General features: G+C 43.2%; 1 protein-coding gene and 1 long non-coding RNA gene across 8 annotated transcripts; one reads left to right on the top strand and one right to left on the bottom strand.

Moving 5' to 3' along the window:
• Positions 1-8,697: 8,697 nt before the first annotated feature.
• On the top strand, positions 8,698-62,464 carry LOC126652440 (uncharacterized protein C18orf25-like). 7 transcript variants are annotated; one of them, XR_007631973.1, is made up of 5 exons: positions 8,698-9,509; positions 31,922-32,104; positions 45,622-45,748; positions 51,629-55,669; positions 56,606-62,464. XR_007631973.1 is itself a non-coding variant. In XM_050339176.1 (4 exons), exons 1-4 carry the CDS (start codon positions 8,792-8,794, stop codon positions 51,816-51,818), a joined length of 1,218 nt encoding a protein of 405 aa, XP_050195133.1. In that variant the 5' UTR covers positions 8,698-8,791; the 3' UTR covers positions 51,819-62,464. The 7 variants fall into 7 exon arrangements, 5 of the variants coding, with proteins under 5 accessions (XP_050195133.1, XP_050195135.1, XP_050195134.1 ...); XR_007631974.1 differs by lacking the exon at positions 56,606-62,464 and having other exon boundaries at positions 44,188-45,748; positions 51,629-51,650; XM_050339176.1 differs by having other exon boundaries at positions 51,629-62,464.
• Positions 62,465-108,579: 46,115 nt separating this feature from the next.
• On the bottom strand, positions 108,580-114,916 carry LOC126652441 (uncharacterized). The gene is made up of 3 exons (XR_007631975.1): positions 114,126-114,916; positions 110,589-111,035; positions 108,580-110,300 (listed from the first exon to the last, which is right to left on the bottom strand). It is a non-coding gene; the product is annotated as an uncharacterized LOC126652441 (long non-coding RNA).
• Between the last annotated feature and the right edge of the window lie 7,945 nt (positions 114,917-122,861).

The raw sequence follows: 122,861 nt of genomic DNA, 5'->3' as shown, positions 1-122,861 counted from the left end.
AATTTGTAATTTTTAATAATTCTTATATAATTTGTATATGCAACCTGTTTAGCACTCAGTAGGAGTAGCCTATTTTTAATCTTCATTTATTTATGCAAAACCAGTTGAAACATAGTATTAGTTTAATCTTTTCTTCTTTTGTTTCACTCTGCAATTCTTTTACTATGTTGTCCTGAAGGGTCCTATTCTTTAGGATTGCTACCAGGCTTGATTTATGAATCATCTGATAAAGAACCAACTCCACTCCCAGACGTATCCCTTAGGTAGAATTGTATGCCAGTGAGTCAGCTGTAGGGCAGAATTTTCAAAGGAGCCCTATATAAATTACACACTATCCCTGTGGGGATGGCTTAGTGTTATGAAAAATCTGTTCTAGAGCATTGTGCACATGCATTCACACAGAACTGAGTCAACTCGCTTGAGTTTAGTTGAGTGAGTGCTGGTCACACTTCTGTTGTGTATAGGTATGTGTGACACTTATGAGAAAATAAAAAAGAATGTATGGTGTCTTGGGGAGGAGGTGAACAAGTCCAAAAGACAGCATTTGAGAGGTCCAGAAAGTGTTTGTACTTCTACATTTGTCTGGATGCAGATTAATCTTTCTGATAGAGGTCTAATTATTTGGATTGATTAGTTTTTACTTAGACATTTTGCTGTTGGACATAGGGTGATGGTTTTAATCTGAAAGAGGAGAGGTTTAGATTACATATTAGGAAAAACTTCTTGTCTGTGAGGGTGGTGAGGCACTGTAAAAGGTTTCCCAGAGAAGTTTTGGCTACCCCATCCCTGGAAGTGTTCAAGGCCAGGTTGAATGGGGCTTGAAGCAACCTGGTCTAGTGGAAGGTGTCCCTGCCCATGGCAGGGGGCTTAGAACAAGATGATCTTTAAGGTCCCTTCCAACCCAAACCATGATTATATGATATCTGTGTTTTTTGTACCAGAATGCCATTGGTGAGTTCACTGAATTACATGTGTTGGCTTTTAATGGAAAGGAAGGCAATTCGAGAAGATTCTATGAAGTGGACTTGTACGTTACAATGAATTCTTCAGTACCCAGATTGTGTGCTGCTTCTGTCCTTTCCCAACCCACCATCCTTAGACACAAGTGTTTGATTCAGAGTTGTTGATGAGTTTGCCTATGTGTTTACATTTTTAAAAATAGTCAGCTGTTTTACATAATCTTATTAGCCTCATTTTTTGGTTTTTTTTTAGCATTTGTCATTATGTCTCTCAAATCTCTATTATTCTATTGTGTTGGGTAAATGTATAATGTAATCCACTGGTGATGGAAATAATTATGTAAGTATGAGCCTATATAGTCTTATATGCAGCAGTGCAGTTTAACTTTTCTTTAACTTATCATCATGTAGTCACAAAAGCTTAAAGAATGTATATTATGTTTTTTTCTGCAATAATGTAGATATACTTTTTGAGTTTTTTTTTAAAATTACAGCTTGTGAATGAGTGGCTAGTGGTGTGAGGAGGTAGGTTGTTCAAACTGTTTTCTTTCAGCACTAAGGGCATTAAAAGAAAAATGTTCTGCTAAATTTTTTTTTCATTTAAACAGTTGCTAGAACTGGCATAAGAAGGTGATACAGTCGTAAGCAAGGAAAAGAAGTGGTCTGTTGGACTCTGATTAGGAAGAAATGTGTTAGTAATAAAGTGACTTTTAGCAGCAAGCTGCTATGAAAAACTTAGTGCTTCTGAAGTAAGAGTCTGTCATATCCACAGCTTCTGAAAAAAAGCTGGTTTACATCATACAAGCTAGGCATTCTTTATCATTATTCAGTTCAATAACACCTAAAATGACAATGTACAATTAAGGTTAGGGAGCAATGGTTTTTATTAAGTATTTCAGGCTGTTGAGAGATATTAGCTGTTTAGTTTCAATGAGTAGGTTTTCAGTAGAATGAGTTACATAGAGTTATAATACTGTGTGATTTAGCATGTTGTTTGCTTAACTTTACTTGTTTAGTATGAGTAGCTGGATTTGCTGAAGCCTTAGGCCGCAAGCTGTGAACTTATACCTAGAGATGTTTTTGGCTGAAATTAAGTTAATTTTCTTAGTAATTTTCCTAATAACTGGTACAGTGCTGTGTTTTATCTTTAGTATTGTGATAGTTTGGACCTGGCTCCCTGCCAAATGCCCAAAAGTCACGACAGCAACCCCCTTTCCCCCTCCCTTCTTCCCTTAGGGCAAAGGAAAAAAAACAATATAAAAAAATTAAAGAACCCAAAGTCAAGCTGCTTATATAAATATATATATATATTTACGTAAATTACAGTTATATACAGTTAAGATGCTATATACACAGTAAAAGGGGATCCACCCCCCGAAGGGATAGGGAAAGGGGAAAAAAGGGACAAAAGGGAACAAAAGGGACATCAAACAGGTATATCCAATCAAACTCAAGAACTATACTAATAACTAACAAAACAGATCTCACCACTTCCCTTAGAAAAGCTGGATTGGCAAACATAGCCAGCACTCTCCGAACCCCCCACGTGGCAGGTCAGCGGTCGCTGCAGGCCTCAGCTTTAGATAAGCAAGACCAACGCAAGGACTCACTGCTCCCGAACCTCACTGAAAGGGAAGAGAGAGAGGTCTCTAATCTCCAACTTATTTATACTCTGGTTTACGTAAAAATCGTATGGAATACTGGATACTTAGCCACTTCCTTAGTTACAATCTGGTCACCAGGAAGGCCTAAATCAAAACCATCACAAGTATGAGAATATTGATAACACACTGATGTTTTATTTATTGATAAGTAATGTTTACCCTTAGTCTAGAGCTTTTTTAGTTTCTCATGCTCTACCAGTGAACAGGTGCACCAGAAGATCAGGAGACTACAACAGTCAGCAGAAACTGCAACTCCATAAGATTTGAACAGTTAATGGCCTGCCTGCACAGACACAGACAAAGAACCCAATAAGGTGTTAGAAGATCTCAGACCAAAAATTAGTATTGGACCAAGAGGTACATGAAGAGCACATGAGGGGCAGGTACAAGTCATAAGGGTATGATTGCCCTGGGGATTTCTTTGTTCTGGGTCCCCCTCCCGAGGCACCCAGCTAAAGATGACCTGCTGCTGTACCACTCTTAAATTATTTTTTATAAATCTGACATCTGATACTCTGCTATGGGAAGCCTAGGGTTGAGCCTGAAGAAGGAGGAAGCATGCCCAAGAGTGAGTGTGCATGTGAGAGTGTGAGTGTGCGTGTGAGAGTGGGAGTGAGGAGTCAAAAGGGGGCCCCTGTCAACTTGTGAGAAATATCTCTAATTAAACTTTTGAAGACGACCAAATAAAGTGAAACAAAGAACTTTAATTTCAGTGCGCTGGGTGCACTGGCCTTGTGACCAAGTCTGAGCACACCTCAAAATGGGAGGGACGAGCCTTTTTAAGGTTTCTTGATTTACATAACCACTCTCTCGTTCCTCCCATGGTGAACTTTGCTCATTTATTTCCTTAAAAGGTGATACAACCGTCTTCTTGAACTCGATTGGGTCTCTCAGGGCTGGCTCACACCTTCCTTCGCCAGTCCATTGGTTGTCTTATCCAACTTATCAGATTGTTTCTCTGTCCCGGCTGCATGGTCCCTTGGGAATGAGCCCTGTCTGGTCTCATTGTCTTACAGGCTTCCCGATTCGCCTTCACACAGTAACTATAACGGTAACAGGATTATAACTATTAGTAACTATAACAAATTAAGTCTGCAACAGAGCTGCAGCCATAGGCAATTGTAGGACACCCCCTTCCTGATCACAAAAAGGCTTCTCAATACTATGGAAACCCTGCTTGTAATAAAACCGTCTCATTTATTTCCCACAGGCTCACTGGAGCTGCCCATTGTGAAGGGACTCTGGTCCCAGCAGTTAAAATCTTGGGTGGTGTGTGTGTGACTCCTTTAATGGTGTGAGAATGCTCAGGCAGTGGCTTCTCCTTTAACACAGACTATCTTAGTTTAGCAAGACAGAAATGTTTGCTAAGGAGGGTGGGTTAGGAAAAAACAAAGGAAAAGGAAACAAACCCCTCCCGCCAAGTTATTATAACTTTGGAATTAAGAGGCTTCACATGAAAGGTGTGGAAAAGGAAAATAACAGCTCTTTATTAACATATATATATATAACAAACCCAAATAAGCAACAGTGCTGCAGCTAAAACTTTCAAAAACAAAGTCCTACTTCCCCAGGTGGGGGCCACTGTGACAATCAGGGGGCTGAGAGTGGGCTTTTCCCAGAGGGTCAACAACTGCTCACAACCACATGAGCAATGGTGGCTCCACGGTCAACAATGAAGGGTTTTTTCCTGCTGGTCCCAGGGCTATGGCATGGTCCTCGGTCAGATAGTCGCTGCAGGAAGATACTCGTGACAATGCAGCACCGTGGCCTGGGACAAAATACCTCACTCACAGACGGTCGGCAAGGGGCTCTCCAGGTCCCTCCCTGATGGCAGTATCAGGCGGGGAGAAAAGCTTCTCCTTGGGGAAAAGGAGAGGGTGACCGAACAGGAGAAACCAAGGGTGGCTGCCCATTCTGTCAGGCAACAGGGCAGGAAGGCCCACAAACAAAATGCTCTGAGGTGTGGCGCTGACCAGTTTTATAGAGAAGCTTCCCCCACTCCCATGCCCCTGTGAGCGCAACCCCCCTCCTTCCCCCTTCCTGCCTCCCCCCACCCTGGAAAAAGGGATGCAGGGGGGGAAAAGAGGGGCTTTCACTGTAAGTGCACACTGCCCAGTAACTGATATTGGGAAAAAATTCCAACATCTCTTTTCAAACCTATAACACAGGCTTTATAATTTGTTTGGATCAAACTAATTTCCTTTTGACATTGGAGGATATACAATTATAAATAAGAGTGTTTATTGAGAGTAAATCAAACAGAAATATTATAAAGTATGTATGAGTGGCCAATTATTGAATTATTGAAGGGCATGTATGCTATCTTCTATATAACTTTGGGCAGTAGTATATATTACATGATAGTTGTACTTTAGGAAGCTACTAACACTTCTGAATTTATTTTTTTGTTTTGTAATGATTTTTATCTTCAGAAGTCTCAGAGCAAACAGTGCTGTGAAAAAAACACTCAGTACTCTCTCCTGTGTCTAGTCAGAACCTGTGAGTTTAAGGTGTGATGAGATCAAACAACAGGTAGGGTTTTTTATCAATCTTTCCCTTCCCTCCTTCCTGCCAGCTCTTGCAGAAAATTTCATTTATTTTCTCATTTTGTTTTCTGTTGGCTTATTGAAATGAATCTACCCATGAAAGAATGAACCGGTTCTGGTGCAAAGGAGGGAACATGACTGTGCACTCACAATTAGGGTGGTAAAAGACTAGGGGAATAAAGCCCATCCCTGTTGGTGGCAGTGAGAGAGGCTGGGCTGTCTCTGCTAATCTGACCTTCAAAATCCTTCTGGATTTTTTCAGCGGAAGTGCAGGTTTTATAGTGTAGAAATCATATGGTTTCACAAATGAGTCCACTATTTAAAAATATTTCCCAGACAGTGGTACAGTTAGATGTTAAATGGCTTCTGCATACTGGTGTGTTCTATGTGTGGCTGGAAAATAAAATAATTTCTTTTTAAAAATTCTAGCACAGAAGTTTTTACAGAATTACCTTTTCAAATCAGTACAGTATCAATGCATCAGTAAAAGCAGAATGACATTTCTAAGAAATGTCTAATTAAGTATCTGTCTGTGTCTGTAAACATCACAACTTATTTTTCAGTGCTGTGTTCTCATTTAAGTAAAAAACTGGTCTTTATCATCACCTTGAGATTACCTTTTCTAGTATGTTACTAGAAAAGTGAGTGGCAAGAAAGGAATGTGAATTTTTCAGTATACTCTTGATACCTTGGAGTTTTGATGTTTTGATTTTTTTGTTTTAATTTTTGTAGATCTTAGAAGTAGTTATGTAGTAAATGTAGATTTTAGAATAGTAACATATTATCCCTTTACCCTTTAACACACCAGCTCAAACCCCTGTTACCCATTCCCATATCAATTCCCCTAAATTCCACTGGCCTGTTTTGTCTCTTTTTCAAGGTAGAATTATAGGGAACATCTTAACCCTACGGAAGAAGATATAGCCATAGACTCAACAACCTTCAGGCCTAGAATTCTGGAAGGCCTCCAAGGACATTACGTGCTCTGAGGAAGATGAAGAAGAGGGGGTCCCAAAACACCCCCAGACCCAATTCCCAAGAGGCGTGGAGGGGGCAGAACCTGGGTGGTGGCCGGACGGGGATTGGGTGAAAATCATTATAAAAACTGTGGACATCTGTGTTCTGGGAGCTCGGGTTGGGGTATTCCAGAAAGCCTGAGGGGTCATTAAAGCCTTTGTATCCTTATCTTATCTCCTACCTAATTTGACTTGGAGTCTTTTTTTCCCCACAGCCATTTAGGCAACACTCTCTTCCTCTCTATGATTTATAAATGTCTCAAGTAGAACTAATAAGTAAATTTTTTTCTTTCTTTGAGATAAGGCTTTTCTTGGTATAGATATTTTCCTCCAAACTGTGTTGTTCCTTGCATCAAAGTCTGTTTTTCACAGTAGACTTTTTTCCACTGAGATAAAGGTAAAGTTCTATTTTATATACATACTAGTACTCGAATTATTGATCTCTAAATAGCAGTTCAAGGGACCTGAAGAGTACAAACCTCACAAGAGCAAGTATTTTTTCCACACACACAGAAACACGTCAATGTTGACCAGATAAAGTGTTGTGAAATTACTAGTCCCTGTGCTGCCATCTCACTGAAAATTGATTGCTCTATGAGGGATCAAACCAGCATAGTTTGAGTAGTTGAAGTTCCTACTTAATAATAAAAAAATCTTATAAAAACATAATTAGACTGTTAGCAAAGTGGTAATGTGTAGATGAGACATTTTTCCTGGCTGATAGGCCAGAGAGATGGAAAGGCAAGTACAGATATTCTTATAGTCCCTTTGGGAGCTGCAATGTAGATGATATTTCCAAGTAGTGATGCCCGAAAAGGCACATTGAAAACTGCTCAGAGACAGTTTTGAGTCTTTAAGCAGCAAAAGGTATTTATTTTAGGCAATGTTGGGGGCTAGCCAACTCGCACTGGACAAAACTAGCCCAAAGTTATCAGTGTAAAGTCAGGTATTTATACAGTTTTGTGAGATATTACATAATTTTTTTACATGCATATTCATATTATTGCAACATTTCATTATCATATTCATAGCAGGCGGAGCCTGGGTGGAGTCTGGGCGGAGTTGTCCTTTTGGGGTGCTGTTTCGGGGGTCGTTCCTGTTTCTTCATCCTCAGGGGTCCCATTCCAGAAGTCTTCCTTGCTTTGAACTTTTCAACTTTCTTAGTTGACTGTCTTCCTGATGGTGAATTTTGTAAGATTTTGGATTCATGCCCCTATTTTGCCACTTATTCCATAAGGAACCCTTCCTTATGTCTATTTAGGTATGTGTGTGAGCATTTTTGGTGTTCTTTATTTCCCTGTGTTCTTACTTTATGTTCTTTGTGTTAGTGTGTTAGCATTCTTTGGCCAGGTGTTATCTTCCACTAGCCTTGAATTTCGGTTCCTTTAGTTCTTTACCCAGAGCTTACATTCTGAGTTAACTCCTTCAGGGCCCTGCTCTGTTTCAGTAGGACATTTGTGAAAAAAAGAGTGTCTAGTTCACTTTGGCTGCCCTTCAGCTTCTTGTCAATCTCTGTTCTTTGCTCTCTGGGCTAAAAGTGACAATATTTCCCCTATGTCACGATTATACTGTAAGTTTTGCAAATTGCCATTAAAACTTTGTAATATAATTTATAAGGTTGAGGTCCTGTTCATCAAAAGTATATTTCTCATACATATGGAAACTGAACTATGTTGTGGTCTGTCCAGGTGGATGACTACCAAGTCTAGGAATTTCAGGCTGTTGTTGTTCATAAGGACTAAAATTCTGCATTAAAATAAATTTAAAGTTCTAGGTAAAGAAGTTCAGCATATGTTGCTTATAATATATTAAATTTTATAAAGTAAGACTTTAGAAATATTTTTATTTTCTGATCTGTTTTGATTCACCTCACTATAATAATTAAATTTAATGTGACTCCAGTACCATCTTTAATGAATGTGTAAAAGGAATAATAGTTTGGTGTAACACAATGACTTCACTAGAAAAAATAAAATGAATAAAACCCGGTACTGTACTCTCCTATGAAGACAGGTTGAGAGAGCTGGAGCTGTTCAGCCTGGAGAAGAGAAGGCCCTGGGGAGACCTTAGAGCACCCTCCAGCACCTAAAGGGACTACAAGAGAGCTGGAGAGGGACTTTTCACAAGGGCATGGAAGGATAGGAAAAGGGGGAATGGCTTCAAACTGACAGAGGGCAGGTTTAGATTAGATATTAGGAAGAAATTCTTCCCTGTGAGAGTGGTGAGGCGCTGGAACGGGTTGCCCAAGGAAGTTGCTCATGTCCCATCCCTGGCAGTGTTCAAGGTTAGGTTGGATGGTGCTTTGAGCAACCTGGTCTAGTGGAAGGTGTCCCTGCCCATGGAAGGGGGCTTGGAACAAGATGACCTTTAAGGTCCCTTCCATCCCAAAGCATTCTAGGATTCTATGAACCATACTGTCTGTAACTGAAAGCAATGAGTTGTTTAGGTAATACTGTGAAGAGCAGGACTGAGTTATTTGGGTAAATTATTCTTACTCTTCTGTTCTTGTGCAGGCTGCTGTATTGCTGAAGACCATATCTAGTTCACCCAGTCTTCCAGACCATGTGCTCCATGCTTTGAGACCAGGAGGACCTTGGTGTTTTGAAATGAAGATGGAGGCAGTGGGAAAAGCAGAACTTGTTGATTCAGAACTTCCACCAAAGACTTCTGAAAAGCAAGAGACTGCTCCTCATGAATGTGGATCTATAGAACTTGGGACACAAACTCAGAAAGACAATGTGCACATTGCAGCAGACTCTGTGGTGCTCTCTTCAATGCCTTGCTTACTTATGGAACTGAGGCGAGACTCTTCAGAGTCTCAGCTGGCATCTACAGAGAGTGATAAGCCAACGGGTGGTCGAGTTTATGACAGTGACTCTTCTAATCATTGCATGCTTTCCCCTTCTTCCAGTGGGCATTTGGCTGACTCTGATACATTGTCTTCCACAGAAGAGAATGAACCTTGTCAAGCTCAAACTGCTGTAGGGGGACACCTTTCTGCAGTGTCTGGTGCTGCAGTTGGGAGGAAATCCAGGAGATCCAGGTCTGAAAGTGAAACTTCAACAATGGCTGCCAAGAAAAACAGACAGTCTAGTGATAAACAGAATGGTCGAATTACCAAAGCAAAGGGTCATCGAAGCCAAAAGCACAAAGAAAGAATCCGGCTCTTGAGACAGAAACGGGAGGCAGCTACTCGCAAGAAGTACAACCTGCTGCAGGACAGCAGTACCAGCGATAGTGACCTGACGTGTGACTCAAGCACGGGTTCATCAGATGATGATGAAGTTTCAAGGAGCAGCAAGACAATCACTGCAGAGATACCAGGTAGAGGATGTTTTTTAAATTGAACTGTAACACATCTGACATTGTTTCTCAGCTGTCATGCTAAATTAGATGAGTGACACTTGAGAAAAAACAGGAGAACTGCAGCTCTGTGTAAATTTGAAGACTGCAGTGTATTAACAAGACATGGGTAAATTTTAAAATCTGTTCTGAGGTTTCAATTCACTTTTGCACACCAACAAAGCATAAAAATGGTAAATTGGAGGAAGGACTAGCTTTGAATCCTGGAATTTTCAGAACTTTTTCATTGTAAACCTATGTGAGATACTATCAGTGCTGTCAAATCCCATTAGATGGTGATAATCTAATAAATACATTCTTAAGATAAATGGCCAGCTTTGCTTTAATATCTTAAGACCACAGCTTTGCAGCTGTGTTAGAAATAACATGGCATACCTCTTGCCTGTGTTACAGTAAGGCCCTGTTCATTATTGCACTTATGCTGTGCTTTCAGCTCTATGTTTCAGTGCATGACAAACCTGCTTAGCCTTATTGTAAGTTTTTGCAGATTGCAGCTGGTTACATATTTTAAGATATAAATATGAATTTGTTTACACAAGTACCCAAGCTATATCCACACCTACATTTTCAACATCTTAGACAAAGCTGTTACCTTTTTGCTATGTCACAAGGATCTATAATTTCTATATTTTTAATTTTCTGACACATCTGTTTTAAGATAGGAGGCAGCAAATTATAGGGGCCTTCTCATCATTTTATTAGCAAAAGAAAGATTAATTCTTCAAGATTTTTGTCTACTGAGTCTTTGTTATTTTATTAGCCCAAGTGCTGTGGACAAGTTTTGTGTGAAGAATTATTGCAGCATATTATACCATAGAACCATCATCATATCATTATATGGCAATCAAAAATAAAATCACATAAAAATAAACTTTTTGGCTTGCAAATTTTTACTGGATTACATGCCTTTTTGCCTCTTGTGTTAGAAGTTTGGGTTTTTTTGGAGATAAATATCAGCTTCCGTAGGGCAAGAACATTGAAAGGAAAACTGCAGTAATTAGTCTTAAGTTGCCGAACTAATGTTTACTAGATGAATTTTACAAGTAACTGTTTTAACTGACTTGATTATGGTGAATGATTCTGTCACCATGAGAACTGGCATTTTTCCCACATATTGCTAGGAAGCAGGTTGCACAAAGTGCAAATGTTTATTATTAGAAAGTCTGTGAAAAGCATAGTCTCTTTTATTATTGTGTAGTAAACCTTTAACAGAGTTCTAAAAGTATTTTACCAATTTAGTAGTTAGTCAGACTTCTAACTTTCATAGTTTTGTGCCTTTTTATTTACTATATTTACACTTTGCTGGGAAATTAAAGATTAATTTAAAGCCTGTCAAAGACTATTTCATTGAGTTTTGGGATAGGTTTCTCCCCACCTCCCAAACCCTCCCAAACACACAATAAATCCCCCAGGTTATATTCTTTTTTTATGTCATAAAAGGATCTTGTGACCCAGAAAGGCACCACATGGTATTTTCAGATCTGCTTAGATTTCTGACTTCCATTGCAGAGGCCTGAAACCACTTTAGGGTACTTTGTGTCACTAGGCTCTTTTATATTTGAGCTCTTGGTCTTAACCATGAGATGCTTGCAGTGAAGAGGTCCTATTGTAGTGCACAGAAGAACTTGATTATTTAGTGATGATTACACTAAGGCCCAATTTTGCCTGTGATGCAAGATGTGGGAGTGCATAAACCATGCTGAGGAACAATGACATTTATTCTTATTTCATAGCATGTATCATCTGCTTGATGCTAAATTCGATTTATGACATTAAAATGTTTGAGCTGTCCTTTTGCTGCAATTAGGTGCAATGTGTACCTGCCACATTGCGGTTTTCCTTTAAATAGAAACAACTTTGGTTTGTGGGAAACGGTTTCCAAGAGAAAAACATTCTCTATAGAGATAAGGACAAGGTTAGCTATGCTACTTGTGGGTTAATGAAATGTTGTGGTCTTAACAGATGCAGTGGAGCTATGAGTCTGAGTAGGGCTCCCAGCTCTCTGTTGCAGTGGTAAGTTCACATGCCATCTGCAATCCTTCTTCTTGGAACTGGTAAAGTACTCAAATTCTTTTTTTTACTAGAAAGCCATTTTAGTGCACTTGACATTACATTGTGAATATCCTCAAAATTTAGGGAATGAACATGTAGTTAGAAATTATTACAAGGTATCAAAAAACATTACTGGAAATTCATTGCATGAATGTCCTCTGCACACAGTCAAAAGCTAAGAGGTTTAATTTGATGCTTCAACTTGAGTATCAGGACATAAGCATGAAAAAACTTTTGCCTTTACTTTTGAAAAAGTCTGTATGTATTGATGCAGAAGAGTCTTACAGGTAGCCTGTGTTCCCCTTAGTCTTATTGTATTTGGACACTTCAGCTGTAGCGTTGGTTACTGTCTCAACATTACTTATTATTGGGACTGATTTTCAACCAGTCTGAAAAATAGCTTTGCCAATAGAGATGCTCTAAAATTTTTAGCGACAGTTAATGTGGCCTTCACGTATGAAGGTTATACATACTCTGGCTCTTAACCTTCTATCAATGCATGTAGTATAACAGTCAACAGTTTGCTTGTGTGCGGTCTGAAAATTGAAGTGCCACATTTAAGAATACAGTAGTCTGCCATTTAAATAATGCAGGGTTTTGTTGTTATTTTTTAACCATCCACATCACTGGCTCTGAAATATGTTTAGCTAAATTGGTAAAGAAAATGTTCAGTGAATACATAATAATGCCATGAAGTTACAAACAGATCAGTTGTGCAACAGAGAGTCAGTTCTCTCTGCTGAACTCAAATGTCATGTGCATTAAAATACTGTCAGGCTTGCTTTTCTTCTCAAGAAAGATTAGGGAGTTGAGATCTTACTGGTGATACTTGGATACAAGTATTGTGAGCTCCATTGGAGCTAAGCACAATATAAGTTATGTTATTCTGAATGCTTTCTGTGGTGTTAATTTATACCTGAAAATACAGGTTCAATCTAAACTTAATGGGTGCTACTGAGAATCTCCTCAATGACCTGAGCAGTCATAATCCTGTGCTCCTTAATTCAAGAGAATGCCAGGATTTTTGAGTTACTGCAGATGAAGAGCAATTTCTTATCTTTTAATGACTGAACCTCTCTGTTGGCATTTAAGGTTTTGCCATTCTTAAAGACTAGATAGCATTCATGGACTAAGAGGCTGATCTTTGAGCCCTGTAATAGGTTCTGCTAGATCTACTGTTGGTGAGTTTTTCCTTTAAACAATTTCAAATTTGACCATGCAAATTAACTCTGAATGAAATTGGCATGATAACAAGTCTGAGAATCAATATTTCTTTCTGTATAAACACTGTTTTTGGAAGAAAGAACAGGTTTTTAAAAATTGAAATATAGTGGAAAAATATTGGCATTTCACCATTATTGTGCTTTCTACAACTCAGAAAAATCTGAATTGAAATAAGGGTGACTCATGTTTTAGGCTTCCAGAAGAATCTGTTGAAAAGTTTGAGTTTTAATGTTGAAAAGATGTTGCATCTCACTTTGTTAAAAAAAAGGAAAAAAATAATGGTTTTTAATATGCAGAAATCCAAAGGGGGGAGTACAGTATGTGCGAGGGACTCTCAGCAAGGTTATTTCCTCCTAAGAACTGTGCATAGACCTTGGAAAAAACATCTTGCAAGGGTGTGGTGGGTTGACCTTGGCTGGACAGCAGGTGCCCACCAAGCCGCTCTACCACTCCCCTTCCCAAGTGGACAGGGGAGAGAGAATAAGATGGAAAACAACTCATAAAGATAAGGCAGTTTACTAAAGCAAAAGTTTGCATGCACACAAGCAAAGAGAAAAAAAAGGTTTATTCTCTACTTCCCATCAGTAAGCTATGTTTAGCCACTTCCCAGGAAGCAGGGCTTCAGCACGTGTAGCAGTTGCTCCAGAAGGCAAACAACGTAAATAACAAATGCCCCCTCTTCCTCCTCCTTTCCTTAGTTTTTATATCTGAGCTGACATCATATGGTATGGAATATCCCTTTGGTTAGTTTGGGTCAACTGGCCTGGTTGTGTCCCCTTCCAGGATCTTGCCCACCCCCAGCCTAATGATGGGAGGGTGAATGTTGAGAAACAGTGCTGATGCTTTGCCAGCGCTGCTCAGCAGTAGCCAAAACACTGGTGTGTTAGCAACCCATTTCTAGCTACCAATGCAAAGCACAACACTGTTAGGGTTGCTATGGGGAAATGAACTCCATCTCAGCCACACCCAATACAAAGGGATGAATTTGGTTCAAATATCTCAGAATGATGCCAATATAATAACAGGGGAAAAACTCTGTTAAACAGGATTTTCAGTAAGATACTCATTTGGAAATGTCAGTAAGCATAACGTTGTGGGGGAATATACCATTGCTAGTTAGAATGAAGATGCAGCATATCTTCTTAAATTGTTATGTTGTCAGACTTCCTAAATTAAAGAAATTTAAATTTGGTTATTATTTAGATGATACTTAATAGATTACATAAAGAGACAGCGTTGGGGCATTTCTGAAGTGCTTTTTGTAGGAGGTATTGTTTTGAAAATAAGATATGAATCTTGGCTTCTGACCCCTTTTGTGATTGCAAATTTCTTCACCTTTAACCTTGGCATAATTTCAAAGAACTATGGAATCGTAAGTTTACAGATAGCAAAGAAACCAGTTAGATAAATGCTAACATTTTTAGTATAATAAAAATGTGGGTTTAGGCTGGATTTTTTTTTTTTTACCCTGAAAGGCACCAATAAAGAAAAGATTGAATAAGGCTTGTTATAAGAACTGTAAGGGAAGCATTTGAAACATTGATTTACTGCTACTGTAAATTGTAGATATACTATGAATTATGCCTTTTAAAGATAGCATTGCAGGGTAATATACACTTCAATACCTAGTTTCCTCAGTTTACAAAACAATTTTGTCAACTTTGATCATGCTAGAGGATCCCACAAGTTTCATATTTACATATTAAATTGTCAGGTTCTGTAGCTGCTTTGTGTAGTTTAATGTGATGCTTGTCTTGCTTCGGATTACCTTAGGTAACATTTGTGTGTTTGGATGGCATGCACATGTTCTTTATTATTCCTCAAACAGGTACAAATCCTCTGGTTTTTTTGGGTTTTATTGCTTCCTAGATGATTCCTGAGTGAACTCTAAACAAAAAAATATAGACACCATGGCCTTTTGTTATTGATATGTAGAGTAAGGTAATGCTGCTTCTTCTTGCTGCTAAAGTTCTTTCTGATAATCCCAAAGCCAGTCATTTTAATCATCTTTTTGATGGATAGAAGGAAGGAGAACAATTTCCTTCCAACTATGCCCTGTTTTCTACCTTGCCTAGGATTAATGCTAGAAACGCTGCACAGGTGGTAGCTTGTGCAAGGAAGGGCTGGTGTGAGGTTGATCAGTCCAACATGTCATGTGCATTAACCCTGTGATGGAACTGTGTCCATCAGACCTAACAGAGGTTACTTTAACCTCATGTATTAGCATAGCATTGACATATCTTTTCGTGCTTGTATGTTTGTATTGTTTATTCTCTTCATTGGTGTTCATTGTGTTTTTAAAAGTTAGACCAAGAGCTTGGGCTTGGCTACTTTGGATACTGCAGTCACTATATCAGCCTTTATCTCTGTTATCTCTTGTCTGTGTTTTAACAGTCTGTTATAAAAGGGTTCAAGTATGTAAGTAAAATATGCATAATTATTCAGGTTTATCAGTTAAGCGTTAGTATTTTGGATTGCAGCCTAACAGAACTAAACGTTATTGTAAAATGTTTTTTGAAACCTTCAGTTGAATTAAAACCAGAAATTACAAGGGAATTGGACTAATTTGGTATATTTATAAAAAAAGACCTTTGACAGAATTGTCTGAGAATTCTAGAATAAAAATAATTTTGAAGCCAAAATTTCTATTATAAGCTCAGTGAGTGTAAAATTTTTTTACAGTAATACTGTTGGCTGATATTTGGTAATTCCTCCCCCCTTGTCATGTCCAAGGGATAGTATTAGAAAAGTTTTCCTGAGTTAATAAACAATATTATGTTCTTACGTAATGATCAAATGGCCTCAATGTCTTTAAAGCTGGCTTCAGTCCTGCTGGGGGATCTGGAGGAGCGACCAGGGAAATTCTGGGATTGCTTGACAGGGACACCGTGTGGGATAGGAACTGCATAGGCAATGTCCTGGAAGAGGCCATGAACTGCTTTGCCGAGATGCAGAGGCAGACAGAGGAGAAGTTCCGCATGTGGATAGAAAAACTAACCCATCTTGACACGGACGAAGAAAGCAAGCAACAACTGGAGCCCAGGGAACCTAAAATTCAACTAGTTGGCCAAAGAATTCCCCCTACCACACAGTCAAGGGCTTTCATACAGATGTCTGATAGCCAAGTACCTCCACAGCAGTTGTTCAATTTTTACATGGGCTATCAAAATGTCAATGCTACACTAGAGTTTCCAGTGACTTTTAATAACAGTTTTCCACCTATCTTTCCAGAGAATGGGAATATTGCAGAGCCTGATCTGAATCAATCATAAACTTAAAAAAAAAAAAAAATCATCTTTGCAATCTTGATGCTACTTTGGATTATGCTAAAAACAAGGTTTGTTTTTCTCTTTGTATGTTTTTGTTTTTTCTTTTGGGTTTTATTACCATGGTAATTGTTTGTGGTTTTTTAATTTATAGGGAATATGCATGTAGTTTAAAAAACCCCACAGTATACTCACATGCATGTGTCAGCACACACATATAAACACTTTTAAAGATTTTAAAGATATGTTGGGGGGAACCACCCTAAGTTTTCATCACCAAACTTGAGAAAATATAACTTAAAATCCTTGTTTAAATACCCCAAAATCAGTAGTGCTATGTTTGCTACAGTAGGAGCATTGAGTATTCATCCAGATGCTCTTTTTGCATGTTAAAACATTTATATAAGTACCCTTGAGAACCAGACTAGATAGAGACCCATAACATTTCTTTAACTATCTGTTTACTCCCAAGTTTTACAGCTTGAACATGTCACACATTAGTGTTTTCTTATTAATTTTTAGGCAGAAGTAATGTATAAGCTTACCTAAAGATTTAGCTATATATAGCAAATATGCACAACTGATTTTTGCTTTTGTTTCCCATTTAGTGGTTCATTTTCTGTCCAGAGTTTTTATTAATGTCACTACTGTGTTGCACATGACATATTTATGGAAGCGACTGTCTTATATTGTGTGCACAAATAGGCATGTGAATACATATATATGTGTTTGGTTTGGGTGGAAGTTATCTCTTGTGTCTAGTTTGCTGATCCCTGGATCTCCCTCTGAGTCAATGAGAATAGATAAGCACCTACAGAGGATACCTTCTGGCAGTCTTGCATTAGTGTCTAAACCTTCCTTATCAACAGTTTAGAAAAGATAACTTTTGGCTGAAGTTAGGTGAGATGAATCACACCCAACTGCGTGCGCATGCATGACCTGTGCACAAAGTATTGCTACTTCCTTCTGTATATATGATCAAACTGCATCCTTCATGCTAGAATAAAAATAGTCTTGTCAGTCCTAAGATAAACAGCCATCGGTGGTTGGATTGAGCCTTGGCACAGGAATTTAGAGGGAGGCTTGACAGTCAGATAAGTAAACTGCAGTGGTCTGAAGATTGCTGTTCTGGGTCAGACAGTAAGATGTTTGAATGCTGCTGAAATAATTATTTACTTGTGACGGGGAATGCCAGAACATTAGTTTCATTTAAATAATACAAAACCTTGCTTTGTGTGGATCTTTTTATACTAATAGTTATCCTGAATAGGCAGGCTTGAAACTGTGATGTTTAAAGTAGGATTAATTTAAACTATATATTAGAAATCTCTATTTAATTTTTACTATTATCACCACACACAGGGATTTTTTGTCACCTCTCCATTTAGGCCTTTCTCTATGTCAAGTAACTTCTCTGTAGCTACCAAAAATGTACATTTATCATCAGATAGAACTTGCTAAAAGTTTCTAATGTAAATTAACTCAAAGTTCTAGTAATGGAATTTGAAAGTCTGCATAGACATAGTTTAAGTAAAGAGAATGCTAAAGGTCTCCTATTTTGTTTTTTAAACCACAGACACTTTTTTTCCTAATTATTTTAGTGTAATTCTTTTTTTCTTTTCATTGGAAATATCCACTGTATCTTCTGTAGGTCTTATGGGGTTTTTTTAATCACCCTGAAGTCAGTGGGAGTTTTTCCATCAATTTATATGGGGGTTTGGATCAAACTTGTAATAGGAACTCAAGAAACGCTTTTTGTTATTATTATAATACTAACATCAGTGTTTTTACATTATTCTTGGCCTAGACTTATTTTTATTTTAAGTATGTGATGCCTTCATTTAAAAAAATGAGGTTAGAGAGCTGTGTTATTTTTAAAGTAACTGTTTGAAAGACTTTGCAGGAGATAATTTTTAAGTACTGGATTAAGTTCTTTACAGATTACCTTGATGCATAATTTTGATACAAAGATTTCGATATGAACTTGTTAAAAAACTCCCTAGTCTGAAATTGTGTGCATTTCAGGTAAAAGTTAAACGAGTTATTCTATGCTTGATTGCAATTTAGTAAACTTGTCCTTATCTGTTTAAAATTTAGGATCCTTCAGGAAAGATTATTTGCTGGTACATGTATATAAAAAAAAAAATCAGATCCTCTGTGTTCAAAGATTTTTATATATATAAATACCTTTATGATGATGATAAGAGCAGCATATTTTAAAGCATGACAACTTTACAAGTCTTCCCATGCATGCAGAAGCAGCTTTTTTGCAGTGACTGGTTTCTTTTAATGTGTAAGAGTCACTGTCGTGGTTTAGGAATGGTATCCTCCAATTTAGGGTTCCCACTGAAACCACTCAAACCCACGCTGTTTGTTCACTTCCCCCTCCCCTGCATTGGGCTGGAGAGGAGAACTGGAGGCACAAAAGGTAAAGATCGTGGGTTGAGATAAGAACAATATACTGGAAACAGCAATGAGATAAGAAAATGAACAGTAACAGCAACAATATTAATAACAAATGTGTACAAGAGAGGTGAGCAATTCACATGCTCACCACTCTACCACCAAACCCAGCTGACAATACCCAACTGCTGCCCTGCTATCCCAACCCAGAAGGGACCCCTTCCCCCCTACCCTCCTCTGCTCAGTTACAGGAAAATGATGTGAGGTGGTATGGAATAACCTCTGGGTCCCTAGCCATGCCCCCTCCTGGCTACTTCAAAAATTAACCCTTTCCTGGACAGGACTAGGACATTATCCACCCCTTATTCTATACAATCTCTGTCATGCCCAAATCCTGCACCTTCCAACTATATACATATATATATATATACACACACAAGCACATGTATCATTACCACAGTCAAGGGCCATCCCCCCAAGATTTCTGTTGAGTTCATTTAGTCCATGACTGTGGGTTCTATCTGTCCAAGATGTCTTCCAGGGCAGGAGGGCTGGTGTGCTGTCAGCTGGTTGCAAGATGCATCAGGAGCTAATGACTAGTGTATCTGGAGCTGTCCATAGTCATTGTCCATAGTAGTTATGGCATACAGTGGCAGTGTCATTCAGTGTAATGAATCTACCAGTCCTTCCCATATTTATATTTCAACCATTGTCCACCATACCCCAGAGGCTTTACCCACTTCCCTGCTTGATTGCAGTGCATGTTTCTCAGTTTAATGAGACAGACGTGTTTGCTAAGGAGGGCATGTTATGAGGAAGACCAAGCTCCTCCCTCTAAGCAATTGTAAATCCAAACTTAAGGGGCTTCAGGGAAGGAAATGTGGAGAAAGAAAAAATAACAGCCCTTTATTAAAGAATATATGTGTATAAGTAACACAACAAAAGAACAAAAAACAAACAACAATCCTACACCCAAATTCCCACCAAAACCATTTAAGTACTTTTTGCCTTTTGGCGCAATTCTAACCATGACCAGAAGGGTCATGTTGGATCTCTGGAGGAGCAGAGGCTGCAGTTGCTCTCTAGTGGTCGGCAGGGGGCGCACGCTGTAGATGAACCCCACATGGCAAATGGCAGATCTCAGCTGTGCTGGCTGGTTGAAGACCCCAAGGTGGGCCCCCACCCATCAGCCACGAAAGCGGCAGCTAGCAAGGTACAGGGATGCCAGTCCGTCCAACAGAAAGCAGGGATACACAGGAAGAAAGGGAAAATCTCACAAGATGCTGGCAGACTCCATGACAGCAGAGGTGGGGTGCTGCCCTGCAGGGACTCTCTCACTGGAGAATGAACCGGAGCTCCCTTGGTCCTTGGCAGCTCTGAGGGGCACTCAGGCCATAGGCAAAAAAGGACATGAGGGAGTCAGAGGCGAAAACTGGAAGCTTGCTCCCGCACACTGCTCCTGAGATCTGAGCAGAAGGTAAAGTCCCCTCCCCAAGCCAAAAAGAAAACCCACCTCCCCCACAGTTTTCCGAAGCAATTAATCTCTAATGTGTGGCTACTTAACCAGTCCTTTGTGTGCATGTGGCTTCGCTCTGTCCATCCCTTCCCCCTTACCTTGCTCAACACCTTTCTTTCACAGTGCTAAAGGAAAAAATTCAAAACAGGAGTTTTTTTCTTTAAAGCAAGAAAACTTAGTATGTTTTACAGTTATGGATAACCTAGTGTCCATGGTGGAGCCCCTGGTGGTCTAGTGGTAAAGGCGCGGCGCTATCACCGCCGAGACCCGGGTTCGATTCCCGGTCAGGGCCACTCCCGGGCAGGTGGGGCTCGTTAGCCCTTAAAGGCAACCCACCTACATCCTAAGGACCTCGCTGCCACCGTCCAAGCTCGCTTGGCCCCGGCAGATGAACCTTAGGATTAAAGGGTGGGCTCAGTTCCGCGCACACTGTGTCTCACCTAAAAAATCCAATGCGCAGGCTGGAAGGTGTAAAGACCTTCCCCGGATCTTCACTCGTGAAGACTGGCCATTATTATTTATTAGTGTCCATGGTTAAGTCTACCCCTTGATCATGAGCCCATCTGTATGTTGCATCTCTTCCCTGATGACCTGAGGCATCATGGGCTCACAGAGCCAGAAATAATTCACCCTTATGTTGCAAGTCCGGATCCACCTGAGACACTTCAATCTTGGCAGTTCAATCCACCTGTCCATTGTTGTGATGTTCAATAGCCTGACTCTTGGGTAAATGTGCATCTACAGGATGTACTTTTACAGCCAAGTTCTCAGCCCAGATGGGTTTACCTCTGTGCTGCCAATTGGTCTTTTTTCACTGGTCTAGCTACCCCCACAGAGCATTTGCTACCATCCACAAGTAAGTGTATAGTGCTGGCTATTTCTCTCATTCAGTGATATCTACAGCCAGCTGGATGGCTTTCAGCTCTGCCCCGACTTGATCCACCTTGTCCTTCAGTAGCTTCTGTGACTCACCATATAGGGCTCCATACAGCAGCTTTCCATTTTCGATGTATCCCTACAAAATGGCAGGAACCGTCAGCAAAGACAGCGTGTTAATTTTCATTTTCTGGTAACTAATTATATGGTAGGGCCTCCTCAGCACGTCACCTTCTTCTCCTCTTTTGATGATCATCTGAAATTTTTGCCTTCAGGACAGTTTGTGATGACTTCCAAGTTCCTTGGTCGATTGGGGTTTCCTAATGGAGCTCATTGTGTGATCAGTGCTACCCACTTCCTCTACATAGCATCAGTGGCATGATGTGTGGAACGGACTTTTCCCTTTGAACATCCAGCCCAGCAGTGGCAGTCGGGGTGCCAGGAGGAGCTGTACTTAGGTGCCAATCACTTCTGAAGCAACTCAAACCCCTTTATAAGCTGCCAGGATCTCTTTTTCAGTTGAGGTGTAACAGGCCTCAGATCCTTTGTATCCCTGATGCCAGAACCTCAGGGGTCATCCTCCAGTCTCCCTGGGTACTTTTTGCCAGAGGGTCCAGGAAGGACCATTCTTCCTGGCTGCAGTGTAGAGCACATTTTTCACATCCTGTCCTGACTGGCCCAAGGGCTACTGAATGAACAATCTCCTGTTTAATTTGTTCAGAGGCTTGTTGTTCAGGACCCTATTTGAAATCTTTCTTCTTCTAGGCCACATGATAGAGAAGGCTTACACTCTGACTGTTATCTGGAATATGCATCCTCCAAAATCCCACAGCACCTCGGAAAGCCAATGTTTCCTTCTTGCTGGTTGTTGGGGACATAGCTGATATTTTGTTGACCACATTCATTGGAATCTGATGACATCCATCTTGCCATGTTACCCCTAAAAACTGAATTACAGAATCACAGAATTGTTTAAGTTGGAAAAGACCTCGAAGATCATTGAATCGAACGCTTAACACAGCACTGCCAAATCCACCAGTAAACCATGTCCCTAAGTGACACATATACATGTCTTTTAAATACCTCCAGGAATGGTGACTCAACAACTTCCAATGCTACAAATATTTTTAATAATATACAAGAATGCACCAGGATATCAGTGAAGGCAGCCTTCTGCATGTATGGAGCTCCAATTCTCTAGGTCATCTCCGCTAACTTCAGTTGTCTAAATAGTGAGATAGAGTTGTCTCAGTTCTACATTTCAATAGATGGAAACTGTCATCTCCAAAACATCACTCTTTTCACCCTAAAGAGACACTTGAGAAGCAAATTGAACTCCTTAGGTGCGTGTTTCTTCCTTATACAGGGAACCTAAAGCAAACTGCCTGAGTCAGCTTTCAGAAGTTAAATATCTGCGGTCAGGGATATCTACTGAGAGCAGAGGTCTGCTGCTGTAGATGCAGAAGGATACAGGCTATGTCAGGAAGAATGTGATAAGAATTTAAAGAAAGGAAAAAAACAGCAACATAAATTGGGTCAGGAAACTGTTCAGGTATAATTTTAGCAATAGCTAAAATTAGGAACACTGTTGTACATAGTACCAGTCTGCAAGACAGGCTCACACAGCTCACCATCAAATACTGCCTCACAGAAAGACCTCTGAAGAAAATTTTTGACTAGGTTAAGATTTTTTTTTTCAGCAGGGAAGTTATGATATCTTGAAAAGTAACAGAAACGAGCAAATGCCATTCATATGCCATTCTCACCTAATAAAGACTGCATCCTGGATTTTTACCACCACCCCCCCCACACACACACATACATATGTGGTCAGGCATTAACACAAATTTCCTAATTGAAGACTTAAAAGTGGTAGCGACAGCCAGGTAAAACTAGGGCACAGAGGCTTTTCTTCCACATGTTTCACCCAGAACCAGAGGCACCAAAGGAGGCTGAAGGGTGGGGGGACCTGGGGGAGAGGGGAGGCAAAGGGGAGGGGGGGCAGGTCCCTTGACCTTACTTTGCTTTATGGCAAAACTGGCCTTCAGGAGGATTTGGATTATCTTCTCCCCTTTCTCAAAAACTTCCTCTGCTGTGTTGTCCCACACAATGATGTCATCAATGTATTGCGAGTGTTCTGGAGCTTCACCCTTTTTCAGTACAGTCTGGATCAGTCCATGGCAAATAATGGGTCTATGTTTCCACCCCTGGGGCAGTCAGTTCCAAGTGTACTGGATGCCCCTCCAGGTAAAGGCAAACTGTGGCCTGCACTCTGCTGCTAAAGGAATGTGGGAAAATGCATTAGCAATGTCAATGGTGGCAGCACTTTGCTGCCTTGGACTCCAGTTCATACTGAAATTCTAGCATGTCTGGCACAGCAGCACTCAGTGGTGGTGTAACTTGATTCAGGCCACAATAGTCTACTGTCAACCTCCACTCTCCATTGGAATTACACACTGGCAATATAGGACTATTAAAGGGTGAGCAAGTCTTGCTGATCACTCCCTGTTTCTCCACCTTAAGTACAGATCTCATAAAGGGATAATAACTTTGTTAGGAATGTAGCCAGTGAAATTTCTGCCAATCTTCAATGTCTCAGTCAGGTAGTCTTTTAAAAAAAAGACGAAAAATATTGAAATAATTCAGTGTGTTAATAGATAAAAAATTGGTTTTGGTTATTACAGTCAAAAATTAAAACCTTTTATTTTTATCTATTTCTGTTGTTATTTTCAACGCAAGCAGAGGTGAATGTGAAAGAACAAGCAGAGGATGACAGCACTTGAGCATACAGACTTTAAAGCTGTGCTCTTTCTAGGATAAAATTATCCTAAGGCACCCAGAAGACTGAGGGAATAATTCATATTAGATAATTTCCCCATAAAACCTACCTGGTGTTAAGAACACCTATGCAAGACCAATGGTTGTAAATGGTAAATATTATTTTCTTTGGTCACTCTTTTCACTTGCCTCAAAACTGGAGCCAGGGTTCAGCTGTCATAAATCAGCTCCTTTGAAATGAAAAGTGTGTGTTGATTTATGCAGTTGAATATCTGGTCCACGAGCTTATTTTCCATGTGAAGATGTATGTTTCTTCTTCTACAAACCTTTCTGTAGTTGTTCAGGTGTAGTATAATCTACCTGATGAAGGATTTGGTAGGCTGTGCCATTAAACAGGAGCATCTCTCTTCTTGTTTTGTATTGTGAATTTGAGACATTTAGAGCCCTGAAGAAACCAACCTTCAGATACCAATATTAGTGATGAGTCTGTATTTTAAATAAGTGTTTGTCATGTCTTTGAGAAAACAGATTCACAATACATAATTTTAGATTATGTTTTTTCTCCTGGAATTTGTTTTGTTATATTAAATGTAGGCATATAAGTTTGTCATGATTTCCATTAAAAGTTCTTATATTTTAAGGGCTTTGACTATGAATTTTTTGGGAGTTAAAATTTCTTCAACTGAAATTTAATTTAAATTTTAATTTCATCCATTCTGTATTTTCATGAAATCAGTCTGACTTAAGACTATTTTAAGATTATCGGAAGGAAACTTCTACTTTCCAACACAGAGTTACATTTTGAGTGTATGTTTATGTTCACATCTCAAGAAATTACTTGAAAACTACCAAATTTTGCACAGATGTGGAGAATCACACATGATAACTTAGAGTTTCTCTAATTTCCCAAGGTTTTATACTTCAGAGTAAAGAAACATTCTATTTTTTTAAAGAATTTTATTTATGGTTTCAAAGAGTAAATGCATTGAGTCAGATCACCTGGTGTAAACTGGTGTAATTCCAGGAAGATGGTGCCAGTTTAAACCCAAATGGCCTATTCATACAGGTCATAGATTCATAGAATGGTTTGGGTTGGAAGGAACCTTAAAGATTATCTAGGTCCAACCTCTTTGCCATGGGCAGGGACACCTTCCACTAAAACAGGTTGCTCCAAGCCTTATCCAACCTGGCCATGAACACTTCCAGAGATGGGGCATCTACAACTTCCTCGGGAAACCTGTTCCTATATTGTAATTTTTAATACTGAATTACATGTTTTCAATGTGACAGCTGTTTCAGCATAGGAGTAATGGAATGTGGAATTAGGACTAAGCGGCAGGTGAAACACAGTTTCCTGTGCAGAAGAAAGAAGTCTTTGTATAAAGGCTCAATTTAAATGTCCCTAAATGTCAAACTGACAGTTCAGTAAATAAAAATTCAAAGTATTTTCTCCTAAAAATTGACCTTTTTTAGGAGTCCTTGAAAGTCCAGGGGCTTTAGTGTGCAATGGTTTTGCAGGCTTGGCTACAGGTTCTTTCCCAGGCATTTGTGCTGCTTCCCTCCCTCAAGTGGGGTTTGGCAAGAAAGGTCTTTAGGAAGCTCCACCCTTCACACACCACTTTGTCTAAGGATTTGGGTTTTGCTTCAAACATCTGAATTTTCAAGTTTTATTTAGGAAAAAAATTGAAGTAAAGACAATGAAATGTTATTCGGTTTTTCTATTGCAAAAAATAACTGAGCAGGGGGAAAAGAAAAAATCTTAAATCTTTCAGATATACTGCACTTCAGTGTTATTTTTACCAATATGATTAGAATAATTCAGGCAGAAATATAGATCTCTATTTTTTTAAAGTTCATAGTGTCTTTTAGTGTTTTTGCAGGATAATTAGGTCATTTTATCTGAGCTGCTAGAGTTGACTGGAGGACCAATCTTAACTTCAATGAAACAGGATTATATTTGGCAGTTATTATGCACTGTGTAATTTGTACTGTAGAAGCTACAATATTTGGGCTCATTGACAGAGATGGACAGTACCTTGCAAAACATGAGGCTAGAAACCAGTCTTTCTCACAAATTTTATTAGTCACATAGTGTTAGATCAGCAAAATGAAGGCACGTGGAAAATAGGCTTATTAAGTTAGAAGCAATCTCAAGTGTTCTGTTAAATTTCACAGACTGATTAGTCTGGACCATCAAAAGTTTTGCATCAAGGCTGTATCAGTCCTTCCATAGGAAGTTGCAGTTTGTACTTGCAAAAAATGTGATGTCTTCTGGAGGGGTGTTTATGGGGTGTGTGTTTGCTGCCTTTGCCTAATGTTAAGTTGTATTTACACAGGGAATTTTTTTTAACTGTCATGGCTATGTAAAAGTGTAGGGTGTGACGGTTTCCAAAAGCCTTCTGATACACTTTTGCAAGTAAAACTGGGGAAGGGATCTGTCTAATATATCTGCTTCCATAATTAATGAATCATTAGGTGGCATCAGGGAAAATAAATCCTATAATAAGATATAGAAGCCACTCCCCGATATTTTCAATGCACAGCCATGTTCCATGTGCCTTTGCTTAACACACAATGAAAAAGACTATTATGTCTTTATATATAATTTGGTAAAACAAATCCAAGATATTTTCCATCTAGTCATCAAAAAACCCAAAAGAGTGAATGTTGATCAACAAGACTTGAATTTTTGAGATCTCTTTTGATGTGATATATTAAAAATTATCTAGTCTGACAACAGATACTCATTTGATAATGTTGTTTTGATTTTATTATTTTATTATGGTTATAAAAACAAACACAAAAACTTTACTGTGTGAAATGAAGAAAAATGTGAAGAAAGTGGATTCACTGATAAAGTTCATTTTATGATTTTAGAATGTTGTTACACTATTTTTTTAATTGTATTTACAATGTATTCTTTGTCTAACCCTGTAAATTTTGAAATGTAACTACTGTAACCTCGAATAAATTTACATAGTAATGAAGTGTTTCATGTTGATAAACAACATTTTAAAAAGCACAGATCTCCTGCCCCCCATCCCCCCATGGGAATTGGTTTAGGGTTCAACTAGTTTATGCCATTTGAACTGTGCATACTTTATGAAACGGCAGCTCTGGGTCATGTTTTAAATAATAGCAGGGTTGTATTGCTTATATAAACAAGAAGGCTGTCAGCCTGTAGTCTTGTATATGAAGCCTTTCTGTTTGGATCAAAGTTACTTATGTGTCTACTGTAAAATATTTTGGGTAGTCACTTGAGATGAATCTTCTAGTTTTTGGCACACAAAATATTTCAATTACTATAATGATCATCTGATCTTAACATTTATATACGTATTAAAGTACATTCCATGTTTTGTGTAATCTTGAAGTAAATGGAGTTCTCTCTTAAATTTGTGTCAAGTGTAATTGAGGGAATTCTTAACTCTTATTATTTTAAAATGTCTCAGTATTCCCTTTTGTTATATAAAAATAAATCCAATATAGTTTAGACTACCAAGATTGAGACAAAGTAGTGCCTATATTCACAGTAAAGATGTAGAGGTGAGGCTGGAAGAAGCCGTGTCTCCTTGGGCTTGCAATTACCTAGGTGCCTCTCTTTAGCTGTTTAGCTTTTTAGCTTTTGCACATTTCACGAAAGCATTCCTGAACACTATTTTTAAACTTCTCAATAATTTACCAGTTAAAAATAGCTCAGTAATTTGAGGGGAGTGTTGTTTTCACCAAAGCTGAGCTCTTCTGCTTGTTAACCTTGAGCAAGCTGCAAATCTCTGCTTGCCTCAGTTTCCCCCATAGGCAAAAGGAGATTAATAAGCACCTCAGAGCTCCTTGAGATTCTCTAATGGAAAGCTTTATGTAAGAGTAAAGTGCTATAATTATTATTGCTATTATTATTGTACCTGTTATGTGTTTTATAAAGCTTAGGGTGATGTTCACACCTAAATAAAGCTCCATGTCTCCATTGGAGCCACTGACAACTCCAGAGGGTGATTCAGACCACGAAAATTAGGCATTTAATTTTGAAATTATTTTAATCAGGAAAGTCCTGGAGATTTCAGTCTTTTTCCTCTACTTTTAGAGAAAACATAGCGAAGTTTAAATCCCATTCCTAAAGCTGGAATTCATCTTGCTGAACTTCAGTGGTGTAAAAGTTAGGTGCCTTGGCTAAGGTGGCTGTCTAAGCTCTTTCTGTTTACTGGGGAAGGAGGGGAGATGGTGATGCTCCAGGCTGTAGTTTCCAGACTGAGATTACCTTACTCCTAACAACTTCTCTCTGGCTACAGTGGGAGTGAGGTTAGGTGATAAGCTTCACACAACATGCCTAAATTTAAGAAAGTTAAAGAGAAATAATAATTTAGAATCAGAGTCATGGAATGGTTTGGGTTGGAAAGGACCTTAAAGACCATCTAGTTCCAACCCCCCTGCCATGGGCAGGGTCACCTTCCATCAGACCAGGTTGCTCCAAGCCCCATCCAACCTGGCCTTGAACACTTCCAGAAATGAGGCAGCCACAGCTTCTCTGGGCAACCTGTGCCAGTGCCTCACCACCCTCACAGTCAAATATTTCTGTCTAATATCCAATTTAATCCTGCCCTCTTTCAGTTTGAAGCCATCCCCCCTTTTCCTATCCTTCCATGCCCTTGTCCAAAGTCCCTCTCCAGCTCTCTTGTAACCCCTTTAGGTACTGCAAGGTGTTCTAAGGTGTCTCCCCAGAGCCTTTTCTTCTCCAGGTTGAACAACCCCAACTCTCTCAGCCTGTCTACATTGACGTAAAGGTCTAAATTCCCCATTTAGGTTCTGCTAGCTAATATCTTGTTTCCTGTGCATTGATACACAGTTGTTGCAGTGGAAAAGTACAGTGCTTCTTATAGAATCGCTGCTTTTAACCTACAGCTGAGATTTTACCGTTGATTCTCATTTTTTTGCTTGTGTTGCCATTATAATAAAATAAGGGATAATAGTAGTGTGGATCTTACAGTACAGTTTAGACCACTGAATGTTGAGATGTGGCTCTATGAAACATGGGAGCAGATAGTAGATAAGAAATTATTTAATTTTCTATGTTGCAAGTTTAAAAGGAAGGTTGATATGTGTAGACATGAATTTTTGTGCATGTGACTTCTGATTCAGTTGTCCTCCGAATTCTTTAAAAATAAAAAATGCAGTCTTTCCCTACCCCTGTTAACATTAAATGTCAACATCTATATTTTGCTGATGGTATTTACTAACTTTCATCTTTGCCTTTTTCAAGAATTTTTTGCTTTAGAAATGAATTATATCACCAGGGATATGTACGTCTTCCAGCTACTTTGGCTTCTCAAAAGATGTGATTTTTCTTAAATGGTTTGTTTAAGCTATTGATCAGGGAACCTCCTAATTATGCTACATTAAGTTTTGATTCTGGCATGATTTGTTTTGGTGACTGTTTTTCTATACGTTGAAATCCTGTTACAATAAGTAATTGCAAGGAGTGGCTCTATTGTAAAGAAAAGATGATAAAGTACAATTTTCCTTGTAGTTAATCCTTTTACCTTTTCAACCTGAAAGTATTTTTAAACTTTATTTCCCAGCTGAAGCCAATTGTCCTTATTTCTTGGTACCACCCATTCACTTTGTATCACATCACTGGGTGATCATGTAGTTGGCTAGGGAAGTATTATTTATTTCCAAATTTAACTGCTGCTGTCCAATCATTATAGCACTGAAAAGGAAACAGGCTTTTGGGAACCATGGATTTTTTAGAGGATTTTTTATATGCCGTCGCTGCAACTTTCATCTAGTTGTAGTTGTCTACAACTTACTGTTTGGGGGTTTTTAAACACACATAGGCATTTATTGCTTATTTCTTCTTTTATACATGCTGAGAATCTGGGGATTTGTTGCACCATCAAGACCATTATCTTGGCTTTGTTGGTCATTTACTGGTGATAGGTATAGTTAACACTGGTTTTCAACCTTTGGTTTTCAAACCTGATCCTGAAAGGCAAGGCTGAGAAAAGCAAAAATAGATCTCAGCTGTTATTGCTTTGTAAATAGGCAGCTTGTGTTTTTTCCAGATTGTAAAATTGGTGGGTCTTACACTGACAAATATAATTACAGTATGTATATTATATTGAAAATATTTTTTGTCTGTTTGATGTATACTAAATTGAAGCAAAGTTATAAGCTGTTCTGTTTGGAAGTGTGGAAGATACAAGAGTGGAGCTACAGATAACAAGTTTATGCTTGTATTTCCTACTGATGAAGACTTTCACACAAGTTATTTCTATGGGTAGGTGATGAGAATATCACTCTGCATGTATGTGTGTTTATTATACATTTTTGCATGATTATACATGTAGGAGTGGTACAATTTTGACTTGAGACTATTGGTGCCATTTGTCCCAGTACAATTTTACTTGTGTAGACGTCTATCTAAATCCAAGTTTTGCTTCTGTTTTTGTACATCTAAGAAGTGAGAGAAACAAAGACCTGAAGGAACAGTACATAGCTCCTTAAATTTTAGATAACCTTTTGAAAAAATGGGCAAATAGTCAATATTGTACTTCACCCTTGTATCTTCTGCACTCAACTATTTATTTTTATAGCTCACATTATATATGTTCATGCTGAACTCTAATGATAAGACTGAAAGAAAACATGCCTCTCATGATTCAGTCCAGTTGTAACTTCTGCATGTAATTTAATCATCAGCTGTCACAAGTAATTAACTGAACATCAGCCAGCTTAATTTTGAACTTGGTATTCCATTATTTTGTAATTGCCTTTTAAAAATACAAAGATTGCCTTTCAGTTAATTATCAGGACTTCTTTTCCAGTCATAATCATTATCTGTTCATGCTGCAAACAGTTTGGTCTTTAATACATTGGCATTTAACTACCCATTTATTTTTGTCGGGTCAGTTTTAAGTTTGTAATATAACATCACTTTATGAACTTGTTGTTTTGGAGGCAGGTCTGATTGGAAATATTTTGTGAATTTCTTCATACCTTGTTGCAAAACTGATCTTTAGCATGAATTAAACAATATGGTCACTTTTCAATGAAGTGTGTTGCTAATCACAAAATAGGCGCTTCTGAAAATAGCAAGTTGAATTATGTTTCAGGCACCAAGTTACAAAAGAAACCAAAACAAAACCAAACCCAAAAAGAACCCACCCTAAAAACCTCAGGAGAAACAGCTTTTCAGAGAATTAAATTTGAAACTTATTTCTATTTCATCCTTGTTTTTGTTGATGAAGTCTTGACCCAAAGAAAGTTTTGATTCTCTAATTTGGGGAGTGGGAACTCCAACAGCTTTCATCCACTCTGAGCTGTAGCTGGGATGAGGCATTTGAGTTAAATCGCACATCCTTTCAGAATTATTTATCCATTCTCTCTGCTTCCACATTAAACTTTGTCTTGACTGATTTTTTTTTTTTTGAGCCTCTTCTGTTTTTAGCATGCTTTCCAATTATAAGTGATTTTCATTCATCACAAAGAATATAATTGGTCCTAACAAAATAGACCAAAAATAGCTTTTTGTTATTCCTCAAGAACAGATTTCAGAATCACATAAGCTATTTTCTCTCCCTCTTTCCTTCTTCACTTTGGTGGCCAAAAATGCATATGGTTATCATAGTGAATTAAAAGCATATTTATCACTGCACATTATAGTTTTGTTTCTTGTTATTCTCAATCTTTAAAAAAAACAACACCAAAAAACATTGCCACTTTGAAAAATTCCGCTACCTTTGACAGGTAAATGTTATGAAAGTTGCCTAATTTATTGTCACTGGATCAGTTATATCAAAAACTTTGTTTTATTCAATCAACCATAAAGTAATGTAAGGTCTCACTTGACTTTTGCAAAATTCTCTAGATAAATATTTTGTCTTGCCAAATTTAATGTCCTGTAACTTATTATTTCTGATTTAAACTGAAGTTTATCCTTTTAAGATTGTAAATGTAACGTCATCAGATATGGAGATGTTGATGTGTTAATGTAAAAGATAATACACAAATAACTGATAATTTCATAAATGTGGTTTTCTTACATTTGTGTTTTCTGTGTATGCAAAGGTTAAAATGTCTGTAATCTCAGACTATGTTCATTAACTGAAGTTTAATGATTCGTATAATGTATCACTATAAACTATAACTTTATGAGCTTCATGTAGGAGATTGCATTAATACTTAAATTATTGTAATTTGTACTTTTAGATGTGTTTTTCAGAGTATGATGACTTCTATGTTGCTTTTCTCTCCTTCTGCAGATGGACCTTCAGTTGTAGCTCACTATGATATATCAGACACAAACTCAGACCCAGAAGTGGTAAATGTGGACCATCTGTTGGCAGCTGCAGTAGTTCAAGAGCACAATAATTCTTTAGGAAATCAAGACTCAGTATCTACCTGGAGAACCAGAGGACTGCTAGATGAACTGAGTGCTGATACAGGTTTGTTTAAATTCTCTTCCTCTGACATTTGTTCCAACATCTCAGTTGGTGTCTCTCCCTTTCTTGCTTTCAGTATTTTTATAGTTTATAAAACTTTAAAAACTCCCTATGTGGATTTTGCAAAAAACAAGTACGGGTGCTTATTAAAAAGGTCTGATATTTATTCCAAAATATAACTCATAAAAATTGACAAAGATTCCTGCAATCTTTTTGACGCTAATTTTATTAATTATTTTTTCTCCTTTGTTTCCTTCTAATTAATACTTGGAACTTAGGTCTGGAGTTTTGGTGTTGGTTTTTTTTTAAATGAAAATGAGCTAGGCTTGTTTCTGAATGATTGATTATGATGACCCATGCCACCAGCTAGTAAACTGATCTGCTAAAGAAGAGTTCAGAGCCTGGGTTCTGAGGCAGAGTCAGTTGATTTCAGCTCAAGCTGGGTACCTCCAGAGAGGGACCCTAAACAAAGAAATCCCTGGGCCTTTATAACCTCACAGTCTGTGCACCCAATCTTCACATGCCCTGCATGCATCTCTTGGTCCAATGGTGATTTATGGTCTGGGGTCATCTAACACCTCATTGGATTCTTTCTTCATGTCCATATGGGCAGGCCATTAACTGCTCTTATCTTCCAGCTTGGGGCCCTCCAGGATCTCAACCCTTATCTGAAGGTATCCAGTCTTTCTCTGTTTACTCCCCAGTTTAGCTGATCATGCTAACAAACAGGGTTCATTTAAAGTTCACTTATGCCAAGCTTTGAGCAGGGCCCACCCATGCTAAACTAGGCAAGTTACAATGAAACTTAAAACTGCACAATTAATTTCTAATATTATATAAGTAAACCTAATTTAATCCCCAACAGGTCATAATCTCATTTTAAGTATTGGAATGGTCTGTGTGTGTGCTTTCTGTTTGCCCCTTTATTTATTTAAAATACAAGAATTAATTATTCCCATATTCCATCTGTTGCCTAAATGGCTGTGGGGAAAAAAAAGACCAAGCCAAATTAGGTAGGAGATAAAATAAGGATACAAAGGCTTTAATGAGCCCCCCAGATTTCTGGAATATACCAATGCCCGCTCTCAAATACAGGTGTTTACAGTTTTTATAATGATTTTCACCCAATCCCTGTCCAGCCACTGCCCAGGTTCTGCCCAGGTTCTGCCCCCCGCCACGCCTCTCGGGAATTGAGTCTGGGGGCATTTTGGGACCCCCTCTTCTTCATCTTCCTCAGAGCATGTAATGTTCTTGGAAGCCTTCCAGAACTCTAGGCCTGAAGGTTGTTGCGTCTATGGTTATATCTTCTTGCGTAGATTTTAGGGTGTTCTCTACAATTCTACCTTGAAAATGAGACTAAATAGGCCAGTGGAATTTAGGGGAATTGATATGGGAATGGGTTACAGAGTTTGCTATGTGTGGTTGGTGTGTTAAAGGGTAAAGGGATAATGTATTGCTACTTCTAAAATCTACATACACTATATAACTACTTCTAAAATCTACAAAATTTAAAAAAAAATCAAACCTCCAAGGTATCAGTGCCCTGAGCTGGAGGACTATGACTGCAAGAATGATCAACTCCCAGTCGACCCTGAAATTGTGCAGGATCTGCTGCTCCAGGTGGATTCTCACAAATCTACGGGGCCTGATGGGATCCATCCAAGAATCCTCAAAGAGCTGATGATGTAATCACAAAACCTCTCTTGATTTTTGAGTGGTCTTGGGAATCCTGAGAGGTCCCAGCTGACTGGAAGCTGGGGAACATTGTCCCGATTTTCAAGAAGGGCAAGAAGGAGAACCCTGGAAACTACAGGCCTGTCAGTCTCACTTCAGTGTCTGGTAAAGTTATGGAGAAAATTATTCTGGGAGATATTGAAAAACACCTGTGTTGTAGTTTTAGTTAAATGGTAAGGATTTTCAGTGATAAATATTTCATACCACCACATAATTTGGAGCTTGTGGACCACCCCCATCCAAGCTGGATCTGAGACTGCCCCCAGGGTCTCAGAACCCATTAGAAAGGTGGGTCCCTGGAGTCAAGCATCCTGGAAAATCAAAAATAAAGAGATAAAAGGCAGGTGCAGGCCAGAACTGCTCTCTCTGTACCTAGTTTTTGCTTGTTTGAGCACTGTGGACTCTCAGAGTCTTTGCCAGTGTTCAGCCATTCCTTCACTGTCCAACCGGGCTCAGACACAGGGTAACCACCATAGCACTGTCTTCAGAGAACTTTTGGAGCTATTTTGCAATAGTCCAAAGGCTACCATGCCAGCTCAGGATTCCCCTTCCTGGAGTCACCACTGCCTCAGCTGTAGCAGTTTTGCTCTATGACCCACACAAAGCGCTGCAGCCCCCCCGCTACCAAGACCTAGCCACAGAAACCCGATACACCCTAGAAGAGGGTACCATTGCCTTTGCAGAGCAAATAGGTTTGTAAAAAGCTCTAGCCACCGCTTTTCTGCCCTAACCTCGCCCGGAGCCAGCGGATGAAAGCCTCGCCACAGCTCCTGGAAGCAACTTTGGCCACTTTGTCTTTCTTGGGACTTCTGTAAAGTACTGTGGGATCGTGTTAGCTGTTTGGAGAAAAACCCTTTGAAAAACAAGGGCTGTAAACTGCTCCAGTTTTATGCTTCTCTAGTTATTTTGCGTCTTCGTTTACCTTGGATTATATGTGGGAATCTATATTTTATGTGGAAAAAAAGTTCTAAGTTGTTCGTTGCTTATCTAGCCTGCGTTCGGCCGGAGCTCCTAACATCTAATTGGTTGCAAATGCGGTTTCGAGCAACACAACCATGGGAGGAGAATATTAAATTTAACTGTGACACTTTTTCCTTTTTAAAAAGGAAAAAGGCAATCTGAGCAGACTTGTAATAATTTAACTATCTCCCCGATTCCAATATTGTAACTTTCTTTGCCTTGAGGTTATTGGACAACTACTTAAAAGGCCACTTTTTGAAAGACTTGGGGTTTTTTTTTTAATTTTTTAGGTTTACGTTGTGTAGCTTATAGGGAGAGCTTCCACCTTTGTTAAGTAGCATCTAATTGTATTTATGTCTTTGTTAATAGCGGAACAAGGCAACTTGTCTTAAAGTTTGTAGGTACCTTTGTGAAACCATAGCTGTAGTAACTTTGTTAAACAAGGTCTTGGTTGTAACTAGTTACACACTTTAAACCAGTACAAAGTACCTAACAGCATTTCAAAGGCTGAAAAATCTTGTGTGTAGAGGTTCTATAGCATAAGTCAGTCGTGTTTGGTATTGTGGGGTGTTTTTTTTTTTACTGTTAAGTAATTCTAGCTTTTAAAAATGCATGAGTAGTCAATCTTTGAACCCTTGACCATCTCTTTAAAAATGTACAATTTCTCCTAATTCCTTTTCCCAAAGGTTTTAATTGGTTTCAATTCTCCTCTGGTACTTGTCAAGCATAAGGCCAAAAAATAGGCCAGCCCTTGCCTATAAGTGAAACTATTTTCAGTTTTCAAGCTCAAGTTTTAAGTACAAGCAGTAATAGCTCTCCCCTTAGAACAGCAGACAAACATTAAATTAAAAATATTTCTCTTAAAGTATCTTACATTGCTTAAGTCTATTAAAAAATGTAATGTTTGACCTTGAGATGGAAACTGAGTATGGTGCTCTTCTGAGGTCTTTATCTTGTGGTTCTGCTGCCCTAGTTAACACCTGTAATTACCGTGTTTGTGATATAAGAGCTGAAAGTCAGGCAGTCACAACAGTGCGGCTTTTCCTGTTGCCCTGTGTAGTGGGTTGACCCTGGCTGGATGCCAGGTACCCACTAAAGCCGCTCTTTCCCTCCCCTCTGCAACTGGACAGAGGAGAGAAAATACAATGAAGGATTCATGAGCTAAGAGCCAGGAGAGGTCACTTACTGATCACCATCACGGGCAAAACAGACTCAAAGTGGGGATACTAATTAAATTTATTACTAACAGGATCAGAGCAAAAGAGTGAGAAGTAAAATAATCTTAAAAACACTTTCCCCCCCCACCCCTCCCTCCTTCCTTCCTTCCTTCCCAGTTCTGCCTCCTCCCCCCAGTGGTGCAGGGAGATGGGGAATGGGGCTTACAGTCAGTTGTTTCCCCTGCTCCCATGGGGTCCCTCCCACGGGAGACAGTCCTTCACAAACTTCTCCGGCATGAGTCCATCTCACGGCAACAGTTCTTCACGAAACTGCTGCCATGTGGGTCACTTCTCCATGGGGTGCAGTCCTTCAGGAGCAAGCTGCTCCAATGTTGGTCCCCCACAGGGCCACAAGTCCTACCAGCGAAACCTGCTCCAGCGTGGGCTCCTCTCTCCACAGGCTGCAGGTCCCTGCCAAGACTCTGCTCCAGCATGGGCCTCCCACGGGGCTGCAGGTGGATCTCTGCACCCCGGTGATCCTCCATGGGCTGCAGGGGGACAACCTGCTCCACCATGGTCCGCACCACAGGCTGCAGGGGAACCTCAGCTCTGGCACCTGGAGTACTTCCTCCCCCTCCTTCTCCACTGACCTTGGTGTCTACATTGTTGTTCATATGTTCTCACTCTGCTCTTCACTGGCTGCAATTTGCATCTGCACAATAACTTTCTTTCCCTTCTTAAATATGTTTTCACGGAGGCGTTGCTATCACTCCTGATTGGCTCAGCCAGCAGTGGGTCTGTCCTGGAGCAGGCTGGCATTGGCTCTACCAGACATGGGGGAAGCTTCTAGAAGCTTTTAACAGAAGCCACCCCTGTAGCCCCCCCGCTACCAAGACCTGGCCACAGAAACCCGATACACCCTGGAAGAGGGTACCATTGCCTTTGCAGAGCAAATAGGTTTGTAACAAGCTCTAAGAGAGTCATTAAGTTGCTTGTCATATATTTGTGAAGCCCACATATCTCATACCACCCCCACCCCCCCCGTACATGTATGATACCAAAGCAGTGAGATGAAGTGTGGAGAACTCAACTGTCTGACAGCAATCATTTTTGAGTATAATTTTCTAATTATTTCTCACCTCTAGGGACCTAGAGCAGTCTGGTGTTGGCAAAATAAGCTCCAAAGGGGGTGATTATATGGCTGCTAAAGGCTAATAAAATACTGCTTTTTGTGGTTCTGATATACCAGTAACACTAGTGTTCTGTCTAGGGAATTAGGAGGAGGGACAATGGGGGTGATGGAAGATAGTACGTGAGTTTGGGCAGCTGGTATTTATGCCCAAGTATGAGGATAACAGTTCTGACTTATTTTTAAACACTTGAATTTTTAATTATAATGTGTTGACTATTTCTGTTTGCTCTTTAGCCTAATTGTTAGTTGACATCATGAAGAGGGGCAATGAGAAATTCCTGAGATATCAGGAAGAGGAAAGCAGCTGCAGTCTTACACATTCAAGTGTATGATGTGTCTTGCAGTACAGCCTAGGCATCTATACTTTTACTCAATAAGTGCATGCAGTCTGCCTGCCTAGTAGAAACTAAAGTGCACAAACAACCTGGGAAATGAGTGAATACGTTAAACTAGGTACTGCAAAGGGAGGGTAAAAGGGAAGCAACCTGATGCCAACCAGAAAGCAGTTGAGAAAGGGATCACAACGCAAAGAAACTAAGCTCTGCTCTTACTGATAAAACAGAGATAGGAAAGATGTTTGTGTGCATTTCACAAATGGGCAGATCACGCTGGCAGCTGACACTGTGGAGGAGGTAGGGATTAATGAGGTACGATACGATTGAATGAACAAAGAGAAAATATAGAAAATCATGAGGGTCTTTGAACGCTAAACCTTAGGGAGATAAGTTGATATAACTTGATCTTGTTATAATGGGATCTCAGTGTAACTTGGTCTTGTGAGTGAACTGGTGATTGGTAACCATCTTGGCCACAGCGACCACAAAGCGATTGAGTTTAAAATCTCTGACAGGAGGAAAAGTGCCATCAAAACTTCAACCTTGGGCACGAGGAGAGCAGACTTCAGGCTGCTCAGGGAATCAGTGAGTAAGGTCCCCTGGGAAAACACTTTTGAAGGTGCTGGGGGTCCACCAGGGCTGGTCATTTTTTAAACATCACCTCCTAAGGGCACAGGAGCAGGCAATTCCAAAATGTCAGAAAGCAAGCAGGCGAGGCAGAATGCAGGTTTGGCTGAGCGGGGACCTTCTGGAGCTAAGGCAAAGGAAGAAAGTGGAAGCAAAGTAGGATGACATGGGAGGAATACAGAGATGCTGTTTGCCGCTGTAGGGTGAAAATTTGTGCGGACAAAGCTCAACTGGAGTTGAAGCTGGCCAGAAATGTGGGGGGCAATGAAAAGAGGGCTTTAAAATACATTAGTGGCAAAAGGCAGTGCAGAAATAACATTGGCCCATTCCAGGATGAGGATGGTCACCTCCCAAACAGGGGCATAGACAAGGTAGAGATGTTTAATGCTTTCTTTGCCTCTGTCTTCAACATTGATGACAGGCTAAGGGGGTCCCAGAGCCCTGAGATGGAGGACTGTGGCAGGTAGAATGATAAAATCCCAGTTGACCCTGAAGATGTGTGGGATCTGCTTCTGCAGCTGGATCCCTATAAGTCTATGGGACCTGAAGGGATTCATATAAGAGAATACTCAAAGAGCTGGCTGATGTCATTGTGAGCCCTCTCTTGATGATTTTTGAACGGAGAGGTCCCATCTGACTGGAAGCTGCCAAATGTCCCAATTTTCAAGAAGGGCAAAAAGTAGGACCCTGGAAACTACAGGCCTGTCAGTCTCAGTACAGTGCCTGGTAAAATCATGGAGAAGATTATTCTGGGAGTTATTGAAAAACAAAGGACAACACAGTCATTGGTTGCAGCTAGATTAGCTTCATAAGGGGAAAGTCCTGCTTGTCAAACCTAATTTCCTTTTATGACAAGGTAACTCACCTAGTTGATCAAGGGAAGCCAGTTGATGTAATCTTTTTGGATTTCAGTAAAGCTATCGATACTGTCTCTCACAGGATCCTTCTGGACAAAATGTCCAGCACACAGCTGGGTAAAGACATCATGCAGTGGGTGAGCAATTGGCTCACGGGTTGAGCACAGAGGGTAATAGTGAATGGGGTAACATCAGACTGGTGACTTGTCACTAGTGGGGTTCCGCAGGGCTCCATCTTGGGCCCTGTGCTCTTCAACATCTTCATAAATGACTTGGATGCAGGACTGGAAGGGATTCTAAGCAAGTTTGCAGATGACACAAAACTGGGAGGAGCTGTTGACTCCCTCAAAGGCAGGGAGGCCCTGCAGAGGGCCCTCGACAAATTAGAGGACTGGGCAATCACCAACCATATGAAGTTCAACAAGGGGAAGTGCCGGATTCTGCATCTGGGATGGGGCAACCCTGGATGTACGTGCAGACTGAGGAATGCACTGCTGGAAAGCAGCGCGAGGGAAAGGGGCCTTGGGGTCCTGGTTGAGGGCAAGTTGAATCTGAGTCAGCAGTGCCCTGGCAGCCAGGAGGGCCAACTGTGTCCTGGGAGGCATCAGGCAAAGCATCACCAGCTGGTCGAGGGAGATGATTGTCCTGTTCTGCTCTATTCTGCACTGGTGCGGCCTCACCTTGAGTACTGTGTGCAGTTTTGGGCACCACAATATAAGAAAGATATAAAGCTCTTTGAGAGCATCCAAAGGAGGGAAATGAAGATGGTGAAGAGCCTTGAGGGGAAGCTGTATGAGGAGTGGCTGAGGTCACTTGGTCTGTTCAACCTGGGGAAGAGATTGAGGGGAGACCTCATTGCAGTCTACAACTTCCTTGTGAGGGGAAGAGGAGGGGCAGGCACTGATCTCTTCTCTGTGGTGACCAGCGGCAGGACCCAAGGGAATGGTATGAAGCTGTGTCGGGGAGGTTTAGGTTAGATATTAGGAAAAGGTTCTTCACCCAGAGGGTGGTTGGGCACTGGAACAGGCTCCCCAGGGAAGTGGTCACAGCACCAAGCCTGCCAGAGTTCAAGAAGCATTTGGACGATACTCTCGGGCACATGGTGTGACTCTTGGGGGCTGTCCTGCACAGGGCCAGGAGTTGGACTTTGATGATCCTTGTGGGTCCCTTCCAACTCAGCTGATTCTGTGAATTCGGAGAAGTTCATGTAGCTCATAAAAATTGTTCAGCTTCACTAAGTGCTTGGAACTCTTCACTAACAAAGGAGTTAAACGACGTGAAATGCTTCCGTGTTTTGGATGCAGGGAGCTAACAGGGAATATTTCCTATCGACTTCATCCTGCAGCCTTGTATGCCAACTTATTGCCTTCTTTTCCACTAGTTTTTTTAATACCCATGTTAAGATTTTTAGGTGCATAAGACTACTGTTTTGCCTGTCCTGGTAGGTCTGAGCTACTTTTCACTGTCTGTAAGGCCTAAAGAAATACAAGTATGTGGCTGATTTTGAAAGAGATGTTCCGTTATTATAGAGTCGACAAGAGCATGATTTGAATATGAGAATTTCTGTTTCACTATTTTCACTGTGGTCTGTGGCTGGATGCTGTTCCAGGCTTTTTGAAGCTAGACAGTGTTTTCCAATCTCACAGGTTGTAATGGGTTAATGTGACCGGGTTTTGATATTCAATGGGATTGAATTAATACTCCAGACTTGATGCTCTTTTTTTTTTTTATCTCCCCTTTTGCTGGGGAAATTGTATATATTATTTATGTCTCCTGTTGCTAATCATTAGTTTTATTCTTACGAAAGCTCTGCCAGCTGAGCCACCTTTCCCTAAATCAAGAGCAATAATGCAAAAAATCATTTTAGGGTAATTGGTGCTTTTATTTAGGGATAAGTAAGGTGTCTCAGTTTAACGAGACAGAAATGTTTGCTAAGGAGGGCGGGATAGGAGAAAGCCCAAACTCCTCCCTCTGAGTAATTATAGCTTTGAAATTAAGAGGCTTCGGTCGGAAAGGTGTGGAAAATAACAGTTCTTTACATATATATGTGTGTGTGTAAGACAGCAAAACCACCAACAATTCCATAACCAAACTTCCACCAAAAACGATTAAGTACTTTTTTGCCTTTCAGCGCAGTTATAACCACAACCAGCAGGGGGCGCTGGCATGCCTCGGGAGTCAGGGGCTGCAGTCACCAGGTAGCGCTGCTGGGCTTCCGGAAGAGCAAAGGCTGCAGTTGCTCACCGATGGTCGGCAGGTGGCGCTGTTGGGCTCTGGTGGCCACTGTGGGGTCCGGCTAGTGGGAGGCAGCTGAACGAGGGCCACCCCCGACGGGGGAAGGGAGAAGGGGAAAGGCTGGTTCCTCCTGTGGACTCACGCTGACAAAGACTGGCTCTGGCTGGAACTCCTCTTCCTTCTTCGTCAATGAGGTGTAAACTGCCACCGGCTCGGAGAAGGAGGAGGAGAAGGGGAAGAACAGCCTTTCCCCTCAAAAGTTCCTCCGCAGATGGCACTGGCTTCTCCAACGAAGTCCGAGGCAAGTCCAGGCAGTGGGCAGAGCAGGACATGAGGGAACAGAGGCAAATCGGGACCTCCCTCGGGGCCAAAAGAAGCTAGTGACTTGGCTGAAAAAAATGAACCTGGAGCCCCTCACCTCCACACCACTCCCTGAGTCTGGGCAAAAACAAAGTCCCACCCCCAGAGGAAAAGACCAGAGCTCTCCCTTTCCCCCACCTGTGGCTACAGGGGGGATGGAGTTTCCCTTGCGCAATTTAGCTGGTGTGCCGAGGTTATTTAGCATTTCAATGAAGCAGTCCTTAAGTCCCAAGTCCCGGGCTCGCCTAACAATGGAGTCTTAGCTTACTAGCAAGAAGCTGTTGGTATGGGAAAATTCACCAGGAAAAAATAAAAAAGTATAAAACTATAACATAAGGGGGTTTTTGTTTGTGGGTTTTTTGTTGTTTGTTTGTTGTGCTTTGCGGGTTTTTTCCTCCTATCAGTACTTGCATGGTACTGCTGAAAACTACCTTTTAATTTTCTTTGCTCTTTTCATAGCTGGTAACTTGGTATCCTCTTACAAACTGTGGTTTAATTTCTGTAATCAAATATATGCAAAGTCTTCTGTATGTCACGGGAAAGAAATGCCTATTTCCTGGTCTGTCTGTTACCCTCTTGAAGTAGAGGTTGAATTTCTTCACCTCTGCCACTGGGAGTAAATACTGTAGAAAATATCTGATAGTAAAACAGTAAAACCCACGTTAGAGACATTATTCATAACGCACATGCAACTGGCTTTTTGTCCCAGTCAGTTCTGGTTTTCTGAAATACCCAAAATAGCTTTTGTTCATTTGTAGAATCAACCTGTATTTGCTTCATGCTATTTTTTCACCTTTTGTTTGTCAAAAGCTTATTCTAAATTAACCCTCTCCTGCATTGTCCTTTTTCTTTACCAGGCTTCGTTCTCCTTCCATGACAGACTGTGCCACGGTCCATCTTATTCTTCCAGTGCTCACAGACATTTGTCTACGGCTGCGGCATCCTATGAGAATTTTATCTTTTCTGTTTGTGCTGGTTTTGGCTGGGGTACAGTTAATTTTCTTCACAGTGGCCGGTATGGGGCTGTGTTTTGGATTTGTGCTTAACACAGCACAGGGTTGATAATGTAGAGATGTTTTTGTTACTGCTGAGCAGGGCTTACACAGAGCCAAGGCCTTTTCTGCTTTTCGTACTGCCACGCTGGCAAGGAAGTTGGGAGGAGACACAGCCGGGACAGGTGACCCAAACTGACAAAAAGGATATTCCATACCGTATGACATCATGATCAGTATATAAATTGGGGTGGATGTTTGGAGTGATGGCATTTGTCTTCCCAAGTAACTGTTGCGTGTGATGGGGCCTTGCTTTTCTGGAGATGGCTGAACACCTGCCTGCCCATGGGAAGCAGTGAATTAACTCTTTGTTTTGTTTTGCTTGTGTGCACATCTTTTGCTTTCCTGATTAAACTTTCTTTATCTCAACCCATGAGTTTTCTGGCTTTTACCCTTCTGATTCTCTCCCTGATCCCACTGGTGGGGGAGTGAGTGAGCGACTGTGTGGTACTTTGTTGCTGGCTGGGGTTAAACCACAACATCGTTGCGTTAGTTTCTTAGGAAAGCTCAACTAAGGAAGAGAGTGTTAGGATTTGTAAAGATATAGACTCAAAGGTTGGTTATCTTGAGATAGCTGTGCTCTTGAGTATGGTTCAGTGGCATGGGTGAGCTTTCTTGGTGAGAAGGTAGTGTGTTGCTTTCCAATGAAGCTATATCTGTTGCTTACTGAGTCCCGAGACCACTGTCACAAGTGCTTTCTTCTTTAGGAACACTTTGGACATGTAAAGATTGTGGTATTGATTGTTAACAATCTGGTGGATGCTGAAATCAATTGGCACCTCTTATTACTGGTCAAAAAAGATCAAGGGTTTGGTGTCAAGAGCAGCCCAACAACAGTTGGTATCTTACTATCAAATTTTCATAATTTGAATGTAACGTGACTTTGCCTTTAGTGTATTGATGCCATTTATTTTTCAGTAGTATACCTACTGCAAATCCGTGTTGCAATATTTAGATTTTATACTATGAGTTTAATAATTAAAGAAACAAATGAATAATATTGGTGGCTTGTGGATGAGAAAATGACTTGAGGGTTTTGGTTGGCTTACAGCTCCTTTGCAGCCTTTCTGTAGAATTTGGGCATGTCACCAGACCTCTCCGTTGGCCTGACCATATGTCCTGGTTTCAGCAGGGATAGAGTTCATTTCTTCTCGGTGGCTGGTACAGTGCTGTGTTTTGGATTCAACATGAGATAATGTTGATAACACACTGATGTTTTGCTTGTTCCTAAGTAGTGCTTACCCAAGTCAAAGACTTTTCAGTGTCCCATGTTCTGCCAAGTGAGGAGGTGCACAAAAAAAAGCTGAGAGGGACCATAGCTGGGACAGGTGACCCAGCTGGCCAAAGGGATATTCCAGACCATAGAATATCATGCCCAGTATATAAACTGGGGCAGTTACCTGGAAGGGGGGCCGCTCACAATTTGGGGATGGGGTTTGGCATCGGTCAGTGGGGAATGAGCAATGGTATTGTGCATCACTTGTTTTTCTTTTGTTTTCTCTTTCTTATTTACTATTATTACTATTATTATTATTGTGTTTTGCTTTGTTTCAATTATTAAACTTCTCTTATTTCAGCCTACAAGTTTTACTTTTGTTTCTCATCCCCATTCTACGGGGGGTGGGGTGGTGAGCGAGCGGCTACATGGTGCTTAGTTGCCAGCTGGCCTTAACCATGACATCCTAAAATGGGTATGTTACTGCTCTATTCCAGGAAGATACTGTCTTAAAGCCAAGACATTCATTGGTGTTGAATTAAAGTATTTGAAGCTTTAAAATACCTGAGAGTTGGTTTTGTTTATTTCCTGTGGCAAATATGTATAAAAATGTCTGATCTTAAAATAATTACAAACTGTAGTCACTTGATATCTTGTAACTCATCTTCATTGAATGGCTGTCTTAAGTCCATACCACTTCTAGTTTGGTGCCTTGAGCTCTTAGATAGCTGTAAGAGATTGGGAGATGCTGGCGAGTCCCTGCGTGAGCTTGCAGAAGTGCCCACAAGACAGCCCGGGCAGTTGTAGTGTCAGTTAAGTAGGCAGCACTGTTACTGGAAAGGAACATTACACAGAACTTGACAAAACAGCTCTCTTCTCTGCTGAGAGTATCTCTCCTTCTGATGTCCAAGTAGAAGCCATTGTCTTTTTTTGTTCCTCCCAAAAAACCCAAACTAGAAGTTATCTTTTTTAATTGAAATTCTATTTTGATTTTTTAAATAATTTATTTTCTGTAAAAGAAATTATTTTGTCTGTTTTGTGAGGATGCAAGTATTATTTAATATGTCCCAGCATAGCTTTACTAATATGGGTGAAGAACCTTCCTAGAAGTACTTGGCAGAAAAAACAAAAACCTGCTACACTCGTATTTAGAGAGGACTTGTTATTTGACAGACTGATAAACTGGTTATCGCTGAGAAACTGTAATTAAAAAATACTACTATATATGGGACTTGAGAAAAACAGATATTTTTTCAAGTATTTGTAATAATGTTAGATGTGTGAAACAGCACGGTGAGAAACTGATGGGTTTATTGGTTTTTATTTCATTTTCTGGCTTCCCCTATTAAAAAAAATATTCATTTTCCTCAGTGTGTGATATTTCTGTTCAGCCTATAGGCTTTGTTTGCCACAGTATCATTGAGTTTGATTTATTGGCATTAGATTGTCCAGTTTCTTTATGTCAAAGAGGTTTAGGCACAGTCTCTCTCAGCATTGTCATAAAATAACAGCTGGAAATCCTAATTACATTGAATTTTCTTGATGCAAGTCAGGCTGTGTTCACATTTGTGTGATAACAGCATCACTAGAACTATTGAGACTTGATAAATCCAGTGGCCATCCTGTATCAGGTGATAAACAGAAAGTTGGATAACTTGATCTAATAAGATTTTCCAGTTGCATTGTTTCAGTCTTTTTTTTTTTTTTTTTATCTTGGGAAATTCCTTTTTCAGCTGCTTTCTGAGTTGTGTAAGTTGTTAAACATTAGCTGTATTCGCATTTTCCCCATCTATAGGTCATTTGGATCCAGGCTTCCTTGCAGGTGACAAAACCTCTTCTAGTAATGTCCAGATCAATGAAGAAATTAATATTGCCTCTTCTGATAGTGAAGTAGAGATTGTTGGAGTTCAGGAACATGCCAGGTATGAATTCCTTTTTCTTGCTCTAATATTTCATTTTATCCCAATATCTGTATTGCCAAAATTAATAAAGAAAAAAATGCTGACTTTCACTTCTGTAGTTATCCATCCATGACTGATGCCCAAAAGGTAGCAAATGTTGCACTTGTTTTTTTGCTGGTCACAGTGATATCAGAATGTGTTTTTCTTTAGAATATTACCAACTTGATAAGTGTAAGGATAGAATACTCTTCTGGAAGATTTCACTACGAGGAGATAGAGTTATTCTCTTAAGAAAGCTTTCCTGCCTAAAAGAAGCATCTTTCTCAAAGACAGTTTTTTATGTTTTCTCTCCCTGCATTCCAGAGAGACTCTCAGGCTCTCTATGGTATGTGAGGAGAGAGATAAACACTCACAGATGTGTAACACGGTGAGTTCGTAGGATGCCAAAATTGAAAACCAAGACACTGCTGAAAGCTCAACAATAAACCCAATATTTATTACAAAAGTGGCAAAGCAGATGGGAACCCGAGAGACAGGAAAGGAGAGGAGTGAACTAAGCTCTCAGTGAAACCCCCACTCATGCAGGTGTGTTTTATGAAGTTGTCTTACCGACCCCAGAATGACTAGAATTCCCCATAGCAGATGCTGCATCCTCGGAGGGTCAGCAGGCTCACAATGATAGCAGGCGTCCCCGCAAAAGGCAATGTTGTCCTTCATGTGAAGCTTGAGAGAACCAAGCACGAGCCACTTGCATTTTTATCCAATTAACCATTGACATCTACCTGTGACGGTGTGGCCAGCGCAGTCCAGCTAGAGGCCTTCGGTTCTCCCCCCCCCCCGTTATGTAAGCATACCCCTTCAGCGCATGTGTGAGAACTTTGGAATTCCCCGATCACATGCACTGTTTCACTGAAGGGGTGTTATCTATTTGGGTCTGGGGGCTTTACTTCATCCTCTCCTCTTCAGTTTCTCCTTCAAATGTCCTCTACAGACAATGAGCCAATCACAGAACACCAATTAAAATAGTTAATACAAGAAACTGTCTCTCCAAGGATGAAGCTCCCATTTATCAGTGAACTTGGCAGGCAAAGAACAAAACTTTCACAGGTGGCTGGGCCAAACACAGACCAAAAAAAAAAATATCAACATTCCCTGATATAGACATGTAACACTCACAGACATGTAATGGGCCTCCAAGGTGAGGAAGGGGAGGGGGGCAACGATGCTAAAGCCCTGAGAACATGGACTGTGTCTTTCTCAGGCCTGGTGTTTGAAGCGCCATTAGGAATTTTCTTTTAAGTCTAGTGTTCTTGACTTTGGAAATAAATTTTCCTACAATCTTTCCACTGCTTGGTATTTCAGGGGTACCTGCGTGTTATCTTGCTTCACAATAAATATTCATATTAATATTGTGATTTGATATCAAACATTAACAGGTTAAATATATGCAGTATAAAAATGCCAAATATTGAGATATCAAATGTATATACATCAGGAATTCAGACTTTAAAGGCGTAGTGTGAAAATGCACATAAAGAAACTAAAATAGTTATGTGGGTTCTGGTTTCCTTTAAAAATATTAACTCTAAGCATTTAATCAGCTTCCACTTTATTTAATTCATCAGTAGTTGTAAAATTACTATTAACTTTTCAATAGCTTATGTCATAAGATAGCCCCTTTAGATTGAAAATCGTATCTTTATGAATCTTGGTTTTATTTCAAGATACAAGAGTTCAAATCTCCAAAGTAGAGGAGGGTAAGGAAGCCAGAGATTTCTCTCAAGCTTGGATAGAAAGCTGTCCAGCTGTGCTTCAGTTGTTATTCTTGCTAGGCATTTTTTGATGTATTCTTCATCTTTAGTCTATGATCTTTCCTTGGCTTAAGATATTATGAAGCAGTTGAACAAGACTGGCATTTTCATATAGTATGGAATGTTAATTTAGTGGAATAAAATCAAGTTAAAACAGTATACAGACAAGCTCCTTCTAAAACTAGTCTGCTGCCTGGTGGAGGCTTGGAGTCAGAAAAGGGATGTGAGGGACAAAGAACAGAGCTGTTCTTTGTTGTCCCTTCACCATATCTTTCTTGAGGAAAGGGAGAAGGAAGGTGTGCAGGACACAATTTCCCAGACAGGAAACGGTACAGATAGTATGGGCATAGTCCAGTTCTGTTGGTTATGAAAAAAGGAAATTTTAAGGTCCCAAAGGAAGAGATATTTAGTCTTCACTTTTAGAGTAGTGAAAGTCCTTGCATGGCTAACTCTTTTGAAAGGTACTAATTTTTTAGGTAGTAACTCTCCTGCTGTTTATCCAGCAGATCCAGAGCTTGGAGGATCTTTGTGCTAATAAGCAGTGTGGACTTGTCCTCCAATGCTAGTTTGTGTAAATCTGTCTAGCACTATGTACACACAACTCTTTTGCTTGTGGTCCCCTATTCAAAAGCTTTCCATGCTGCTTGCATTGATAATGTTTACCATGTATAAGGATGGAAATGTGAAGTAAATGCAGAATTGCTGTTTAAAATCAGTTTTAGTAGATATGGACTGAAATAATTTCCGCAAAGACAGACTTAAAGCACGCTTTTGTGCTTTCCTTTGTTCATGTAACCATGTACCACCTCCCACAGACTAGTTTTTACTGGCTTTGCTGAATACTCACATACTTCAGCTGTTCAAATCCTATTTAGAATTTTATTTCTCTTGCAGGTCTAGGCTTGCAACTATGAAGTATTGATGGGTTTCTGACAGGGTTGTCTTTTGGAAAAGGTTTAGGTTTCTGATCGGTATTTTTTGCATGCTTAGTTAGTATGGTGTTTGGATTCTGTTCTTTTGCTCACACTGTTTTTTATCATGTTCTATATTCCATGTCATTATTGGACTGGTGTGAGTCATGGCACCCTAGAGTTTGTCCATCATTTGTAGTTTTTCAGATTATTAGTATACTGGTACTGTTTCTCATCATTGGAATATTACTTGGCATCTACTTAGGACACCAAGTAATTTTTTTAAATTTGTTTATTTTTTCCAGTTATACTTAAAAATATTTCTTCTTAAAAGAAAGCTTTAAAAGAAAGAAATCACCTACATTTTTTAGAGTTCCAGTCTCTTATTACTGATTCTTTGTAGTTGTGGACTTTTTAAGTATGTATTTTTTTAAGACTGAAGAAGTAATAAATAATAATGGCCAGTCTTCACGAGTGAAGATCCGGGGAAGGTCTTTACACCTTCCAGCCTGCGCATTGGATTTTTTAGGTGAGACACAGTGTGCGCGGAACTGAGCCCACCCTTTAATCCTAAGGTTCATCTGCCGGGGCCAAGCGAGCTTGGACGGTGGCAGCGAGGTCCTTAGGACGTAGATGGGTTGCCTTTAAGGGCTAACGAGCTCCATCTGCCCGGGAGTGGCCCTGACCGGGAATCGAACCTGGGCCTCGGCGGTGACAGCGCCGCGCCCTTAACCACTAGACCATAAAAAAGTAATTCTAAACATCACATCCAAAACTAAATAGCATATCCAAGAAGACAATGAGACATATTCAGAGAACTTATAGCTCAGAGAATAAGATTTTTCATTCTATGTCATGAATCTCTAACCAGAACCAAGAGAGATGAGCATAATCTAAGTAGTTCTGGAGAAAATAAATTGCATGACCTTAAAATAAATAAATTAATTCATTAAATGTAAATGTCAGGGACATTTGGGCAATGCAGAAAATTTGGGTTCCTGAAATACAGTACATGTGCCTTCACAAAGAAATGGGAAAAGCTTACCTCAGCAACCAAAACACCTCCAACTTATGTGTGCAGCCACTACCAGTGCTTACAAGAGCAAACCAATTTTTGGAGCACCAGGTATAAAGTTTTACTAGTGCTTGTTTAAGATTTACAGCTGGAAATGGAGTGATCATCTTAAAGACTCCAGTAAATTCTTGTCATCGCTTCGTATAACAAAATTAGTGTAATGGGTTTATGTGGTCGAATTTTGATAGCAGGGGGAGGCTATAGAGGGGTGGCTTTTGTTAGAAGCTGCTAGAAACTTCCACTGTCCTATGAAAAGCCAATGATAACCAGCTCCAGGAGGGATTTCCTGCTGCAGACCAAGGTTGAACCAATGAAGTGCGCTTCTGTGATAACATTTAAGAACAGAGGAAGAGAAGGTTGATGCACAGAAGAAATTCCAGCCCAGAGAAGAGCAGAGGAGAACATGGGATAACAATGCAAACTCCAAGGTCAATGCAGCAGGGGGGGTGGGGGTGGGAGGAGGGGCCCAGGGGCCCCCCTCTTCCCCTCCAACAGGGGAAAGACTGAGAACTGAGGCCCCTGCCACTGGTGGAAGACCATTGGGGTGCAGAGCCCCCCCCCTGCAGCCCATGCTGGAGCAGGTGGATGCATAAAGGAGGCTGTGACCCCTGATGGGAGGTCCTGCAGGAGACCTGTGGTCCATGGAGAGAGAAACCCACACTGGAGCAAGTTGTCCCGGGTAGGACTTGTGGCCCCAGTGGGGGGACCCACATCGGTACAACTCAGTCCATGAATGACTTCACCCCCTTGAAGGAGTGACTCATGGGACAGCAGATTGGGAAGAACTGTTACCCGAGGGATGGACTCATACTGACTGTATCCCATGGGAAGGGACCCCACGGAAGCAGGGAAAGGACTCAGGGCTGTGGCTCCCCTGTAGCCCATGGTGAAGACCATGGTGAAGCAAGTTGTCCCCTTGCAGCCCATGGAGGACCATCAGAGTGCAGAGACCCCCCTGCAACCCATGGAAAACAAGAACTGACCCCCCTTTCCCATCCCCCTGCACTGCTGGGGGGGGGGAGGAGGGAGGATATGCAAGGAAGGAGGGGTGGGGAGAAGGTGTTCTGTTTTATTTCTCACTCTTTGGCTTTTATCCTGTTAGCAAAAAATTTAAGTTCTATCCCCTACTTTGAGTCTGTTTCGCCTGTCAGTAAATGACTGTCTCCCAATTTTTATCTCTACTCAGAAATTCTTTAGCTGTTTTTTTTTCTCTCCTCTGTGGAGTTGCAAAGGGAGGGGGAATGTAGCAGTTTTTGGTGGGTATTTGAAATCCAGCCAGGGGAACCTACTACAGTTAGTTAATCTTTCATTTTGAGGGTATTTTTCTAATTATTATTAGCTTGTACTTCAATCGTCACATATCTACTATGAATGCAATAGGAAAAAATACTGTGGAAATAAGTAGATACGTACCTTGCTTCAGCAAGGCACTTGAGTGTGTGTTTAAATACATGATTTATTCTCATTGACTATAATCACTGAAAGCTTAAATGTTTTGCTGAAGTGGAACTTTACTGTTATCAGTGAACATTTCCCATCATGTTTGCAAATTTTTGTTAAGAAGACCAAAAGAAAAATCAAATGTAATGACTGTAATAATGTAATTGACAAAATCTTTTTAATAATTATTTTAATGAAAGTATCATTGCGTCCTTATTTTAACATGGCTTTGATTTCATATAGAAAGATACCTTTTCTCTTTGTCTCATCCAGCCTCATTTAAAATTTTTCTCTTTTTAACTCCAGCGGGTAAAACTAGCAGGAAACTATGCTTCTGAATAATGCATGGTATTACACATGATGGGGCAGACTTCTCCAAGATCCTTGGGATCCATGCACATATTTTTTAATGAATATCACTTTATACCCACTGACAGAATTCAGTTCTTAAAAATAATTTAATCACTACCCCCAAGTTTAAATTTAGTCTCAGTTTTGTTTACTGGGTATTTAAGATGTCACGGACTCTACAAATGGAAAATCCACATGAACATTTTGAAGGGGAGAATGTTAAGATGCCTAAATGATAAAACACTGCAGCTAAGAATTTTGTGCCTGAATTCAGTGGTAGTTTTAATCCTTTGTGGTTTTTGCCTTGCTACAGGTATGTGCATCCCAGGGGAGGTGTGATTCACAGTGTGTCTTCTTGGAAGCATTGCTCAGGCTCACAGTACAGTAACGCTCAACAAACACAATCATGGACAGCAGTGACTCCCCAGCAGAACTGGTCTTCACCCCCAGAAGTAGTAGACCTCACTCTGGATGAGGATACGAGACGCAAATATCTACTGTAATGCAATGTCTCTGTGTTTCTGTCCCCACCCATTCTCCCCTTTGTGGCACAGAAGTTCATTGTTAAAGTTTCAGCTTCAGAAGCCCTGTTCTTGGCATTATGAAATTCAAACTCATTATGTTTTTCATTTCCATAAGAATGTAGTATGATTTTAATATAATTTAAAATGGGTTTGCCTTCTCAAAGGAGGATTCATTCCAAAATTAAAACCCAATAGCACCAAATTTAAAACACATCTACAGTTAATAACATGTGCATGTTAATCTGAAAAAATAACTGTGTGCAAAGTTATGTCCCCCCACCCTTTCCCACCTCCAACTTCAGAACATTTTTAATTTATCAGTATATTGAGTTTATTAGTAGAAGTTTGTGTTTTGCTGTGTGAATATCAGTGATTTTGAGAAATGCTGTGTCCTCACTGATTTCGTTGGAACTGGGGGTTTTCAACACTTCCAAAAATTGGGCCAAGAGTATTTATACCCAAGCTGATTTGGTTATGTTACGAGTAGAGGGGACTGTCTTTAATGCAAAAGGCCCATAACATATGCACTGAACAGCTTTTAATTAAAGAAGTTTTATTTTCAATATAATTTATAGTTTACACTCTTAGTTCTAAATTTTCTATCTATTTGACTACTGTGTTTCACTGATCATTTCCCATGGCTTCTTATGGTTTAAAAGAGTAATAGTAGTGATTTAGTAGCAGCTGATTATTGCAAAAGCACAGGGAAAAAAAATTAATAAATAGGCCCAGCATCCCTCTGCTTTTTAAATAAAACTGAACTTTTTTACCTAAATCTGAGTCTTGCCTGGAGTAGGAGAAGGAGAGGAACAAAACATTTTGCTCACAGTCCTCATTTCTATTGATGATTATTTGCTTCATTCACCATCTCTAAAAAACCCCCAACCAAACAACCCCAAACAAATTCAAAGCCCCTGTCTGGCAAAACACTTTAGCAGCTTCATAACATTTAGCAGGAACAGTTCACTGAAACTCGTAGGACCATTCAAGTGCTTAAAACTCTGTCCTAAAAGGTGTTACAGGATCAGAACCTAAGGTTGTGATTAATTTTTATTTTTTTAAATTTTTTTTAATAGATTTGTATCATTTTCCTTGCTTTAGGTCATGTCTCTTATCCTAGTTTTGGAATTGTTTTTCAGGTATGATTCACAAAACATTTTCTACCAGAATATTTACTGAAATCAGTGGAACTACTTACTTTAGCGGGTTGTAGTTTCTGTAGCATGTATGGAAATTCCTGTCACTCATCTGTCATTTTGAGCCTTTCTCAAGGCAAAACCCAAAGATTAGACTTTAACAAGATGATATTCACTTTAAATGTCTATTGTGCAATTGAAACATTCCTTTGTATTCCAGATGTTTCTAGTGGGAATTTTGTACAGCTCTATCATCAGATTTTCTTAACAGACATTAGTCAGAACATGGGAAGTTTTGTTTTCTTTTTGTGTTGGCTGGTTTCTAAATTTATTTGGCTTCCAATAATTTTATCTGCGGCCAAAAAAAAACCCAAGCAGAACAGTTCAGACTGCACTTCAAAGAACAATTAGGTAAAGGATTGATATTCCAATTTCAAGCTTTCTAAAACATTGAATTTAAGTGTATTGCATGACCAGAAAAATGTATGTGGTGCTTCTAGTGACCAATTTCTTTCTCTGGGAGAGGGAAAAAGGAAGGGAGGGAGGGGAACATTGATGAAGCTCGTTCACATTGCAGTAGGGAAAAGCCCCATGCTATTGGGGCACTATAATCAGCAGTGGCTGTCTATCTTTTCTCCTCATATTTTAGTCATGCAACTCAGCCATCATTTTAGTGGGCTAGCACACATTTTGTAACGGTAACTTTGGAACTCACATACTGTGGCTACATTTTCCTGTTTCACCAAATCTTTTGAAGATTAGTTGTGAAGAAAGCTGCAGAGACCCATTTGTAGTCCTTCCATGAAAAATGCAAACTAACTCATTTTTCAGTTTGTATATGATGTGACTTCCATGTATATATAAAAACAACTGCATCCTAACCAAACTTAGTTCAGCTGTGCACTGTGTTTAAGCATGTATTTTAGCCTGATGCAAGTTTTCTTTTATTTAAAACACTGCATATTTTTTCTTATTCTTAACAGATTTGAAAGGGTAGTGAGTGATCTGGAAACTGCAATCACTGGATAGCTAGGAAGTGTTTTGGGTTTAATTTTTTATTTTATTTTTTAAAAAGAGCAAAAGGTGCTTGGATGATTTTGCTCTTCTCAGCAGGAAAGTGAAACATTAGCCATTGTATGGTTAAGAACCAATGCACATGGGGCCTGATCCAGAACCCATTGGAGTTGATGCAGGGCTTTCCATCAACCTCAGTGTGCATTGGCTCAAGCCCTTCAGGGTTTAGCAGTTCCTGAATTGCTAGAGTGTGAACTTGGAATCTTCTATAGTGAAAACAAATCATTACTTAGAATATAAATGTTTAAAACTACAACTCTAGTTAAAATTTTGATTCTTCTCAACACTCATTATTTAGTTCTCATTTTCCATCAAGTATTTAATGGTCTTTGAAGAAATAATAGAGTGTTATACATATATATAGAAATAAATATATATATTTTTGGTGCAAGATGAGACCCGTTTTTTGAAACAAGTCTGTAGCATAAAGGTTAAACTATTTTAAGATAAAATAAAATAGTGTATTATTTAAATAATATCCATTTGTTTGGGATTTTTTTTCCACTTCCATCAGATATGCTTTGTCACATCTCCAAATTAAAGCACAAAGTTCTGGGTTACATCTGTCCAAATTCAGCACTGTTCCCCACTGTAATGCATTTAATTTTACATGTTCAAAATGTAAAAGTGATTTCCTGACTGCAAACCCTTGCTTTTATCTCCCAGACCAGGGCAGGACCACCACTTCTCCCTGTAACACTTGTGGGGGATGCCAGGGGATGTACAGGTGCCAGTAATGAGCGGCTGCTGCCCATCATAGAACCATGGAATGGTTTGGGTTGAAAGGGACCTTAAAGACAGTGGGCAGGGACACCTTCCATCAGACAAGATTGCTCCAAGCACCATCCAACCTGACCTTGAACACTTCCAGAAATGAGGCAGCCACAGCTTCTCTGGGTAACCTGTGCCAGTACCACGTCACCCTCATAAGGAAGAATTTCTTCCTAATATCTAATCTAAACCTGCCCTCTGTCAGTTTGAAGCCATTCCCCCTTGTCCTATCCCTCCATGCCCTTGTGAAAAGTCCCTCTCTAGCTCTGTTGTAACCCTGTAGGTACTGTAAAGTGCTCTAAGGTCTCACCAGAGCCTTCTCTTCTCCAGGCTGAACAACCCCAACTCTCTCAGCCTGTCTACATAGCAGAGGTGCTCCAGCCCTCTGAGTATCTTTGTGATCTCTGGACTTGTGCCAACAGGTCCATGTCCTTCTTATGTTAGGAGCCCATTGTGCTCTGCAGGATCCCTTCTAGGCATGCAGTTTCTGTGCAACCTCCATCTCCCCACACACTACAGTCCTTCAGATGTCTGAGCAACCTTCACACACTGTATCCTCTTGTCCCATTGTGGTAGTTTTAATCTAGGCCTTCCTTGGTGACCAGTTTGTAACCAAGGAAGTGGTCATGTTCCCAGTATTCCATATGATTTTTACGTAGACCAGGGTATAAATAAGAAGGGAGGAGAGGCCTTCGTTCTCTTCTCTTCTGGCGAGGTTTGGGAGCAGTGGGTCCTTGTGTTGGTCTCGCTTATCTAGAGTCTGAGGCCTGCAGCGACCGCTGGTCTGCCACGTGGAAGATTTGGAGAGTGCTGACCGTGTCTGGCGATCTTGCTTTTCTGAGGGACGTGGTGAGATTTGTTTTGCTAGTTATCTTGCTAGTTCTTGAGTTTGATTGTGCATATCTGTTCTGTGTCCCTTTTTGTCCCTTTTTCCCCTTTCCCTTCGGGGGGTGTTTGGATTCCTTTCACTGTGTACATAGAATTTTAATTGTATATAACTGTAATATACGTAAAATATATTTATTTTTTATATAACTAGCTTGATTTCAGTTTCTTCGATTTGTATAGGTTTTTTTTTTTTCTTTCCTTTGCCCTAAGGGAAGAAGGGAGGGGGAAGGGGTTGTTACTGTGGGTTCGGGCATTTGGCAGGGAGCCAGGTCCGAACCATCACACCCATCCTTCCAGCTTTCTTCTGCTGGTCTTCCTTGGAAATGCGTGTTTTCTAATGTTACCACTGGTAGATTTTACTATTTGCATCCTAAAATACTCGATTCCCCCCATCATTACTACAATCCTCTGGATGTCCCAGCATTTGGCTACATGGACCTTCAGGAGAGGCTGCCATTTCGAAGCAGGGTGCACTCAAATCCTCCCTCTGGGGTTGTAGATACATATGAGATGTTTCTCCATGGCGTTATAAGCTGGTAGTGGTCCTCTAAACCCCAAGAGGAGCTTTTATACCTGAGGTGGTTGGGCTGGAATGATGCTTTGCAGATCCTGATGGGAAATGTGTCACTAGTGTTATGTGATTACACTCAAAGCTCATCTTACCTGGCACAGAATATGACAGAAATTCATGCAAGGGCAACTTTCTTGCTTTTCTACATGATTTCACTTCCCATTTAGGTCCATTTATTTGCACTCTCCCTGGACCATGTGTGACAAAACCCACCAAATAAAAAATACCCCTTGCAGAAACTCTACCAGGTCAAAATCACTGGCTGAGTGCTTTGGATCTCTTTTCAGACATTTCACTAACACCTCCCTTCTGCTAACATTTTGCAGTTTTAATGAGATCCATCATCTGCACAGAGAGCAACGGTGAAGATCTCCATGATGCACGGGAAACCACTTCCTTGGCTGGGCTTTCCTTCTTCTCTCGGTCAGCAGCACATCTCCAGGAGGACAATACCCCCTCCTCACTTCTGTATTGCTCAGAGCAGCAAGAGGGAAGGACACCTTAAGAAAATTGGTTTGCACTTAAATAAAACAGTGATGTGGGTTAATGAATATATCTGGGCAAAGTGGTGGTTCTTCTGAGCATTCAGGGTTGGCTCTTGAAGGTGAGGGACTATACTTGCTTTTCTTCCCATCTTGGTTGTGGGAAACGATGGAGGCATCCTTACAATATGGAGTACCAAAAAGGATGAGACCCACAGGAGTGGGATGTCATTGAGGGCAGCTGGTGAGTGACTCCTTAACTGCCCCTCCAGCTTTTTCTGGAGGAAATTCCCAACCCCTGTGCAGAAGGGTTATCTCCAGCACAGTGGAGTAATGCAGCCAAAACTTCAGCTTTTAAAGACATCCTTGGTGGGGATCGTGTCTCATTTTCTGAGAAGGTGGGAGATAGGCCCTACCTGTCTATGAGATGTATCCCATGGAGGAAAAAATGAAGGTAGGGGTATTTTGTCAATTAATTTTTGTTTCTCATGGTTGTCATGGTTTGGGAATGGTATTCTCCAATTTAGAGTTCCCACTGAAACCAGTCCAAACCATGGGCTCCTTGCTCATTCCCCCTTCCCTCTCCCAGTTGGGCCGGAGAAGAGAATTGGAGGCACAAAAGGTAAAGATCATGGGATGAGATAAGAACAACTTACTGGAAACAGCAATGAGATAAGAAAACACACAGTAACAGCAACAATATTAATAACAAACATGTACAAGAAATGTTATTGCTCACCCCCCCGAGGAAACCCCCAACAATATCCGACCGCTTGACTGCCATCATGCTACGCTGACCCAGAAGTAAGCCCTTCTTCCCTTCCCAGAAAATGATGTGGTACAGAATAACCTCCAGGTCCTAGCCTTGCCACTCCTTCTATGGTACCTGGAGGTTTTGAGCAGGGCCAACTTGATTGGTAGAGCCTCTAGTGTTGTCTAACCAGGTGGCCCTCTAAATGTAGATTCCACTGTTTGAAGGTTCACCCACCCATTGCTTTCAATGTGGTTTTTAACAGCCCATTGTACCAGTCAGTTTCCCCAGAGGCTGGTGCGTGATAGGGAATATGATACACCCACTCAATGCTATACTCTCTGGTCCAGGTGTCTATAAGGCTGTTTCTGAAATGAGTCATGTTGTCCAACTTAATTCTTCCATGTCGCCACAGGATTTTCTTTTCAAGACCCAAGATGGTGTTCCAGGCAGTGGAATGAGGCACAGGGTACACCTCCAGCCATCCAGTGGTTGCTTCCACCATTGTAAGCATGTAGTGCTTGCCTTGGTGGATCTGTGGGAACATGATGTAATGAATCTACCGGGCCTCCCCATATTTATATTTCAGCCATCATCCACCATACCCCAGAGGCTTTACCCACTTGCCCTGCTTGATTGCAGTGCATGTTTCACAGTTATGGATAACTTGGCAGATAGTGTCCATGGTCAAGTCCACGCCTTGATCACGAGCCCATCTGTATGTTGCATCTCTTCCCTGATGACCTGAGGCATCATGGGCCCACAGAGACAGAAATAATGCACCCTTATGTTGCCAGTCCAGATCCACCTGTGTGAAGTAAGATACATGCAGGTACCCCCAAAAATGCCAAGGCAGTGGAAAGAATCCAAAAAGGTTTATTCTGAAGTCAAGAATGCTAAAAAACTTACAAAGGAAACCTGCACTGACTGCAAAACAGACACACCTCATGTTCCTCTCCCTGCTGCATGTGAAGGCCTGTGGCATCTTCTTATCTCTGCATACCAGAGAAAGAGCTTGCAGCTTTCTCTGGAATGCAGAAAGGAAAGGAAAAAAACCCCTCATCTAACCACCCTTTGAGAAAGGCACTTTCCAAGCAGGGAAGGCTTCCTAAGCAACACCTGTCTCCTCAAAGTACATTCTTCTGCCAAAAAGGATATTTACTCTTACAACCTGAGACAGTTTAATCTTGGCAGCTTGATCCACTTGTCTGTTGTTGCAATGTTCTTCAGTATCCTGACTCGGGTACGTGTCCATCTACAGGACATACTTTTACAGTCAACTTCTCTACCTGGGCATCGATGTCTTGCCATAATTCAGCAGCCCAGATGGGTTTACCTCTGTGCTGCCAATTGTTTTTTTCGCATCAGTCCAACCACCCCCATAGAGCATTTGCTACTATCCATGAGTCAGTGTACAGGTTGCCCTAGTTACAAGAGTCGGGACCAGTTTATCACTATGTGGGTATAACTAAAACTGTATATTCTACACCCTCTATGTCATTTCTGATGGACTGTTAATAATGGATCATTTCCAGCAGCTGCACAGGGCACACCTGACACCTCAGACCACAAGATGGGTGTTAAAGAACCCTGCCAGGCAGGGGAGTGTTTCTTTGTCTTCACACTAATGACTCAGCTGTCACAACTCCCCTCCGGGAAGGCATTAGCACCTTCACACTCTGCCTGAAGGATTTTCTCTGCTAATGGGCCATAATTGGACTAGCATAATAGGCAGGTACAACAACCTAGACTATCAAGGACTCAAAAAATATCCCGTGACTCAGAGTTAAATCACCCACTGTGAAATTCTCAGCCCTGGGGGAGGTACTGGGCATTCCCACCTGAACCTGAGCACATATAATCTTTGGGTTTTAGAACTTCTGGTCCCACTCGTCAGATTCAGAGGAGGACCAGAACCCCAATAGGAATGCGACTGTTACTCTCAACAAGACTGCGATCTTTACTTCAACAACTGTGACCATCATCTGGACCAACAGGTTTCCTTTCCTTTTACTTTGCACCCAGGGGGGCCTCTTGGTGTTCAGCACAGGGGCTAACCAACACCATTCTGTTCTTGTCCCAGGGTTTCGGTTATACATCTGTCTTTGTGGGTTAAACCCAGTTTTCTCTGTATCATTGCATTTATTGTAATCTTTTAAGTAAATTGTAACTCTAACTTGTAATCTCTCTTGAGCTAGGTTCATTTCTCCAGACAGTTTACTTTTAAACCAGTAAAGAGGTAGAGTGCTGGCCATTTCTCTTGTTCAGCAATATCTAAAGCCAGTTGGACAGCTTTCAACTCTGCCACCTGACTTGATCCACCTTGTTCTTCAATAGCTTCTGCAACTCACTGCATAGGACTCCATACAAGAGCTTTCCATTTTCGATGTAGCCCTAGAATAGAGCAGGAACTGTCAGTAAAGAGGCCATATTGCTTTTCATTTTATAGTAGCTGATTATATGATGGGACCTCCTCAGCACGTGTCACCTTCTCCTCCTCTTCTGATGATAGTCCGAAATTTTTGCCTTTGGGCCTCTTTGTAATGATTTCCAAGATCCCTGAGCGATTGGAGTTTCCTATTGGAGCTCACTGTGTGATCAGTGCAACCCTCTTACTCCATGTGGCATCAGTGGCATGATGTGTGGAAGGGACTTTCCCTTTGAATGTCCAGCCCAGCGCTGGCAGTCAGGGCGCCAGGAGGAGATGTGCTTCTACTGTCAATCTCCACTCTCCATTGGACTTATGCACTGACCATATAGGGCAATTAAAGGGCTATTGAGTCTTGCTGACCACTCCCTAGCTCCCCAGTTCATGAATCATCTCATGGATGGGTGTCATGGAGCCACGGTTGGTGCCGTATTGTCAACAGCGCACTGTTATGGTAGCGATCGGTACCTGTTCTTCTTTGACCCTCAGCAGTCCCACAACAGAAGGGTCCTCTGAGAGACCAGGTAAGGTATTCACCTGCATGTGTATCAATTCATACAGATCAATGTTCTTTGTGCACCAGTGTCATCTAAAGCCTTATACTCTTGTGGGTCTGATGTTCCAGGCCATTGGATCCACACAGTCTAATAGATTGTCCCTTTCCTCCACATGGCTGGAGGTAGGACCCCTCTAGTCCTGGTCATAGTACTTGTTGCTCACTTCTTGTAAATATGAACTGGAAGTCCCTTCAAGAGTCCCTTCAAGAGGATTGGAAGTGACATCAGCCCTCCTACTCTATATGAGGACTTGCTCACTGTAAACCGGAGCAGCATTTATCCTTGAAGAATTTCCTGCAATGGACATCCTTCCTATCAACTCACATACATGTGCTGCTAGGGCAGAGGTGGGTTTTCCATTCCACTTCTTCATTTCCTCTCCATGGAAAAACCACAAGTTACCTCATGGTGTGTACCCTCTCTCTCAAAGACAGGGGTACTTGCTCCCAATAGCAGAGACTTTGGTCCGTACTGGTGGGGCATGGGAGATTTCCTCTCTAACTTCCTCTAGTCTTTCAAGTCTGTCTGCAGCCTTGGACAGTCTTTCCACAGCCAAGGCGCAGATCAGGAGGGAGGAAAAAACATGATCTTCATATTGCCAGAGTCAGGTAGTCACCTGAAGCACTCTTTGTTCTCCTTCTTTCACTGACACCAATGCCAATGAATTGGCGTACGACAATGGCACACTCCCTACAAACTTCTACCACATGAATTGTGTACATTGGACCTCATCTGGATCTACAGGGGACTGCTTTCTATTTGAATCTCTATAGATTACCTCCAGCACAGCTAATTCTTTCAGGTAGTGGATACCTTTTTCCATTGTGTTCCACCTGCTTGGGCACACTACTAGATCATCCTTGAGAGAATGCCTTTCCCTCAGTCTTGACATGAGTTGCCTCCAGAGGCTGAGAGTTTCTGTCATCTTCCCAATCCCCTTGTCAATGTCCACATCCCGGGAATGAATCACTCCGTTCTGTGTAGCTGAGTACATTTCACTGTAAATTCCCATTAAGTGGATTTATTTTGCTGGGATCGTGGGGCACAGTCTCTTTGGGGCAGTTAAAAACCCTCCAAAAAAAAAAAAAAAAAGACTAAACTGGAGGGGGGAAATCCAGCAAAGAGATGCAATTGGCCTTAATTCTGAAAATCAAATTGGAAAAGAGTTGGAGAGTGAAACCTGTGCTTAAGCAGGGGCTAAAATAGCTTCCAAAAGCTGCTGGCTGGCCAGAGTCACCCGCAAAGGAGTGCAGTAGCCCTGTCCCCCTGTGTGTGCTTGCCCACCCAGCTGCTCTCCCCACCAGCTCCATGCTCCATCCCACTTGGCCCCAGCAGCCACAAGTGTTCCATCAGCACACCCCTGATGTGGCCAGCACTCCCCTCTAAAATTAGATTGTGAAAAGAGACGACTGGCAAAATAGTTTTCCATTAAACAGGGGTAACATTTTTTTCCTGCTGTGCTATATTACTTCCTGTTCTTATTTTGTGGGTAATTTTCTGTATCAATACCCTTTGGTTGTGTATCTTCACCTTTTTCTTCTACTAAAACTAAAGCATGGTCTGTATTTCTTAACATTGCCTAGTTCCTGATGTTAATCTCTCTGTAGAGGCATACCCTGCTGAAATGTAATTTGCTGTAGCCTGTAAATTTGCTCACTATATGCTACTTTTGTTCTGTTGCCCTTCCATAGCATGGGTGGGCCTTGTCTTTTATATTGAGCGCATGATGACATTGTTACACAGGATTACACTAATACTAATATACAATCTCTCAATCAAGAAACTAGATTTCCTATATTAACCTAGTGTGCTTTTTCTATTGCTGTTTCCCCATTTATTGTCATATCCAGCTGTTTAGATTTTTTCCTTGCTTTCCCCCATTGTGAGGTTTGAGTGAATTTCTTCCCTTGTAGTGTAGTATTCTATCCTATATCTAGCCTGAGCATTAGTCCATGTTTACATACTCCCTAGATGTGCAGTCTGTATTACTGTTGTGCCAATGCATAATTCTGTTTTACTGCAGAATAGCAAAAAAAGTGTATAAATCCAAGCTGTTGTTATTTATTAAAAAAAAAAAAGATATTTGATGATGGGTCTACTGCTATTTTCATTCTAGTTACAACATTACACATTCCTTACCAGACTGATACCAAAATGAGAGGGATGACCTCCTGATGGATGGAATTATTTATGTTTTGTAACTGATTAAGAAGAGGTAAATGGATTTGGGGGAAAAAAATCTCGCTAATTTATTAGCTCATTTATTAACTGTATATTTAAACGTATATATGAGTCCCCTGCCCACCAACTGTTAGGTAAAAAATTGCTGTGCCTTGATCCTGTGGTGACTGGCACACTATAAATATCTTCACTAGACCCCTGCAAGGCAGGATTTGTAAAACTGTCCCAACTGCTAATGTTGTAACTACATTTTCTTGCTTGAAGCCTCCAGGCCTGCCGTCTTCTGAATAACCCAATTTGGTCTAAAAAGCAAACTATGGTGTTGTGAGAAAATCACCAGGAACCTTAAAATATTGGAAGCAGGGAGGGATGTGCAACAAAATTGTGGTCAGGGAGTAATTTTGCTGCAGCTACAAAGCGACAATAACACTGGTCACCTCTCCTTGTTCCTGCACCAGACCTCCTTTCCCAGATCTGCAAAATGGTCCTGTAAAACCTCATGATTTTGGCTTGGATGCCATGGGAAACTGACGGAAGTCAAGGCTCCCAAACCCAGAAGCTGGGCCTGGGAGGGGGGAGTATTTTGTCTGAATTGCATTTCCACAGAAGGGGAGACACAGAATTGGTGATTTGTCTTTAATGAGAGGAAGACAAGGTTGGTGGTTCCCATCACTAAAATTTCATGAGGAGCCGCTAGCAAACAAAACAAAAACAAGTGGCTCCAGCAGCCTGCCCTGTCTTACCCCAACATCCCTCAAAGAGATGCATTGTTTTGCAAGGTCGTGCCTTTCCACCTCCCTCCTAGCTTTATCCCAAGTTTGGTTGGTTTTCTTTAAACATTTATTTATGATTTCCTTCTCCATATTTCCTTTTCCATGTATCTTGATGACTGTTTGGTCATCTTGTATGAGCACTGGGGGGTTCCCCCCCTGAATGTAATGTATACTGTGGCCCTTTGTTCTTGCTCCATCCTTGCCACCACTGAGCTCCTCTGTGCCTGACATGTATCCCCCTATGTATCCCGAGGAGGGAAGCCTGTGTTTCTTGTTTGCATGAAGGGAGACATGCATGCCTGTTGGGGCTGATATTTTACAATGTGAGGGGGTTTTTCCTTTTTTTTTTTTTTTTTAATTCAACACCCACCCCACATGAGACAATGAAATTTAGGTTATGGCAAGGAAAAAAATGGATCCTCTACCCTGAACCCCAATATAGATAAACCCAGTTCCCTCTGTAACATACCTTGTACTACAGACACCTGCTGGCAGCTGCCCCTTTGCTGAGAGCAGAAGATTCACTGCAGTAATAACTTCCCAGGTCTTATTCTGCAAATTAGCACTGATACAGAGCAAAACTGTTTGGTCAATATACTCTGAGGATACCATGGTGTCATGGTTTAACCTAGTAATACAGAAAGCTACTGGGTTAATGGCAACTTTAAAACCAATTTATTATCCACATCATATTTTGGTCTGTCTTGTTAGAAACATGTTCTTACAAGAGGAAACATCCCCTCACCTCCCAACCTTATTAGTCAATAATCACCAGGCTTTCATAGCTCATCATCCATCGAACGCATCCACAATGTAATGACTTAATTCCTTTGACACTCTTGAAAAGCCACCTCTGAGTCTTGAAAAAGCCATCTGGTACAAAGAAAATAATCTTTTTTTATTTTAGCGTCACAGACTGAGGAAATCGAAGGTGAGTCATGTGCTGGTGGTGCTGCTATGGGTATAGAGGCACATGCAGTGATTTTTGTAAAGCCTATACATCTCTCCAGCATCAACCTGTATTCCTGGGCTACTTTCAATAACATTTGCAGTAACAGGGAGACAAATAATCCCAAACATGGATAAAACAGGCTCTGAGACTCATTTATATGAGGGTTGTGTAGAGGTTTTATACATCTGCATGCATTTAATGATGCCCCAAATGGGAGCTGGACTGACCTGTCTCTCACATGGGTTTGGGGTGGTGACACAATTTCCACCATTTTTAAAAAAAGAGGAATTATCAGCAAAGTCTAAAGAAAGCTGATCTGGATTTACCTTGTTGTGTCTGGATCTGGCCCTGTGGAAGTGTTATATTTAAGAACCAGTGAGTTGGTGCCTGAGTGAGAAAGCAAATGCAGCTGCGAAGCTGGGGGAGGGTTTGAGGGCTGTTTGCCACAAAACTCGGGAGCTGCTCTGGTTGGGGGGGATGAAGAGGTGGGGTCGTAGTGGAGACACAGTCCAGCATCACTTAGTGTATCCTGGTCAGAGTACAGGGTGCCAAGATGGAAGGTGAGATCCATAGGTGCCAGGATGCTGCCATAACCACCTCTGGCTTCAGTCCTTGCTGAGTTGTGAGTCTTGCTCCAAGTCCTTCTCCGTGACCCTCCTGGAAGAACTGTCCTAAGAGTAAGTCTGAACTTCCTTTTCTGTCATTTTAAACTTTGCTTGTAATTTGAGAAGCACCTCATTAGCTGAAAGGGGAGGATGGAGTGCTTCTGGGGCAGATGCAGGAGCCCCATCCTCCCAAACCTGTAGGGGAAACCCCCCAAGTGCCATGGGGAGCACATGTGACACCTGAGACTGGCTCATCCCTCTCCACCAACCAGAAGGAGGATGGTCACAACCTCTGGAGGTGCAGGGATGGAAGGAGAGGGGAGGATGGCTCTTTAAGGGCACGATGCTGGGTAGCAAGGGCACAGGCATCCCCTCCAGATCTTTTACATGCTGGTTTAGACCCAAACCATGAACCAGAGCTGCCTCATGTTAAAACTGGAGGCCCTTATCTCTAGAGGTGCTGCAACAGGTCAGCAGAGAAGAAACCTTTCCCACCCTTAACCTGGGAGCACTTGTTTTGGGAAGCATTAAATAAATGTGTCAGAAATGCAAGAGGAGACTTTGCAACAGGTCTTCTACATCAAATCATCTTTGATATCCATAACCTCCAAGACCAGAGTTGGTTTGGCGATTGGGAGATGTGAACACCTACAGGGAGAGGTGTGATGGCACCACCAAATGTTGTGACTCTTGGGCATCTCATGATATTTGTGTGTTTCTACATAAACCTTCAGCTCCTGGAGTGGGGCGATAGCACAAGGCTTTTTGATTAAAGGGTTTTACATAAAGTAGAACCTCAAATTGCTGCTTATGGCAAACTCAGTCCTCAAAACTCAGAAGTCAACTACAACACTCAGCAGGTTTTTCAGTTGATGCAGTGGTTTGGGAAGAAGGGTTATGTGCGGCTGCAGTGGGGCCAGGGCAGGGACCTGCAGGTGGACAGTGAGAGTGGGGCTAAGACCCAGTGGGTAAAATAATAATTTTCTCCCTTTTGGGGTTCAATTCAGGGAGACAGAGTGGGTCAGTCTGCAGATGGTGTTGGCAGAGGGGTTGTGGTTTCCTGAGTACAGGACCTCACGGGAGATTCCCCAATTAAATCCTTGCATGGTCTTGTCTTACTCCTAAACCTTCTTAGGGAGAAAATCAGGTCTTTTGGGAATGGCTAAATTCTCCCTTTAAAATAAAAAAGCCCTCAATCAGTTTTCAACCAGAGCAACAGATCCTAGTGGTGGTGGGGACTGGGCTCTTGTACTGGAAGAGCTCAGCAGCAGCCAGGATAGAGGGAAAGCAAACCCATTTCTGCTCCGTGCCTCCCTACCACCTTTGCTTAACCCTTTCTGCTACTCCTCTAATCAGTTTTGCAGTCTCCCAGGACCTTTTCTTACCCATTTTTCTGCCTTCTGGTCCTTTACATTTCCCAGGCCCAGCTGGGTTGAGCTGGTTGGCACATGCTGCCATGGATCCGTCTTGGTAAGTGTCCTTAACCACTGTTGTTTTCTCTCTCTCCCTTTAAAGGCTGTAAAATGTGCCTGTAGCAAAGTTGTATGTTTATGGCATGTAGCTCTTTAATGAGCATCATTGCTTTGGTTTGAGTGACTAAGCCCAGCAGCATCAGTAGCAAACCAAGTGCTGGAAGTAGTGAAGATGCAGGTTATGGGGAGAGGCAATAAGGGTCAGCTTGGTACTGGTGGGCTGGGACCCTCTCAAGTGAGGACATGCCTGTGGGGAGATGTTTGGATGAGGATTTTGGTAGCTCAGAGAAAGAACTTGGTGTCTCTGTCTCTTGCACCACATCCCTCTGCTCCTGGCCGCTCGCAGTAGCTGCCCTGCCTGGAAGTGAGACCCCAAAGTGTGGGTGACCCTCAGCTTAGACAGAGCCATCGGCCATTGCTGGTTTTCCCTGGGGGACTCAAGTGGTGCTGCAGAGCTGTTACTGTGAGTCACTCCTCCATCTCCTTCCCCAAATGGTACAAGGAGCAGCTGTGCCCCTAAACAAGGAGAAAGATGGGCCATGGGAACCTTCTGGGACTTCTTTGAAGGAACCTTGAGCAAGACACTGGTGGAACTGGATAGCCCACCAAGCCACATGTCCAGGTACTCAACACAGACTGAGTTAGGAGCTGCTCTGAAAACCTGCTCTTGTCTTTTTCTCCAGGCTCGGGAGTGTCTCTAAAAGACATTCAGAAACACCATCCCTTGGGCATCCATCATGCTGCAGCTGCTCCCCACGTTGAGCTCTTCCAGTGGAGGGTGGGATTGGGAAACACCCCCATAGCAAATGTACCCTCTCTAGCAGTACTTAATGTTGTGTTTTGGGCTTTCTCATCTTCCTGGTGGCATCTGACTCTTCCTTCAGTCATGCTGCTAGGTCAAGGTACTGATATATTGAAAGGGATATTGGGTTTTTTTGGAAGCTGTGGGTGCACCACTCATGAGCACTTGTCCAACTAACTTGTTTCCATTATATCTCTGCTTGAAAACTGGGCATCTACAGACAAAAGGAAGTTTTCTTTTTTTCTTCTTTTTTTTTTTTTTCTGATAGCAGAGGAGGTGCCTTGGGGCAGTGGAGGATGTTTGTCTGGTCCATTCAGGGCTCATCATCATCATCATCAGCTGGTGCTGAGACTTAGAACTTAAGTGAGCTCCAAACCTCAGTGAGGGGTGGTTGGAGTCAGAAATGAGCTGTGGGTTTGCGGTGAAGCTGCCTGGATGTGGGATCAGATACCAAGCTGGAATGGTCTGAACTTTTTTATATATGCATAAATTCAAAGTAAGTTATCAGGTTTTAAATTATTTGCTTGGCATTTATACTGGAATGAGTAAGATGAGAGTCTAGTTTGAGGTGGGTTTTTTTTCTTTAGAAAAAAAAAGGGAATTAGCAGCAAACTGACCACAGTGTAAAGGTATTTTGTTTGCAGAAGGGTTTGGTGATGCAGTTATCTTTGCAAGACCTCAGTGTTGTTTTCAGCCCTGGTGTGGCATTTGCAGGCAAACTTGACCAGGAGATTTTTAAATCTCAGGCAGCATCTGAAGGTAATGGGGGTGGCAATGCTTCAGGTGAGGTGTCCATCAAGCCTGGCAGTTTCCACAATCTCCAGGCAGAAAATACCACTGATTTGCTCATCAGGAAAGGAGCTGTAAATCTTGTGCGTATTACTGTGCTTCTTGTTGTGGTTTACTAAATCCAAATTTCTCCTTCTTGTAGCCTGGCCATTAATATCTTCAATTTCATTTATAAATTAACTAACTTATCATCTTTCATTAGTTATTCTGTTAATAATCCCAGGCAAGAAATTTGTCATCTGATGTGAAAAGGTAGATTAAGGGACTTCTAAAGCATTTCCTGCAAACTCTGCAGTATTATGAATCACTGAGCTATAAACCTCTTGTTGCTGGCATGCCTGGTTTTGCATTACCCCAGTGGTAAACCCTGAAGTGTTGTATCCTGACAGCTCCCCTCTTCCTTGGGAGGGGTTTTACTGCATGAGCAGTTAATTGAGGGTGATACTTAATTTCAACACTAGGAGCTGGAAGGGATGGAGTGTGGATTAAGCTTTGCTTCATCAAAGGATAAGGATAAGGAATAAGGAATAAGGAGCCTTTCTGCATAGGGATAGCATGACATGAGTGGGCTTGGGGTTACAGGGCTTTTTTTTTTTTTAAATAGTGAATGTCTCAGTTGTGTAATAATAATAATAATGGCCAGTCTTCACGAGTGAAGATCCAGGGAAGGTCTTTACACCTTCCAGCCTGTGCATTGGATTTTTTTTTTTTTAGGTGAGACACAGTGTGCGCGGAACTGAGCCCACCCTTTAATCCTAAGGTTCATCTGCCGGGGCCAAGCGAGCTTGGACGGTGGCAGCGAGGTCCTTAGGATGTAGGTGGGTTGCCTTTAAGGGCTAACGAGCTCCACCTGCCCGGGAGTGGCCCTGACCGGGAATCGAACCCGGGTCTCGGCGGTGATAGCGCCGCGCCTTTACCACTAGACCACCAGGGGCTCCTCAGTTGTGTGCAACCCTATAAAAAAGGGGCCCCTCCCATGCTGGCCACTTGCAAAACCTGTTGGTAGCCCCAAGCTCTCTCCGCACACTGCTCGTCTGGGCAGAGCCTCCTTCAAGATTGATAGGCTGCAGGAAGCTCTTCATGAGGCTGAACAGAGAATATGTGATCCATCGTGTACCAAAAGCACTTACCAAGCTGGTTTTGTTCAGCCCTTGTTGGCTTGAGTGGGAAACTCCTATATGGACCTGTGATGGTTTGACCTTGGCTGGAACTAGGTGCCCACCCAGCTGCTCTATCACTCCCCTCCTCAACAGGACAGGAGGGAGCAAGTAAGATGGAAAAGAACCCATGAGTCAAAATAAAGGCAGTTTAATAAAGCAAAAGCAAAGGCTGCATGCAGAAGCAAAGGAAAACCAAAGTTTTATTCTCTACTATCCACCAGCAGATGATGTCCAGCCACTTCCTGGGAAGTAGGGCTTCAACATGTGTAGCAGTTGCTCTGGAAGACAAACACTACTAATGAATGTCCCCCCCCTCCTTTCTCTTAGCTTTTATTGCTGAGCAGACATCATATGGTATGGAATATCCCTTTGGTCATTTTGAGTCAGATGACCTGGCTGTGTCCCCTCCCAAGGTCTTGCCCACCCCCAGCCTACTGGTGAGGGGGGATGTTGGAGAGACAGCCTTGATGCTGTGGAGCACTGCTCAGCAGTAGCCAAAACACTGGTGTGTTATCAACACCTTTCTAGCTAGCAATGCAACCCACAGCACTATGAAGGCTGCTCTGGGGAAAATTAATTCTGTCTCAGCTTGATCCAACACAGAACCTGAGATAACGGTTATATCATTTGTCAAGTGCAGCTCTGGGAGAACCTGGAGGTGACATCAGACCTGACCGGGGGCTGTAGACTGACCTACAGTGTCTGGCATTTTGATCACTGGTGCATTTTTCTGGCCTAAGTGAGAAATGAAAGTCTAGGTGAATCCAGGTGGGCATGAGGCAGCTGGGGGTTGGGGGGATGTGGGGAGATGGAGCCCCTCAGCCTTCCATTGGCAAGGGCAACCTGCAGCCCAGGGAGTAAAAAGGATTTGGGGGGTTTTATGGTTACAAAAGCCAGGAGGTGGAGCTTTAGTAATGAATATTCATACAATCACATCATCACAGGAGGTGTGGGCTTGACAGGAAAAAAATGAGGACCAGAAGGGGAAGGATGGCTACTCTTTTCCCCTGGTACCGGAGAGAGAGGCAGCTGCTTTCTCAAGCCTATCTGTGTGTTAGAAATATCTCTAATTAAAATTTCGAAGACGGCCAAATAAAGTGAAACAAAGAACTTTAATTACAACGTGTGGGATGCATCAGCCTCGTGGCCAAGTCACGAGCACCCCAAGAATGGGAGGGACAAGTCCTTTTAAGGTTTCTTGATTTACATAACCACTCCCTCGCTCCTCCCATGGCGAGCACCGCTCCTTTTCTTCTTTAAAAGGTGATATAGCCCCTCTTCTTGGATTCAATTGGGTCTCTCAGGGCCAGCTCGCACTTCCCTTTACCAGTCCATTGGTTGTCTTAACTGACCTATCATATTGCTTCCGTGTCCTGGCCGCATGGTCCCTCGGCAATGAGCCCTGGCTGGTCCCATTGTCTTACAGGCTTCCCAGCTCGCCTCTGTACTGTAACTATAGGCAACAACAACAAGTAACTGCAAACTGTAAGTAGCTGCAAACAGACTATCAGTACCCGACTACTAAATAACTCTCCAACCCCCCAAACAATACAGCTTCCAGGCATCTTGACATGAGTAAACTTCTGCTTGTAATAAAACTGCCTTATTTATTTCTTACATGTGGGTAGCAGTTGCTGCCGGGGCTGCCACTGCCCAGACTGCATTGAGAAAGCTTTCCAGCAACAGCTGCTACCACTTTTTTTTCTGTTGCGGAAGTGTAGGAAATAAATAAGGCGGTTTTATTACAAGCAGGAGTTTCCACAGTTACCTCATGTTGAGATGCCTGGAAGTCATTTTGTTTAGGGAGCTGGGGAGTCATTTGGTGGTCGGAGACTGGTGGGCTGCCTGCAGTTACTTATTGCTGCTTGCAGGTCTGCTTGCAGTTGTTTGTTGCTGCTTGCAAGTCTGCTTACAGTTACGTACTGGTGCTTACAGTTCCCTACAGTTACAGTGTGAAGGCAGGCTGGAAAGCATGTAAGGCAGGGAGACCAGTCTGGGCTCACTGCCAGGGAACCATGTGGCCGGGACAGGGAAACAATATGATAGGTAAGTTAAGACAACCAATGAACTGCACCAGAAAGTAAAGAAAGGGAAGTGTGAACTGGCCCTGAGAGACCCAATCGAATTAAAGAAGAGGGCTATATCACCTTTTAAGGAAGAAAAGGAGCGGGGCTCGCCATGGGAGGAGCGAGGGAGTGGTTTTGTAAATCAAGAAATCTTTAAATTATTCATCCCTCCCATTCTGGGTGTACTCTCGGACTCTGGCACAAGACCAACCGCACCCAGCGCACTGAAAATAAAGTTATTTGTTTCGCTGTATTTGGCCGTCTTCGAAAGTTTAATTAGAGATATTTCTCACAGAAGTTGTGGCGTCTGCTGCCCAAACTGGGGCAAGCCTGTGAGTGGTAACTGTTGCTACTGCCTCTCACTGTTCCTCCACCACCACCACCACCCCACCCCACCCCTCCCTGCCGAGAGAGACTACTGCTGTAGCTCTGTAGCTGTCCTGGGAGCCACCACCATCCCCGCTGGTTACTTTTGCCAGTTGCTTGTTCCTCACTGAGGAGAGGGAGAGACAGAGAGAGAGCCTGCACCCTACTGCTGCTGCCTGCCATCTTCCCACCAAGAATGTTTGCTACATTGTGTTTTCTTTAGGTTTTTTTCCAACTGTGTGGTCCAGAGGGGAGCGGGAAGCCTCTCAACCATTTTGTTTTTGGGGAAACCATGTGGCAGACACTATTTTGTTTTTTTTGTCCTAGGGGTGGAGGGATGAGGAAACGATTTCTGCCTTTGTTGGCTGAAACCGTTTTCCTTTGTATCTTTGTAGTTACTGCTATTTCCTTTAGTAAATTGTTATTTTTTACTTATATCTCTTTGTATTGTCCATTATTGGAAGGGGGAGGAGAGAGGTTAAAACAAAAGGGAAGTGACTTGTTTGTAGTCTCAGTCCTCCAGTAACTGTCCAAAGCCATCACAGGGGTGCTGGTTGACAGCAACTGAATATGAGCCAGTAGTATGCCCAGATAGCCAAGAAGGCCAATGGCATCCTGGCTTGTATCAGCAATAGTATGGCCAGCAGGACCAGGGAAGTGATTGTCCCTCTGTACTCAGCACTGGTGAGGCCACACCTCAAGTTGTGTGTTCAGTTTGGGGTCCCTCACAACAAGAAAGATATTGAGATATTGGAGCATGTCCAGAAAAGGGCAATGAAACTGGGAAAAGGTTGGGAGCACAAGTCTGATGAGGAACATCTGAGGGGAACTGGGGTTGTTTAGCCCAGGGAAAAGGAGGCTCAGGGGGGACCTTCTCACTCTTTATAACTTTATAACCTGAAAGGATGTTGTAGCCATGTGGGGGTTGGTCTCTTCTCCAAAGTAACAAGTGACATCCTTTCTTAGGGGGCATAAATTAATCTTAGCAGCTTGGCAGATACTGCTTGCTTCTTTTACTCCAGTGATTTTAACTTTTTGCCATCTGGGTTGTAATCCCAGGTTCTTGGCATTTTACTGCATCAATATTAGATGTTGTGCTCCTGTATCCATTAAAAATTTTATTTATTGCTGATGAGAATCAACTGGAATCCCAATGTCTGTGCCATTATTACGTATATATTGATAGGATTCCACTTGCTGAATTTTAATTTCACTGGGTTTATTGCCGGAAATGCTTTTGTGAGTCAACCACTTGAATTAGATTGAACTGAATTGTTTTTCGCTGTCCACCCTGAGGTTTTTAGTGGATTCAATTACATGCACAAAGGAATTTGAGGGAGGTAAAGAATAATTTTCCCTTAGTTCATTATCATGTCAAGGGATTCAGGAGTCTGTATAAACATAATTTCAACTTTAGAGTCTCCTGATTTCTTGCTCTCATCAGACTTAGGGTTCTCTGTGGTTTCATCATGATCACAATCATAGCAGATATCCCTGTTCCAAGTCTTGATCTCAGGATAAGACAGTGATTTATGAAGCTGCTTGACCGAAGCAGGAAGCTGTTTTTCTAGCAGCAGTTTCATTTCATGGTCCACGGCAGCAAGCAAGGTTTTAAAATGACCCACTTCAACTCTAAGCAGCTTATTTTCAGACAAGTTTTTCAACTTGAGCTTCCAATTTTTCTCCTGTTTCCCTCTCAAATGACAATAGCTTCAGAACCTCATTTTCTGATTTCAAAACAGTATACTTATGAAAAATCCGTTCAGAAGCAGGTGAATTTTTAGCTTCTTGTGCACAAGACAAACAGGCTCTTAAAACTGCACAAAGCGCACCTTTACCTTTTTCCTCCTTAGACTTTTGCTTGGCCTGACATTGTTCAATGTATTCCACAACTTTATCTTTCTGAAACTTTTGAAGACACTCCTTCCCAGACTGGGAAGGGGCACATTTATATTTTTGCAGCAGTCTATACATGATGACCCCACTCGCTGCACCAATTTTAATGTCACGTGAAAGGGGGTGGGGTTGCCCGACCCTTAGAGAGGGGAGATTTTCTTGACCCTTAGTGATTTATTTGTCTGTCAGTGCCCCAGGGAAGCCAAAACCTTTATGTCTGACCAGTCTGTCAGCATTTCGTAAGGGGGACCCTTCACTGAACAAATTCAGAAGATCAGAGGATGATTCGGCTGCCCTTCTCAGGAGGGCTAAACCAACAGCATGGAAACCCCTCAGAGGGCCTTCCCAATGTGTTATTCAGTGCCAGCAACTGCTAGCACCTGTAAAGGACTCACTCCAACATTTTACGGAGTAACGCTTTTTATTAATACAAATTGTGACAGACTAACAAGGTTTGAGGGTCATCGGTGATAGTGTCTGACTGCAAAAACATGTTTAAAGCAATCTACTGTATACAAAGCAAGCACAAACACAAGCTCTAATCCTAAAAGCAGCATTTAGGGCACATAGAATATATTTCTTACCCAATAGGCGTCCCTAAAGGGGGAAGATAGGTTCAACACGTCGACTGATCCTAGCAGTTTCGGTAGAGTCTTCCTCAATTTTCCCCCATCCCCAACTTTTGTACTATTTCTTTATGTTTGGGTGGAGCTTGAGTGGCTTGTCATAAATACCTTTTTTGTCTGATTGGTGTAAAGTTCTCTCGCCATACCTAATGGGAGGGGAGGTGGTCGTGGCTTGGCACCTGAGGAGGGAGTTCGACATGGTTGTTGGCTCAGCAGCAGAACACTTTGATCCATCTTCCTTCGTTGACAGGTACTGTACGGTCTCATGAACTCCAAACTACCACAATGTTCCCCCTTTATGCCAGGATTTCAATGGAGCGGGGCCACATAGTCTCCATTTTGCTCCATGCTCTGTTCCATCCCTCTGAGCGGATGCTTATTGTTTGGGTAGCATGTCGACCGTGTTCCATCCAGGGAGTAGCAGCTGCATTTTACCCTAGAATTCTTAGTCTACTCTAAATTTTAACCCTAACTGTAACCACGTGCGAGACCCAGTGGAAACTTCACACACACCAAAAGATGTGTAGACGTGGCACTTGGGGACATGGTTTAGTGGTGGACTTGGCAGTGCTGGGTTAATGGTAAGACTCAATGTTTTCAGAGGTGTTTTCCAACCTCTGATTCTATGGTTCTGTACCTTCTGACTGGAAGTAAGTCACTGCATGTACCAAGAGGAAGGTTCCTCCTCTTCAAAATTTGACAGGTAGGACCACCACCTTCTAAAACAGGTATGAGGCTCTGGAACTAAAAGGCCAGAGAACTGATGAGGTGGGTGAAGGTCCTTCTAGGGTAGTGGGACCTCCTAAAACAACACCACCTGTACCCTGCATCAAGCCCTTCCCTGTTAAGAGGAAAAGAAGGGTAGTTGTAATAGGAGACTCCATTCTAAGGGGAACAGAGGGCCTGATATACAGATCCAACCCAACTCACAGGGAAGTCTGCTGTCTCCCAGGCGTTTGGGTAAGGGACATGTCTGTAAAACTCTCCAGTCTAGTAAGGCCCTCTGATCACTATTCACTATTGGTTGTTCAAACTGGCAATGATGAAATAACAAAGAGAAGTCCAAGGGCAATCAAAAGAGACTTCAGGGCCCTGGGACAATTGGTAGACAGATCGGGAGCAAAGGTAGTGATCTCCTTGATTCTTCCAGTAACAAGGAATAATATTGATAGGAATAGGCAGATCCATCAGGTCAATGAGTGCCACCGAGGTTGGTGTAATCAGAAAAATTTTGGGGTTTTTGACCATGGAACGATCTACTCAACACCTGGTCTACTGACACCTGATGGGATGCACCTAACTCAGAGGGGAAAAAGAGTTCTAGTGCAGGCGCTAGTAGGGCTCGTTGACAGAGCTTTAAACTATCTTGGAAGGGGGAAAGGGACAAAACCAGTGATGAGCAATGGGATGGTGTGGAGTGCTTAACTAATAATAGACACCATGAACAAACCATACTAATAGGCCTCAGCCTGTCTTAGCAAGAGGCCTCCTTGCTGGCTGTGGGAAAAGTACTGGGCACTGATAACAGGCTGCAAGAATGTAAACTATTGAGATAATAATGAGGAGTTTTTGGAGAAAGACAATGATTTCATATCACGTGCACAGCTGCATGTACCCAATGGAAAGGGTTTTAGAGATACATGTTTGGCTTGTGATTTACAGCATTTAACCAATAGTTTGAAGGTGTTCAGGTGCTGCAGGACTCTGAAAGTATATAAGAGACTGGGTTATGTAAATAAAGTGGAACATTCTGCTTAAATCATATTGATTTGTGTGCGTTTTTTCACTGGAAGCTCCTCCGCCAATAGGATGGTGTGCCAAAACTTGAGAAAACCAGTACTCATGGGATCCCTCAATCTGCCTCATGAGGTGTTGGCTACAATGTACCACATCAGAAATGTTTCTACACTATTGTACACAGAATGAGGAACAAAGAAGAGGAACTCGAAGCTTTGGCCCAGTCCCAGAGATTTGACATCATTGGCATAAGTGAAACCTGGTGGGATGAGTCCTGTGACTGGAGTGCCCTGTTGGATGGTTACAGGTTCTTCAGGACAGATAGACAGTCCAGAAGAAGCAAAGGGGTGGCAATGTATGTAATAGAAGGGTTAGAATGTATGGAGATCACAACTGGCAATGGTACAGTTGAGAGCCTCTGGGTAAAAATCAAGTGGCAAACAAATAATGCAGATGTCATTGTGTAAGTCTACTATAGACCTTCCAGCCAGGACGATCATGCCAACGAATTATTCTTTGAGGAACTAAGGGACACTTCCAAATCAACTGCTCTTGTCCTTATGGGGGACTTGAACTTGCCAGAAATTAACTGGGACCATTACACAACTGATACAACCCAGACCATAAGATTCCTAAAAAGCTGGAAGACAATTTTATGGAACAGATTCTAAGGGAACTGACTCAGAAAAATGCCCTCCTTGATCTTCTGCTTGTCAACAGAGTGAATCTCATGAGCAAAGTGGAGATTGGTGGCCATCTTGACCACAGCGACCACAAGACAATAGAGTTTAAAATCTCTGTTTAGAACAGAAAAGGTGCCAGCAAAACCTCAACCCTGACCATTAGGAGAGCAGACTTCAGGCTGCTCAGGGAATTACTAAGTAAGATCCCCTGGGAAAATGTTTTTGCAGGTGCTTGGGTCCACCAGTGCTGGTCACTTTTTGAACATCACCTCCTAAGGGCACAGGAGCAGGCAATTCCAAAATGTCAGAAATCAAGCAGGTGAGGCAGAATGCTGACTTGGCTGAGCAGGGATCTTCTCTTGGAAATAAGGCAAAAAAGGAAGCTGTATGCCCAGTGGAAGCAAGATCAAGTGACATGGGAAGAATTCAGAGATGCTGCTTGCTGCTATAGTTAGAAAATTCATGCATCCAAAGCTCAACTGGAGTTGAAGTTGACAGAAATGTGGGGGACAATAAAAAGAGTTTTTTCAAATATATTAATGGCAATAGGCAGTATAGAAATATCATTGACCTATTACAGGATGAGGATGGTCATCTAAAAACAGAGATAGAGATGAGGCAGTTTAATGCTTTTTTTACCTCTGTCTTCAACATGGATGATGGACCAAGGGGGTCTCAGTGCCCTGAGCTGGAGGACTATGACTGCAAGAATGATCAACTCCAAGTAGACCCTGAAACTGTGCAGGATCTGCTACTCCAGGTAGATTCTCACAAATCTATGGGGCCTGATGGGATCCATCCAAGAATCCTCAAAGAGCTGACGATGTAATCACAAAACCTCTCTTGATTTTTGAGTGGTCTTGGGAATTCTGAGAGGTCCCAGGTAACTGGAAACTGGGGAATGTTGTCCTGATTTTCAGAAAGGGCAAGAAGGAGGACCCCAGAAACTACAGACCTGTCAGTCTCACTTCAGTGCCTGGTAAAGTTATGGAGAAGATTATTCTGGGAGGTATTGAGAAACACCTGAAAGACAATGCAGTCATTGGTCAAGGCCAGAACGGTTTTATGAGAGGAAAGTCCTGCTTTATCAAACCTAATTTCCTTTTATAACAAGGTAACCCACCTAGTTGATCAAGGGAAGCCAGTTGATGTAAGCTTTTTCTGTTTCAGTAAAGCTTTGGATACTCTCACAGGATCCTTCTGGACAAAATGTCCAGCTCACAACTGGATAAACACATCATGTGGTGAATGAGCAATTGGTTCATGGGTCAAGCACAGAGGATATTAGTGAATGGGGTAACATTAGACTGGCAACCTGTCACTAGCGGGGTTCTGCAGGGTTCCATCTTAGACCCTGTGCTCTTCAACATCTTCATAAATGACTTGGATGCAGTACTGGAAGGGATACTAAGCAAGTTTGCAAAAGACACAAAACTGGGAGGAACTGTTGAGTCCCTTAAAGGCAGGGAGGCCCTGCAGAGAGTCCTCAACAAATTAGAGGACTGGGAAATCACCAACCATATGAAGTTCAACAAGGGGAAATGCTTGATTGTGCACCTGGAGTGGGAAACCTTGATATATATACAGACTGGGGAATGAGATGCTGGAAATCAGTGTCGTGGAAAGGGACCTGGGTGGCCTTTGCAACAGCAAGTTGCATAAGTCAACAGTGTGTCCTGGCAGCCAGGAGGACCAACCATGTCCTAGGGCAAACCATCACCAACTGGCTGAGGGAGGTGATTGTCCTGCTCTACTCTGCACTGGCACGGCCTCACCTTAAATATTGTGTGCAGTTTGGGATATCAAGCTATTAGAGAGGGTCCAAAGAAGGGCAATGAACATGGTGAAGGACCTTGAGGGAAAGCTGTGTGAGGAGTGGCTGAGGTCATTTGGTCTGTTCAACCTGGGGAAGAGGAGACTGAGGGGACCTCATTGCAGTCTACGACTTCCTTGTTAGGAGGAGAGGAGGGGCAGACACTGATCTCTTCTCTTTGGGGACCAGTGACAGGACCCAGGGGGATGGCCTGAAGTTGTGTCAGGGGAGGTTTTGGTTAGATATTAGAAAGAGGTTCTTCACCCAGAGGGTGGTTGAGTGTTGGAACAGGCTCCCCGGGGAAGTTGTCACAGTACCAAGCCTGCCAGAGTTCAAGAAGCATTTGGATGATACTCTCAGGCACATGATGTGACTCTTGGGAATGGTTCTGTGTAGGGCCAGGAGTTGGACTCAATGATCCTTGTGGGTCCCTTCCAACTCAGCATATTCTGTGAGTCTGTGATCCATCCTTAATCTGTTGCTCACCTCTCTGCCTGACTTCTGCCTGCATTAAATTAACTAGTGGTGGCCAGACTATTGTCTCCAAGGTTGCTCCTTGAACTTTAAAATATGGTTTTACATAGAAATTGAGCCCCAAAGCAAGGGATTTCATGTCCCATCAGCAGTAGGGAGGTGCATGGGTGGTGGACCAGCAGCTCAGATGACAGCACTTCTATTGACCTGATTTTTTGGAGACTTAGAGTTACATGAAAGCAGAGATATCTGGTTATGATGATGATGATTTTCCAGTTCACTGGCTGAAAAATTATTTTCCTGGTTTTATATTGTCTTTGAGTTTTTAAGCAAAATGAGGGGACGGGGGGAGGCTTTTAAAGGGTTCATTTGAAGTGAGATGAAATAAGCCACAACCCCAAAAGTGAAATGCTATCTTATGACAAAAATTAAACAGTATCAACTGGATGCAGGGAACAGAATCATAGAATCATAGAATCATAGAATCAGCTGGGTTGGAAAGGACCTCTCAGATCATCAAGTCCAACCCTTGATCCACTACCACCACAGTTACTAGACTATGGCACTAAGTGCCACATCCAGTCTCATCTTTAAAACCTCCAGGGATGGAGAATCCACCACTTCCCTGGGCAGCTCTTCCAGGGAGAGTTGGGAGGGATGCTGAAATAGAAACCAAAACACCATTAGAAGATCAAAAAACCCCAATATTTATTAGAAAGAAGTGGTCAACAAAACGAGAAACCGAGAGACAGGAAAAGAGAGGAGGGAAATAAGTCCTCAATAAAACTCCCACTCACACAGGTGTGTTTTATGAGGTTGTCTTACCTACCCCAGAATGACTAGAATTCCCCATAGCAGAAGCTGCATCCTCGGAGTGTCAGCAGGCTCACAAGATAGTGGGTGTCCCCGCAAAAGAAAATGTTTTCCTCCATGTAAAGCTTGAGTCCCCCCAAGCACAAGACACCTGTTTTTTTAAATCAAATTTGCCGGTGTTGTCTACCTGGGCAGGTGTGGCCAACACTGCCCAACTACAGGTCTTCAGTCCCTCCCCCCATTATGTAAGTGGTAGCCCTTCTGCACATGCGTGTGTGCATTGGAATTTCCCTGTGCCTGCGTGATACACCTTGGGAGGTCTTCCCTAAATGAGTCTGGGGGCTTACTTCATCATCCTCGTCTTCACTTTCTCTTTCAAATGCCCTTGGAGGGTCATCAGCCAGTAGTGAGATACCAATTAATTTTAGTTTATGAAAAGTGCTGCTTTCAAGGACGAAGTTCTTGTTTATCAGTGCCTGTTTTCTCACAACTTGGCAGGAAAAGAACAAACTCTCACAGGTGGTTGGGCCAAACACAGACCAACAGTAGCAGTGTCTAATTAAGCATGGATACATTTCACCGCGTGGTCTGTGGTTGGACCACACCACTGTTAAATGACTCAAACAGCACATTGATGAAATGTCACCTCTAAAATGTTACACATCATGGTAAAAAGCAAGGAAAACAACACAAAATGTCCATAAAAAGTAACAGTAATAGTCCAAACAATGATATGTCCATCTTCAGTGGGGAGATTCGAGTTCTAGCTGTCACCCACTTTGAGTTGTTGTGCTAAGACAAAGTATGTCCTGCCTTGTTGGGTTAACCAGGGTTACCCACAGGCTCTGCTGTGGTGGTCGGTATTTAACAGTACTTGAGATAATCTTTTTCCAGTTAGCATACAGGGGGTCAGTGTCCCAACCTTTGGACATAGTACCTGAGTTGGAACAGATGAATAGGAGTGTTCAGTCTTATGGGTCTGGACAACACAATGAATCTCTGGAATTTCTGCAGAGTCCAAACCATAAAACAATCTCTTCAAAGGAACTCCAAATCTCAGTTGTTTTGTTGGATTTAGCTTTTATAGTATGAAGTGGTTGACTGCCAGTCACAAATTTATGGGTCTATTAGGAGCTTACCACAGGCAATGTGTGTCTAGGGTTTGATGCAACTCCAAACAACATCCTGGTCTTAATAAGTGCTCCTACAGAGAGCTTGCACTCTCTGGACAAATTCCATGCTTCATCCGTGGTCAGCCATCCTGCCACAGTCTGCCCCTGACTGCAGTCAATGCCCTCCACCTCCACCATGGAGGGATAGTGTAGGTATCTTTTGCCTCCATGCTATAAAAGACTTTCCATCCATACCAAAATGCATGTGTGTAATTCATTTAACTAGGGTATTTATTAAAGCAAGGTACAGACTAGACAAACCATTTAAACAAACCATCAAGCTATAATGTTACCAGTTTTGAAATGCGAGTCAGGACCCATAAGGGGGGTCCACAAACATTAATCTTCATTTGCAGTCTTGCAAATCAACCACTTTCTCGCTTCCTAACAGAGGACTCTTCTTCTGTGAGCTCAGTACCTCACGCATTGTTATTTCACAATCACATAGAATCCTGTGTGGACTCATAAACCAAAAGGTCTCTTTCATATGCTGCATCAATCAGAGAGGAGACAGGGATATTCCAAACAATACTTGACACCTACTGTAAAACTACTGGGACAAAAACATATACAAATATGAGCATTGGAAAACAATCAGTGTAAAAAAACAAAACCAGTTTTCAATTCTAGAAGATGATCAATAATCACAGTATTGTCTGGTATTTTGACAGTATTACTCGAACTATAATAGCTGTCCATCCTTTTAGAGTTTTTCTAGTTTGGATACTATGGAGTGAGTTTGCTGAAGATATCTCAAAAACCCAGTGAGACATCTTTGAAAGTCACCTGATAGAATTTTTAGTTTGTTTTCAAATTTTAACCAAATTCATAATACAACTTCAACAGTCATGTTATAACCTTCTTTACTAGAGCTAAATGCAAGCTTTGGTTGCAACTCTGATTCTTGCTTACCAGCAATACAAATAATACATACAGAAAGAGTAATTTAAAACACATCGTTGGTGCACTCATCCAAGAAGCAGAGATCTTCTTAGCTCTGGAGTAGTAGATCCATGGATCCGTTCGGGCAAGAGACCTGCAATGCAAAAACAACCAATCCATTTGGTTATTCAAAATGACATGAAGTTGTCAAAAAATGTGTGCAGTTGCCACACCTGGGGCCAATACCCTTGGCCAATGTATACATGGTCTGCACAGAATGGGCTAGTGCAGGAGTATTCATGGTTGTGGTTGCTGCAGAGGTCACAGAAGCAATTAACCATCCAATGATTACCTCCTGATTGTGGTAACAGTTTCCCCAATTCACTGTGTTGTGCATCATCTTCCCAGCACCCTGGCCAGCCCCACTGGGAGCCACAGCTCGACTCCTCTGCCCATGAGAACTACTAATGCCTATTACTTGCAATAGCATTCAATACAAACCAACCACTGAGTTCCCAAAAGGCCACTGAGAAGGGGAAGGAGATGGTGCATGGTACACGGTGGGGGAGGCCATGCACCCCCAAGGTGTCCCCCGGATCAAAGCAGCGTGCGTCCCATTCTCCTCACCGGAGTGGTCTTTTCCAATTGTGACACCAGCTCATGCGTGATCACTGTGTGAACAAATAACAATAGTTTATGATACCGACTTGGTGTCAACAATGTCTCTGTTGTATCTCTTCCAGAATTCAAGTTTTCAACAGTAAAACCATACAGTATTTTTCCATGCCACATTGACACACAGAACCACAGACCCATTACAGAAGGGTTTCAAACACGATCCAGATCCCTCACTCAGGAATAAACCAATCAGTCAAATCGAAGCTCTGACTCAGTTTAAAATGAGACACAGGTGGTTTGCTGAGGATGAGTTATGAGGAAGACCCAAACTCCTCCCTCTAAGCAATTGTAAATCCGAAATAAGGAGTCTCCAACTGAGGGGAAAAAAATTGTGGAAAAAGGAAGAATAACAGTCCTTTGTTTAAAGATATATGTGTATTGGCAGAAACAATGAAAGAAAACAAGTAAAACAACCAAACAATACTCCTATACCCACAAATAATCCCCTTCAAAACATACCAATAAACAAGTAAAGAAAAAAGTAAACAGTTCAGTTTGTGCCCTTTGGTGCAATTCTAACCACAGTCAACAGGGGGCGTTGTTGAATCACAGGAGATGCAGAGCTTGTAGTGTCCTGTGCCAGTCACCAGGGGCGCTGTAGGATCACTGGAAATGCAGAGCCTACAGTTCTTTATGCTGGTTAGCAGGGAGCACTGTGGAATCACTGGTCGTTGCCACATGGGGGTAACACCCTCCGGGATGTGTTAGAGAAACCAAAAATGGGTTTCCTTCCCTCCACACACACTGAGAAAGGGGAGAGAGAGAGGGGGAGAAACAACAAAAAAAAAGTCCTCCCCAATGGGAAAAAACTCACTCTTTCTACTGGCCAAATCGTGCAGTATAGTTTTCCTTCTCCCTTTGATGTGTACAAGAACCACTGCTAAGAAAGAAACAAATGGGAATGGGGAAAGGAAAAGGAAAAAAGAACTCCCGAAACAGTTCCTCTCTGATGAAAAATCCAAGCAGAATCCACAACTGACAACCAGGCTGAGAACAAAACCCCACAGAGCTTCCACTCTGACCTTGTTCCAGCTTTAGCAGCCAGCCAGAACTCCTACCCCCCCGTTTCCCAGGATACGAGAGGAAAAAAAAATGTAAGAAAGAAACTCCTCACCCCCATTTCCCAGGACACGAGATTCTGAGGTCGTTAACTAGAAGGCAACTTCCTTTGTGCTCCTTAACTGCCCACTTAACCCTGCACACAGTGGGCAGGGGGAAGGGAAAAATTCCTGTTTAGTTTCTAAGAACCAGCAAAATCATCACAAGTTCCAACCTCCTTCCCTCTCCTCATCAATTTCAATACTATTCCTAACTTTCTTCTCTAAATCCAACTATAGTTTGTGTGAGAGGGCATCCAACAGCACACCTGTACCTAGGACTTGGTGTTTGCCCGTTCAAAGCACAAAATACACCATACAAGCAATTTCTCTTTTTTAAAGCTACCAAAACCAAAATTACTGACACTTAAATTATCAAATAGATTCAATGGTTCCAACACAGTGCATCTACTCTTCAGAGGATTCATGCATCCAAACTCTCCCCCCTTTTATCTTTTTTTCTGTTCTTTGCATCCAGGCTCTCCCCTCTGGTTTGTTTTTTTTGTGTTCTTTCCTGCTGCAGCTTTTGCTACTGCCGCCTCCAGTCTGGGTCCCCAACCACCCGGATGGGGGGGGGTGAAAAAACAGCTAGAGATCTGCTCCTGGGTTTTCCTGGGTTTTTTTCTTTTTTCTTTTTTTTTTCTGTCTTTCCCACTGCATCTGCCATTAGGCCCCTGTCAGCCTCCATGGCTTACACGCAGCGACCTGGTCCCAGTCCAGCGTCCAAACAATCCCCAGACCACATCACAATGCTCCTGCATCCATCTGGGAAGCCCTATGGGAGGGGTTCTCCCGGACCCCTACCTCAGGACCTGAATACCTCAACCAACAAACTCATGTTCGTTCCTCCACCCACAGCCCCCAACATGCCCACACACAGCAGCACTCAACTCAGGAAGAGTCTTGCCGGACAGCAACCAGCTGACACTGCACACACCATCACTGTAGGGTACAAGAAAAAACCCTGTTTAACAGATAAGATACCACAGTACCATTAACAACACCTCAAGCTCACAATGACACAATGGACAGGCAACACAACTAGCATTAGAACAACAGAAACACGGGGTGAAAGCTACACTCCCTGTAATAGAAGGGTTAACTTTGTTCATAAAATCTTATGTGTATGAGGGAATAAGAAACTTTTGTTATAATTCAACAAGATAAGTTTCACAGACATCCTGTTAATCAAGCAAGTGTCAGTAAAATTAATTGCAGACATCTTGATAAGCAAACAAGTGGCAGTGTCGGTGTAATTCACAACTGATAAGAACTACGGCTTTCATCCCTGACAAATTCCAGAAGGCAGATAACAACTAGCCATGAACTTGCAACCACAACACACTTACATCTGTCCCAGTTTAAATGAGACAAGGGTCTTTTGCTGAGGATGAATTAGGAGGAAAAGACCCAAACTTCTCTTTCCAAACAATTATAAATCCAAAATTAAGAGGCTCCAATTGAAGGAAAACAAATTATGGAAAAGGGAAAATAACAGCCCTTTATTAAAAGGTATGTGTGTATTAACAGGAACACGGAAAAAAAAAAAAACCAACCCAAGTAAAATAACTAAGTAATACTCCTACACCCACCAACAATCCCCTTTAAGAACAAAACCGATAAACCGGCAAAAAAAAAAATAGTTCAATTTCTTGCACCCTTTGGTGCTGTTCCAACCACAGCCAGCAGGGGGCGCCGTCGGGTCACTGGAGATGCAAAACCTGTAATGTCCTGTACCACTCACCAGGCAGCGCTGTTGGGTCACTGAAGGTGCAAAAAACTTGTAGTGTCCTATTACAGTCACCAGGCGACGCTGTTGGATCACCGAAGGAGCAGAACTTGTAATGTCCAGTGCCCGTCACCAGGTGGCGCTGTTGGATCCTTGGCTGCCACCGGGGGGGAAGACAACAGCAATAAAACAGAAAGTTCTCCCAATGGAAGAAAACTCACAAACTTCAGCTGATTAGGGTCTGTTGTAAGCAGGGCTTGCAGTCAGCCAGAGGTGAGCCAAGAGCAGCAGCCAGAAACTCCCCTCCGACAGGAAAAAAAACAAAAGGAACCCGGCAGTGTCTGCAGCCCGCAGCAGCTTCTCACCCTGGCCGAGAGAGAGAGTCTCCTCCCCCCAGCCTCCACCCCCCCCTTCGTTGTCAAGGCAACAAATCTCGCCTATTAGGGCTCGAGCCGGTTCCTTTGTTCAACTAAATGGCTCATCACAGAGCACACACACGGCAGGAGGAAAGGAAAGAAAAATTCCTTGCTAAAAATACGAACTCTGACAACATCCGAAACACGGGACTTGAAAATGTATAAAAAGAGACATTTGCTGCATTTTGGTGTGTGTCTCGGGCAAAGCACTGGCTTCCCAGACCACCCAGCACTGGTTTTGCTTTATTATCGCTTCCTTGATAAATATATCAATGTTTAATTGGAATTGAGTTGTCTAAATTCTTATACCAATTTATAACACTCCCTAACCTGTCCACCCCACAAACACAAGTGGATCAGCCCCAAAAGTTATGTAGGTCCCACTTTTCTCAACAATAAGCAGCGCAGCCCTGCGGGATGTGTCCTCACCCCCCAGCGGGTTCTGATTAACTATAAGAAATGTGGTGCAGCCCCCCAGTCCTTTTTCCCCTGCATGTCCCAAAAACTGTAAGAAACTTGGAGCAGCCCTTCAGAGAGAGTCCTCCCCCCTGGTGGGTCCCACAAACTATAAGGAAAACAACGCAGCCCTGCGGAGAGGGTCCTCTCCCCCTCAGTAGATTCTGGCACACTATAAGAAATATGGCACAGCTCCGCAGAGAGAGTACCCCCCCCCCCGACGGGTCCCGCAAACTATAAGAAAAGTAGCGCAGTCCTACAAGCTATAGGTCCCACTTTTCTCAGCAACAACAAACAACAGTGTGCCCCACAAACTACGCTCTCCACTGGCGGGTCCTACTTTTTTTTCCCTTGCAACTGTGTGTTTCACATTTAGCATCCAATCCTCGTCACCAAAATTATGCTCCAGGGAGGGTTTGGAGGGATGCCAAAATGGAAACCAAAACACCATTGGAAGATCAAAAAAACCCAATATATATTAGAAAGAAGTGGTCAACAAAATGAGAAACCAAGAGATGGGAAAGAACAGGAGGGAAATAAGCCCTCAGTAAAACTCCCACTCATGCAGGTGTGTTTTATGAGATTGTCTTACCTACCCCAGAATGACTAGAATTCCCCATAGCAGAAGCTGCATCCTCAGAGTGCAGGCATTGGGGGGTCTTCCCTAAATGAGTCTGGGGGCTTACTTCATCATCCTCGTCTTCTTTTTGTCCTTCAAATGCCCTTGGAGGGCCATAAGCCAATAGTGAGATACCAATTAATTTTAGTTTATGCAAAGTGTTACCTTCAAGGACGAAGTTCTTGTTTATCAGTGCCTGTTTTCTCACAACTTGGCAGGAAAAGAACAAACTCTCACAGGTAACTGGGCTAAACACAGACCAACAGTAGCAGTGTCTAATTAAGCACGGATACAGTGTGCATTTAAAAGAACACACCTTGCAAGAGTGGAGGAGACTTTTACCATGTTGGCGGTGCTTTCAGAGCTGTAATGTAAAGGCATGTACCGAGTTGTCCCAGAAGATACTGGGTAGGAAGATGTTTCTTAGGAAGAAGTTTGTTGTGGTTTTGATCTGGGTCAATTTGTTTTCACCTCCCACACAATTATTATTAGTTGAGAGAAGGTTTATGCAGACAAAAGAGATTGAATTTGGGGAAAATAATATGAGCATTTATTACTATCAAAATAAAAACTACTAAAGAACTACATCTACAATAATCCTACTTAAGTAAAAGTATTATGTCTATGTATTTACAGAAATACCTCTCCCCCCTTTATATTAGTCCAGGAGGAGAAGCATTCTCTTTCTCCATTCTTGGAGCTCCAGGTCTCTTCAATAACTCTGCAGCACTCTCATTGTAGCTGGAACTCTTTCTCCTTCTCTGTGTCGGCCTCCAGAGCTGGGCCTACCACCCTCCTGGGCTAAGACCGGAGGTTGGGAGTTACCCAGGCCTTGAAGGTTTTTTCTTCCATGGTCTTGTAAGGGGACACACCTACCATGGGTCTTCACCACAGGATTACAGGGGATAATGGTTTATGAGTCCATCCCTGTTTTCTGTGGAGGTCCCTCCCCACGGGACAACAGTCCTTGATAGACTTCTCCTGCATGGGTCTAGCATGGATCCTTCACTCAGATCCCAACATCTGACCCGAGCCGTTTGCTCCGGCGTAAGTCTCTCTCTCAAGATCACAAATCTTCAGTAGCAGCATGGATCCCTCACTTGGATCCCAAGCTTACCCAAGCCGTCTGCTCCGGTGTAAGCCTCATCCCTTCAGGGTCATAAATCCTCAACAGGACTCTACCTTATCTCAGTCCTTTTCATGAAGTCTCGGTTTCCTCATGCAAATTACTTTAGTATAGGTTCCTCCACGAGCAACATGGAGTCTCCTCACCCTAACAAACTTCTACAGGTTGCAGGGATTATTTTCTAGTCTTTTCCCTGCTGAAGGGAGATAGCGAAAGGGGGGAGAAACAGTCTCTTTCAAACTTTCCTTCTCTCTCCTGCAGTTGCCAGCTTTGACCTTGGAGGTCTCTTATCTCTTCACTGGAATTCTTTTGCAGCGGTTCTTCGTCCAAGCAGTCAGTCTTTTAAAGTTTTTTTTTTTTCTCCAATCTCTTACAAGAGAGAAGGGGGGTTTCAGTGCCACACCTGCCCCCGGTCCAAGCTGGGGGAGGAGGGGGTCCTGGTCCTCCTCAGGACCAGCTACCACTCCTACATGGTAACCTAATTTCAACTGCACAACAAACTTTCTCTTCCGTTTTTCTTAAATATGTAATTAACAAAGGCGTTACTAAGAGTTTTGATTGGCTTCTTGTCCGGAAATCCACCTGCACAAAACCATCCTCAGCCCTAGGGGATGGCTGTTGGGCAAAACCACGACAAAGTTGTTTACAATGAGGGTGGTGAGGCACTGGCACAGGTTGCCCAGAGAAGTGTTAGATGCCCCATCCCTGGAAGTGTTCAAGGTTGGATGGGGCTCTGAGGAACCTGGTCTAGTTGATGATGTGATGCCCAAAAAGGTGGATAAAAAGAAAACTTAATTTTGAGCCCATAAACAGCAGGTATTTATTGCGACATCGGGGTAGCTTCCAGCTCAGGTTGGACAAAAAGCTCCGAAGTGGTTCAGTAAAAACAAGCAATTTATACAGTTTCTAATCATGATTACAACATAATCACATGCATATTCATATTATTGCATCATTAGATTACAATACTCATAGCAGGTGGAGTCGGGGTGGAGATTGAGGCGTGGTCTCTATTTTGAGGAATAAATTAGGGTAGTTCTGGTCTTGCCTTCTTCCTGGGGTCACAAATCTACTCCTCATCATCGGGTGACCTCGGGGACCTTCTGTTCTTTCCATTGTTCTATGTTCTGATCGCCCAGGCTTGAAGAAACCCTTGACTCTAGGCCTACTTTACCTATTCAAATGTCTACCTTGGCTCCTCTGGATGAGATTTATGGGTGTTGAGTTCTTTGTCTAGTGTTTGTTGTGGTTCCTTTAAGGTCTAATGCCCTTAGTACAGGACATAGCCTTCCTGTAAATACAACTTACAGTAAACGAAGTACAGGGGGTAAGGGGGGGCTCTTATGGGTCTACAGTAAAAGTGTTTCGATTAACCCTTCCTGTTTCAGATGTCCCTGCTCATTGTAGAAGCTTCAACTAGATGGCCTTTAAAGGTCCTTTCCAACTCAAATCATTCTATGAGTCTATAATTCTATGCTCTTAAGAAAGGATAGAGTTGCAGAATAATTCAGCTGGGAAAGGTCCTTTGGATGTCTCCATTCCAACCTCCTACTTGGGGCAGGGCTACCTTCACAGTTATTGGGTGACTCAGGGTCTCGCTCAGCCAGATCTGGGATATATTCAAGGATGGAGATGACAGCACCTCAGTTGTACCTGTTTTCTGGTCATCAGTCCCTGGGGGTACACCCACTCCTTGGACTGTGTCGTGGTTTTCCCCTGGGTTAATTTGCTTTTACACCCCCCAAGTAATTATTAATTAGTTAAGAGAAAGTTTATGCAGACAAAAGAGACTGAATTTGGGGAAAATAGTATGAGCATTTATTACTAACAAGCTAAAACTAAAGAACTATATCTACAAAAATTCTACTTAAGTAAGAGGTGCTATGTATTTACAGAAAAATACTTCTCCCCCTTTTAATCAGTCCAAGGAGGAGAAGTAGTTTTTGTTTCCATTCTCGGAGTTCCAGGTCTCTTCAGTAATTCTGCAGCACTCTCGTCGCAGCTGGAATTCTTTCTCTTTCTTTGTGTTGGCCTCCAGGGCTGGACTTACTCCCCTCCTGGATTAAGACCGAAGGCTGGGGGTTACCCAGGTCCTGAAGGGTCTTTCCTTCCATAGGCTTGCAAGGGGACACTTGCTTACTATGGATCTTCTTCCACAGGGTTACAGGGGATAATGGTTTAAGAGTTCACCCCTGTTTCCTATGGAGATCCCTCACCATGGGAGAACAGTCTTTGATAGACCTCTCCAGCATGGGTCTAGCATGGATCTCACACATGGATCCCAACATCCCTACCCGAGTTGTTTTTTGCTCCAGCGTAGGTTCTCTTAGGGTCACAAATCTTCAGCACCAGCAACATGGATCTCTCACTGAGATCCCAAGTTTATCTGAGTCGTCCTTGCTCCGGCATAAGCATCGTCCTCTTCAAGGGTCACAAAGTCTTCAACAGGACTCTGCCTTACCCGAGCCGCTTTTGCTCCAGCATAAGGCTTTTTGTCTCTGTTAAAGTCACAAATCTCTGGTACATCCACAAGCTCTTCTGTGAGCCGCATGGGGAGTCTCTTCACCTCAACAAACTTTTACAAGTGGTAGGGATTTTATTTTTCAGTCTTTTCCCTGTTGAAGGGAGGAAGAGCAAAAGGGAAAGAAGCAGTTCTCCCCCTTCGAATCTTTCTTCTCTCTCTCCGTCTGCCAACTTTGACCTTGGACATCCCTTATCTCTTCGTTGGAATTTCTTTACAGCGGTTTCTCGTCCAAACAAGCAGAGAGAAGGGAGGTTTCAGTGCCGCACCTGCACCCCCCACCCCGGTCCAGGGCCGGGGAAGGAGGAGGCCTTTTTTTTTAGGGGGCCAAGATGGCACGCGGGCAGGTGGCCACGCACTCGGTGTGCTCCTGCAGCTGGGTGGTGGGTGGTGAGGGACCCGCTCCTGCTCTCGCAGCTCGTCGTGGCCCTGCATGCATGGGAAACGCTGCCGCACTGATCTGTGCAGTCGACCTCCTGGAGAAGCCGTCGGGAGCTGTGCTTCGACGTCGGAGCGGCGGAGTGGTTGGCAGATGGTCGGTGGCCATGCGGGGCCAGGCCGTGGGACCGGGCCGCGGGACCGGGTCGCGCCGGGTCGGACTGGGCGGGTGCAGGGAGGGGGCCGGACGGTCCCAGGGGTTCCCAGACCGTCGGGGGGGCGGGTGGATGGTCCCGTTCAGCGCGGGGGGGAGATCCCCTGGTCGAGCCGGCCGGGTCAGGCAGGGCAGGAGCAGGGGGGAGGGTGGACGGACCTGGAGCTTTCCCGGGCCAACGTGGGGGGGTCGGCCTCGTTTGGGGGCCATGGATAGGCAGTGCAAAGGGGAGTTTGCAGTGGCACGCTGGGGGATGAGGTTTGGTGTGGGTAGTGGGTTTATTCTGGAGGCTGGGGGGTTTTGGTTGGGCAGGGGCTGTGGAGGGTGCCCAAGCCTAAGGTGAATGTGGGGACTTCTTACACGTGTACCCGCCCTTGCTTGGGGGTATGCCGGGATTGCTGTTCTTCAGGCGTTGTCGCAGTGGGAGTGGGATATGATGGGTTCGGCTTGCTAGTGGTTTCTGCCCAGGAATGTGGTGTGTTTTTATTTTTCTTATTGTTGTTGCTTTGTGGGTTGTGGGATTTTGTGCTGGTGTTTGTTGTTGTGGTTTTTTTGTTTTGTTTTGTTTTTGTTTTGGTTTGTTTGTTTGTTTGTTTGTGGGGTTTTGTGTGGTTTTTTGTTTGTTTGTTTTTGGTTTTGTTTGTTGGGGGGTTTTTTGTGTTTTTTTTTTTTTTTTCCCCCATAGTGTCTTGAGGGGTGCTCAGGGCAAGGAAGTGTCCCTGGGTTAAACTGTAGGTAGCTGTGAAGGAAAAGTAGGGAGAGCAGGGTTTGTCCAAACTATTTCAGTATGCCCTTATGAGGTTGAGAGCTGTGCTGTTGGTGGCATATGCCTCCGGTAGGGTCTCCCATGCAAGAAAGGTCGAAACTGAAGGGTCAAATGTGTCCATGGGTAGGATGAGCTCACTAGCCTTCCAGCGGTCATCCTAGGAGAAGGACAACTCTAATTTCAAACCTGGGAAGATGGAGCTCGCTTAGCCCTGTAAGACCATCCATTCAAGAGAAGGATACTCTAATCAAACCTACATCTTGAGGACCTCACTGTCACCGTCCAAGCTTACTAGGCCCTGGCAGATGAACCTCAGGAGTAAAGGGTGGGATCAGTTCTGCGCAAGCTGAGCCTCACCTAAAAAAAATCCACTGCGCAGGCTCTAGGGTTATACCCACACTTGTAAAGTCCTGCAGCGACAGGTGAGGGACGAAACGGCAGGTGATAAGGTGCACTGGAAGCCGCAGTCCTAACCCTGCATGGAGGCAGTTCAGGACATTGGTCACCTGAGTCTGACCCTGGAGATGACAGACTCACTCGGCAGCATCCTGAATGACCAAGCAGCCTTTTTCAAGGAGAGCACTGCTTGCTCCACACGGAAAGGGGTCTAGAAAAGGTGGCCTAACCAAAGCTCATCTCCATCCTTCACCTGGTTGGCTAGCCGCGGTCAACGGGCATCTTCTGTTGCGGTCAAATAAATATTAAGAGTAAAAGGCACACACCTGCCTCCAAAGGTGTACTCAAATTAACACTCGCATGCCGGAACATCAGAACCATGCTTGATACTGCAAACAGTGCACGTCCTGAGCGTCGCTCCGCTCTAATTGCCCATGAACTGTCACGACTCAACATCGACATCGCTGCTCTCAGTGAAGTTCGTCTTCATGAGGAAGGCAGCCTTAGAGAACATGGGAACTGCAATGATAATGGTCGCCTTCTGCTACAGTTTTGTGCTGAGCAGTAGCTTACCATCACCAACACTATCTTTCAGCAGAAAGATAGTCTGAAGACAACCTGGATGCATCCTAGGTCCAAGCACTGGCACCTCATTGATTATATCTTGGTCTGACAGAGAGATATTCGCAATGTTCGTCACACCTCCTTGATGCCTAGTGCAGAATGTCAAACGGATCATCGCCTCGTGCGCTGTAAACTTAACCTCCACCTTAAGTTCAAACCTAAAAAAGGCAGCATTCCTAGAAGGAGACTTCAAGTTAACAGTCTTCAATCAGCTACAGTGAGGGACAGATTCCAGGCAAATCTTCAATCCAGGCTCGAAGTTCATTCCACAGACTCCTCTCCCAAAGCACTTTGGCAACTTATTAAAAGTAGCATTCTGCAGTCCTCTGAAGAATCCTTAGGGCTCTCCTTCAAGAAAAACAAGGACTGGTTTGATGAAAACAATCATGAGATCCAGGAATTGTTGAGTAAGAAGAGAACTGCTCACCAAGCCCACCTTGACTCAGCCATCTTGTCATATAAGAAAAGCAGCCTTTAGACTCTATGCAGCAAGCTGCAACAGAAACTTGTGACATCCAGAACAAGTGGTGGACCAATCTAGTGGAAAAAATCCAATTATGCTGCAGACACAGGTGACTACAGAGTTCTATGAGAGGCTCTAGAAAACAGCCTATGGTCCTACACACCAGGTTCAAAGCCCATTACTCAGCGCAGATGACCAAATGCTTCTCACAGATAAAGTTTCCATCTTGAATCGATGGTCTGAACACTTTCAGACTCTCTTCAGTACTAACCGTGCAGTTAAAGACTCAGAAATGCAGTTCATTTCACAACAACCTGTGAAAACTGAACTGGATGACTGCCCCACCATGGGAGAAACTCTTAAAGCAATACAGGAGGTGAAAATTGGCAAGGTAGCTGGGGTTGACGGAATCCCACCTGAAATCTGGAAATACGGTGGCCAAACACTCTGTGCTAAGTTTCATGAATTTGTGGTGCGCTGTTGGGAACGAGGTGAACTGCCTTCAGACCTTCGTGATGCTGTCATCGTCACCTTGTACAAGAGGAAAGGAGATAAATCAGACTGCTCAAATTACCGAGGTATTACTCTGCTCTCCATTGCTGGTAAAATCCTTGCAAAATTCTGTTGAACAGATTAATACCCGCCATAGCAGAAGATCTTCTACCTGAAAGCCAGTGTGGTTTCTGAGACAACAGAGGTATCACAGACATGGTATTTGTTCTCAGACAACTGCAAGAGAAGTGTAGGGAACAGAACAAAGGACTCTATGTTACTTTTGTTGATCTCACCAAGACTTTCGACACTGTGAGCAGAAAAGGTCTGTGGCAGATTTTGGAACATTTAGGATGTCCTCCCAAGTTCCTCAAAATGATCATCTCACTTCATGAGGACCAGCGCGGCCAAGTGAGATATGGTGACGCACTTTCTGAGCCATTTCCAATAGCCAGTGGTGTGAAGCAAGGCTGCGTTCTTGCACCAACTTTATTCACAATCTTCTTCAGCATGATGCTCCAAAGGGCCACAGCAGACCTCGATGATGAAAACGGTGTCTACATTCGATATCGTACCGATGGGAGCCTATTCAACCTAAGGCGACTGAAGGCCCACACTAAGACCTTAAATCATCTTGTCCATGAGCTACTTTACGCTGATGATGCCGCCTTCGTTGCCCACACAGAAGTAGCTCTGCAGCGTTTAACATCCTGCTTTGCAGAGTCTACTGAGCTGTTTGGACTGGAAGTCAGCTTGAGGAAGACAGAAGTTTTATATCAGCCTGCACCTCAGGAAGTCTCCCATCATCCCCATATCACCATTGGTGAAACAGAACTCAAATCAGTCCAGAAGTTTAGTTACCTGGGTAGCATCATCTCCTCAGACAGTAAGATTGATGCAGAGATAGACAACAGGTTAGCAAAGGCATACAGAGCTTTCGGTAAACTCCATAAAAGAGTGTGGCAAAACAAACACCTGAAGAAAAGTACAAAGATCAGTGTTTACAGAGTCATTGTACTGTCTACTCTTCTATATGGGTCCAAATCATGGGTCATTTATCGGCACCACTTGCGTCTCTTAGAACGCTTCCATCAGCGCTGCCTCCATACAATTCTAAACATCCACTGGACTGACTATGTGACCAACACGTCTGTCCTTGAACAGGTAGCAGTCACGAGCATTGAGGCCATGCTGCTGAGAACACAGCTGCGCTGGGCAGGGCACATCTCCAGGATGCAGGACTACCGCCTCCCTAAGATCGTCCTCTATGGGGAACTTGCCACTGGCTACCTCAAGAGAGGAGCCCCGAAGAGGAGATACAAGGACTCCCTGAAACAATCCCTCATCCTTGGCCATATTGATCACCACCATTGGTCTGCCCTGGCCTCCAATCAGGAGGCCTGGAGACACACCATCTATAACGCTGCTACTGCTTTTGAGAACACACGCAGGATCACTCTCGAGGAGAAAAGACAACGCAGAAAGAATCGCATCTCATCGATATCACCTGGGGAGCCTTTCTGCTGTGCCTTCTGCAACCGGACTTGTCTATCTCGCATTGGCCTTTTTAGCCATCAGCGTGCTTGTAGTAAGTGTGGGTAGAGCCCTTCTCAAATCTTCATTCGCGAAGCCTAGCCATGATGATGACTGAGCTTTTTGATTGGTTTTTTGTCCGGAAATTACCTGGACAAAACCATTCTCAGCCCCAGGGATGGGTTGGTGGGCAAAACCACAACAGGTTGGATGGGCAGTCAGATGATATGGGAAGGGGTGTTCTCCCCTGACGCAAAATTCCATGTTGAACACCTCCTTTCCATTCTGCACTGGGGTTGTCCCCTCCAAAAACGGGACTTTCCATGTTATCCTGGTTCTGGTCAGGATAGGGTTAATTTTTGCAGTAGCCAGGAGGAGGTATGACTAGGACCTGGAGGTTATTCTATACCACCCCACATCATTGCCAAGGGTGGGGGGAAGGGAGTCTTTTCTGGTCGAGTAAGCATGACAGAGGGAGCAGTTAGGTAACACTGGTTCTGAACATTTTGCATGTGAATCACTCGCCTCTCTCTTGTTCTGGAGCCAAAACTACAGAAGATCAGAAGCCAATTACACTCCAACAGAAAAGGAGATCTTAGCAACTTATGAAGGAGTACAAGCTGCCTCAGAGGTGATTGTCACAGAAGAACAGATCCTCCTGGCACCTCGACTACTGGTGTTGAGTTGGATGCTCAAGGGGAAGATGCCCTCTAAGCATCATGCCACTGAAGCTACATGGAGTAAATGGATCGCCCTGATCATGCATTGGAAATCCAAATCACCCTGGGATCCTAGAAATAATCATGAACTGGCTGGAAAGTGAGAATTTTAGTCTAGCAGAAGAAGAAGAAGGGGAGCAGGTGGTACGGGCAGAGGAAGCCCCGGCATACAATAACTTACCATAAGAAGAAATACGCTATGCACTCTTTATTGATGGTTCCTGCTGCATTGTAGGGATGAAACGTAAATGGAAAGTAGTTGTATGGAGCCCCACACGACGAGTTGCAGAAGCTATGGAAGGAGAAGGTGAATCGAGCCAATTCTCAGAGATCAAAACTGTCTAGTTAGCATTGGACATTGCTGAATGAGAGAAGTGGCCAAAACTTTACCTCTACACGGACTGGTGGATGGTGGCCAATGCCTTGTGGATGTGGTTGGACAGATGGAAGAAGGCCAATTGGAAACGTAGGGTAAAACCCATCTGGGTCTCTGATATATGGCAAGACATTGCTACCCGAGTAGAGAAGCTGATGCCCATGTGCTCTGAAATCGAATCAATGAAGAGCATTGCAACAATGAACAGGCAGACCGAGCTGCGCAAGTCAAGGTGTCACAGGTGGATCTGGACTGGCAGCACAAAGGAGAGTTGTTCTTAGTACGATGGGCCCATGATGCCTCCAGCCATCAGGGCAGAGATGCCACCTACAGATGGGTACGAGACCGAGAGGTGGATCTAACCATGGATACTATTTCTCGGGTTATCCATGACCGTGAGACATGTGCTGCTGTTAAACAGACTAAGAGACTGAAACCCCTGTGGTATGGTGGACACTGAAGTAAAAACAGGTACGGGAAGGTTTGGCAGGTTGATTATATCACACTACCACAGACCCATCAAGGTAAGCGCTATGTGCTCACCATGGTGGAAAGCACCACTGTATGGTTGGAGATGCATCCAGTGCCCCACATCACTGCCAGAAATACCATCCTGGGTTTTCAAAAGCAAGTCCTGTGGTGACACAGCACCCCAGAGGGAATTGAGTCAGATAATGGACCCACTTCAAGAACAGTTTAGTTACCACCTGGGTGAAAGAGCATGGCATTGAGTGGGTGTATCACATCCCATACTATGCAGCAGCTGCAGGGAAGGTTGAATGGTGTAATGGACTGTTGAAGATCACCCTGAAAGCATTGGGTGGAGGGACTTTCAAACACTGGGATCAGCACCTAGCAAAGGCTACATGGTTAGTCAACACTAGAAGCTCCGTCAATCGAGCCAACCCTACCCAATCAGAGTTCCTTCACACTGTAGATGGAGACAAAGTCCCAGTGATTCACATGAGGGGTGTGTTAGGTAAAACAGTTTGGGTCAACCCTGCCTCAAGCAAAGGCAAATCCATTTGTGGGATTGTTTTTGCCCAAGAACCCGGTTGCACATGGTAGGTGATGCAGGAAGATGGAGAAACCCGGTTCATACCTCAAGGGGATATTATCTTCAGGTGAACAGGTCATAACTCTGTATCTGTATCTGTATTTGTACCTACATATTTGTGAATGTGTATATAGTTTAGAACAATGCATATATGTATGGAGTTCAAAAAGTTTAATTTGATAGAGTGTGGTGGCATGGGAAAGGAAAAATTAGGGATGGATAATGTCACGGTTTTGTTTGTTCTTAGAAACTAAGCAGGAATTTTCCCTTCCCCCTGCCCAGGGTGTAAAAGAGATGTTGAATAGGAAGGTTGGCTGTGGCTTGGGTCATTTATTAACACAAAAGAAGTGGCTGGCAAAACCACATTCCAGGTTGATAGTCTTCAATATTTTTTTCTATGGGGAGGGAAGAGGAGTTCTTTTTTTTACTTTTTTTTTCTCTCCTCTCCTGGTAAATGGGGGGAGGAGTTCGGTTGCTGCTGAAGTTGGAACAAGGTCGGGGTAGCAGGAACTCGAAGGTGGCTTTGTTCTCAGCCTGGCTGCCAGCTGAGAATTTTGCTTGGATTTGCGAGGAACTGTTTGGGAGGCCTCTCCTCCTTTTTTTTTTTGTTTGGCAGTAGCTCTTGTGCACACCAAAGGAGAGGGGAAGCTACACCACATGACTCAGCCAGCAGGACAGAGTGAGTTCCTGTTGGGAAGGACCTTTTTGTTTCTTTCCCTCCGCTTTCCCTTTTCATGGTGAGGGGGAGGGAAGATCTTCATTGTCAACTTCTCCAGCACACCCAGGGGCTGCCCACAAGGTGACTACCAGTGATCCAACAGCTCCCCCTGCTTACTGTGGTTAGAATTGCACCAAAGGGAGCAAACTGAACTGTTTACCTTTTTTATTTGTTTGTTTTTTTGAAGGGTAGTATTTTTGGTATAGGATTATTGCTTGGTTGTTTTATTTTGTGTTCTTTTGTTGTTCTGCCAATACACATATATCTTTTAATAAAGGGCTAGTTTTTTTCCTTTTTCCACATTTTTCTTGATTGGACCCTTTTAATTTCAGATTTGCAATTGTTTAGAAGGAGTAGTTTTGGTCTTCCTCATAACATCCTCAGCAAAACACTTGTGTCTCATTTAAACTGAGATAGAGTGAGTGGCAATGTGATTTTGGAAAGTCTCAGTAGGAGCACTAAATTGGGGAGTACCATTCCTAAACCACAACAGGCCCTCAACACAGGAGAAAGGGGCAGGACCAGAGATAATCACCCAATTCCCATTCCCGAGTGAGCTGCGAGATATGCAAAAAGATTTCAGCTGTCAGTCAGGAGAGCCCCTGGTGACCTGGTTACTCCATGCTGGGATATCACTATGAAACTAGATGGTAGTGAAGCCAAGCACTGGGATCCCTGGGATTGGGAAGACAACAGAAACTCTCAACCTCTGGAGGCAACTCATGTCAAGACTGAGGGAAATGTATTCTCTCAATGATGATCTAGTAGTGTGTCCAAGCAGGTGGAATGCCACGGAGAAAGATATCCAGTATCAGAGAAATAGCTGTGCTAGAGGTAATCTATAGAGATTCAAATAATGAGCAGTCCCCTGTAGATCCAGATGAGGTCCAGTGTACACAATTCATCTGGCAGAAGTTTGTACGGAGCACATCATCATCATACACCAAGTCATTGGCATTGATGTCAGTGAAAGAAGGAGAACAAAGAGTGCTTCAGGTGACTACCTGACTCCCACAATATGAAGATTATGTTTTTTCTTCCCTCCCAACATGCGCCTTGGCTGTGGAAAGATTGTCCATGGCTGCAGACAGACTCAAAAGACTTGAGCAAGTAAGAGAGGAAATCTCCCATGTCAACCCAGTATGGACCAGAGTCTATGCTATTTGGAGTAAGTGGCCCCCTGTTTGAGAGAGAGGGTACACACTGTGAGGTAACCTGTGGTTTTACCTCCATGACCACAGAGACAACATGAGGAAATGGGATGGAAAACCCACCTCTACCCTAGAAGCACGGGTATGAGTTGAAAGGTAAAGCACTGATTGCACAGACCCACCAAGTAGCATTGCTTCAAGCAAATCCTTTCATTATAACAACAACATGGGATTATATACTCTGCTAATTCAAACAGGTATATGTCACTACAGAACATGTGACCTTCCTGACCAATCATGTTTGAGCAAGTCCAGTGAGCATGCTCATTTGAGTACCTTGGGTACTACATCTCTGTATCAGGGATTGCTGATATTTTTTGGTCTGTGTTTGGCCCAACCACCTGTGAAAGTTTTGTTTTTTGTCTGCCAAGTTCACTGATAAACTGGAGCTTTGTCCTTGGAGAGACAGTTTCTTGTATAAACTGTTTTAACTGGTGTTCTGTGATTGGCTGGTTTTCTTTAGAGGACATTTGAAGGAGAAACTGAAGAGGAGAGGATGAAGTAAAACCCCCAGACCCAAATAGATAAGACCTCTTGAGTGAAACAGTGCATGTGTGAGGGGAATTCAAAGTTCTCATGTATGCGCTGAAGGGATACACTTACATAATGGGAGAAGGGACTGAAGGCCTCTATCTGGCCCAGGTAGACATCACTGGCTAATTAAAAAAAAAATGCAGGTGGCTCATGCTCGGGTGCTCTCAAGCTTCACATGAAACCTTTTGCGGGGATGCCTGCTTTCTTGTGAACCTGCTGACCCTTAGAGGATGCAACCTCTGCTTTGGGGAATTCTGGTTATTCTGGGGTTGGTAAAACAACCTCATAAAACACACCTGAGTGAGTAGGGGTTTCACTGAGGGCTTATTTCCCTCCTTTCCCATTTATTTGGTTACTTTTGTAATAAATATTGGATTTATTGTTGAGCTTTCAGCAGTGTCTTGGTTTTCAATCTCAGCATCCTTTCGAACTCACCCTGTTACAATCTCTCCTAATTCTTTTTGTCAGTCTTCCTGTAATATATTAACCCCTACATATCCCCCTTCTTTATTATACAAGTTACAGAACAATATAATTCTTAAACCTTCAATCTTATCCTAATTAGTTATACAGTAACTTCACCAACCATTTAAGCTTCATTAATCCAGAGTTTGTAATAGGTGGGTTGTGTAGGATTTCTTATCTGAGGGTTTATATGTAACTGGGTATAGAATGTCAGCTTTATTTCTCTGAGGGTTTGTATGCAACTGGGTAAAGAACATCAGCTTTATTTCAAGAGGAAAGGTGTTAGGGGATAAGTATTGTGTTCAACTGTCCTCCTGGGACATTGGTGTTGCTGAGGTAGTATTATTATGTGATTGTGTTTTATTTAAGGCATCATTGATATCAAGTGCTTTTGAGTTCACACACATACATATTTCCACACAGCTTTACACACACACATAGGCAGCCGCCACAGTCATTTTTCACTCATACATGCTTAAGATCTTTATTCTGTTTCTGCATTTCAACTGCAAATCCAAACCAGTAGTAGTTATTGACTGTGTGTTGTAGTAAGTTGAGAACGGCCAAGAATTAAAAACTAGGTACCTTTCTGATGATGGCCAACATTCAACTTTTTATTGCTTCATCCAGTATATTACATCTTGTTCTCACACATCTGCACTCACTCTGTGTGCAGAACCTTACATACCAAAACTATTCTTAGCTCTGTTATCTATAATTTATTACCAGCCTTCACATATGATTGGATGTTCACCTCTTATTTACATTCCTTGCTCACTGGTCAGGTCTGGCACCTTTTCAAGCCCTTCATAGTCCCTGCTTTTCCCAGGGAATCGGCCCCAAAATATCTAAGTCAAAATCCTTCACATCTATATCTTTCATCAGGGGCTCCGCAGCCTTGCTGCCTACCCCAACAGTGTGTTTCTTCTGCTTCTGGGTCATCATTTGTCATTTCTTGTGATTGTTTCTTTTCTGGAGAAGGGTTAATGTTAGGCCTGACACATCTAGAGGGAATCCATCTTAATTTGGAACCCATGGATACATATGCATATCCTTTCCCCCGGGTTAGGAGGTCTACCAGTCTTGACCACTCTCCTGATATTAAATCTTTTATCATGACCAGTGGTTTGGGAGAGGAAAGTACCTGGGATTCATGTTGACACTCATATCCACTACAGCCTGTGTCATCACAGTTTAAAAAGTATAATGCTTTCCACAGGAGTTCCTGTGGACTATAGATGGATTTCCCCTTTTTGGTTTTTGTAGTATTTCTTTTAATGTGCGGTGTGCTCTTTCTATGATAGCTTGTTGTCATAGTTCTGATTTTAGCAAAGAATTTTTTTTTCTTCCCCTTCCCTCTGCCGTGTGTGTGTGTGTGTGTGTGTGTGTGTGTGTGTGTGTGTGCTCTGTATATTGCCCATTAGGTAAACAAAAGAATCAACCTGGCCCAGTAATAGCCGAGAGATTAGTCTCCTTGACAACGAAGGGGGAAGAGTTGAGGGGGAGCTGGTGTGTGGGGCTGGAAGGAGGTGGGGAAGGGAGGTGTGGTTGGTGTGTGTGTGCCAGTGAGGTGAGGACCTGCAGTGGGCTGCAGAGCTGCCTAGTTTGCTTCTTTTCTTCCTGTTGGAGTGGAGTTTGTTGCTGTTCTCTTCTCAGCTGTTGCTGGCTGCAGGCCCTCCTTAACACTAATCCTAATCAGCTGAAGTTGATGAGATTTCTTCCATTGGGAGAACTTTCTGTTTTATTGCTGTTTTTTTCTTTTCCTTCCCCCTTCCCCCCCCCAGTCCCTCTCTCTCTCTCCTTCCCCAGTGTGGGAAGGGAAGGGGAACCGAGTTTTTTTTTTTTTTTTGGTTTTTGGTTTGTACCTGGAGAGTACTGTTTTGTTTTTTTTTTCCCCATCCCACGGGGCGGTGACTAGGGATTCCATAGCGCCGCCTGGTGATGGGCACTGGAAATTACAAGTTCTGCTTCCTCCAGTGATCCAACAGCGCCACCTGGTGACTACAATAGGACACTACAAGTTTTTGCATCTTCAGTGACCCAACAGCGCCACCTGGTGAATGATACAGGACATTACAAATTTTGCATCTCCAGTGACCCAACGGTGCCCCCTGCTGACTGTGGTTGGAACTGCATCAAAGGGTGTAAAAAAATTGAACTGTTTGATTTTCTTCTTGCCGGTTTATCGGTTTTGTTCTTAAAGGGGATTATTGGTGTGTATAGGAGTATTGCTTAGTTATTTTACTTGTTTTTTTTTCCGTGTTCCTGTTAATACACACATACCTTTAATAAAGGGCTGTTATTTTCCCTTTTCCATAATTTGTTTTCCTTCAATCGAAGCCTCTTCATTTTGGATTTATAATTGCTTGGAAAGAGAAGTTTGGGTCTTTTCCTCCTAATCCATCCTCAGCAAAAGACCCTTGTCTCATTTAAACTGGGACATCTTTTGGCACCCAACGTGGGGCCTGAGAGAGGAAAAGTGGAAAAGGAATAACTGCCCTTTTGTGACTATATGTGTTTGTGAACCTGTAGGCACCATGAAGTCTAAGATCGCTGCTTTTCTGTGGTATATAATTATGCCGAAATCTATGTCCCACCTGTCGATGTTTTTCAGCTCAGACACTATGACCCTCATTGCAATAAGTATGTTTGAGATCTCGCACTGGTTTTATGACATAGCAAACTCAGCACCTGTTATTTTCCTTCGGGATATGTTCTCAAGGATATATTACTGCTCTAGCCTACACTGTCTTTTTTTGGGGTTTTAAGGATAATGGCACCTATTCCTATGGAGAAACACAGGGGGGTGTATTTACCCAACCCTTCATACATTTTCCCTTTGGTTCCACTACAATAGCCTCTGAGAAATTTAAACTCTCTTTAGATGTAAGAGACATTTTATTTTTTGGGCTTCTCGTGCAAGGTGTCATATCTATTGCCACGGTGTCATATCTAATATTCGTAATTAGGCCCAGGATTTACCAGGAACGGGCACAGAAACCAGCCCCAGGGGTGGAAAACCTCGAATGGCATGGGCCATGGGAGGATGTGGGTAAATTTCTAGAAAGTGGTTCAGTTCCTACAACATGGAAGTTCACTCTTGAACAACTCCTAAACCCTGCATAGATAATAACAGCTGTGAGGGAGAGAGGTCGTGGTAAACCCATAGAGAGGCAGGTGGTAGATGCATGTGGGGCTTTAGCCATTGCCTACAAAAAGGTGCTCGGTATGGTGCAGCCCTCACAGGGAAAAGGAAAAGATGAAAGCGAGAGGTCTGATACAAGGGTGACTCCAGATAAGGCCAGTTCCAAGGAACCAAACAAGTCAATGGAGGTTGCCCCTATCCAAAAGAGGAAATATAAGACCAAATCAACCTGCCCAGTAGATGATGATGGGGAGGCAGGACCCTCACAGGCAGCCAACCCGGAGCCAGAAATCATCACTGAGTCCTTATCGTATGACAACCTCCGGAAATTACGGTCAGATGTCATTCGTCACCCGAATGAGCCCATACTGACCTGGATGATTCGAGTCTGGGACTCCACGGGTGATGCCATAAACCTTGATGGCGGTGAAGCAAGGTTCTTGAGGTCTATTGCCCAGGATGTGGGCATTGAAGAGGCATTTGTGGAGAGAATCAAAGCCCCTGTCTCTCTGGGCACGGCTGCTGGACGCTGTGAGAGAGAGGTTCGTTTACAGAGAGGCTTTGCAGGCAGACCATTTGGTGAAGAGCTGGAATACCATGGAGGAGGGGATCCGACGCCTGAGGGAAATGGCACTGTTGGAGGTTCTGTTTGGAAGGGATATGCAAGCTAATCACGATCCTGCAAGGTTAGATGTACACCATACATGTGGTGGACCTTCATACGTATGGGGCCATCTGTACACGTCAGTTACTTGACATCATTGGAGGCTGGGGAAAAGAGTGAGCCAGTGGCATTTATAGCAAATAAACTTCGGATGTACGACAGTATGGTTCAAGGATCACTACTAGCCTGCGTTTCCTCCGTAGAGACCTCGATCAATAACCTCACTAACATAGCTACAAAATTACAAGATCAACAGGAGAAAATCCTAGAAAAGATTGAGAGAAACAGTTCCCAGGTGGCACCAGTGAGAACCGGGCGCCCCCCAGCTAGAGAGGGTAGACAGACCTCACGAACTGAGCTGTGGTATTTCCTATCTGGCCATGGAGAAGACATGAGACAGAGGGACAGGAAACCTACCCATGTCTTGGCAGCCCAAGTACAAGAGTTGAAGGACCAGAGAAAAACAAAGTCCATGAAAGTGAGTGCAGTGCCGGTATCCCGTGGGCAGGGATCTGACCCACTAGAAGGTACCTCCCGCTGGTATTTGCAGACGGAAAACTGTGACGAGCAGGATAGAGACCAGTATTAGAGGGGCCCTGCCTCTAGCCAGGTAGAGGCATGGGACAACCGTGTCTATTGGACGGTGTGGATCCGATGGCCTGGAACATCAGACCCACAAGAATATAAGGCTTTGGTTGACACTGGTGCTCAATGCACGTTAATGCCCTCAGGACATGTGGGACCAGAGGCTATTGCCATTTCTGGGGTGACAGGAGGGTCGCAGCAGTTGACCGTGTTGGAAGCTGAAGTGAGTTTGACCGGGAAGGAGTGGCAGAAACACCCCATTGTGACTGGTCCAGATGCCCCATGTATCCTGGGCATTGACTACCTTAGGAATGGGTATTTCAAAGACCCCAAGGGACATAGATGGGCTTTTGGAATAGCTGCTGTGGAGACAGAGGCTGCTAAGCAGTTGAATTCACTACCTGGCCTCTCGGAGAACCCTTCTGCTGTGGGACTGTTGAAGGTTGAGGAACAGCGAGTGCCAATTGCCACTACAATAGTGCACCGTTGGCAGTACCGAACAAACTGAGACTCTGTGATCCCCATCCATAAGATGATCCATGAGCTGGAGAGCCAAGGAGTGATCAGCAGGATCCACTCCCCTTCAACAGCCCCATCTGGCCTGTGCGTAAGTCCGACGGAGAATGGAGACTGACTGTGGACTATCGTGGCCTGAATGAAGCCACCCCGCCGCTGAGTGCTGCAGTTCCAGACATGTTGGAGCTCCAGTACGAGCTGGAGTCTAAGGCAGCGAGGTGGTACGCCACTACTGACATCGCGAATGCATTCTTCTCCATTCCCTTGGCAGCAGAGTGCAGGCCGCAGTTTGCTTTCACGTGGAGGGGTGTGCAGTACACGTGGAACCGACTGCCCCAGGGGTGGAAACACAGTCCCACCATCTGCCACGGATTGATCCAGGCTACACTAGAGAAAGGTGAAGCCCCAGAACACCTGCAGTACATTGATGACATCATCGTATAGGGGGACACAGCAGAAGAGGTCTCTGAGAAAGGAAAGAAGATCATCCAGATTCCCCTGGAAGCTGGGTTTGCCATTAAAAAGAGTAAAGTCAAGGGACCTGCCCGAGAGATCCAGTTCCTGGGAGTAAAGTGGCAAGATGGACGTCGTCAAATCCCGACTGAAGTCATCGATAAAATCACAGCAATGGCCCCACCAACTAGCAAGAAGGAAACACAAGCTTTCCTGGGTGCCATAGGTTTTTGGAGAATGCATATCCCCGAGTACAACCAGATTGTAAGCCCTCTCTATCTGGTAACCCGCAAGAAGAATGATTTCCAGTGGGGTCCTGAACAACAACAAGCATTTGAACAGATTAAACAGGAGATTGCCCATGCTGTAGCCCTTGGGCCAGTCAGGACAGGACCAGATGTGAAGAATGTGCTCTACTCTGCATCTGGGGATAAGGGTCTCTCCTGGAGCCTCTGGCAGAAGGTGCCTGGCGAGACCCAAGGCTACCCACTTGGATTCTGGAGCCGAAGCTACAGAGGGTCGGAAGCCAATTACACTCCAACAGAAAAAGAGATCCTAGCAGCTTATGAGGGAGTACAAGCTGCCTCAGAGGTGATTGGCACAGAAGAACAGCTCCTCCTGGCACCTCGGCTGCCGGTGTTGAGTTGGATGTTCAAAGGGAAAACGCCCTCTAATCATCATGCCACTGATGCCACCTGGAGCAAATGGACCGCCCTGATCACGCAGCGTGCCCGCATTGGAAACCCAAATCGCCCTGGGATCCTAGAAATCATCACGAACTGGCCGGAAGGTGAGGATTTTAGTCTAGCAGAAGAAGAAGAAGGGGAGCAGGTGGTACGGGTAGAGGAAGCCTCAGCATACAACCAACTACCAGAAGAAGACATTCGCTATGCACTCTTTACTGATGGTTCCTGCCGTATTGTAGGGATGAAACGTAAATGGAAAGCAGCCGTATGGAGTCCCACATGACAAGTTGCAGAAGCTATGGAAGGAGAGGGTGAATCAAGCCAATTCGCAGAGCTCAAAGCTGTCCAGTTGGCATTGGACATTGCTGAACGAGAGAAGTGGCCAAAACTTTACCTCTAAACGGACTCATGGATGGTGGCCAATGCCCTGTGGGGGTGGTTGGACAGATGGAAGAAGACCAATGGGAAACGTAGGGGAAAACCCATCTAGGTCGCTGATATATGGCAAGACATTGCTACCCGGGTAGAGAAGCTGATTGTGAGGGTCCGCCACGTAGACGGACACGTGCCCAAAAATCGAGCCAATGAAGAACATCGCAACAATGAACGGGCAGACCGAGCTGCACAAGTTGAGGTGTCACAGGAGGACCTAGACTGGCAGCACAAAGGCAAACTGTTCTTAGCACGATGGGCTCATGATGCCGCCGGCCATCAGGGCAGAGATGCCACCTACAGATGGGCACGAGACTGAGGGGTGGATCTAATCATGGATGCTATCTCTCAGGTTATCCATGACTGTGAGACATGCGCTGCCATTAAACAGGCTAAGAGACTGAAACCCCTGTGGTATGGTGGACGGTGGAATAAATACAGGTATGGGGAGGCTTGGCAGGTTGATTATATCACACTGCCACAGACCCGTCAAGGTAAGCACTATGTGCTCACCATGGTGGAAGCCACCACTGGATGGCTGGAGACGCATCCGGTGCCCCACGCCACTGCCAGAAATACCATCCTGGGCCTCGAAAAACAGGTCCTGTGGTGGCACGGCACCCCAGAGAGGATTGAGTCAGATAATGGGACACACTTCAAAAATAGTTTAGTTACCATCTGGGTGAAAGAGCATGGCATTGAGTGGGTCTATCACATACCATACCATGCAGCAGCTGCCGGGAAGGTTGAACGGTGCAATGGACTGTTGAAAACTACCCTGAAAGCATTAGGTGGAGGGACTTTCAAACACTGGGATCAACACCTAGCAAAGGCTACATGGTTAGTCAACACTAGAGGCTCCGTCAATCGAGCCAGCCCTGCCCAATCAGAGTCCCTTCACACTGTAGACGGGGACAAGGTCCCAGTGGTTCACATGAGAGGTATGTTAGGTAAAACAGTTTGGGTTAACCATGCCTCGAGCAAAGGCAAATCCATTCATGGAGTTGTCTTTGCCCAAGGACCTGGTTGCACATGGTGAGTGATGCAAGAAGATAGAGAAACCCGGTGCATACCCCAAGGAGATATTATCTTAGGGTAAACAGGTCATAACTCTACCCGTATTTGTATCTATATGTATTTGTGAATATGTACATAGTCTAGAATGATGTATGTATATATGGAGTTAAAAAAGGTTCAATGTGATAGATGTATGGTGGCATGGAAAAGGGAAAAAAAAAAAATTAGGGGTGGATAATGTCATAGTTCTGATTTTAGCAAAGAATTTTTTTTTCTTCCCTTTCCCTCTGCTGTGTGTGTGTGTGCTCCGTATATTGCCCATTGGGTGAACAAAAGAATCGGCCTGGCCCAGTAATAGCCAAGAGATTAGTCTTGACAACGAAGGAGAAAGAGTTGAGGGGGAGCTGGTGTGTGGGGCTGGAAGGAGGTGGGGAAGGGAGGTGTGGCTGGTGTGTGTGTGCCAGTGAGGTCAGGACCTGCAGTGGGCTGCAGAGCTGCCTAGTTTGCTTCTTTTCTTCCTGTTGGAGTGGAGTTTGTTGCTGTTCTCTTCTCAGCTGTTGCTGGCTGCAGGCCCTGCTTAACACTAATCCTAATCAGCTGAAGTTCGTGAGTTTTCTTCCATTGGGAGAACTTTCTGTTTTATTGCTGTTTTTTTTCTTTTCCTTTCCTTCCCCCTTCCCCCCCCCAGTCCCTCTCTCTCTCTCCTTCCCCAGTGTGGGAAGGGGAACCGAGTTTGTTTTTTTTTTTTGGTTTTTGGTTTGTACCTGGAGAGTACTGTTTTGTTTTTTTTTTCCCCATCCCACGGGGCGGTGACTAGGGATTCCATAGCGTCGCCTGGTGATGGGCACTGGACATTACAAGTTCTGCTTCCTCCAGTGATCCAACAGCGCCACCTGGTGACTACAATAGGACACTACAAGTTTTTGCATCTTCAGTGACCCGACGGTGCCCCCTGCTGACTGTGGTTGGAACTACATCAAAGGGTGCAAAAAAATTGAACTGTTTGATTTTCTTCTTTGTTCTTAAAGGGGATTATTGGTGTGTATAGGAGTATTGCTTAGTTATTTTACTTGGGTTTTTTTCCGTGTTCCTGTTAATACACACATACCTTTAATAAAGGGCTGTTATTTTCCCTTTTCCATAATTTGTTTTCCTTCAATCAAAGCCTCTTAATTTTGGATTTATAATTGCTTGGAAAGAGAAGTTTGGGTCTTTTCCTCCTAATCCATCCTCAGCAAAAGACCCTTGTCTCATTTAAACTGGGACACTTGTCATGTGGGTGAGTGTGGTATTCCTCTAAGGTGAGATACCCCCCAGTCTGTGAGAAATGTTTTAACTTTTGAAGAACAATATGCAGGACCATTATCTGTCTTTATAGTTTTTGGGATTCCCAAAACTGCGAAGCAGTTAAGCCAGTGTCTGATGACTTCTCTTTCCTTTTCCCTGGTGTGGCATTAATATACTTAGAGTGTGTCTGCAGTGACGTGTACATACTTTAGCTGACCGAATTCAGCTATATGAGTAATATCAGTTTGCCATATCTCATTAGCTGCTATGCCCCGGGGATTAACCCCTTCTTTAGATGGCATTGGGGTAAATTGTTGGCAGTCAGGACATGACATGAAGATATCTCTGGCCTGATCCATTGTAAGTTGGAATTGCCTCTTTAAAGAGTGTGCATTCTGATGGAAGAATTGGTGAGAGAGTTTGGCCTGTTCAAGAGTTTTGGGAACAGTAGCAATCATAGCGGTGGCATCTGCTCTTTGATTGTCCTCCGCTATGGGTCCTGGAAGCTCTGTGTGGGAACAGACATGCATTACATAAAAGTCAGATTTTCTCTGATTGACAAGGAACCATAGAGTACGTATTTCTGAGAAGTATGGATTAGTCACATCTCGAAGGAAGGAGGTTTTGAGATGTGAGTCTAATCCTGCAGCATAACATGAATCAGTAATGACATTCAGAGGCTCATTACAAAATAATTCAAAGGCTATGCAAATAGCAGGAACTTCTAACACCTTTACAGAACCTTTGTCAATGGTCTGTATTTGACTGCTCCAGTGGCCTCACAGCCTTTTTTGATCATCCAGATGCGTCAGTAAAGACAGTTGTGCCTGGTACTGGTTGTGGTCGGCAGCGACGCGTAGCCATTAAAGGTAAATTCCCAATTTCTGCCCAGAGTCTGTTTAGGAAAGTGAATGGAAATGTCATCCTTGTAGTCTGCCAACGCAGCCCGAAATCCAACGTCCTCTGCAAGAAACCAGTTCAAGTTGTCTTTTGTTGTTGGGATGTAGATAATCTCTGGGTCCCATCCATCCATCTCCTGTAGCCATTCTCGACCTTTAACAACAAGCTTGGCAAACATGCCATTAATAGTCCAGGCAGTTTTAGGTGGAGAATGAGGCAGAAACAATCATTCCAGAATTCACAAAGGGTCAGACTCCATCTGTTCCCACTGAAAAAGGACAGCAAAGGGTTGAAAATTGCTGGATACAAGGGTCAGGCGAATATGTAGATCTGGATGTCGTCGTCTACCCTGTCTGTTTACAATAGCCTGCAAGCATACCTTTAGAACCTGTTTTGCTTCTGTTCTTAACAACCGAACAGAAGTTAAGGCCAAGTCACCTTTAAGTAACTCAAAAAGGGGGTGCAGTTCCTCTGTGGTGATGCCTAGAATTGGCCAAAGCCAGTTAATGGCTCCTAACAGCTGCTGTAAGTCATTTAGTGTCATAGTGTCCATTACCTTAAGAGTCAGGGGCTGTTGCATGATCTGCTGCTTGATTTTCCATCCAAGGTAGGCCCAAGGCTGAGTTCATTGGATCTTTTCAGGAGCAATCTGTAACCCTGCTTCTTGAACAGCATTGGTTAGCCAAGTCATTATTGATTGCAACTCAGTTTCTTGGGCGGCAGCCATTAATATGTCATCCATATAGTGGTATATGACAGCTGAAGGGTAAAGCTTCCAAACAGGGTGTATTGCATTAACTACCACTGTTTGGCAAATGGTTGGACTGTTAAGCATGCCTTGTGGCAATTCAACCCAGTGACATCTCTGCATGGGGTCTGTGTGATTTAAAGTAGGAATGCAGAAGGCGAAGTAAGGGGCATCATCCGTGTATTCGGGCTTAATTAAACACTGCTACTTTTGGTCTGTGTTTGGCCCAGCCACCTGTGAGAGTCTGTTCTTTTCCTGCCAAGTTATGAGAAAACAAGCACTGATTAATGAGAACTTTGTCCTTGAAGGAAGCATCTTGTATAAACTGAAATTAATTGGGGTCTCACCATTGGCTGACAGCCCTCCAAGGGCATTTGAAGGAGAAAGTGAAAAGGATGATGATGAAGCAAGCCCCCAGACTCATTTAGGAAAGACCTCCCAAGGTGTAGCATGCAGGCATGGGGAAATTCCAATGTACACACACATGCACAGAAGGGGTACCACTTACATAATGGGGGGAGGGACCAAAAGCCACACCTACCCAGGTAGATGTCACCTGCTAATTTTATAAAAAGAAGATAGCTCATACTGGGAGTGGAGTCAAGCTTCACATGGAAGACAACGTTGCCTTTTGTGGGGACACCCGCTATCTTGTGAGCCTGCTGACACTCCGAGGATGCAGGTTCTCCTATGGGGAATTCTAGTCATTCTGGGGTCGGTAAGACAACCTTGTAAGTAACACCTGCTTGAGTGGGGGAATTTACTGAGGGCTTATTTCTCTCCTCTTTCCTGTCTCTCATTTCGTTGGCCACTTCCTTGTGATAAATAAGCAGCTAGGTAGGATAGCCCCCAAGGATCTGGACTAGTTGCCAGAAGCCCAGAAGAAACATATTCTGAAAGTATAGCAGAGTTTAGAGGACTTAGAAGAGGGGGTAAGTAGTACCTACTACACTCGTAGTCAAACTGTGGGACAGAAAGCTAAAAGCAAAACTGGGGTTAAAGCTAAAGCTAAAACCGATGCCGGTCATGTGGTTGCTCCCTTACGAGAAGTGGTAGCACCCACAGGTAACCTAGTAAAGGTAAAAATACCTTTTTCATCAAGTGATCTGAACAGCTGGAGAGCTAACATCTGAAAAGTTAAAAACTTTGGGGAAGATCCAAGTAAAGTAGCTGAGAGATTTGAACTAATTGTGAAAAACCAGGATATTGATTGGCAAGATGTGCACCTGATGTTATCAGAGCTAACAGAGACAGAAAAAGAACTTGTAATAAAAACCAAAAGGAGTCATTTGCAGGGGCAAATTGCAACTGGTACCTTACAAGGTACCATCGATGAACATTTCCCATGAGTGAATCCTAATTGGGATCCAAATAATCCAGCCCAGTATAGATCACTGGTCAGGTACAGATTGTTAGTATGATTGGGGTTGGAAAGTGCCATACCCGAAGCAGTAAATTGGGTCGCCTTATACGATGTGAAACAAGGGCAAGATGAGACCCCAACTGCATTCTTAGACAAGTTTAGAGCAGCTATAAGAAAATACACAACTCTAGATTCGTCCTCAGATGCAGGTAAGCAGCAGTTAGTGGGTTTGTTAATGGGACAAAGTAGCCCTGATATTAGAAAAAGATTGCAGAAAATTAAAGAACCTGATAATAGGGACTTAGAGACATTAATAGGAGAAACTTGGAGAGTGTACAACAGAGATAAAAAGGGAGATAGGAAATTGGTGAGGGTAGTAGTAGCTGCTATAACTCAAAATTCGAATTTTCCAGGACCAAGTTTCAGAAGTCGAGGCCGAGGCCAGATCACACGAGGGAGAGGAAGCTTTCCCTCCCAGCAAGCAAGAATAGGACAAAACCAGTGTTCCTATTGCCTAGAAACAGGTCATTGGAAGCGAGACTGCCGTAAGTTGGCAAATAGAAACTCAGAAGGAACTGTCATCACTCATCAGAATAGTGAATGAGGGGGACCGGTTAATACATGCCTACAGCTTTAACTTGCTCTAATACTAAAGGAGGCCATTGTGCCTGATGTTGAGGGTTAGAAAACTGTCCTGTGCCAGTAAGGACATCACCACCATTTCCATATCGGGGGTCATCTTGAGGCCATTGCAAATTTCTTAATCCCTGTGTTGCAGCCCTCTTAAACCAGACTGACTGGAATACTGAGAATTGCACCGGGGGAAATAGAATCTGGGCAAGCATCTGTATATCATATGGGGTCATTTCCTCCATAGCCAATAGCCTAAGCATACGCATAGTAGGGGCCGAGTTGGACCCATACTGCACTGCTGTTTTCTGTAACTCCTGAATCACCTTCCATGAAAACGGGCGGTGCTCATCAGGCTGTCCATTAGCTGGATCCCCCCTCACCACCGGGAAAGCCCCAGCCTCCCCACTTGGTAAGGAGGCTACCTGATGAGAAGTGCCCTCCAACGGGGCATCAATCTGATCTGCTAACTCCCAATTTCCCTCTTGCATCGCCCGAGCTTTAACCTTTTGTCAGAATGTTAAAGGATCACGGTGTCGGACGGTAACTTGTGCAGGGGGCAGCTTCCACTTTCGAGAAGGCTTATGACGGATGATACTGCTTTGTGCCTTTTGTGATTGTACAGGCACCAGAACATCCTCCTCACTTTCATCAGAATGGCTATCAGATCCCGATGGCAGAGGAGGATACATAGGAGGCTCAGAAGGCTCTGGGAGGTGTTTATGAGCCTTCTTGCATTTGGCTTTGCTGATTTTTGCAGGAGAAGTTTTTGCAAATTCCTGCGGAGATTTATAGGACCTACTCTTGACCGCAGGGGACCTAGGTCCGTATATCTCATCTGAATCGTCCCATAACAGCCCCCGTTTTGCTGAACGAAACCCTTTTACTTTTGAAAGTTTCGCCCCCCCGCCCTTAGAGGGGAGAGGAGGCGAAACTAAGGGAGTTTCACTCTCACAAGGTTCGAGCGGAGGGGCCGAGGGAGTCACAGCAGGAGAGCTGGCAGCAGCAGGATTTACAGGGGGAGGATTTGTGATATCAGGAGTTACAGAGTTCCCAGAACTTTTCCCTTGTCGTTCTTACTAGCTACACCGGAGTTTTCCCGCCTCCAACAGCTATCTCGAAGCTGTCTTTCTCCGTCCTCGTTCGGGACGTGTAACTATTTACTTGACCAAGTTAGAGGACTGACTTACAGAAATTACTTTACACTGTAAGGCAGTTTAACGAAGAGAAAATTAAGCAACAACAAAAGCAGAATAGCAAAACAGTAGTACGGCAATATAGCAACTAAAGTTCGCAGCTGCAGGGGTTAAAAAACCCCAGCCACAACTTTGTTACTCAGCTATCATTGTTACCTAGCAACGGGCCAGCAGGCGCAGCTCAGCTCAGATTCCTCAGCTCGACTTGGCTGGCGAAAGCAGGGGGGGGGCAGACGCCGCAGCAAAAGCAGAGGCGGAGTTTTCAAAAAGCAAGCAGTGAGTGCAGACTCCAAGTTCGATCTCCTCAGCTCCGAGTTAGCAAGCTAAGCTACTGCGGCAGATGATTGCAAAAAGCCTGGCTGCTCTGTAACAAAACCGGAGGCAGAGGTAAGGCGGAGACCTCTCCTCTTTTGGTTCAGCAGAAGAGCAGCGGCAGAGGCTGCCGCAGCAAACGGCGCGGGCCCCAAGCCCCGGGTCTGCCGTGCTGCGTCTCTGTTTCGTCTTCTGCGGATCGCCGGTCAGGGCTCGCTCGGCGGCAAAGTCCAGATCTTCTTTTTCGCTACTTCCTCTCTTCACTCCTCCGTTGATCGCATCAGGGTCTCCAATTGTCGTGGGTCGAGGCGGGACACGACACAAAACCCTTGTGGATCCAGAGGCTGGAACACTTTATTGCACAATGTCTGCTACTTTTATACACTTTTTAGGCTACACATGTCAACTCTCCACTGGTTCCCACATACATAAATATTCTTCCATTGGCCACTAACGGTGTTATATAACTCTGCTTACTGTGCATGTCACGAAACACATTTTGCTGTGTTCAGCACATTTTACCGGAAAACCATATTGTTACAACTTCCGGGTCCGGGCGTAATTCTCCCCTGAACAAAGGTTCCTGCTAACTTTAACTCTTCCCGAATCCCCCAGGCCAGCTGGGGGAGAACCACCACAGTAGTCCATACTGATATATCGATAAACGACACCAACCTGTCATTCCTAGTGTTGCCTAAAAGGCTGTGGAGGAAAAAAAGACTCCAGGCCAAATTAGGTAGGAGGTAAGATAAGGATATAAAAGGCTTTAATGAGCCCCCAGGCTTCCAGGAATACCACCACCCTGTGCTCCCAGATACAGGTATTTACAATTTTTATAATGATTTTCACCCAATCCCCATCCGTCCACCGCCCAGGTTCTACCCCCCAACACACCTTTCGGGAATTGACTCTGGGGGTGTTTTGTGACCTCCTCTTCTTCATCTTCCTCAGAGCACATGCTGTTCTTAGAGGCCTTCCAGAACTCTGGGCCTGAAGGTTGTTGCGTCTATGACTATATCTTCTTGCACAGATTTTAGGGTGTTTTCTACAATTCTACCTTGAAAATGAAACTGAACAGGTTAATGGAATTTAGGGGAATTGATATGGGAATGGGTAACAGGGTTTGCTATGTGTAATTGCTGTGTTAAAGGGTAAGGGATAATGTGTTGCTACTTTAAAATCTACATTTACTATATAACTACTTCTAAAATCTACAAAATTAAAAAATCAAAACTACAAGGCATCACTAGAAAGGCTCATAGATCTCTCACCATTTCTGGTCTTGGCATCTGGCAGATAACTTCCTTTCTTGCTGTTCCCAGGGAACGTTGTCTATCGGAGACTTCATATCCCAGATATACCACTTTTTCTTGCACCAACTGTGCTTTCTGTTGGGACACTCGATAACTGTTTAAACTCAAGAAGTTTAAAAGAGAGATTGTCCACTGCACACACACTTCTTCTGTTACGGTTGCTATTAATAAGTCATCTATATATTGTAGAAGAATGCTATCTCCCGGTGGCTGCTGCCATGTTCCAGCTCTTTGGCTAGTTGGTTACTGAACAAAGTGGGACTATTTTTGAATCCTTGTGGTAAAACCATCCAACTTAATTGCATCTTTCTCCCCCTATTGACAGATTCCCATTCAAAAACTGATGAACGCTGAATGGATGGGAAGGGGGAAACCCCGAAACAGAGGCTTTCCTTTTACCCCTGCTCCGAGGGGGAGCAGTGCTCTCCCCCTGGTCCCCCCATCCCGCTGCGCCTCATGGCCCTACCGAGGGACCACGGGACCGTCAGGCAGGCAGCAGGGAATGCAGGCAGAGAGAGTTTATTCAAATTTCCTGCAGCTTATAAGGCTTCTGGGAGGAAGGGAGGTGTTACAAACCAACCAATTTCAGGAAAGGGTTAACAGCCAATAGATGAGTTTCCAGTTATCTCTCAGACATTCCAGGGATACAGTGGGGGGTTTTGGGAACAAGAAAGTTTACACAAAGGGTCACAAGCACCATGTTGGAAACATGGTCACTTCAAGAACACCACAAACCTCTGCACTCTTTATATCCTAAAAGCATATTGCAACATCTCACCCTTTTTTGTTTTGTAAAGCTGAATAAACCTTCATTGTTTTAAAACTCCTGGCAGACGTGCAAAGACACAAACAACAAACAAAAAAAAAATTTAAAACAAGCAAATGGGTTTTTCTGGCTGTATTACTTAATTTTCCCTGTTTATAATTACTTTTCAATGCTTAAAACCTGCACATTTTACCCCATTGATAGGTCTTTGTTTTATTAAAGATATTTTATATTAGTTACACAGGTTTATATTTGCAAAATTTTGTCATCTAATTTAAAACTGTTTTCATTCTGTTTCATTTACTGCTGGATAGAACAACACATACTGCAGTTTAAAGAGTTCATTAGAGTCAGTTTTTTGCAGGAGGGATTTACCGATGTGTGGAAGGAATGCTGCTTCTGTTTTCTTTGTTTTTCACTGCAGTTTTGGTTTGAGATCGGGGGGAGGGGAGGTCCTCGTGGCACGTTGTTTGCTCTTTCTCCGGCCATGCGGCGCAGGGCTGCGGAGGAGGTACTTTTTCGGCGGCTCCCTCGGCACATGGGGCAGGGGTACGCGGTTCTGCGGGGGGTCCCCGGCGCTGCTTGCGGGAAAGGGATGCTCTTTCAAGCGACCGGGTCTCGGCGTGGTAGGACGGCGGTTGATGTCGGACTGTCCCAGTGTGCATGGTGGTGTTGCTTCTGTCTTGGCCCCGGGACGGGGTGGGGTGCTTTCTCAGCTCTCTGCGGCGATTTTGCAGGGACGGTCCCAGGTGGTAGCATAAACAATGTTGCTTTCCGGAGTTATTCGCGGGAGGGAAAGTTGAGTAGCTAGTTTTAACTAGTTTAATTCTTTCCTCGCCAATTAATCAGAGTTCTTTAGCTGGAACGGAACTCTCTTTCTTTAGTTCTTAAGGCAGTCCTTTTTAAATGATTTACCAATGGAATTGTTTCAGGGTTAGAGGGATAAAGGATTTTGCTGGAATTTGCTTCCTACCTTCTCCGAAGTGAAGTTAGGTTGACGGATGTCCCACAAACCTCTGAGTTTGTGACACCCGGAAAACGCTGAAATTCCAGACGTTCGACCGACACAGAATATCTTCTGTGCTGAAGGTGTCTCCCCTTCACAGAAGGAGTAGGTCCACCATGCCGTACCCGGGTGCCATTTGACGAACGCTGAATGGATGGGAAGGGGGAAACCCCGAAACAGAGGCTTTCCTTTTACCCCTGCTCCGAGGGGGAGCGGTGCTCTCCCCCTGGTCCCCCCACCCCGCAGCGCCTCATGACCCTACCGAGGGACCACGGGACCGTCAGGCAGGCAGCAGGGAATGCAGGCAGAGAGAGTTTATTCAAATTTCCTGCAGCTTATAAGGCTTCTGGGAGGAAGGGAGGTGTTACAAACCAACCAATTTCAGGAAAGGGTTAACAACCAATAGATGAGTTTCCAGTTATCTCTCAGACATTCCAGGGATACAGTGGGGGGTTTTGGGAACAAGAAAGTTTACACAAAGGGTCACAAGCACCATGTTGGAAACATGGTCACTTCAAGAACACCACAAACCTCTGCACTCTTTTATATCCTAAAAGCATATTGCAACAAAAAGCAAAAATCTTTGGACTTTCCTGAGCTAGGGGTAGACAGAAAAAGGCAACTTTTACATCTAACACTGTGAACCAAATCAAATTATCTCTTAATTTTGTTAAAAGTGTATAGGGATTTACTACCACAGGGTGTAAGGTTTTAGCTATCTCATTTACTGCCCTCAAATCTTGAACTAGTCTAAAAGTTCCATTTGGTTTCTTGACTGGGAGAATTGGGGTGTTAAAGTCTGACTCACAATCTATAAAAAACCCCAATTTCAAAAAGTTTTCAATTATCGGTTTAATTCCTTTTCTGTCTTCTAACCTCAATGGATATTGTTTCCTGACTACTGGCTTTGCCCCTGGTAGTAATTCTATCTTGATAGGAGTTGCCTGTTTTGACTTTACGCAGCTCATGACTAAACTCAAGGCTGCTATTAATTTTTCTTCATTCACCTGAATTTCAAGTTTTCCTTTTTCAAATTTAATCACAGCTCCCAGGTTTTCCAACAAATCCCTACCCAACAGAGGCTTTGGGGAACTAGGCAGATATAAAAATTGAGGAATTCCCATTTTTTTCCCAACTTTGTACTTGAGGGGTTTCAGAAAGAAAACCTTTTCTGCTTGGCCTGTTACTCCCACGACTTGAACAAATTCATCACTTTTAGGCACTAGTTCTTGATTTAAAACTGAAAATGTGGCTCCAGTGTCATCAGAAAGTCCAATTCTTTTTCACCTTCCCCCTAGCTCCATTTTAACCAGTCAATGGTTTGTTGCCCAGGCCTTGAGCCCTGTTAGAGAGAACTATCCGGAAGGGTATTGTTACCATTATATGGATTATATCCTCCTAGCGGCTCCTTCCAGTGAGATGCTGTCTGCCACGGAGTCCAACACCCATGCTTCTCTGAAACAGTATGGTTTGATTGTGGCTCCTGAGAAAGTACAGCGTGCTCAGCCATGGTTTTACCTTGGCATGAAGGTACTCGAATGTACCGTTCAGCCACAGGTCCTCAAATTGGGAACAAATATTAGGACTCTAAATGATGTCCAAAAATTGGCATGGAATATAAATTGGTTGCGTCCCTACCTTGACCTGACTCCATCCCAAATTCAGCCTTTACTTGATCTTCTTAAAGGCGATTCTGACCTTCGAGCTCCTCGGAAATTGACCCCCCAAGCAAAGCAAGTTATTGCTTTAGTGGAACAGTGCATGCAAACTAAACACTTATGGAGAATTGCCACTGATGTTGCAATTCATGTGTATATTCTTATCGAAAGCATGGTTCCTTTTGCCATGATTGTGCAATGGAACCCTGCCTGGCAAGATCCCCTGCATGTGCTAGAATGGCTTTTCCTGTCGGAGTGCTCTAAGAAAACAGCTCCCGGTTTGTTTGAGCTTCTGGCACAGGTAATTGTCAGAGCACGTACCCGTTGCATGGAACTTGTTGCACATGACCCTGAGGTCATCGTAGTTCCTGTGCAACTAGACTATTTTGAATGGTGCATGGCCAACAGTTCCACCTTACAAGCGGCACTGACCAATTATACTGGTACTATTAAGTACCATTTACCCTCCCACCCCCTGTGTAAATTGCACGAACAAGTTACGTTAAGTCAGAAGCTGCTTTCTTGCACAACGCTTGTGCCTGGACCCACTGTATTTACTGATGAGTCCGGAAAGACAAACAAGGCTGCTGTGGCTTGGTATGATGGTCACAGCTGGCAACACATTGTTGAACTCCAGGAAGGTTCACCCCAGATCGTCGAGTTACGCGCAGTTACTATTGCGTTTCAGCATTTTTCCTGCCCCCTCAATATAGTCACTGATTCTGCATACGTGGCTGGCTTAGTTCGACGCCTGGATAAAGCGGTCCTTCGAGAGGTTTCAAATGCCCTTTTGTTTGGGGTCCTTCGTCTGTTGTGGGAAACGATTCAAAAACGTACTAATTCTTATTATATTTTACATGTGCGCAGTCATACCACTTTGCCAGGTTTCATCGCCACGGGGAATGCTCACGCAGATCTCCTTGTTTCACCAGCCACTTTGGGTCCAGTGCCCGATCTTCGTCAACAGGCGATCACTTCGCATCAATTTCTTCACCAAAGCCGGCGTGCCTTGGAACGGCAGTTTCATTTGACGTTTGCTGAAGCCCGCTCCATTATTGCTGCATGCCCTGACTGTCAAGGTCAATCGGTACCTGCCTTTTATGGCACTAACCCGAGAGGGCTGCAAGCTTTACAGATCTGGCAAACTGATGTGACCCACATTGCAGAATTTGGCTGTTTGAAATGCGTACATGTATCTGTGGATACCTTCTCCTCTGTTATAGTCGCTACTGCCCATGCAGGTGAAACTGCCCGGGATGTCATTCGCCATTGGCTGCGGGCCTTTTCTACGTGTGGAGTGCCACACCAAATTAAGACTGATAATGGCCCTGCTTATCTCTCTTCCCGGGTGCAATCTTTTCTCCGAATGTGGGGAATTTCTCACGTCACTGGTATTCCTCACTCTCCCCAGGGTCAAGGTATTGTGGAACGAGCACATGGTATCCTTAAGCGTCAATTACAAAAACAGAAGGCGGGAATGTCTGGGGAAACCCCCGAAGCTCGCCTCGCTAAGGCTACCTATGTGCTCAATTTTGTTAACATCGCGGAGGGCCAGCAGGATCCACCCATGGTCCGGCATTTTGGCTCCTTACAAAAGTCCACACCTGTCTCCCCTGGGGTGAAAGTCAGGGTAAAAGATTTGCACACAGGGCAGCGGTCTCAACAGTGCGAACTATTAACTTGGGGTAGAGGGTATGCTTGTGTTTCCACAGATGAAGGACCGCGCTGGGTACCTGCTCGATGTGTCCGCCCCGTACTGGATGAACCACGCCCACAAGTTACGTGAAGTCCATCTATGGCCACACCTGACAACTGAATGCTACTGCCATGGACTAATAACGAATGCACTGTCTGGGCTGTAACTCTTGCCTGTTCGTTTAGTTGTTTTTGTATTATCGATATTGCCGTGGTTTGTGTCTCCCTTGCAAGGGGCCCCGCAATGGATGACACTTGCTGGCGGTTTCTTTAATACAAAAACAGGGGGAATTGTGGTGGTTCTCCCCCAGTTGGCCTGGGGGATTCGGGAAGAGTTAAAGTTAGCAGGAACCTTTGTTCAGGGGAGAATTACGCCCGGACCCGGAAGTTGTAACAATATGGTTTTCCGGTAAAATGTGCTGAACACAGCAAAATGTGTTTCGTGACATGCGCAGTAAGCAGAGTTATATAACACAGTTAGTGGCCAATGGAAGAATATTTATGTATGTGGGAACCAGTGGAGAGTTGACATGTGTAGCCTAAAAAGTGTATAAAAGTAGCAGACATCGTGCAATAAAGTGTTCCAGCCTCTGGATCCACAAGGGTTTTGTGTCGTGTCCCGCCTCGACCCACGACAGACTACTTGAAAAGCCTTTATGTGATCTGCTGAAAATAACCAAAAATAACATAATCTGGACCCCCAAGACAGACAAAACCTTCAAACAGCTGAAGCGAGAGCTCATAAGGACTCCAACATTGAGCTTATCTGATGTGACGAAGCCATTTTGGTTATTCTTGCATAAATGTCAAGGAATGGCTTTAGGGGTCCTGGCTCAGCAATTAGGGTCATACAGAAGAGCTGTGGCCTACTTCTCTAAACAGTTGAATGAAGTAAGCAAAGGATGGCCTACCTGTCTGAGGGCAGTGGCTGCAGTGGTCATGAATATATAAGAAGCCAGGAAACTTAGAATGGGACAGAAAATGACTGTGTTGGTGTCCCATACTGTAGCATCTGTGCTGGAACAAAAGGGTAACCATTGGTTTTCACCTTCCCAATTCCTGAAATACCAGGCAATCCTGGCTGAATCAGATGATGTAACCATTCAGGTAACTAACATTGTCAATCCAGTTTCATTCCTAGAAGGAAGAATTTCATCTAAACCTGTTCTCGACTGCTTGGAGACCATTGAGGCAGTGTACTCCAGTTGCCCAGGTCTCAAAGAAGAACCATTCCAGGATGCAGACAATTGGTTCTCGGACAGTAGTAGCTTTGTAAAGCAAGGTGTAAGGATGGCTGGCTGTGCAGTAATCACCATGGAACAGGTAATCAAATCAAATCCTTTGCCTGCAGGGACTTCAGCCCAGAAAGCAGAACTAATAGCTGTCACCCGAGCTCCTGAACTGGCAAAGGGAAAGTGAATAAATATCTGGACTGACTCTAAATATGCCTTCTCTATCGTCCATGCCCATGGAGCGATCTGGAAAGAATGAGGGCTATTGACTGCCCAAGGAAAAGCTGTAAAGCATGCAGAGGAGATCCTACAATTCTATTTCAATCTTTTCAGTGTCTCCTCCCTCACCTCAATTACACTTTCAAAATGTTTCTGAAACAATGGTGCTGGGTACACAGATGGTTGGACCTTGGCTAGTCACACACAACTAAAATTGTCATCTTGCTTCAGCAGAGCAACTTCCGACTTCAGCCCAAGTCATCTGCTTCTCTGTGTTGTTGTCTTATATGATGGAGAACATCTTCACCTTGGTACATAAATGGGGATTTGCTAAATTAGGGATCATAAAATGGTTTGGGTTGGAAGGGACCTTAAAAATCATCTAGTCCAACCCCCCTGCCATGGGCAGGGATACCTTTCACTAGATCAGGTTGCTCAAAGCCCCATCCAACCTGACCCTTGAACACTTCCAGGGATGGGGCATCTACAGTTTCTCTGGGCAACCTGTGTCAGTGCCTCACCACCCTCTGAGATGAGGATCTATAAGAAGTTTCAACTTGTACTGGTCTGGTATAGACATGAGCTGGTTGCACCCTGGGGTTTGCGTTAATTGTGCTAAAGAGTAGGAAAAGTGTTTCCTGATGGGTTTTGTAGGTTCTCCTTTGCCTGTGGATGACAGTAGCTATACCGC

This window comes from Myiozetetes cayanensis, unplaced genomic scaffold (genome assembly GCF_022539395.1).
Source record: "Myiozetetes cayanensis isolate MyiCay16 unplaced genomic scaffold, myiCay2020 scf86, whole genome shotgun sequence".
Classification (NCBI taxonomy): domain Eukaryota; kingdom Metazoa; phylum Chordata; class Aves; order Passeriformes; family Tyrannidae; genus Myiozetetes; species Myiozetetes cayanensis.
This window is presented reverse-complemented; position numbering and strand designations above follow the sequence as displayed.

Excerpts from the sequence above, each read along its gene's own strand:
- LOC126652440 (XM_050339176.1), top strand. The coding sequence starts at position 8,792 with ATGAAGATGGAGGCAGTGGGAAAAGCAGAACTTGTTGATTCAGAACTT. Across the intron at positions 9,510-31,921 it reads AATCACTGCAGAGATACCAG|ATGGACCTTCAGTTGTAGCT; the intron begins GTAGAGGATGTT and ends CTCCTTCTGCAG. Across the intron at positions 45,749-51,628 it reads GGAGTTCAGGAACATGCCAG|GTATGTGCATCCCAGGGGAG; the intron begins GTATGAATTCCT and ends GCCTTGCTACAG.